General features: G+C 44.4%; 1 protein-coding gene across 2 annotated transcripts; it reads left to right on the plus strand.

Annotated features, from left to right (window-relative positions):
• The first annotated feature begins 42,957 nt into the window (after positions 1–42,957).
• Xdh (xanthine dehydrogenase) lies at positions 42,958–107,413 on the plus strand. 2 transcript variants are annotated; one of them, XM_087907356.1, is made up of 37 exons: positions 42,958–43,092; positions 43,351–43,602; positions 50,555–50,612; positions 52,980–53,076; positions 53,953–54,058; positions 57,706–57,832; positions 58,803–58,864; positions 66,483–66,551; positions 66,870–66,956; positions 68,142–68,283; positions 70,736–70,828; positions 71,289–71,440; positions 72,448–72,541; positions 73,419–73,528; positions 75,434–75,618; positions 77,128–77,302; positions 77,827–77,910; positions 79,483–79,652; positions 81,845–81,968; positions 84,598–84,717; positions 85,540–85,636; positions 86,846–86,970; positions 87,731–87,864; positions 88,289–88,376; positions 88,484–88,570; positions 93,160–93,351; positions 93,564–93,709; positions 94,480–94,561; positions 95,044–95,139; positions 95,712–95,840; positions 96,415–96,489; positions 97,818–97,870; positions 100,553–100,667; positions 101,488–101,553; positions 103,024–103,212; positions 104,894–105,070; positions 106,920–107,413. In XM_087907356.1, exons 2-37 carry the CDS (start codon positions 43,561–43,563, stop codon positions 106,968–106,970), a joined length of 3,999 nt encoding a protein of 1,332 aa, XP_087763482.1. In that variant the 5' UTR covers positions 42,958–43,092; positions 43,351–43,560; the 3' UTR covers positions 106,971–107,413. The 2 variants fall into 2 exon arrangements, with proteins under 2 accessions (XP_087763482.1, XP_087763483.1); XM_087907357.1 differs by lacking the exons at positions 42,958–43,092; positions 52,980–53,076 and having other exon boundaries at positions 43,221–43,602.
• The last annotated feature ends 36,766 nt before the right edge of the window (positions 107,414–144,179 follow it).

Genomic DNA, 144,179 nt, shown 5'->3' on the forward strand with positions numbered 1-144,179 from the left:
GTGCAGAGCTCTGTGATTTGTGAGTCTCCCCCTGAATAAATAACCCTTTATTATACTCAGTTCTGAGCTAGTGTGGGATGTCTCTTTAGTGACCATTTTCATCTTGCGCCCATGTGGATCCCAACTCCATGCCTATAGGATGGACGGGCCTAATGAGGCACCCAAGGGCACAAAAGGTCCACAGCCCAAAATGTCTCCCACCCCCGCCCTCCTGGTTTGATTTCACCCACTAAGTGGTTTTTTTTTTTTGCAAAATCCCCACCACAGTGGAGCTAAGCATGCCGTGACTTGGAAATTTCAAAAGCTCACACATGCTTCCCTCCCCTGCCGTTTTCCACGTCACATGGTGACTTGCACGGCATTTGTACGGTTTGTGCTCCCTGCTCACGAACTCTGGGCTCCTTGATCCAAAAAAAACAAACAACAACAACAACAACAAAAACAACAACAAACCTCTCTCCAGGTACGGAATTGATTTAATTGCTCTTAAGCAAAAAGCAAAGCATATTTGTCAGTATTTAACCATGTGGAACCAAAGAGGTACAGGACTGTACGTGCCACGGCCAGTTGCATCTTACTGTCTCGTGGCTGCAACCACAACACTAAATGATAATAAAGATTATTACAATGCAACAATTTACTGAAATCTCTTAACAAAGGTAATTATTTGATTAATAAATATATCAGTAAACTTGAAATCTATATAATTGCAAACAATACTGCCATCCAGAAATTTAATAACCTTTTTGCTTATGCTATGGATGGTATTCTGCAAGATTTATATGTTTCTTTCTGATACATCCATTTATTGGATATTGGGACTTAGTTTTCTTTTTCAAATTATACCCTAAGAAAATGGTTAGACAACAGAGCCAAGAAAGAGGAACTTTTAGAAATTATGCAGTCTTTACAGACTAATAATGAACAGCTAGCTGATAAGATTAATACCATAGAAAATAAAAATTTAGCTGAAAAAATTTAATGCTATTGAAAAGGATGACATCAGTTTGACAGACAAAATTCAATACATGTCAAAGGGTACTGAGATATTATATGAAAGAATTCATACTGTTGAATTTGACAATAAAAATCTGCTAAAAAGTTATGATAAGTTAGCAGATAGAGTATCTATCCAGGAAGCCAACCTGCACACTATCCAAATAATGTCCAAGGATGAGATGTTATCTTTAAAGGAAAACTTCACATGTACAGAATGAGGACCAGAGGCTGGGTGCCTCATTGAAATCACTAGAAATATATACAAGCCAAGAGATTCAGGCTTTACAAAAGACAGTAGTAAAAATATTTGAAACAATTGAGGAAATTATTGAAGCTGATGAGCAGGAAAAGAAAGTACAAGGACAGGATTTAACATCATCAGTACCTGTCAGAGTCAGAGATGATTTACCCAGGGTTTTAGCTTCCTATCCTGTAATCAATTCTGAAAAAGCATCAAGTTCTAAACATCCAAAAGGATTCAAAGAATGTAGATGGATAAGTATGAATAATCTAAAAGAAATTAAGCAAGCAGTAGTATCTTGCATTCAGCATTTGTTAGCCATGATAAAGACATGGGCTTCTAGCAATAAGGCCACCCCACATGATTGGCTTCAATTAGTTCTGGCAGCTGGAAGAGAGAACCCGTGTGCACTTTACACTGGCATTTATAGTATAAGAGGCCACACTCAAGTGGGCTGGTATATTAAAGGTTACTGGCTGTAGAAATTCCTACAGCACCTCTCCCTTTTGTTTAAATAAGATAGTTCTAAGCCTAATTAAAAACTATATACAATAAGAACAAATACCAAGTATAAAAATTAGAATTCCAACCAGCATAAACAATATCAAGCAAGAAACATATGATAAAAGTTTAAATAATGGTTCTATCCTAAGAAGTCTTGTATTATAAATAACTTGGCCGAGTCATGAGAGGAAAGTAACTATGACTATCTAGTCTTCAACCCCATTGAAGACCTGAGAAAGGAAGTAATATTACTTGAGTAAACAGGAAGTGCAATCAAGTGACTTCTAAAATGACAGAGACAACTAGCTACCTGGGCAATCACCCAAAGTTTCATTTATAACATTGGAGCAACCAACTTTGGTTAATGCCTAGAGTAACTGACAGACCATTTTCAGAGGCAGGAAAATTTTCAAAATCATCTTACCCTTTCTTGACAAGATTTGACAGTCAATTTTCTTGTATCCTGCTTGTCCTGTCTAGACACTGTACATTTTGCCAGTGGTTGAGGCATGAACAGTTCCTTGACCAAAGGCCAGTTTTGCCAGGAAGGAAATAAGCTCCAAGTGGAGTGTCTTTGCTGTGTAACATCCTCTGAGGAACAGATCAGTGCTGCCAGGAGCAATTGTGTCTCATGTCAACAGAATTCTAAGTTATTTAAATGCCATATTTTACAGTTCTTTGAAGTGGTTGAAGATTGCCTATCTATGCAGAATACAATCTTTATGTATCTAAAGAAACTCATTAGCCTAACTATAAGTATGACAAACATGGATGACTCTTGACCTATAGCTCTTAATACCTATATAGCTTAAAATCTAAAACTTTATATTAGAATATTAAACAATCTTTAAACAACTGTGCAGCAAATGAGGACAAAGAAGTCAAAATGTAAACAATGTATAAGTATCTTGATCAGAGATAGAAACGTATAGTGCAATATGATAAATATATCCTAAAATTGTATCAATATGCAAAGTGTCTTAAGCAGAGGTAGAAACATGCATGCATACAATATTACAAAATAACTTTGCGTAGGTGTACAAATATTGCAGACAGAAATAGGAACATATTTAATATAATTTAAATTTGTATCAATATACAAGAATCTATACCATGTAAATTGCCTATAAATAATAGCTCACAAGAATCCACTCTATTACTCACTATTATTATTAGTGTGAGTAAGCTCACACTAATCTATCTATTATCCCAGCCACATCACTTAACAATCTCCATTTGCCATTCCCACCAAAGGTTTGCCAAAGTCTAGAGCACAGAACGTCTTGGTTAAGAAATTAAATTTAAAGATCCAATTTATTGGGCACAGTAGAAACACACATTGCCCTGGTCCATTTAATTCTCAGTTTTCTCACAGACAAATTAAAGGCTAGAGATATAGAGGTCGAGACAGAGAAGAAGAAAGCTGGGAATTGACTCAGTGGGGTTCTGAATACATGCTTAGCTGTTCGAATGCACTTTCTGGTAACAGACTGTAACCACAAGCATTAATGGGATATTACCAATGGAGGGGGAAGTCCATCAGAGCTTGGTACTTAGAGTTCACTATTGTAAGGGGATGAGTAAGTGAGGGTGGAGCAATACAGATGAGGTCATGTTGAAGTCCTCAGTAGCATTCTTGTCCTTCTCTTTCCACAGGCTTCTTCTTTGTTAACATGTAATATTCTAGGCTAGGAATACAACTCATGACTAGCATGTATGTCCTGTGCTGAGGGGGCTTCATGGACAAACAATTTCATCTTCCTTCTTTCCCTTCTTTCCTTCCTTCCTTTCGCCTCTGAGTTCCTTGAAGAGACTGAATTTCCGTATCCCGCTGGAACCACCCTCTGTACAGGAACTCGAGTAATCCTTTCCACGTTGAACCAACGCTGTAAGATAGAGTCTCTGATCCCCTGAGCTTCATTGTCCCATCTGTGGCTTCCTTCACTATGCTCTATCTCTGCTGGTCTTATCCCAGTTTCTCAAGTGAAGTTGCCTTCTACTTCCAAGTCTTCCAACATGTCATTTCATTCTCTAGAATTCTCTTCCTTTTCCTTTTCACTAAAACAAATCTCAGATTAAATGGCCTTCTGGTCAAGATCCAACCCAACTAGATGCTTTGTGCTTTTATCATTTTTTTAACAGTGTGATCAAAGTACTTATAAGGTGAGTCATTTAATCATATCTTTCATAATAGAGAATCCAGAAAAGCCAGGATTATGCTTGTCTTCCTCACACTGCAATATCACTGTGCACGGTATTTGGGAAAAGGCAAGAAAAATTGTCTTAGAAGAATGAACAAAGGGACCTTGAACCCTGGGAACTCAATGACAATCACAGTACGTGGCAGAGGTCAGTCAGTGGCTGTGGATTTGATGGGGCTCCAGGGGCTACGAGCTAGTTACCTTTTTCTCTGACTGCACTGAGATCTTGATAGCTCAGCTCAGCCTTCTCAGTAGACTAGTGAGTCCTGGGAGTTTCTTGGAATAGTACTGCACAGGAGGCAGAGGGAGACCCTTGACCTTTGGCCACAATGCTCTCCTGACTGGATGGTTGAAAGGCCTAAGAGCATAGTCTCATCTCAGGGTCCACTTCAAGGTCAGATATCTTGACTGCATGTTGCTCAGTTGGTAGAGTTGGCAGAGTCTTGCATATAGAGAGCCCTGAGTCTGAGCCCCAGTACAGCAGAAACTGGGCACGGTGGCAAATGGCTGTAAACCCATATTTGGGTGGTGGAAGCTGGGGCATTAAAATTTCAAGGATATCCTTGGTTGCACAGCAAACTTAAAGTCAGCACGGGACACATTTAGACACACGTGAGTGTAGGATTTAGCATAGCCATACCTCAAGGCCCCAGCACTGGGAGCTGTCTCTGCTCTCACCAGGCCTTTATGTCTGGGCTTCCTACTTCCTCTGTCCAGCAGCCTTTCTTCTCCTTGTCCACCTACAATGTCTGTGCACCTTTCTGGACTCAGTGCACCTGCCGACTCCTCTGTTTGTCCTTCCAGAACCTACCTTCTTCCTTGCTGAGGGTAATGACTCAGTTGCTGTGTGCTCTCCTCTCTGAGACCAACGTGAACGTCAGTCATGGTTCCTAGTGGGACAAGTTGGGGATTTGCCTACATCTGATGCAGCTACCTTTAGAAATGCTCCTGTGGGCAAACGCGGGGAAGCCAGCCAGCAGTGGTTTCTCAGGCACGGTCTCCCTCTTGGAGAGTGAATGAGAAGGGCAGGGAGCCCAACTCATTATTCTTATTCTGTGAAGGGCTGCTGATTTCCAGGTGTTTAATCAGTGCCTAAATACACCTTGTCTGTGGCGTGACAGGCGTGTTACAAGGACCCCATCAGCCTAGGACCTAAGAGGCAGACCCTGGTGCTGGATTAGGATCTTGTCTTTTACCTACTCACTCTGGAGCCAGGAGCAAATTACTTGCTATGCTGCAGGTGTGGTTCCAGTGCCTCCGAGCGTCCATTTTGATTAGAGGCTTGGTTATAGGGGAAGCGCCATGGAATCTTTAAGAGGTGGAGACAAGTAAGAGGCTCTTAGGTAAACTGGGGGCATGCTCTTCAAAGGTTTGTGGAACACCAGATCTACTTTGTTTCCCACCCAAGAGGTAACTACTTATTCCTACATGCCCTTTCACAGTGATGTTCTGCCATTCACTGGCCACACTGGAGGCCAAACCGAAGAGGTCATCCAACTGAACCTTGAATATCCAAACTCCAAAATCATGGGCTAAATAGACCTTTAAAGTTATTATCACCATCGTCATTTTAGACTTCTGAATCAGGTATTTTGTTATAGTGACATAAGGGTAATGCATTGCTTCATCTCTCTGTGCCTCAGTTTACCCAAAGTGGAGGATAAGAATAGTACTGGCTTTATAGAGTTTCTATGAAGATTGGTAAGTAAAGGCTAGCATAAGTCAAAGGCTAGCATCTGTTTCTTATGACGATTGGCTGGACCAAGTGATAAATTAATCCCATTTAACTGCCTTTCCACAATTCATGCTCCAGGCACTGGAGAGCCACTGTTGAATAAATCAAATACCATCCTATTTTTCTGGAGCTGACAGTCTCCAAGAAAGAAGGACTATCAAGCAATTGTGGCACAGGGCATGTGGGAAACTGCTCCGTTTTTTGTTGTTGTTTTGTTTCTTGAAACAGAACGAATCCCCTTAGGCCTTGCAAGCTCAGAACTTTTGGGGGTCTATCGCAGGGACCCAACAGAGACAATGGCTTTATACCCACACCACAAAATCCATTAGACACTCGTGACAGTGTCTTTCCTGCCTGATTGTACATGCGATCCCTCCTTTCAGAAGCCTCCAATTCTGGGGACAGCTCTAACGACTGTTCCACGTTTCTGGTCACTTGGTACCAACACTCTCTGAGAGGCTTGTGCCTGTTTTATCTCTCCATATTCTCAGCTACCTATAACTTACTCCTGCATAGCAACCATGTTTGGGGAGGGCAGCCGTGACGTCAATTGTGCTGGACAGTTTTCTGTCAACCTGACACAAGCTAAAGCCATCTGAGAACTTCAGTTGAGACAATACCTCCACAAGACAGGGCTGTAGGCAGACCTGTAGGGCATTTTCTTAATTAGTGATTGATGAGGTGGATAGAATCCATTGTGGGTGGTGCTATCCCTGGGCTGGTGGTCCTGGCCTCTATGAGATAGCAGGCAGAGCAAGCGGTGTGGAGCAAACCAGTAAGCAGCACCCTTCCACGGCCTCTGCACCAGCTCCTGCCTCCAGGTTCCTGCCCTGTGTGAGTGTCTTTCCTGACATCCTTCAGTGATGGACTATAATGTGGAAGTGTAAGTCAAATTAACTCTTTCCCCTCCAACTTGCTTTTGGTCTTGGTGTTTCATCACAGAAATGAAACCCCCAACTAAGACATCCTCCTTGTTACCACCAGTACTCAACTTTTTATTTGACTCAATAACACTTGCTTCTCAAAACCATGAAATGCTTTGGCTCAAGAAATCTACTTTGCTTTTTCTTTTTTTCTGTTACCTTTCTGGTCATACCTTCTTAGTCTTCTTTAGTGTTCTTGATCAACTTACATAATGAAATTTGGAGTTTCCTAGGATTTAGTATTAAGATCTATTATTGCCTTCTTACTTCTCAGGAGATCTCAAATAGTAACACAATTTAAAAGCTGTTTTTTTTTTATAATGCTTACATTTCTATCTCAAGTTTTGAGGTTGTCTTCTGAGCTCTGCCTGCGTATGTACGCACGTGCACCCATGCACAGATGAACACACATGCAAACATGCACATGCTTGCACACACACATACACACACACACACACACACACACACCGAAAGCCTGACACAGTTATAGGACACTGATAACTTTTATTATTGCTGTGATAAAATGACTGACAGAGAGCTCACAGAAGAGAGCTTATTCTGACTTACATAAGCTATACTTATTCCGACTCCCAGTTTGAGAGGATAAAGTCCACCAGGGTGGGGAAATCACAGTGGCAGGAGTGTGAGATGGCTGCAGGTATTGTACCCATGGTCAGGAAGCCGAGAGAAGTGCATGCTCTTGCTCAGTCTACTGTCTCTGTTTTTTTTTTTTCCTTTTTACCTAGTCCGGAACCCCAGCCATTTTGTATGGAGCTTTTTGAATTCAGAATGGGCCATCTTTCTTCAGTGAAATCTCTCTGTAAACACCCTCAGAGACACTCATAGGGGGTATGTGTCCGAAGTGAGTCTAAAGTCAGTCAGGTTGACAATGAAAATTTAGCCTCGTGTCCAGATAAGTCACTCCCAGAACATAAATGTATGAAATCAGAAATATTTTTTTGTTTTAACCTGATAAACTCCAAGATAATTAATTACTGAACAGAAATACAAATGTGCTCTATTAACTTCTCAAACAAAGGACCACAATTTGGTGGCTTAAAACAGTAGATTTTTGCCAGGCAGTGGTGGTGCACATCTTTAATCCCAGCACTTGGGAGGCAGACACAAGCAGATCTCTTGATTTCAAGGCTTGCTTGGTCTACGGAGTGAATTCCAGGACAGCCGGAGCTTTACAGGAAACCTTGTCTTGAAAAAACCAAAATCAACCTTTTTTCCCCCTGAAGAAACTCCTTCCAGAGTTTCTGAAGTCTGAATTCAAGATTTCGGGTGTGCCACATTTTGGGTCTAGCTTTTGAGGACTCCAGACATCCCGACTTTTGACATGCTTCACCTGTCCCTGTATTCACATGGATTTTCCTTCTGTCTTCTTCTTCTTCTTCTTCTTCTTCTTCTTCTTCTTCTTCTTCTTCTTCTTCTTCTTCTTCTTCTTCTTCTTCTTCTTCTTCTTCTTCTTCTTCTTCTTTTGTCATATAAGGACACTGTCATTACATCTAGGGCTCTGCTTTATGATTCAGGGTGGTCTCATCTTGATATTCTTAGCTTAGTTGCATCTTCAAATACCCCCTTTTCAAATATTTTATATTTATAGGTTCTCAGAGTTCTGATGTACATGTATATTTTAGAGGGGGCTGTGTTTTAACCCAAGCATCCACATTTTTCACTAGGAAAGTTTCTTAGCAGCAGTCACCTTAGATCTAAGGGAAAAAGCTTTTTCTGGGAACAAACCACTCATTTATGTGAACGAATCTCAGAACAACAGAATAAGCAACATATGAGTTGGATGTGTTTTCAATTTTTTTTTTCTGTTTTAGGTATGGACTTATCTGTCCTCTTTGAGTTCTGGAGCATTTGTCTGTAAATCAGGGTGACGGAATTGCTGCTGGATCCTTTGTGTGGGACACCCCACTTCTATCTCAGCTTTCTTCTTGTTGGGAATGTTGGAAGACTACAAACTATACTTCTCAGGCTTCCTGTAGGCAGAGTTGAGGATGTAATTTGACTTTGACAACCATGCAATTTGGTGTGCACAAACACACATTTAAGTTAGAAGTGAAATGAAGGTCATCCCTCCTTCTCCCTCCCTGAGAAAACCATGGTTGTAGAAACGCATGAGATGGTTGTAGAAACACGTGAGAACGAGACAGATGGTGTCAGGGCTCATTCTCCACGGTCCTGGGATGGAGAAGACTTGATGCTGTTCATAGCTTCTTGCTCTAACTTTGAATTGTAGTTACAGACTGGGGTGTCTGCTTGCTGGTTTTCTGGGTAAGTATGACAGTTGACAGGGTGTTGTATTTCTGTGGCTACAGTTACTGTCTGGAGGAGTACTTCTCTGGGGGACCAACTTGATTTCTCTAGGGATTTTTCAGGATTATAAGTTTGGAACCCGATCCTTAAGTCCTTTTGATGAACTTGAAAAGACCTAATTCTCTGAACTAAATCCCTTCCTGTTTGAGTTTTTAAAAGTATTTTCTATTTCCTTGGACTGACCAACAGGATTTGGGGGAACTGGAGGAGGGAGTCTGGGAAGGACCAGCTGACTCATCACAAAAAAGCCTCAACACTATGTGGCATTTGCCTTGGTGAAGGCACCGGGCCTACGTTAGGCCCTGGATTAAGGTGCTTGGGGCTAGGGTGCTGATTCAAACCAACAAGCCTTGCAAGAAGAGAGTCTGTGAAGCCAAATGCTAGGTGAGTCATTTATAGCAGTGAGGGATGCACTACCAGGATGACCAAATGCGAGTACCAGCCTGACCAGGGCTTCTCTATTGTGGTCAACTCACACGAGAACTCTCATTTCCAAGGATATTCAGTGAGCAGGCCCTGGGAGCAAAGGAGGAATCATGTCAAGGCAGGCCTGTCCCTGGACCAGACTAAGGCTTCCAGGTTCTCATTCCTAGATATTGCTTGGATGGACTATGTGTCTAAGTTCCCAAGTTCTATGACTCCCAGTGGGTCTATACATGGTTTGATCCAAACATAGATGAGCAGGAGACAGGGGGAAAGCTGTCATGTAGACCTCGGTCTCACCTTTATAGGCATCCTGCCAACAAGAGACTCATCTTGGAGAGTCTACATCTTGAATAGGACTTTTCCTTGATTTGTGTCTGACTCTCACGGTCTTTATAAAAGTGTGCAATGCTCCACGGAAGGTTAGACCTGGACAGGCAGAGTGAGTTTGATTTTGATGACTTTTAGGGAAGCGCTCTGTTTTGTTTTTGACGTTGCATGGTCACTGGAGAATTTCTGGGGTTGGCTGCCATCAACCAAATAAGACCTAATGAAAGTGCAACTTTGAGTGGACACGCAGGGTGCACAAGGGGAACATACCTCTCCATCCCTCTGTATTCCCTCCATAACTAAAGGTGTGTCAGGGAGGGGACCTAGCAAGACGTACAGAGCAGAGAAGGTAAAAACTTCTGTATCCAGTTCTGGGGAGTTTGTCAGGGCTGTTACCTCCCTTTGTAAAACCTACTCAGCATGCCTGTCTCAGGGACTGATGCTTTGAGAGTTGAAGGAAAAGACACTGAGCTCTAGGTCTGGACTAAAGTAAGGTGGAGAAGAAAAAGGCTCAGAAATGAATATGCTCAAAGTTCAAGAATTCTGTGAAAGGAAGAGATCTGTAGTCAATAATGACGAGCAAAGAGACGTTTCTAGTCCTTTCCAGCAACTATAGCTGAGAGAGCCGGGAAGGGGACAGGCAGGAGTGGTGGGTGAAGGATCTAGTTTTGTTTGTTTTTAGTTAGCTCTGGAAGGTCAGAGCAGTGAGGTGGGCTGGAGAGGGCTTGGGAGAACTGGATGCCCTGCAATCAGAAGCTGTAAGCTGTCTAAAGGGAGGAGGGGTCTGCCTGCAGCTGGAGGGCGTAATGCAAACACAATGAGAATGGAATGTGAGCTTTGTGTCCTGTACACAGAGCAAGCGTTTCAATGTCCTCCAGCCAGCAGCACCTTTCCAGAGGTGGAGGCTGAGGCTTTGCTTCTGTTCTCCACGTAGCCCTTCCCTCCCACCTTGAGTGGTTTGACCGAGCAGCACGGACTTCTCATTCCTAAGAGCATCTGCGTGCTCTCTCCTCGCTAAAACAGCCCGAGAGCATGTCAGTTCATGCTTCTCTGCTTCTAAGAGAAAGTGGGGTGCCTCCTCTTTGCTCTTAAATCTTGGAGGAATTTTGATGGAGAGCAATAAAATTTCATCCAGGTCAAGGCTGCAACTGCAATATTTCAAACACTCGATGAAAATCTCTTCCCTTTGAGAGGAGAGTATTTTTTCTTCAGTTGGGGGGAAAAGGCCCTTAAACTCCAGTCACTCTGTTTCCCTTCTGAGAGCATGTGTGGATGTCTGAAGCTTGTTATAGACAGAGAGAAGCTGAGTGGGGGACGGAGGAATAGACAGCTCTCTAGAAGGTTCTATGTGGCCACCAGATGGTTGAAAGGGTGGAGCCACTGTTTGTGAAAAACGTTGACACACAATGTACAAGGCTTTTAGGTGCCTTAGTCAGAGGTAGGGAGCTTTAATCAGTAGAAAGCATATTGTGGGGAAAAAGTTTTGGGCTATTTTTTTTCTCAGTGCCAGGAATAGAAACACAGTGAAATGTATAGTAAATAAATCATTGAGAGCCATAGCAGCCCTTTTTGCAACAGACAAGAGGCAGAAGGAAGCTCAGGTGTCCCTTAGCAAATCAGCCCAAATGTGACATGTACAATAAAACACAATTTTACCATAGAAGAAGAGGACTCGGTACATGTTGCAATACCGGTGAGCTGCGAGGACATTATGATAAGGAGAGAAACCAGCCACTCATAAAAGAAGACAGATACTGTATGACTCCATTACAGGAGTTACCTGGAGCAGTCAATTTCGTAGAGACAGAAAGCTGAGTGATGATTGCCGGGAGCTGGAAGGAGGGAGGAATGAGGAGTGTTATGTAGAGACCAGAGAGTTTCGTTTCTAAGGAGTGAGAAGTTCTGGAGATGGATGGTGATGATGATGATGGTTGCACAACAACACAAATGCATTTGGTGGCACTGAACTGTATTTTTAATTTACATTAACTTTTTACATTTGCTCTATTAGAAATTTACATCACCTCATATAGATACATTATCTATCTACATGAGAATTTCATATGTGCACTGTATTTACCTCATTTCTATGCTTCCTGCCCTATTGTTGAGATTTCATGGATGCGGCATCCCTGTCATGTCTAGAAAACACTGTCCAGCAGCAGACACCCTGGTTCTCTGTCTCTTACAATTTTTCACCCTCTCTTCGACAATGTTCCCTGCCTTAGGTATAGGGGTTGTATTGTAGATGTACCAATTGGGACTGGGCATCTTTTGGTCACATACAACTGTATGTTCAAAAATGATTCAAATGATAGAGTCTTAGGTCATTTGTATTTTACCAGATTTGAAAAGCAGTGACAAAAGATGCCGTGTTATCTGTAAATTCTATACTGTGTATGTTATACATACGTGCATGGAAATACATGGATGGGTGTGCCTATGTACACACAAGCAGAGGTCAGAGCAGTACATTGTAGGTCTTCTATTGCACTCTACCTTATTGCCTTGAGACTGTGTCTATCGCTGAACTGGGTGTTCACCATTTTGGCTAGGTTGGCTGGCCAGGGAACTCTCAGGATCTACTGTCTCTGTCCCTGAAAGCTGAAGTTATAGGCACAGGCAGTCATACTTGGCTGTTTACATTAGTGCTGTGGATTGAACTCAGGTCTTCACATTTATAAAGAAAGTGTTCTTACCCACTGAGTCAATGACCCAAGCTCTGAAAAAAACATCTGTTATTTCTTTAATTATAATTTTAACCTGTGTTCCACAAAACAACACAGAGAAGATATTCTACTGTTTGGATCAGTTAGGGAAGGCTCAAAACAATACTTTAAAAAAATAAATGTGGCAGCTGGAGAGATGTCTCAGTGGTTAAGAGCACTATCTGCTCTTCCAGAGGACCTGAGCTCAATTCCCAGCACCCACATGGCAGCTTATAATGGTCTGTAACTCCAATTCCAAGAAATCTGACATCCTCGCAAAGACATACATGCAGACAAAACACCAATGCATATAAAATAAAAATAAATGAATTATTTAAAAACATAAATGTTGTGAATGTTTGACCTCTGGACAGTTTCTCTATGTTGCTTTTTAGATTGTTGAATGTATTCCCTCATTGACTCCTACCCATCGCAGGTAGTGAGTGTCTTTGCCTCTTGGTCCAATCTTTGCTGTCAGTGTCTGTGTCTTAGAGATGCTTTCTTGGGCCTATCTTTGCAGTTGCTGTCTCTGTCTTAAGGAGTCATTCTTGATCCCAGTGGTCATACAACAGGAAGACCTGAATATCCTAACCCAGAAGAAGCAGAAGAAAATTACCTTAAATATAACTTTACAAAGATGATAGAGACACTTAAAGAGGAAATGAAAAACTCCCTTAAAGAAATGGAGAAAAAGACAAACAAACAAAAAAAGTGGAAGATGTCAATAAATCTCTTAAAGAAATACAAGAAAACCAAGAAAATACAATTAAACAGGTGAAGCAAACAGTTCAAGACTTGAAAACTTAAATAGAGGCAATAAAAAAAACACAAACCGAGAGAATTCTTGAAATGGAAAAAAACCAAACAGGAACTGCAAATGCAAGTATGATCAACAGAATAAAAAAGATGGAAGAGAGAGTCTCAGACATTGAACGTACAATAGAGGAAATAGATACATTGGTCAAAAAAAAAGTTAAATCCAACAAATTCTTAGCACAAAACATCCAGGAAATCTGAGACACAATGAAAAGACCAAACCTAAGAATAATATGGACAGAAGAAGGAGAACCCCAGCTCAAAGGCCCAGAAAATATATTCAACAAAATCATAGAAGAAAACTTTCCCAACCTAAAGAAGGACATGCCTATGAAAATACAACAAGCTTACAGAACACCAAATAGACTGAACCAAAAAAGTCCCCTCACTATTTAATAATCAAAACACTAAACAAATAGAATAAAGAAATAATATTAAGGGTTGCAAAGGAAAAAGGCCAAGTAACATATAAAGGCAGACCTATCAGAGTTACATCCAAATTCTCAATGGAAACCCTGAAAGCAAGAAGGTCCTGGACAGATGTGCTGCAGACACTAAGAGACCCCAGATGCAAACCCAGACTACTATACCCAGCAAAGATTTCAATCACCATAAACAGAGAAAACAAGACATTCCATGGCAAAACCAGATTAAAACAATGCCTATCTCCAAATTCAGACTTACAAAAAGAAGGAAACTCAAGAAAATTAGCTGTAACCATGAAAACACAGATAACAGATAACCTGACACCAGCAAACTCCAAAGAAGGGGTTCCTCCCTCCCTCCCTCCCTCCTTTTCTCTCCTTCCCTCCCTCCCTTCCTCCCTCCCTCCCTTCCCCTCCTCTCTCCTTCCCTCACTCTCTCTCTTCTTCCCTCCCTCCCTCTCTCCGTCCCTTCCTCCTTTCCCCTTCTTCTTCTTAAGGTAAGATTAGGTTTCTCTCCACCCTGTCTGAGATAAGGGAATTTATCTGTGGTTCTGCCTGCGGGGAGGGGCAGATTATGCATGGAACATTCTTATCCTCACAGCCCTATCTCCTGTTCATATTTCCTCTCCACCTCCATCGAAGAATAGCTGTTGCATAAAAGGCTCTTTCACAGTGTGTCTCATGCTCACAAATCAATATTTAGGCAGAACATTTCTGTTCTCTGGAAAGAAGGAACATGGGTTAGACCATAAAAGTTCGTGCCAACCAGATCTGACAACTTGAGTTGGATCTCTGGGACTTGCGAAATGGGAGGAGAGGACAGCTCCCTTAGGATATTCTCTGATGGGCCAGTAGGCACCGTGGCAGGCACACACTTGCCTCTCTCCCTCTCCCTCTCCCTCTCCTCCCTCTCCCTCTCCCTCCCCCCCCACATACACACACACTGTACTTTAAAAAAAATTCAAGTTTCTTTTGTCAAAAAATTACTTTTTTTCCCAAATAAAAGTAGTTTTTCTTTTTTCTTGGCAGGTCAAAAATTTCTGTTTTTACCTCATGAAACTTTGAAGTGCAGTCATTTTCTATTTTATGAACATTTGCAGCCTCATACACTTTATATCTCCTACCTACAAACACCTCTCTTTAGAACAGTTCTCTTTTTCTTTTGTCACCTTTGTTGCCAAGTTTTTGACAGATTGTTCTTAGAAAAGATGGATGTTTTAAAATTCTGAATTATTTAAAAGAGAAAACATTTAAAAATGAAACATAACAATGTTTCAAAAAAACATTTGTAAATGGTAACATTCAAAGACAGGCATTGAAAGACTTAGAAATCACTTCAATACTTTGAAACTAGAGAAGAAAAAGAAACAAAATAAGAAAAATACAACACATGCTGGTTATTAAACTAAATAAAACAATGGAAGGAGAAAAGAGAAACAGAAAAATGAAGCACAAGGTAAAATTGTAGGAAAAAAATCTCAAATATTTTACTATAATAAATGGGGCAAATATAGTAGTTAAAATAGAATTGATTTGAAAATGATAACATAAAGTTCTGCCATGTGCCTTTTTACAAAAAAAAAAAAGAAAACCCTAAAACTTAAAGACTGAGAATGTTAGGTAATAGTAAGAAAGACAGAAAGACATAAAATACACAAAGAAAGCTGGTAATGGTGCAGGGTTCAGATAAAACAGATGTTAAGTAGTTTCCTTAGTAGCAATGATCTCATTATACAGCTTTAAAAAGTTGAAATTATTAGAAATAAGCCTTAACATAGTTCTAAGACCAGAAAGTGAAGATGGTCTTACAATTATCAGGACAAGTGGACCAAGTCAATCTCAGAATGGAGGTTCTTGATGAAAGCTTTTTGTCAGTTGTTGAGAGGTAAAACAGCCAAATATTAGGACCATGGTTAGGATTAATGGATAGGTATGTTACTTATTTGAGTTTACTGAGTACCTACTTAGTGGTAGACCCTATTCAAGACAATGCTTAGAGTGGTAACATACAGATGTGGCCCTGACGTTGTGAATCATACAATTCATCACCGAGGACTGGGACACCTCTTCAACACAGGATGAAAGCTAAAGGCAGAGTTTATTAGTTAAGCTAACAGTTTGGACCTGTGGCACACAGGAGGGACATGGCTTGGGTAATTTAACCTTAACCTTCTCACCAACAGAATGTGATGTAATGCCTAGCTCTAACTGTTGATAGGAAATATAGCATCAACAGTTGAAGCTTTTAGCATAAATTCTTAATAATTGGTAGTTATTATTGTTACCCATTACTTTACAAAAAAACTTTGAATCAACAGTAGCTACTGAACTGATGATCAAGTCTTAATAATCTTATCATAGGTAAGTATTGTGCTCTGTGTATGAGTATTGAATAGATGAATCTATTTTTTTCCCAAAATCTTTATCATTTTTACACATTTAGGACTCACTGTTGGTGAATTTGAGTCCTATCATTACTTGTAATGGTCTTTTGTGTGCTGGAACTTCAGACTTAAGTGTGTTGTGTCTTATTTCACATCTAGTTCAAAATAACCAGGGCTCTGGGTTGAATGTATAATGTGCTTCACAGGCTTCTGTGTTTGAACACATGCCTCCTAGCTGCTTGGTCTGCTTTGGTAGGTTGTGGGGCCTTTGGAATGTAGTTGGGTTACATAGGCCACTGGTCGGGGGTGTACCCTGAAGATAGTACCCATGGCTACACCTCAGCTCTCTGCTTTCTGATCCATCAATGTACTAAGCTTTTCACACTAGCTTTCACCATGGTGGATGGAGCTCCGTGGTGACGAACAGTGTCCTTCGTCTTCCTTTAAAAGTTGCTTCAGTCAGGCCGCATCAAAGAGAACTCTTGGGCTTGCCTTGGCACTCTATCACAATATTTACATAAAACTCAGTATATGAAACTACTGATATCACTTAAAGTATTTTTTTTTTAATCAGTGGCTGGCTGCCTGTTTATGAGTTGTCACTTCATTTTAAGAACTGAAATCTGGCCAAGAATCAAAATAGCGGCCCTAAGGCATTTTTGCAATCTGTAGCTCACCTAATAAACACGTCAGCAAGTATTTATCAAATGTTTCTGAGCTGCCAGACTTGTGCTGTGTCAGGGATGATGACAAATGCCTCTGGGAGAAGTTTTGATTCCTACTCAGAAGGTTTTTACTGTTCAGGGGGAGAAGTAAGAGAGACATAAAAATAAGTTTATTCCTTCTATGAACAAGAAGAAGGGCATGGCAAGGTCATCTATTCAGCCAATATGAAGGAAACTGACGAAGAGAAATGAAAGTCATAAATATCATTCACGAATAACTAAAATGTCTTATTCTAAAACAAAATGTAAAAGAATGTTTGTATTTATAGAATTCAATTTTAGAACATAGAATTTATATACAAGAATTAGTATATAGAATATCAATGTTTCTTCATAGTATCAATGAAATACTGGGAAATGAAAACTTTAAAGTAACATCAATTATAATTTCAAAGATATAAAATATTGAAATGTCACTTCTTCCTAAATTGTTCTAAAGGAATGCACTCTCAAACAAAACCCCACTAGACACTTGAGTTGGCATTTTTAAGCTGATTTTAAACACAGAAAATATTACAAAAGACAAAGAGCATCTAAAGCAATTTTGAAAAAGGTGATATTAGAGGACATTTGTTTCCTAGCAACAGGTCCTTACAAAGCAAGAGTGATTAAGACATTAGAGCCTGAACACAGACTGTCAAATAGACAATGGAATAAGAATGTTCAACCTGCAGCCCATTGGCCACATGCACCCCAGGATAGCTATGAAGGTGACCCCGTGCAATTTGCAAACCAACATAAAACACTGAGGTTTTTGCTTTGCTTTGTTTTGTTTTTCAACTCAATTGCATGGTTCCCATACATGAACTTTGTAGATGACTGTTCTAATTAAGGATACCATTGCTGTGATGAAACACCATGACCAACTTGGGGAGGAAAGGGTTTATTTGGCTTACTCTTTCTTTTACAGCACTGTTTATTACTGAAGGAAGTAAGGACAGGAACTCAAACAGGGCAGGAACCTGGAGACTAGAGCTGATGCAGAGGTCATGGAGGGGTGCTGCTTACTGGCTTGCTCCCCATGGCTTGCTCTGTTTTCTCTCTCTCTCTCTCTCTCTTTCTTTCTTTCCTTCTTTCTTTTAATTATTTTTAGCTTTTATGGATTCTCTGTGGATTTCACACCATGAGTTCTAGCCCCACTTATCTCCCTGTCCCCTCACATCCACCTTTTGCCCTTGCAACCTTCCCTTCAAAACAAAACCAAATTTAAAAGAAAAACTGAAAACTAAAACAAAACAAAGCAGAAACAAAAACAAAATAAAAAACAAGCAAAAAGAGAGAGAAAAATCTTATAGAAGCTGTAGTGTGGCCCGTTGAATCACACAGTTTACCCTTTAGTCCGTTCATCTTTACTGTCAATCAACCTGCTTTCTTATAGAACCCAGGATCACCAGCCCAAGGGTGGCATCACCCATAATGAACTGGGCCTTCCCTATCAATCACGAATTAAGAAAATGCCCTACAGGCTTGCCTACAACCTGATCTTATGGAGACATTTTCTTAACTGAGGTTCTCTCTTCTCAGAGGATCAGCTTGTATCAAGTTGACATAAAATTAGCCAGCACAATGGCAATGAATGCCATGTCATCAGAAAGTTAGACATGCTTGGGAGAATCCAGAAGCAAATCCTCATATGGAGAGTTGATTGACTTTTAAATTAAGTTGCCAAAAGAATCCAGTGTGATTCACTTTGTGCAAGTTAGTTTAATGGGACAACTAGGTTCCCATACAGAAAAATGTGGATCACACCCATAATTCACATAATTTACAAAAATCAGTAAACAGAAGCTCCTCAGCCCAGCAAGCAAAGAAAAGAACAACTGAAAACGGATGCTTCATGAAATAAGATAGGAAAATGGCTAGAGAAGTACATGGTGATTACTTAAAAGTAGCAGCAGCTTGGAGGTCAAAGCACCAAACACTACGCAAACATCATTTTCAATTAAGTCATTAAAATCAACAAGGCTGAAAATATTCAATGTTGGACAGGATGTGGAGTAGCTAAGACTTTTTACAACACCCATAGTTGGGGTGTAAAGTGTGACGCTCATCTTGGAGGACAATTGAGACATTTCTTATGAAGTTAAACATTCTTCTGTATTTTCCCAAGGAAATGCCATTTAGCAGTTAAAAAAAGAATGGCGTGTAGAGTAACGTGTAGAGTTAATTCCATTACTTGGGAAAGAACCCAAATCCCAAACAAGACATTCTGTATATTGACAGAAATCCTCAAACCACAGCAGCAGCATCTACAGCAGCATCAATTGGGACGATGCTCAACACTACTGGGGAGGAGTGACAAGTGATGGAAAAAAGCCATTAAAGAACTTTCTAGAGTGATATAAAGTGTGGAGATAAAGTGAGTACAAAAGTTATGAACGACACACTTAAGATTCATGCATTTAATAGCCTATTAGTTAAAACATTAAGAACTCTGTTTTGGGGTACCCACTTGCCATTGCCTCAAGTCTTAAACATGAATTCCCTTATTGGTTTCCCTGATGATGCTCTCCTTGGTTTCGTGAAGCTGTCCATGTTAATGACCACATCATTTTTTTTTTGTATACACTTTTTGACTTTACACCTCTTTTTGAGGTCAGAGCAATGGCCCATTATTTTTCATTTAATATATTTCAATTGAAATATAGTTACACCATTTCCCCTCTTTCTTTTCCTCTCCCCAATCCTTCCCATGATTCCCCCGTGTTATTATCACTCCCCCGCAAACACCTAAACACCCTCAACTCTCTCCTCTCTTTCCTTCTTAGTCTTCTGTTTGCGACTTAGTCCTGTGTGAACCTAGGCAAGCAGATGAGTGTTTCTGGGTTAGTCTCCCCGTCTGGGAAGATCCAAATGGCACTTCTTCTCTACCATAACCTTTTTTACTTCAGGTCCATGACGTTCAATATTAAACGGGAGGTGGGCGCTGCCAGCTGCCCCACTGCTGAGGTGAGCGCTGCGAGCTGCCCCACTGCTGAGGTGAGCGCTGCGAGCTGCCTCCTGCTGAGGTGAGCGCTGCCAGCTGCCCCATTGCTGAGGTGAGCGCTGCCAGCTGCCCCACTGCTGAGGTGAGCGCTGCGAGCTGCCCGCTGCTGAGGTGAGCTCTTTGCCTTCCTCAAGGAACAGACACTCATCTCCATTTTCTTTGGCTTCATTCATCCCATCCCATGATTCTATCTGCTAATTTCATTGCTCCATATTCATTGCAAACAAAACAGCATCCTTTCCAAAAGCCAGCGTGAGACTTAATACTCTAGCATTTTTCTCCCACTACCAAATCTAAACACTTGGTGGCAACACCACCCAGCTTTTTTTCTTCCCTCCCACTCTGGAAGGGGCGGTTCCTTCTTCCCTTCCTTGAGGCCAAGGTCCTCAGTGATGCTCTGGTTCTCATCTCACTATTGCCTGATGAGCGTTTTGTTCTGTTGTCGCCATCTCTACTTTCACTACGGGACCACTGGGCAAACACTCAGATGTCTTCCAGCCACCCTTGCTTTCCTAATCCCCCTTAGGCATCACACTACTTCTCTGCTTCCCTCTGGCACCCTTCAGGTCGCAACCAAGACTTTTGAGGCCTGATGATCACAGTTGGATCCAACCTATGGTCAAATGATGGACTCATTTCTTCGAAGTTGTAGGTGGCCACTTGACTGACTTGGTGCATAACATGCTACCAGAAGAAATGTGTATCTCATCCAGGCAGGTGTAGCTTGGCCAAGTATCTCTGCATGTCAGAACTCAATGTCACCATGTGCAGTTAAGAGGCAGGAACACAGTGCTAAGGGGATCGGGTATTTCTGAGTCATTGGAAGGAGTGTGGTTGCCCATCTCATCCCCTAAGGGTCCTTGAAGCACAGCTGTTAGAAACTACTGAGTTCAATCTCTGCTTAGTCCCCAACAACTGAAATGAATCGGCACCGTGAGCACTTACTTGAGCAGTGTGGCTCCAATAGACCTGGCAGAAGGAGCCAACACCCCTTGCCACCTGGGTGGCCACTGGTATCTCAATGTGGGATGCGGGAGTTTTTATTCCCTGAGACGTGTCTAGTGAACATGACCAGGGAGTTCTTGCAAGAGTGACTTAAAACAACATAGAGCAACTGCCAAGCTCTGCTGCTCCCACTCAGAAAGCATCTCTTATTCCCAACAACTGACAATGACCGTCTTAAAATCCCCAGCTAAGAAAAACACTTTGTTTTCATTCTCCTCTTGTGGAAATGCCTTTAGAGAGCATGCGGATCTTGCCCACGGGTGTAGAGTTTGTAAGTGGCTGGGTTTGCAAATATCTGAGGTCTATGCTTCCTGCACCGCTCTCCTTGCCCTCTCACCCCACATGGCATGCTAGTTATAACAATGCTATTGCCACTGAGATCGCGTCGTTCTTGCTCTAACTCTCACCCTAGGACCCTTTTATTAATAGCTCTTCCTATTGACCTGGTAATAAGATGACACCTCCACCCTGATTCTCTTGGAAATAGTTTCTTTGTGACAAAATTTTGTTCTTATAAGTGTGATGTGCGCAAGATTTGGGAATCAGGATAGCAAATTTTCTTTCCCACTCCTGACTTCCAGTCACACCATGTCTAGCAAGACACACCTATTTGCTGCAAAGAATGCGTATCCTCCAAGGTACAAGCCACGCTGACAGGATCAAGCCTTGGACTGATGCAGGAGTTCAGAGATGATGCCTTGGCCTGATATCTTCCTCTTAGGGAGTCTCCTCGGGTACCCACAGCTATCGCCTAATATCTGTCTAACTACTAGGGTGCTCTAGAAGAGACAGAAACCAGCTGTGGGACCCATCTCCCCAGGGTTCTTTCTAGAACTAATTGTGGCTTTTTCAAGTCGGCAAGAACATCATAATTAGGGAGCATGCCAAGGCAACCACTGGCACCCACAGTTCAGACAGTGCCGCCCCTGTTCCTGGCTGATGTAGCTTTCGAACTTCTGTTGGTGACTAATTCTCAGCAGGTGGCTGTACTGGGTCTTTCAGGACCTGTGGCAGCTGGCCATGAGCTCCTGCTGGGAGCATGAATAGCTTATCTGAGTTCTGTTTGTCCAGAGTAGTGTCTCCCCACCCAATACACAACCCCCCCTCCCCTCCCCTCCTCTTGCTTCCTTCCCCTTACCGCTCCTGACTGCTGTGGATGCTGGCCAAAAGGATCTGCAGCTCCAGGCCCTTAGTGAAGGAGCGGGAGGGGGCCGCGCATGTGGAAATGGTACTTTAGATCATAATATGACAACTACTGCTTCTTGGTGGGATATCTGATTCTCTTACTTTGTTCTTAGGCTCTGGGAAACTGGACTTACTGAGAGGACTTGAGTATGAATGTATTAACTCGTTCTACAAATGTCCACGGGAGCATCATGCTTCCCACACAGTATAAAAGTTGCGGAAAGAGTTCATGCCCTTTGCCTGCAGGAGGGGACTTGGTGAGGGGTTTTTGCTTTCCTAGAGGAATGAAGGGAAGCAGAAACAACAGCTTCCCCAGACAGGAAAGTGAGAACTATTGTATTACTGCCTGGGGCTTTCATTATAGACAGGGACAGCAGCCCTAGGTTTGAACCATTCTCGATGACCATTTCTTTATGTAAGTGACTCACATGACCTAATAAAGACTTCTGCAGGCATCATGCAACAGGAGACCAGGAGGCAGCAGAGGTAGGCAAGGACCTATCTGCTGCCTTCTTCACTCTCTCTCGGGGTCACTTTCCCCACTTGTCTACTTCGTCCCTGTCCACACTTTGTCACCTGCTCTAGCCAACTTCCTTTCTATCAGCGACTGCTACTCCCGAGCCCCTTTAGGAATATTCTACCAACCGTCACTGTGATGGAGCTCTGAACCCTGACTGACACCCATGGAGCCACCCCCTTTCTGGAAAGCTCTGCTTCCCTGAAACCAGCACTTTTGGTGACCGAGTTTATCTTTAGTGGAACTCACTTCCTTGTCCCTAGACTCCTGGCGAAGTCAGTGGATGTTTTGCTTTTGTAACTCTGAGGACTTCCTCCCCAACTTTTCCTACTGGCTCCAATCCACTGGTGGTTGGATCTCTGTACTGGGTCGTTGCCAGTGTCTCTATGAACTACTCAGTTATGAGAACAAAGTTTGATTACTTGAAAATATCACAATGGAACCTATTTCTTTGTATGAAAGTTTTGTGTACGTGTGTGCATGCATGCATGTGTGTGTGTCTGTGTGTGTCTGTATGTGTGTGTGTATGTGTGTGTGTGTGTGTGTGTGTGAGAGAGAGAGAGAGAGAGAGAGAGAGGAAGAGAGAGAGAGAGAGAGAGAGAGAGAGAGAAAGGACAAGAAGGAGGAGGAGACACTGGAGACATTTTGAAAGAGAAATTCATGGTTTCAAACAAATAGGGTTCTATCAAGCCCAGGCCTGAAGTCTGGGAAATAATAGTTCTTGGTTTTTCTTTAATTGTCAAGCAGACAATTAAAACTCATCATCACAGCTCCATCCCTTATCAACTTGATACATAAACACATTACTTTAAACCATAACCTTTAACTCATGTTCATAAGCCTCATGTCTATCTCAGAATGTAAAATGCAGTCTGACAATAAAAGTTCTCACAGTCTTTAGCAATTTTAGCACTTTAAAAGCCCAAGTCCTTTCATCTGAAATCCTATCAAATAAAAGCAGTTTAGATATTTTATGCATAGGATGGTACAGAATAAACACTCTTATCCCAGGAGGGAAGGACAGGGCATAGCAAGTGAACAACCCACACCAAGCCAAAACCAACATTTAGTAGGGAGACCAACAAACCTTACCGTTTGGTGTCTAGCATCAGGGTCTTACAATAAAATCTTCTGGGGCTCCAAAGTGCTGGACAGCCCCATCCTTCCAGCTCTGCTACTTACATTTGGTAGAGTTTTTCTTCTAGGATTAGGCCAGCTCCGCTCCACACCTATAGATCTCCTTGGTGGACATTCCACAGCCCTGGCATCTCTAGAATTCTGTCTTGTTGTAGTTTAGGCTTTACGTTCATAGTTTCATGCAACATCCTCTGAGCTTCTCTCAGGGACTCCAACCTTGTCACGTGGTATCTGAGTTCAACTGCTCCTTAAGTACCCCCTCCCCAGTCTTCTGTATTTTATGATTTTAAAAACCAGTAGCAAGTCGACGACTCTTACACGCTAAGGTCTGCTGTTAGCTTGAGATGTGTCCCGGCCTTCTTGGACCACAGAGATAACAGTTTCTGTGTGCTGGCCCTGAGGAAACACCTTCCCGTGATCCCAGAGTAGTATAAGGAGGCTCCTCTACAATGGGGCTGATTGAAAAGAAATAAATTATAGCTATTTTTTAGCACCAGTCTGAATGCTCTTTTATTATGAATTTTTTTCCTAGCAGACAAAGTGTTCTATCATCTTCAAATTTAGATTTAATTTACTCAGATTTTCAGAACACAGGCAGAACAAATTAAATCCTTGGCCAAAATATCACATAAACACTTTCTATGCAGTTCCCGATAGAGTCCTTCTTACCCTCCCGATACCTCCCATGCTGAACCCCCACTATCTGCACTTTTTCTCAGCATTTTTATCTCCCAAGCCCCATGAGAAAGGGCCCATTAAGCTATAAACCTTTCAAGGCTCAAATTCCAAAGTCTTCCATATTCCTCCGTTCAAAACAGCAGGGTTAGGTCTACTAGAGCAATTACCTCATTCTTGGTACTAATTTCTGTCCTAGTTTCATTCTATTGCTGTGATAAAATGTTCTTGACAAATCGCAAGTCAGGGGAGATAAGTTTTTTGCTCACAATCCCAGGTTACAATCTATCATTGTGGAAATGGCAAGGCAGGAACTTGAAGCAGCTTGTCATAACGCACCAACATTCAAAAATAAAGAGAAGTAAATGTATCCACGCTTGTCACTCAGCTATCTCTCTCTGGTCCTACACACTATAATACCCCAAACCAGGGATTGATGTTGCTGATTTTGGGGAAATCTTCCCACATCAATTAAGGTTGTCAGGACAGTCAATTGATCCCCCACAGACCTGCTGAAAGGCCAATGTAGACGATTACGTACTGACTTTTCCCAGGTAATTCCAGACTGTGTCAAGTTGACAATTAAAAGTGGCCATCATAGCCTACCCAAGCAATCAGCCCAAAAATATTCATGGATTTAATAAGCTCTAGACAGAAAATATTTAGGAAAAGTTCTGTATTGAACAAGTACAGTTTTTCCCATCATCCTCTCTTAACCAAGAAGTGTAACTACTCATGTAGTACTTGAATTATATTTAATATTATAAATAATGTGCAAATGATTTTAAAGGTACAGGAGGGTGTGTGAAGGTTGTAGGTTAGTGGTTCTCAACCTTTAGGGGAATCACATATCAGATATTTACAGTATAATTAATAACAGGACAAATTACAGTCATGAAGTAGCTGCAAAATCATTTTGTGGTGGGGGAGGGGTCACCACAACATGAGGAACTGTATTAAAGAATCATAGTATTAGGAAGGTTGAGCACCACTGTATAGGTAAAGGCATGGAAAGGTGGAAAGACTTTTTTTTAGGGCACACACACACACTTCTTCCTTGGAATCCTAGATTTGACCACTGGGGCTATGTGATCCAGTTACAAGGCAGTCAACACCCAGATTCTTATTGCCTCAGTTAAAACCGTGGGATTCTTGGAATAATGATGACTAAAAAGATAGAGACGATGAACAGGAACATTTTGAGCTGGAGAAAATACTGATAGTAATCAGGACTGGAAAACCACAGTTGGCAGATTCGTAATGACTGTTAGCAGTCAGGTCTGGCTGCTCAACAGGAGAGGGAAGACAGCCAAGAGTCTCAGGCTTGGAAGTTTGATTAGGAGGAAGACAGTTGTCTTGAGGTAACTATGGTCGCTGCTCTGTGCTCATCACCTCGCAGACTCCATGCTCTTTCAGTGCTACTTCCTTTAGGATGCCTGTCTTCTGTCTCCTCTGCCACGACCCAAGTCTATCGCATCTGTTTTGCTCAGACCCACAGGTGTTATGCATGGTACGGAGGGTGTGGCTACTGGTAGATTTCCCATGGTCCAGTGGATGACTCCACATCTATGCATATATGGACAGCACTGGACTTAGATGGTTAGCCAAAAAGAAAGAAAGAAAGAACCACAAAGTTGAGAGGAAAATGTATTAAGAGGGGCATGAGGGAGAGGCAAATAGAATAGACATGATCATATTTCATTGTGTGTGAGTATAAAATTCTAAAGAATTAAAAAAAAATAAAAACTTTCCCCACTCAAGCTCATGTAAGGGATTCCCACTAAAGGTTTTTCTTTCCTTATCACTTGTTCACATTCTGCAAGAATCTTGGAAATCAAATTTAGCAGGTTCTGTTATTCAGCTCTCAGAATTTTGATAATCAGGTAGTCCCATCCACAGGGCACTTTATAGTGACTGCAGGAGTATTGCAATTATTCCTCCAGCATCACATCTGCCTGCCTGCCACATACTCCCCGTCATGATGCTAATGGACTGAGCCTCTGAAACTGTAAGCGAGCCACCCCATTTGAACATTTCCTTTGTAAGAGTTGCTGTGGTCATGGTGTCTCTTCACAGCAATGGAAACCCAAATGAAGACATTATGCTTTAGGGATTTTTTTGGGGAAAAAAAAGTGAGATGCACAAGGAATGCCTAACCTAGGATGGAACACACACTGGTTGCTTCATTAATTAAGACTTTGTTCTCTTCAAAATGCCTCTCACAGTGGTAACAATTTTACTGACCACAGTCAAACTTCAGAGTTTGAGATCTTCAGCTGCAATGTCTACTATAAGAGTTGTATATACTAAAGACTTTGAGATTGTTGGTAGATTGGGAAAGAACTCAAAGTCCAAAACCTTACCTAATGTCCTAAAACAAAGCTAGAAATCTAAATCATTCCCTCAGGATTCAGTGACAGTTTCTTATTGCTGAGATGCTCTCTATCTTTGTAGCACATGAGAAAAATTTTAAGCTCAAGAACTAAACCCTCAGGATTGTCATGAATAGGTAAAATCCTCCCCAACACTGATGGGCACCCAAAGGCAGGAGGGTGGAGTGGGGGTGGGTGCATCTACCCATCCATCCATCCATCCATCCATCCATCCATCCATCCATCCATCCATCCATCTATATGACACAGCCTCAGGATTGGCCATGGAAAGAGTTGGGATCTGAGGGAGCCAGAGTCCTATCAATGAACTATGGGCCACCTTAATCTACAGATGCCAAGTGTCAACTGGTTGGTCTTTAAGGCTCTGGAGAGATGGATCAATGCATTTCAAATGGGTGATACAAGTTGCAAAGAGATGTCTGATCCTCTGAGGGAGAGATGGGTAAACATGAACAGCAGCATCAGTGTGTACCCTGCACAGAGTACAAGGTAGTGTGCAAGTCTATCAAAGTTCTGTTATCTCTCTCTCTTGGGTGTTGTAAACACTGAATGTACTCAACTGAATAGACCTGAGGCGGCCAGTTTGCTCTGGGAACTTTTCTCCTTTGGAAATATAAGCAGTGGGTCTTGTTCTTTTAAGTATTAATTAATGAATTCATTTATTTAATGTATGTATGTGCCTGTGTGTAAGTTTATGTGTACCGTGGAGGTCAGATGTTGGCATTCCCTAGAACTGGAGTAACAGGATGTTATAAACCTCTTGATATGGATGCTGAAAATCAAACCCTGATCCTCTGCAAGAACAGCACGTGCTCCTAACCACAGCCACCCTCTATCCAGCCCCTTTGAGCATTCCCTTGGTGAGTTCTAGAACAAACACATTTAGAAGGGGAACAGCTGAACTTTTGAAGTCGTTTGATGTCTCAGAAATGCTACTTTAGATATGTTAACATGTAAATCTGCATTCTGTACCCTTGCTGGAGGAGTATTGATATTTGGAAGTCAGGTAGCAAGCTCAAGGTTTAGTTCCTGCAAGTCTGGCCCAGAACATCATGGGTAACCTATAAGGTACACTCCTAAACCTCTTTGATCCTAGATTTAATGAGTACTCAGCACAATGCCTGACAAAGGACCAAGTCTCATTAAAGCTGAAAATAAGTAGATGTAAGAAGGTTGCCTAATGTACAAGGTGTGCAGAGTACGTCTTTTAAAGCAAAGTATAGGGATTGGTACATTTACGGCTTAGGGCTTAAGGACAAGATCAAGTGTTGATGCATAGGAACTCATGACCATTGATAACAACATTGGTTTATGCAACTTCGCACGTGAGCAAACCAGGATTCCCATTCATGGTTCTGCCATGACCGTCACTACTTTTATTTTTTTATTTTTTTTTATTTTTTATTTATTTTTTTTTGTCTTTTTTTTTCTTTTAGTAATTTTATTAAATTATAAAAAGTTTCCATTTACGCCCCTCCTCCCAACGCCCTCCCACTCCCCCCCTCCCTCTCCTCCTCCCTCTTTGTCCCCAAGGGAAGTCAGGGTCTCCTGCCCTGTGGGAAGTCCAAGTTCCTCCCCCCTCACTCCAGGTCCAGGAAGGTGAGCATCCAAACAGACTGGATCCCAAAAATCCAGTATATGCAGAGGAAACCAGTCCCAGTGTCATTGTCAATGGCTTCTCGGAAAGACTGCAGGCCAGCCACATTCAGAAAATCCAACCACATTCAGAGAATCTGGTTGGATCACATGCTCGTTCAGTCACGGTCCATCTGGCCTTGGTAAACTCTCATTAGATCCGACCCCTTGTATCAGTGGGTGATAGTATCCCTCGCAGTCCTTCGTCATTTTCTTCCTCCTTTTGCTCCTCGTTTGGAACTTGGGGGGCTCAGTTCGGTGCTCCAACGCGGGCCTCCATCTGTATCGTCATCCAACGCCAGGTGAGGGATCTATGGTGATAAGCAAAATATTCATCAGTATGGTCACGGGCCAAGGCTGGTTCAGGCAACCCTCCTCTGTCCAGAGAACAATCTGGGGATCTCTCCTTGGACCTGGGATCCCATATATAATCAAGTTTCCTGTAAACTCTAATATGACTCCCTTAGTTGAAATATATTCTTCCCTGATCCCACATTCATCCTTCCTCCCTTCCCCAACAGCCTAGGTGCCCCTCAATAGAAGAATGGTTAAAAAAGGTGTGGAACATATACACATTAGAGTTTTACTCAGCGGTAAAAAATAATGACATCTTGAATTTTGCATGCAAATGGATGGACATAGAAAACGCTTTACTGAGTGAGGTAAGCCAGACCCAAAAAGAGGAACACGGTATGTATTCACTCATAAGTGGATTCTAACCATAATTAAAGGTCTTTGAGCCTATTATTCGTGATCCTAGAGAAGCTAAATAAGAAGACGAACCTGATGAAGATTATTTACCTATCCGCCAGGAGGTAGGAAATAGTCAAGAGTCCCAGGTAACCTTGGGTGCATGGGGGGGGGGGGTGGTGGGAGGGTTGTTGGAAGGGGAGAGGGTTAGAGAGAAGGGAGTAGGGGAGGAATGGAGAAAGCTCGGTTGACCGGGATGGGGGGAAGGGAGGAAGGATATTTATTTTTTTTTTAATTCATAGTCATCAAACGTTTCCTGAATAACTACAGCAGCATTATACTAATCCTTTTGGCATGTAGGGGACATATTCCAGGGTGCTTGGAACCATGGGTAGTGCTGAATCCTGTATGCTTTATGTGTGTCCCATCATACAAACCTTTTCACTTACAAAGCGTGTCCTGGCTTCCCTGTGGCATATTTTGATTTCCAGCACCACTAGGCTTGTGCTTTGGGGGAGCATTAACACAAAGGCTCTCCGAACACAAACAATGTGAGACTGGTGCACACTGTGCAGATGTGTGTCCTAGACAAAAAATGACTTACACTCTGGAGTAGAGCAGGGTGCTTTCAATGTTTCTGTACTATCCCAAACAGTAGGTGGTTTCCAACCTATGAATTGCTTATTTCTTAACTTTTCACTGATGTTTTTAGATCATGGCTGATCATGAGTGACCGAGATTATGAAAAGCTAAACTGTGGATGAGAAAAGCTAAATGTGTATTATGTCTACTACATCCAGGCAATGGTTCGATCTTTATTCTTTCAAATTAAATTTTTTATGCATATATGTGCAAGTGAGGGTGAGAGGCATTTAACTGGAGGTATCCTTTAAGGAATGAGATGGCTAGAAGTGGTGTTATCTGCAGTATGCGGCTCCCAAGGTCATTCTGGGCATTGATATTGATGTTCAGCTTTGGGGAAGAACAAAAAGACGGACTGCACAGTGTGCACACTATGGTCTCCCCATTGCCTTCCTCCTCAAACCTCTACCACGTGGCTTTACCCAGGTTTGAGGAATCAGGAAACGTAGTTTCTCACTATGTGTGCAAGGGCTTTCCTACATACAGAAACTCTCCAGTAGGAAAAGAGAGCTTGAATATTTGATGGGCAGGTAGGTCAGCCCTCATGTTTGGATTCCCTTAGGTGCAAGGAAGCAGAGGTAACGCACATATATGGGCATCCGTTGTGTAACATTTCAGTTGATAATATGGAAAATAAACCACGAAGGGGGAGGCGAGGGGTACAAGACCTGTGCAGATAATGCCCCCCTCATTTCCTACAGTACCAGTGAGGGAGGGAAGGATGCAGTGAAAATTCTCCTTCCTGAAGGATGCAAGAGAGCTCAGATGAGAGAGAGGGATGGAGGGAGGGAGAGAGGGGGGGGGAGATGGAAGGAGAGGGAGGGAAGGACAAGAGAAAGGGGGAGAGAGGGGGGGAGAGAGAGGGAGAGGGAGGGAGAGACAAGAGAGGGAGGGAAGGAGAGGGGAAGAGAGAGAGAGAGAAGGGGAAGGAGGGAGAGAGAGGAGAGAGAGAGAAAGAGAGAGATTTCTCAGGTGTTCAGCCATTCACTAACACACCATTGACACTATTGATGTCTCCGGGAACATATAGTTTACTTAGTATAAAAGACATTGTCAAAACAGGAGGGTTATGTGATAATCTAAAATTAAATTAAATCATTTAAATTCCAATTTAAAAAGCAATATTGGCTTTAAATTTGCTTCTGAGGCTTTTTGAACCCTTGAGTTTCCATATGTTGTAGAATAGAATCACGCGAAGATAAAAACATTTTGTCTTTGACTCTGAGTCTATTTTTACATGACATGTTTTTAAAAAGAACAAAGAGAGATGGAATATACTAGGGAAGACTAGCTGGTTACCTAACAGATAATTAGGTAGACAAAAGTTGGTGAGGGAAGTTAGCTGCTGCTAAGAATATATTAAATGGTAGGTGTGGGAAACCCTATGTTCAGAGAAAGCAGAGGTTCAGGCAGTGTTGAGAGCCTAGCTCATCCATTGCATGGTGGACCCAATTCAACAAGGACTTACTGAGACTTCTTATACATGTGGCTCTATCTTAGACCCAGGCAGAGAGTGGTAAAAGTCTGTTCCTGGTCCCAGGAGCTTACCATTCAGGCATTGGAGGAGGACACTCCCCAACTAGAAGGCTGCAATTCAGGCAGACTGAGGATGCCATGAACGCTGGGGTGAATCCTGGTTTATTATTGAGGTTCCATCAAAGAGATTATTCCTCTATTGGGAAGTTGGTGACAGATGTCGAGACTGGCACCCTCCATCGCAACAGTTGCCAATTCCACGTTGTCCATCTTCATTTGCTTTTCTAAAAAGGGGTATAATAATAACCTCCCTGCTCACATCACAAGACTATTATAGAGATGAAATAAATTCAAGGGATGAAAAGAATGCTATTCAGGTGTCAAGGACTATTATTAAGACCAGTTTAATAACGTAAAAGTCTGGCAGGGTCAAGGAGGAACTGAACATTGGGCAGAGATGTCCAGAGGACATAGCAAGATCTTTTATCCGGAGTGAAGTATATGTAAAAGTGTAATCAGTTTTAGCACAAGATCGTTCAGAACAATGGAACACACTGAAAGAGAAATTTTCTTTGCCTTGCAAGTAAAATTTGCAGCAGAGAAAATGAACGCGACGTTACAGACAAGAATGGGCATCAAGACACAAACAGGGAGTGTGCAGACCACAACAAAGGCTCGCACTGCAAAGTCTAAGGGACTTGGTGGCAGAGCCAGAGTGTGAATGGCCATGGCACAAGCTCAACACCAGGAAAGACTTTCACCCTTTTGCCGGTCGTTCAACTCTGACCTTTGGGGAGAGCTATAAAGTCGTGTCTAAATGGCCTATTCTCCAGGGACTGCTTGGCCTTAAGGGAAGTCTTGCTTTCAGAAATAAGAATGTGCTCTTGGCAGTGTTTCACGTTTTCGATTACTTTCAATTTCCTGAAAATGATCCTCCAGTGGGGAAGGAGCCTGTTTGAAGGAGGAGTTGGTGTTCATCCGGGTTTCCTGGGGACTTTGGAACTCTTTGGGATAAAGAGTGGTGTGTATTATGAGCCAAGCTGTCTCTTAAGAAAGTGGGAAGAGTTAATGCAAGACGGTATAGGTTATAGATGGCCTATTTTCAGACCATGAATTTCCCACTAATACACCTCAAATGTTGGGATTTATAGAAAGAACTTCTAGAGCCTTAGTTAGAAAGAAGTCTGCATTTTAGGTTGTTTGCCCCTAAATTTTGATTTCCTGAGAAGTACCAGAGGGAGGGAACTGACATGAGGAAGATGACATCATAGGGCACCCTGGTGTTCATCCTCAGGCAAAACCATGGATTAGGACAAAAGTCTGACTTGAAAAGACCTTCGCAAACGCTGGGGAAACCTAGTACAGGCTCACACTAGCTGGACAAGCAAGATTGAAGAGACATCCTGGAATGAACAGGGCAATGTTGTTATACTATCTGTCTCTGTTTCTCCAACACTGCTTTCAGTATGGGGAGAGACCTTCCGATTGGGGGAAGAAAGGGAAGTGAGAACTACCCTTTCCCTTGGATCGCACATTGGATCTAGTCCAGTATATCCATTTCAAGAAAGCTTCTCCAGCCCCAACTGTAGGCTGTAATTCCTGGCACAGTCAAAAGTCAAGGCGGAGTCTAGAGTACCAGGTTACATCCCAGGACTTCGCCTATCCTTGGAGACTAAGATTAAAGGCTGTACTCTCATGTAATCTCACCCTCAGAGGATTCAAGCCCCAGACTGATCCTGGTGAAAATAGGACCCAGGTCGACACTCACAAGTTCAGGCTACAGTTTACCACTTGTGATCAAATAAGAAACTCCATGCCATGACTTGGGTGCCAGGCCCACCCACCTATAGGCCAAGGTATCCAGCTAGCTGATTGAAAAACACCAGCGGCAAGCTCGCTCACAGAAAATACTAGACAGCTTGCCCCAAATCTCTTGATGAACTGCATTTAACATCACATTGAAAAATCATTTAGTATGGCATGAACTAGGATCCTCATGCTTGCCCAGCAAGCATTCTTACTCACTGAGCTGTCGCCCTAACCCCATCCAATAGCACTCACTAAGGCACACAAAGCCCTTTCTGAAGGAGTCATATGGAAATTATGAACAAATAACAAGCATTTGCCATTAAAACAGGTTAATGCATATGTGGCCTTATAAATACGAGCCAGGCGGTGGTGGCACATGCCTTTAGTCCTAGCACTGGGGAAGCAGAGGTAGGGAGATCTCAGTGAGTTAGAGGCCAGGCTGGTCTGCAGAGTGAGTTCTGGGACAGCCAGGACAACACAAAGAAACACTGTCTCAAAAAGCCAACACACATACACACACACACACACACACACACATCATATATATATATATATATATATATATATATATATATATATATATATATATATATATATGTTGAACAGACTTCAGGGGATTGTGAGACTGTGCGAAAATATCTTTCTAGTTTTCTTTATAGCCCTGACAGACTTTTGAGCACAGTTCTATATTAAACATTAGGCAGTCACATGCATGGATAAAATAAGATGACTTTGTAGCATTTGATTCAGTTCTTGCTAAGGACACAAGAAAATGCCTGAGAACAACAATCACAGCAAAAGTCAAATGCAAAGTATATATGAATACAAAGTACAACATCTGTCTTTTTAAAGAGAATGTGAACCACTATTTTGAGAATACTCAATTGAAGATCTAAGGTCTCCTATGCCTGAAACAATTTCAAGTAGTTTCATTTCCCAGCTGAGAACACCCAGGGAGTGAGCAGCCCAACTGGGCAGCTGGACAATACAAGCAGTTTCACCAGCATCCTCTTGGGGCCTGTTGTTTTCCTGTGAGGCGGGTCTGTTTTCTATTAGTGACCTAGGCTGAGGACTAACTTAAATGGCATGTGTTTTAACCCCACCATGGAAGAGGGGGCACAAAGATGTTGGGGAGGAGAGCTGTGAGTGTCCTCTGGAAATGACGTGGCTGTGGCACAGATGCACTCAGAGCAACAATCATGATCTGCATAGGACCTGCATATGTTCAAACTCATTAAAAATTCCAGCATGGAGTGGGATGGGCTTCCAGAGGCCCTGTTCCTAGCTGAGGAGCTGTTGAAACCTGCTGTCTGCTAATGAGTGAGGGGGTCCCTTTTTGTTTGGTAGGGTGGTCACTGACAGATTGCCCATGGCTTTGTGGATGATCTTACACCTTGTGCACACAGGCAGCACTAAGTGTGCTCAGTGGGTTATTTAAAAAAAAAAAAGGACTTGAAGCTTGAAGGGAGAGACGTTAGAGATGGGGTGGGAGGGAAGATATGATTAGGACACACACACACATACACATACACACATGATTTCTCTTTCTCACACACACATATTTGTTTGTTTGTTTTTTTGAGACAGGGTTTCTCTGTTTAACAGTACTGGTTGTCTACAAAGTACTTGCTTTGTAGACCAGGCTGGCTTCGAGCTCAGAGATCCACCTGCCTTTGCCTCCCTAGAGCTGTAAGTAAAGGCAGGTACCACAATTGCCTGGTGTGTGTGTGTGTGTGTGTGTGTGTGTGTGTGTGTGTGTGTGTTTAAATACTGGAAACATTAGAAAGGAAATAAGGGAAATATCTTTGTGCGAAAACGAAAGAAACTGACGCTATAGATGTTTAAATACTTCTATTTTTTATTTATGTATATGTATGTGTCTATGTCTGAGTATACATCTGTGTCTGTGTATACGCATGTGTGTGCAGGTGTCCCCAGAGGCCAGAAGAAGGCATCAGATCCCCTGAGCTCGGGTTACAGATGACTGTGAGCTGCCCAGTGTGGAGACTGGGAACTGAATTGTCCTCTGAAAGAGCAGCAACTGCTCTTAACCTCTGAGCCATCTCTCCAGCTTCAAATTACTTAAAAACAAATTCACACATAATCACAAGGCATCCAAATAGGCAAAGACATGTTGAAGAAAATCAGCAAAAATAGCAAAAACAAAAGCTCATCAAGCTGGAGGGACCATGCTGCTTGACTTCAGAATATATTGTTTTACTCTGGTAATCAGACTGTACACACATGAAAAAAAAATCAACAAAACCCCCAAATCCAAACTGCCTAACCCCATGGAACAAAGTGAAGCCCAATGAATATATAGAAAATTCATTTTGGACGGGGAGAGGACAAAGATTCTGAGACTGTACAATGAGGAAATGACAGAGTTTAAAATAAATGATATTGGAGACACTGGATATCCACATTTAAATGAAATAATACCTCTATATCACACCATACAAAAAAAACAGCTGAAATGCATAGAAGTCTGAAAAACGAGACAACAAAAACTACAAGCCACTTGACTGCAGTGCAGAGAGGACCATGATACTGCTGTAAACACTGGCTTTTTATGTGAGTTTGCGAGTACAGGCAACAAAAGCTAAAATAGAAAGCTAAGACTGCAGTAGACTAAAAGCGACTGTAGACGAAGGAAACAATGGACGCCCCAGAAGGCTTCTATGTCAAACCAGAAGTGAGGCACATTTCTTCTGCTGCTTAGCACTGGATCTCACGTCTGTGTCGGGTGTGCACAGCTGATCTTACAGATGGAGATAGCAGAATCATCACTTGAGGCGGGGAGGGAGAGGTGGAGGAGATGTTGGTAAAAGAATGCACATTTTTTTCCCCAGTTAAGTGGGAGGACCACATTCAAGAGACCTACAGTACAAAGCAGCGGCTGTGTTAAATAACAGTGCATTGCGTTTTGATTGCGTTTTGAAAATTATCAGAAGATGTGTTCAAACCCTAAATGTTAGCAATGAGTTGTAGCAACGAGTTGTTGCACAACTAGCTCAAAGGAGCCCTTATGAAATACACCCCTATTTTGAAACATGTTATACACATATACTATTTTGTCAATTAAAGAAATTCAAAGTCACAGAGAAAGTGGTTGCAAATATTTTGCCAAATGTGGGTTAATCAAGTTAGTCAAAGTGTTTGTCAAATTTTGGTACTGGAGCTTCCAACTATTAATTATGGAATCTCCGAATGACAGTCTAGACCCAGAGTTAAGATGTAGTTCCCCTTCACCCTCCGTGCTCCACAGGGGTAGAGTGGAGTTTTGCTCTCAGCGCAGAGAAGGCGGTTTATGTTGAACATCTACTGTAAATAACATACTTAAGTTATGCCCTGTTCAACATTCTTTTAAAGTAATCATTTGTTTAAATTAGCTTACAAATTAAGTGTCCTTGTGTCATTTTCATACGTACTTCGTTTTGATCGATCCTCTTACTCTGCTCCTCCTCCTCCCCTCCTCTTCCTGTCTCCAATGTTCCCTTTCACCCCAAGTATCCTTCTTTCTGCTTTAGTAGCTCCTGTGTTCTATTGTCTGTCCTGTGTGTTTCCTTTTGTCTCACATTGATTTGTTTGGGCACTGAGTTGCTCTCAATGATAATGGCCCCGGAAGCTGATATGTTTGATGCTTGTCCTCTAGTTAGTAGGACTGTTTCGGAAGGGAATAGGTGTGGCCTTGATGGAGAAAGTGTGATAGGCTCAGTTTCTCTCCCCTGACTCTCACGGCTTGGGGGTTAGGCTGGAAGCTCTCAGCTCCTGCTCCGGTGCCATGCCTGCCTGCCTACTGCTATGCTCCCTGCCACGATGGTCAAGGACTACATGGACTAATCCTTTGAAACTGTAAGCAAACCCCTGATTAAATTCTTTCTTTTCTAAGTTGCCTTGGCCATGGTTTTATCACAGCAATAGACCAGTAATTTAGACACCACCTTTGCTCCTGCCTAGATACGCATATCTAACAACCTGGAGCTTAGATCTGAATATAAGAGGCGGTGCATGATATTTGTCTTTCTGAGCGAAAGTTACCTAGCTTAAGACGTTTTCTTGTTCCATCTGCTTTCCTGAAATTCCACATTTTAATTTTTTATGGCTGAATAAAATTCAATTAAGTCTATGTATCATATTTTTCAACTTGTTTATCTGTTAATGGACATCTAGGTAAATTCCATTTCCCTGCTATTACGGAAAGAGATGCAATAAACAGATGTGCAGGGTTTATCTGCGGTAGGATGTAGAGTCATCTGGGAAATTGCTCAAGAGTGAGACAGCTGGGTCATATGGTAGATCTATTTTCTATTTTGGAGAAGTTTCCACAGTGATTTGCATGGTTGGTTACACCAGTTTACACCCACCAACAGTGGATGTGAATTTTCCCTTCCCATATTCTTCCCAGCATTTGCTGTCATGTGCCTGTGTGATGGTAACCTCTCAGACTGGAATCCCATGCACTTTATTTTATTTAAAAACTTACAGGCCACTGAAATGTTAAAGGTACCTGCTGCCAAGTCTAATAGCCTGAGTTCTATTCCCTTGACCAATATAGTAGTAAAAGAGAATGGACTCCTACATGTTGTCTTCTGACCTCTACCTGTGCCCCGGAGCAGGTTCACACACACACAGACACACGGCCATATAAAATATGTGTGGTGTATTTGGGTGTGTGTTTCGTGTAGGTGTATATATTTGCATGTGCATGTCAGAGGTTGACGCTAACTGTCTTTCTTTATTGTTCTCTATCTTGTTTTCAAAATAGTTTTAATTTGCATTTTCCTGATGGCTAGGGATATTGTACACTTGAAAAAATAATGATAGGCAATTTGTGTTTCTTCTTTTGAGAATTGTTTGCTCAGTTCATTGGCCCATTGTTTATTTTTAGTTTTTGTGTTTACTTTTTAAAGTTCTTTGTATATTCTAGCTTTTAGTCCTTTTTCTGATGCATAGTTGACAAAGATTTTCTAAAATTCAGTAGATGGTTTACTCTACTGATAGTTCTTTTGCTGTGCGGAAGCTTCACAATTTCATACAATCCCATTTATCAGTTCTTGGGGCTGTTTCTTGTTGAGCTATTGTATTTGCTGTGCTATTGTGAAACTCTGTTCAGAAATTTCTTGCCTGTGCCTACATCCTGAAGTGTTTTCCCTTATTAATTTCAACATTACCAGTTTCAAATGAAGATCTTTGATTGTGTTTGAGTTTCTTTTTTTTTTTGTGCAAGCTGAGAGATAGGGATCTAATTTCTTTGGCAAGAAAACCCAGTTTAGTCAACACCATTTGTTGAAAGGCTGTTGTTTTTCCCGTGCATGCCTTTGTACACCTTTGACAAAATTAAGTGTTTAGAACTGAGTGAGTTAACCTCTGGGTCTTCTATCACAATCCACTGATCAACATGTCTGTTGTAGACAGTACCTTGCTGTCTTTGACACTATGGCTCTGTAGTATAGCTTGAAGTCAAGCAACTTGATAATTTTGGCTTTATTATTTCTGCTTAGAGTTGCATTTGCTATCACGTTCTTTGTGTTTCCATGCACATTTTGGGAGTATTCTTTTCTAGTTTTGTCAAGAATGTCATTGAAATTTTGCTGAGGGTTATATGGAATCTGTAGATTGCTTTGGTAATAAGTCCATCCTCACAATATTAATTCTGCCAGTCTAGAGACATGGAAGTTCTTCCAGTTTCTTGTTTGTTGTTGTTGAAGATTTTCTGTATTCATCAGGGAGACTGTTGTGTGGTTTTCTATTTTGTTGTGTTTATATCTGGTTTGGGTATTGGAGTCACATTGGCTTTGTAGAATGTGTTAAGTAGTGTTCACTACATTTTCATTTTATGGAACAGTTTGAGAATGTTGGTATTAGACTTCCTTGAAAGTTTAGTAGAATTTGACAATGAATAGGTCTAGCCCCGGGACTTTCTTTGTGGGGAGACTTTTAATTTTGCTTTAGTCTCCTTTTTTTTTATCATGGGTCTGTTCAGGTTATTTATATCTTTTGACTTTAATGTTGGTCGGCTATATGAGTTTAGACATTTATCCACTTCTTCTAGATTTTCATTTTTGTCAGAATATAAATTTTCAAAGTAATCCTTGATAATGTGCTCTTATTAGAGTTTGTTGTAACAATACTCTTCACATCTCTAATTTAATAATTTGTGCCTCTTTTGGTTAGTCTGTCTAGAAGTTGTTCAATTTTAAACTTTAATACTTTCAAAGAAACAATTCTTTAATTAATTCTATATATGGTATTTTTAGTCTCAAAGTATATGCCCTTGTCTTTATTACAACTTTCTGTCTGCTGTATTTGGGGTAGGCTTCTTCTTGCTATTTAGGAGTCCTGAAGTGTCTCATTGGGTTATTTGATCGAGATCCCTCTAATTTTTTAGTGTGAGTGCTTAAACTCTTAGGAAGAACTTGCCTGTACCCTAGAGATTCTGTTCATTACGTTCTTATTTTTGTTTGTTCCTGGGGATTTTTAAGTTCCCTCTTGGTTTCCTCAATGATTCATTTTCTATTCAAAAACATACTGTTCAGTCTCTAAACTTTTGTATATTTCCCGAGGTTAATCTTGATATTAGTTTCTTGTCTTAGTCCACCATGATCTAATACATTACGGGATAATTTTATTTTCATTTTATTTTGTCCATATAATTTATTAAGGCTTGTGTTGTGGCCGATGATGTGGTTAATTTTAGAGATGGTTCTAAGTGTGTCTGAGAAGAACATTCATTTCTATCGGGTGGGTGGAATGTTCTGTAGATTTATTAGCTCCATCTGATCTATGATGTAGTTTAGCTCTGAGGTCCCTTTGCTGATTATTGTTTAGAAGGCCTATCTAGATATACCAGTGGGATACCAACTCCTCCGTTATTCCTGTATCTGGACTTATGTGATCTTCTATATCTTTTAGTGTTTGTTTTATGAAAATTGGGGGCCTCAAGATTCAGAACATAAATATCTATAGTAGTTATATCCTTTGGATGAACTGCTTCTTTTATTAACACTCAATGGACCACCCCATTTCTTCTTTCTTCTGACTGGTTTTGGTTTGAGATCTACCTAAGCAGATCAGGGAATTGCTTTGCCAGACCATTTGTGGCTTCTATTTGCTTGACAGTTTGTTTTCCAACTCGACTCTCAGTTTCTCCCAAGCTATGTGAGTTTCCTGGAGACCACAGATAACTGGATCATGTATTTCAATCCAGTCCATTAATCTGTTTCTTTTAATTACTGTCTTAAGGCCATTTACACTCAAGGCTGTAATTGAGAAGGATTTGCTATTGTTTATGCTTTTGCTGCTGTTGTTCTGGTTGGTTGGTTGGTTGATTGACAGTTCTTTTCTTCCTTTCCTGGTAGTGTTGGACATTTGCAGTGCTGGACATGATTGATTCTTTCCTAGGTCTCCTTTGTTGATTTGTTGATTTCATAAAATATATTCTTTCCTGTGTTCTTATGTGTGAAACTGTCTCCTTCCTCTGTGTATAATAATTCTTGAAGATTTTTTTTACAGCTGGCTTAGTTATTATCTTATTTGTTTGTTTAGTGTGTATATGTGGTATGTGTCTGTGTTCTTTGAAATATTCTTACTTCTCCATCTGTTTTTAATAAATACTTGTTTTTAGAGTATAACAGTTTTGGCTAACAATAATTTCTGTTAAGGATTGAAGTATATCATTCCATGCTTTTATGGCTTTATGGTTGCTGACATAAGATCTGATGTTACTGTGATATTTATGCCTCTGTATGTAGGCATTTTTCTCTTATGGTTTCTTTGCTTTATATTTTTGATATTTTGATTATGATATATCTTGGAGAGATTCTTCTCTGGTCATGACTGTTTGGGGTTTGGAAGACTTCCTCTATTTGGATGGATGTCTGTTTTTCTAGATTCTGGCAATACTCGGCTAACACTTCATTGACTAGGATGTCTAAGACATTTGATTTCCTACCATCCCCTTCTTCTATCCTGTGTAGACTTGGGTTATTCTCTTGAGTATGCGGGCATACATTTGAGGTCCAGTGAGGTACTGTCTCACGATCAAACTCAAGAGCTCACCAGTATGATTAGACTCGCTAGCTAGCTAACTCTGGATATTCTCTGCCTCTGTCATCTCAGGCTGGAATTATAGGTGGACTTCCATGTCCACCTGCCACTTAGGTGGGCTCTGGGGACTCAAACTCCAGACCTCACACAAACATTTTAATCACTGAGAAATCTCCCAGCCCATTTTTTCTTTGATATGCCTGTATGCACCGCTGCCTCGACCTTGTCACCCACTCTTAAGATTCATTCTTCGGCTTGATTTTGTTTGTTGATGATGTTTTCTGATGTGTTATTTATTTGCTTGATTGGTTCTCTCATTTCCAGAATTTTGTTTGTTCCTTTTGCAGTATCTGGATTTCCTTGGTGATTTTTTTCTTCCATATTTTAAAATTTCCCCTTCAAGTTATTGATTCTTCCAGCCATGCCATATTGGCAACTTCCTTTCTGTGTTTTGAGTCAATTTAATAATTTATGCTAAATTCCTTATCTGTTTATTTGGGTCCTCTATTTGGCCATTGAATATTTTTTGATACAACTCTGCAATCTCTCTCTCTCTCTCTCTCTCTCTCTCTCTCTTTCTCTCTCTCCCTCCCTCTCTCTCTCTCTCTCTCTCTCTCTCCCTCTCTCTCTCTCTCTCTCTCTCTCTCTCTCTCTCTCTCTCTCTCTCTCTCTCTCTGTGTGTGTGTATTCTTGCAGTATTCTAGGCAGGCTACCTTTTCCTTCAGACTATGGCAGGGGAAGGGGATTGTGGGCATTAGAAACCCCTCAAGCACTTGCCCAGTGTCTGCTGGGAACAGTTAAACTTTATAAAAATTTTCAGAAGAAGTGACTTTGTAAGCATGGCAAGCCATGTCTGTAAATGAGGGCAATGAACGATTGTACAAGACAGTGACTTTTGGAAAGGTGATGGAGCTAATACTAAACGCAGCCTAGGTAACTTTCCTTGGGACTGTGCAGGGCAGCCTAGGCAGAGCTCATGAAGATGTAAGGATGGGTGAGTCAGTGAATAGAAGAGCCAGTCAATCATAGGAATAAGAAGAACAGGGAGAGGTAGAAACACACGCCCTAGGATCAGCCTTAATCCCTTGCTCCACCCTTCTCCTTTCAGACCAGGATTTCTCTGTCTCTTCTTGATTGACATTTTAGGCTGCACAAGTCTTTATGGTGAGGAATTGTCCTGAACTTGGAATATTTAGTCCCATTTCCTGGACTCAGGAGCAGCAGCAGCAACAACAACCTCTCTCCTGATCATGTCACTAACATATCCCAGACAGCCTAATGACCCATTTTGTAGGGAATTCCACTCCGGCTAACAACTACTGTTTATGGCCATCGGCATCCCCATTTGTCCTGGACTGAGAAACTCATAGGGTTTGGCACGAGACATAGCACAGTCTAGGGGCGAACTGGGATATCAATCAACTGACAAGAAATTCATTTCTTGGTTCTGACTGGGCTGTGCTGGCTGAGGGACATTGTGTCGACGGTGTCACTGTCCCGGTAGTATTGTTTCTTAGGATGCTGCTGTGCCAGCTACATCTGACTCATGCACTTTCTTCCTTTCCTGCGGTCTCCAGGAGCACTGGATGTGTTCTCTTGCAGGCTGTTGAGTGACTGTGGGGCTGGGGAAGGACAGGGTGGCTGCTGAGGTGGAGGTGGGTGGAACGGAGCAGGGAGAGCCCATTGGTGTTGCCTGCGTGCATAGACCTTTACACCAGGAGTTAGGGACACTACATCGAGGGGGAGGTTCTGTTCTATTAATAGGCTGTGAACATATTGCATAAGCATTTTTATTTCTTTGGTGTTTGAAATTTATTTATTTATTTATTTTTGTGAGTTCCTCTGATGATTTGACAATGTCTGTGCAAGTCTCAAGCATGTTTTGTTTCAGAATCGTTTCTATCATGAGGATACTTTTGCAACAAGGGAGTATATTTTTTGGTTTTCTGAAAGTTTATAAGGCACATCCGAGAGACGATTTGTCTCTCAGCTCTCCGATTTTGGTATCATTTTTAGGTTCCTTTTCCAGGATGAAGAGCTGCCTTCTGCAGGGGATAAGTGACAGGCTGTAGTCAGTGGCCAGGGTTTGAGTCTGGACACTGAGTTCTCTGTCTGTGACCTGCATAGTTCACCAGGCCATGAGAGAATGAGGTAAGCACGCCAGTGCCGCGTCTGCATCAGTGTAGGCCGGACTCGAGAAATAGCAAGTGGAGACGGGAAGAGAGTGAATCAGCTCTTATTGGCAGTGACTGACAAAGGGTTCCTTCCCCCTTTCTTCCTGGTATGGTAAAGTGGGAGGAGGATGAAGCAGGTTCCACAAGGGCAGGTGCCCAGAATTCAGACATCTGGTGCCAAGACACAGCCCTCACTAATCTGGGCACACACTTTCCTCTGTGTACTTTGACATAGGAGCAGAGAGGGTGAGCTGCTGTGTTTGTTTGGTCCTTCCTGGTGGATTATGTAAGCCTGTGACTATTGCCAAGAACTGTCCATGCCTGGGGCTGGTTCTTTCCCATTGGCCGACTTTGCTACATTTTTGCTGGGAGGCGTATCTTCCAAGTCTCAGGGCAGTGATATCTGCAAGTACCTCCTGGGAACTCAGTGACTCGACCAGCCAAGATGACTGCAGACGAGTTGGTGTTCTTTGTGAATGGTAAAAAGGTAAGCAGGAGTTGCCTTTTGGTTTGGAGTTCCTGCTGTCTGGGAAGGGACATGTGTCATCTCTCTTACCTGGTCCCTCAGATTTGATCTGGTCTCGTTCTATGCCTTAAAAGGTCTTGCTGTAGTTCAGGAACTTCAGAGGAAGGAAAACACAGGCAAGACACTCAGAGGGCAAAGAAGGGAGGGAGAGGGAGGACAGAAGGGTATCCACACTATGGTAGTGAACACACTGATTTAGAGGCAGGGAAAGAACAGTCTAGGTGAGGTGGGGGAGTCATCAGCATCCCTCTATTTCCCCGTGTAAGTAAACCCAGCCTAGTACTTTGATGACTTTGTTTGCTGAGAGCAGTGGCAGGAATGTGTTTTCACACTAATGCCAGGCTATACAACACATTATAGCCGTCGATTCTGATGTATCTCGTATTATAGATTTAACAGCTAGACCTGATTTACTGTGTGGGGACATATACTGACACCTTGTGGCAAGCCATCATCATTATTATTTTCATAAAGGAATCCCCCTCAATCATCGCTCAGTCCTTTAAATAAATACTGCAAACCCCTTAAACGTCACCAGTGCAGGAAGGTGTAGAAAAAGCACCTGGGAACCACAAATCCCTGGTAGCCTGGGAGTCTTTGCTATGCCTGTGCCATACTGGGAGAGAAACCACAATAAGGGTATTGTCTCCAAGTTCTGTTTACCTCCCCGCAAGATACTCAACAGCCCTCCAGCTCCCCGCTTGAGAATAAACAAGATCGTAGGAGAAGACCCATCATGCCCCACTGTGACTGGCTACAAGGACAGTTTAAACCACTAGTGGGCCAAAGTGTCCCCAAAGAAGAATGATCTTCCTTGTCCTTTTTGTTGATCCTTTTGTGTTGGTTGGAGAAGCTGAGTAACTTCTGAAGGAATTTGCAAGAATGAACACGTGCTTCAGAGACTCCCTAAGGACTTACACTATCAGGATCTGTTTGGGTAACTAGCATGGAAACTTTGGGATCCATTTCAACACCAGTAATGTCAAGACTCTTGGATTCAGATTGAGCGATCCCATCTCTGGATACCCAGGTCCAAGATCCTCTCTTTGAGATGCTTCTATTTTTGAGTTGAGCAGCTGGTACCTACCAGAGCTAGGTCAAAATGCCTACGCTGGTGGTAGTAAGGCCCTTGCACCCAATATTTGAAACTTCTTTTGCATTCAGCAGTAACACCATACAGGTGTAGAGACAGCTGCTGAACTGGCTTTCTACAAATGCTGTGTTCACAAAGACGCTTCCTTTGGAGCTTTCATAAATGGTTTTTCCAGCGAGTTAATAGCAGGATTCAAGGACTCTTAAGGTCATGTCTCCCTCTGGTTTTATTATCTATTATCTGTTGATTTGCATGTGGTCCATTGCTCTTGTAAAGGGCTGTCTTGCTGTTAGGCTCTGTGTCTGGGAAGGAATGTTTTTGAGGTGAAACTGACTTGGCTGGAATTGCTTCTCCTTGGGTTTTATTTGCACAGCAGTGGAACAATTTTCAGATTCGTTAGAGAGTAGCATCATGCCAGACCCTCCTATCTCCGGAAGGTTCTGCCCGTTGTGTTCACACGTTGAATAGCCAGCCATGTTTGTCATTAAAAAGATGTGGGCTCTTGGAAAACTGCCAGAAGGATGAAGAGGCAATGCAGAGAGTAAGGACAAAAGCAGCTGTAATAAACGAAAGAGCAAGCGAAGGGGTTTGGGGCGAGCAGAGGTGGCTTGAGCAACTTTGGATTAATTTCCTTTTTCAAGATGTTCTGGGCATTGGGCCATAGATGTTGTGCAAAGATGTTACCAAAGAAGCTGTAGAAAGATGGTAGCTCATTCTCATCTGGGAGCAGGTGGACAGAGGGCAACATGTCGGAGCCAGTTTCTTCTTTCACTGCGGGGGCCCCTTTGTTTAAATTCAAATTGTCAAGCTTGGTGGCAAGTGCCTTAGCCTCTGAGCCATCTTGCCTGCCCCTCTCTCTCTATCTCTTTTTTCCAGGATAAATATACTGAATATATATGATCACAGATGAAAATATGTATGTAAGCATACAAATAATTTTATATATTTGACAAATATGTATAAATATATGAAACTTAGACTCGTTCTGGACAATTGAGAGTTTCAGATGTCATATCTCTTTATTTCTATCCTAGGAATAAAGATTTTCTAGTTCTTAGAGACTAACAATCAATTTATGAAATTCAGAAAATGCCACTTTGATATAGAAGCACTGTGTGTCTCATGGAAATTTATTATGATTTTCCCATTAATGTCATTTATAATCCCCTAGAAGAGTTGGGCTGTGGATGTTAGGGCTTTTCCATCTCATCTCATTTAACTTTAAACAGCTCCTGTGTTTCCTTAGTTGTTAGTGACTTTGGCATTTCTGAAGAGAACAGGCTAGCTATTCCTTAGGGTGACACTAATCCTGAGTTTTCCCTCACACTGTCTTGTAATTTGGTTCCCAGTCTGCTGTTTGGGCAGGACTACCCCAGAAGTAATGTCTTTTCCTGTGGCATATTCTATCAAGGGATATATCATAGCAGCTTTGCCATTAGTGACCTGGACTTTCAACTCTAGGTTAAGGTGGTGTCCATTAACTCTCTTCCTCAAAAGACAACTCTTTTCTCCTTCATAATTAATAATCCATGAACAAGTACTTTGAGGTCATATAACTATATGGCTATCTCATTCATCAAGATTTCATGCACTGATCAACACTATTGTTTATTAACTGGATCAATTATTGTGCCAGTTATTAGATAACTAGTTGTATTTATTAGTATCAGAGGTAGTCGTTCTTCCATCTGTTTATTTATTCACTGATTAATTATCATTTAAAGTTACAGATTTAAGTGTGTTATCACCCCTTAGAATCTACTTACCTACCTACCTTCTTCCTTCTTTCCTTGCTTTTTTTTTTGAGACAGGGTCTCATTTATGTAGTCTGACTGTCCTGGAACTCACTATGCAGACCAGGCTGGCCTGCCACCACACCCAACCGTCATTATTTCTTTTAAAGTTCAAATTCCCAGAGAAATATACTCACTCATTTTTTCCCTTTAAGTTTTTTATTACTACATTGCATGTATTTATTTTCTGTGTGCGTGTGTGTGTGTGTGTGTGTGTGTGCGTGTGTGTGTGTGTGTGTGTGTGTGTGTGTGTGTGAGAGAGAGAGAGAGAGAGAGAGAGAGAGAGAGAGAGAGAGAGAGGATATGAATGGAACAAAGTTCAAAGTATCAAGCTTGGCATCCAGCCTTGCGGCAGGCACCTTTACCACCTAAGCCATGCTGCTGGCCCATCGACCACAGTTTTTATAAAGCTGCTTCCTCACAGTGCAGCTGTGTCCACTGTCACCACAATGCCCACAGACTTAGTTTCAGGAAGGAAGGATTTGTTTCAGCTCGTGGTTTCAGAGAACTTGGTCTGCACAGATAGACCATCATGGCATAACATGAGAGACGAGCCAAAGACTGGGGATAACCCCCATGACCTTCCAGTTACCCTAGCTCCACCATGTCATCTGGATGGTAACAAGTGCTTCAGACATGACCCTGCAGGAAACCTTTCCATTTTAATCTGCGTGACACCTGCCAAGGCTTTCCCCTGGGCTTTCAATTTTTAAGAGTGTCCCATGAGGCACACTGTGGCAAGCTCTGAGACACACCTCAGAAGTAGCCTGGTCAGCCATTCTTTGTAGATATTCAAGGAAGTGTAGGCCTACAGCTGTGGTGATGTAGAAAGCCTTGAACAGGGGAGCATATGATGTCTTCCAACAAGTCAAGATGTGTGAGAAAGGGAGACATGATCAAGGCACAGGACTGGGAGAGATGAGAGGGATTTTCAATCCAATCAGATCAGGTTGCTAGGGAAGTAGGAGGCAGGACAGTTAAAATGGAAGACTGGGGATATACCTAAAAGGGTCTTGAGGGACACTAAGAAGCTTACTTATGGGTGGGCACAGCAGGTGTGTGTGTGTGTGTGTGTGTGTGTGTGTGTGTGTGTGTGTGTAGTGTGATGTACTATAAAGGAGGAAGGGAAACATGGAGAAAACCAGCAGGCTTAACGTCACTGATACCCACCAGAAGGGTGATAAAGATCAATTTTATTTGCATTCATGATTTCGTCTCCAAAAAAAGGAGCTTCACCTCATGTAGACTTAATAACCAGGATATATTGAGCAAGCTGGACTCCTGGGGTGTTATCATAAAAGAAAGAGAAGTTTAAAAAAACATTAGTTTTAAACTTAAAAATTTTTGCAAGTGTGTATTGTGCGTTGATATTACTCATATCCCCGCCCTCTACTTCCTTCCCACTCACTCCTGCCTGTTCCCTTTTCCCTACGTACTTTCACTTCTACAGTCACGCCATACACTTGCACTTTTGTGGATTAATAAAGTCTGTGGATCCCAAATGAGAGAACAGAATATTTGTCTAAGAATTTTAATTTCTATCTCCCACTTTTCTTTAAACCCCACTGAAGGGGAAATCCTGCAAGTTTCAGAAACGTATTATTTGGAGTCAATCAAAAATTCTGCTCTTGGGGCTGAAGTGATGGCTCTGTAGGTAAGAACCCTGGCTCTGCAAGCATGAGAGCTTGAGTCTGAACCCGCAGCTTCCATAAAAATAGCCAGGGCTGGTTGCACATGCCAGCGTTGGAGGTTGGAGCCAGGTAGAACCCAAGAGCTCATGAACTAGTCAGTCTATGGTGAGCTTCTGGGTCAGCGAGAGACCCTGTCTGCAGACAGTAGGACTGAGAACACTAGAGGGTGACACCTGATGACCTACTATGGTCTCTCTCACACACACACATATATACCACACACTACACAACACACATCTGTGCAAGCACAATTTTATCTTCTAGTAAAGTTTCCCCAAACAGTCTCAACTTAGAATGACGTTGTGAGACAACAAGAAAGATTTCATTTCACTGGCTCTGTGGATTTAAGGGTCCTTCAGAGACCACTGCTCACCCCCCCATGGTATTAGTGACGTACATTTCTTAGACCCTCTGCTTTCTCTCAGCTTCCAACGTGGCTGGTCCACTGTATTGTAATGGTGGGAGTGGTGGGCTGTGGCCCGGCTCCCAGCTAGCTTTATCCAAAATAATTACATGGAAACTGTATTCATTTTAAACACTGCTTGGCCCATTAGTTTCAGCCTCTTATTGGCTAATTCTCACATCTTGATTAACCCATTTCTAATAATCTGTGTAGCACCACGAGGTGGTGGCTTACCGGGAAGGATCTTAACCTGCGTCCATCTTGAAGAGGAGAGCTATAGCATCTAACTCACTTCCCTTCTTCCCAGCATTCTGTTCTATCTTCCCCACCTACCTATGTTCTGACCTATCAGGCCAAGCAGTTTCTTTATTAATTAACCAATGAAACAGCAGATAGATAGAAGACCCACCTATATCACTGTATAAAGAAGCCTCCTATTAGTGGTCCCATCACTTCCTCTAGGCAATCTTCCTGAGACTGGTTTCAACACACTCAAGCCAAGCCTGTCTACATTATGGATGGTCTGTAGTAGTTCACTGTTATCAGAATTCTTGGACCTACTAGACTCTGGCAATGTGAACCAATACTTGCACTTCTTCCTTTTTTAAAGTTCAAGTGGGAGTTTAAACCCATCAGTTTTAGTTAACAACATTAGGCTAGGTCTCCCTTTAGCTGTGGTATGGCAGATTATTAAATGTCCTATGCTGTCCTGAACATGCAAGAATAAGGGTCCTGTATGGTGGTGTGTCGTGCGGGAGGACCAGGGATAAGAAAGAGAGAGAACAAGAAACAAAGAAGACAAAAGCAAATAGCTGGGACCAGGAGGTCTTGCACAAGCTGATGACTCACATCAAGCAAATCTGTTAAGAAGTACAGCATCATATATTTGATTTGTAGGGGGAAAACGTGGCCAAGGTCAGCAGAAAGCTAAGTCAGGCAATGCTGGCAAAGAGAACCTGCGATTCCCCAGACACAGCTGTCGTAGAACTCTTAACCAGAGTTCAGGTTCCCAGAAGCCACAACCTTGCCTCTTCTGAGGAGACACTGGCTCCAGCCCTAAACTGGCTTTGCCAAGTCCACTCCTGGACAAGAACACAGAACCAAAGTTCCCTTTGTTCTATCAGGGCCTCTGAGAAAGTCTTGGGTTGGTCTGGCTGCCGACACTATACAGCAAAGGAGGAATAGTGGATTTATGTATGGTACAGAGGCTGTCCCTTCTCTTAGCTCGAGGTGTGAGGCAGATATTTCCTTCCCTTCCCTTGGAGAAACACTAAGACCCATAGAAGAGTTCTCTTAATCTCTTATCATAAATTCTTTGCCTTTAAGTATGGGGAGGACTGAAATGGGCTCTCAGATCTCCTTTGAAGGTTCACATCTGGGGAGAGCATCTCACATGGCAGACGACCTTTTCTACCTTACTGAACATGTGGATGGGTTTTGACTTGAGGTGGCTCCTCCATGCGAGCACCACCGTGTCGTTACTGTGGTAGCTGGCTGCACACGACGCTTGGCTGTGAGCATGGACTACATAACCAGCTTTCTCTCATCACATATGGAGTCTGAGCAGGCATGCTCGAGGAAACAAAGTTAGTCTTCATGCGGACAGCTCCAGACGCCCCTAGAATTTGTAGCTGGGATGAGGCAGGAGAAATGTGATGATACTGCCTTAGTCGGAGGAGACTCTGCCGTGCACTTGCCTGGACGTTCCGTGGTGTGCCCAGGTGGAATTTGAGGACTTGAGGGCAGGATCATGATCATGTCTTAGAGCTCCTCTGTTCATTGCTTGGAATTGTCAAGTAATTGTCAAGTAATTGTCTGTCCAGTAAGTGCCCATCCGCTCTGCGTGTTTGGGGGTGAGATTTGGAAGGGAGGAAGTCAACTGTAAAGAACGGGTAGGCGATTTCTTGATATGTTTTCTTTCCTTTCCTGGTAGGTGGTGGAGAAAAATGCCGATCCCGAAACAACACTTCTGGTCTACTTGAGAAGGAAGCGTATCCTGGCTCTGCAGTGGGAGTGAGGCTGAGGGGACGATGGGACTGTTCTCTGAGGCTTACATGGTTCCCCAGTGACCAGAGGGTGGCCTTGGAGGAGTCTGGGCAGCTGCAGTAATCCAGAGCTGGGAGAGCCTTAGCAGTCCTTGGCTCCCTAGATCATAACCTCCCAGTTCTCAAATGAGAGGATGGGTAAGGCTGTTCTCTCACGTTTCTCCAGTGAAGAGTTTAGTAATTCCAGGATTTGGTTCTGGGACCGAGAAGGCCCTTCCTCATCCGCCCCTGTGAGTTTCATGGTCATTCCCCTTAGGAGCAGTGGGCTTGTCTTCTATTGGCATTTGCTTAGCACATAGAAGACTATCCAGGAGCCTCTCTGGCTCCACAGAGGCCCAGAGAGATGAGGGAAAGGGTTTCTATTTCCTTTTCTTGCACTGTTGGGCATTGAACCTACTTTCACATACTAGGTAAGTTCTATGTTGCTGGGTGTTCCCAAACAATGGTTCTGTACTGGGAAAGGATGATTGCTGTGGGAACTGTGTAAGGTCCCAACAGCTTAATGGCAGGCTGTGGAGACAACGTGGGCAGGAGACTCAGAGCAGTGGTTCTCGCCCTTCCTAGTGCTGCGATCCTCTAATGCAGCTCCTCACGTTCTGGCAGACCCTGGATGGAAGCCTAAGGCTGTGTGCTTTGCTTCTCACCCAGGCTGGAACCGCTCCAGGGGCCTGCATCAGGACTACGCTCATCTTGACATCTGTCTATGGTGGACTCCTCCCGCTCCCAGAGCTATGCCTGCGGCTCCTTTGAGTGAACGCTTTGCTCAGTCCTCACAGAAGTGAGCCCAGAATCAAGGCTTTGACTTTAGTTCACTCCCTTCCTGTCAGGCAGCATGGCAGACAACTTGGTATAGGCATAACTGAAGGCTCAGAACGGTGGCTCTTCTGTGGCAGAGGGTTCCGTGGCTCGGCAAAGGGGCCGCCATGGCCAGTCCAGCTCCACGAGGAGGTTGTTGAGATGGATTCCAGTGCACTGAAAGCAAAGCTAATTTGAGTTCCTAGTTTCAGTTCAGGTTTCGCAAACCTGAGGGAACCAGAAGCTCCTAATTACGCGGACCTGACTTGAAGAGCAAAGCTCAAATGGAATTTAGAACGGAGAGTTTGCCGTGCCAAGGATAAAGTCTTTTTCCTTATTGCAGTCTGGGTTGGTAGTTAATTTGTGAGAGAGAAATATTCCTAGCCTTGCTTCAAATCCGGGGTTTCTAGAAAGATGCCAAGGCTAGAAAATAAAGAGCAGAAGGCCACCTTCTCCGGGCAGATACTTCCCAGGTGGATCAGCCATAAATAACAGCACATACCTTATTTAGTGAGAACAAACAAGCGAACAAAGAAACTTTAGTTCTTAGGAGGTCTCTTTGTCTTAGAGAGAGGTAGCAAGAGGAAGAGAGGATTACACAAGCCTGCGTCAGGAGACTTCTGAGTCAGAGGATTAGAACATGCAAGATGACACTCTGCGCTCATACCACAGTTTGGGCCTCCGTTTGCTTTTGCTTTGCATGTTAATCTGCAGAGAAGTAGTAGCTCTGGCCTGCTAAGCAAACTGCCGAGAGAAAACAAGAGCCTTTGAGTGTAAGGTGGGATACGGTTGCTCCTTGTTAATTTTATCTTGACAGTGGAGGAAGGGCCAGCTGCTCTTCCGTGTCCCCTGCCTTCAGAAGAGATGCGAGGGCTTAGAGACTGACAGAAACTCAGCACAGAGGCTTCTGTGATCCGAGGAAGGTGGCCACATGACTGTTGTGGGTTTGGAATAGCCCACTGGTTAGCTAGGCCATAGATTATCTTTCCACAGTATGTGTAAGAACTGGCTGGGTCCATTATCGGTTCCCGATCTTTAAAACTCTTTATTTTTCACTTGTATATATTTTGCGAGAGATTCAAAAGCCTAGTCAAGCTTTAGTTTTGGTTTCTGGGACTTGATTGGCTTGAAAATTTCAGGGTAAAATCCAGAACTTGATGTGCCCCAGAATGTATCATTGCCTGGCTGAGGTTCTTTGCCACTCACTTAGACACACCATATGCTCAGTCATGGAGGTTCATGACCCCCTTGCTCAGACCCTGGGGGAACCCTGATCCTGGAATTTGTGTCCTGGATGGTGCTGCATGGGTTCTGGCTCACCTGTGCAGTGGAGGTTATCTGTTCTCACATCTGCGGGACACAGTCCTGCCCCACGGAGTGAGGGGATTGTGACTCTGCTGCTTCCTGGGTCAAGGACTTGGGCGTGTGTAAGTTCTGCCTGTGAGGCTCTGCCCAGCATTCCCATCCATCTGTAGCGTCCTTTCTCTGGATTTGCACCCTTAACAAGCGGCTGCTCAGTGGGGCTGTGCGGGACCAAGCTTGGCTGTGGAGAAGGGGGCTGCGGGGCGTGCACAGTGATGATCTCTAAGTATGACCGTCTTCAGAACAAGATCCTGTATCCTTTGCCTGCTGCCTAGTGGTCCATGGGAGGGTCGGATGTAGGGTTACCTTGCGAGTGAGTGTGTGAGTATGTGTGATTCTGAGAAGACTCCAATCATCAACAAGGAGTACGGAATGATGTCTTACGGGCATCTTTCCTAGCTGATGAATGGGGACCAAACAATGACCATTCTACAGTCCAGGCTAACATGATATCCCATAAAATCCTTCTCCGACCCTCTATAGTATGTCCCTGATTTCCTCCCCAGTTTTCTTTGCCACCAAGGGCCTAATACTCCTCAAGTATGATATGAAGAACTCATGGTCTACTTGTTTCTTAATCTTGCTATAAATTGTTTCCTGTACTGTGTGTCCTCTCATCCAGGACTTTCTACCTGGAAATACTGGACCCAAACAGCATCTCCTCTAAGAAATGCTCCTTGATCCCTCAAGGTTGAGTTAGATCCTCCGTACCAATGTAGGTTTCTTAGTGAGTTCAGCACAGCCCCCCGCCCCGAATTATTTGCTGTCAGATTTTTACACTGCATCTTCATACCCACTTTGATTCTTCTGCAAGCTGTTGCAGGGTCAGGAATTCATCTCATTCACCCCCACTCCCCCAGCCCTCAGCCCCCAGCGGAAAATTGGCATTTTGATGGCAATAGTGTCTGGTGTTGGCTATTTTCATGACACAGTGAGGCTCAGTCTCAGCTGGAATAGAGCCCCTTTTGTTCCTGTCTCAGGGTCTTAGATGGAGAGGCAATGGCGACAATAGCAGACACAAGAACATAGCATAGAGTGGAGAGATATGGAATGCCTCCAGGTCCTACAATGGCCTGCACTGCTCTGATGACCTCAGCAGCAATGAAATGACCTTAATCTGTGATTCTAGTCACTTTTCTGTCAATGCCTGCTTGGCCCCCATCTGCTCCTTGCATCATGTTGCTGTGACAACCGTGGAAGGCATAGGAAACACCCAGAAGCTGCATCCTGTACAGGTGAGTGGGGTGGTGAATGTGAAGCCAGAACATCTCCCAGGGAGGCCTCGGCCAAGTCTGCAGCTTTGCTCTGGGTTGTTGGCAGAAACTTCACTGCTTGAACAAAGGAGGTGGGTCCAGGGCTCCCTCCAAATCTTTTCTAGATGCTAGAAGGTAGAAAGAGTGGGTGTGTAAACCCAAAGCTCCCCATCACCAGGGTCAGGATGATATAACACTGCATGACCCCAAGGGAGCAACAACAACAGCAGCAAAATCAGCTGAATCTGACATCCAGAGGCATTCTTGCTCCAGACCCAAAAAGGCAGGGAAGGACACCTTGTCCTTGAATATGATTTGACAACCCATAGTCTCCCAGATTCCAGATAATAAACCCATGTACCTCCTATGGCCAGAGTGCTAATTCCAGTTGTACCACTCACCTCCCACCCTTGGACAATACAATATTGAATTTACAAACTTTACATATTGCTGGTGTAAAATGCCCAATAGAAGCAACAGGAAGAAGGAAGAACTTATTGGGGGAGCTCACTGCCATGGTAGGGGAGTCATGGTGGTAGGGGCTTGAGGTAGCTGGGAACAGTGCATCATAGATAGGAAGCAGAGAACAATGGAAGGCTCATGTCCAGCCAGCTTCCCCCTTCTGTTTAGTTCTAGATTCTGCCATTTCCCTACCTCAACCTAATCTAGAGAAGCTCCCCCAGCCTTGATCAGAGGCAAACCTAATCTAGATGATCCCTCACAGGATAGACCCAGAGGCTCATTTCCTGTTTGATTATAGGTCCTATCAAGTTATTAATCAGTATTAACCACCAGCTATGGACTGCCAGACCTTCACTCTCTTGAGAACAAAGGATAAGATAAGAAAGAGGGCTGGGTATGCGACTCAGGTGACAGAGTACTTGCCTACCATGCCTGGAGCTCTGGATTGGCTCCCCAGCGCCATATAAATTGGGTATGACCCACGACTCACTTATAATCCCAGCACTTGGAAGGCAGCAGAAGAATCAGAAGTTCAAGGTTAACTACAACTATAGCAATTGTTAGGCCAGGTATACAAACTTAGAAATGCCCGACTGGGGTTTTCTCCTTTGTGGAGCTAGACTGCTTGGCAATGGTTTGAAGACAGGGACATTGAGGGATCTGTGTACAAATCTGGGGGTTTGAAGGGAGAATTTGGATGCTCTTAGATCAAGTAGAAACAGGTGGGAGCAGAGAACAGTGGACAGATTTTTTTAACTGGAGTAACTAAGGCCGGAGTTCTTTGGAAAATTGCAACCAGAGATGGTTTAAGTGTTAAACCCAGGCCTTAATCCTCTTTTGACCACTTGAGGAAATGTCTTTCAGGAGGTCACTTCTTCCTTGGTCTCCCTCCATGACATCAGGCTCAGGGGCCTCCAGATGAGCAAACAGGTTCTGTTTCACAGGAGGAGCCTCTAATCCTATGTGAGGTCAGAGCAGGGCGAGGCTGTTTCTTAGGCAGGAAGAGGGGACACCCATAAACCTGCCCAACCTGCAGGAAGTGTGAGCTTAATTGGGGCCTGTTGTAGTCTTTGTAGATAAATAAAAAATGAGTAGTTTCAATACAGGCCTTTGTACCCTCCCTTCCAGCAGCACAAAGTTTTGTTCTTGTTGTTCTCTTTTTAATATTTTAATATCTATAGAAACAACAGGACCAGATTCTACTCCTGGTTTGTTTGTTTTTCTTGGTTTCTGACTTTCCCATGTTTTCCCATAGCTTCCGTCGGTATCACTTGACGCCTTGACTCAGCTGTAGACTGCTACAGCATCCAGGCTGAGGCCTCAGTCCTACCCTTCTCCGTTCTCACACTGCCTGCAAGCGGTGCACACATTTCGCTTTCAGCGCTGGCACCTCCTCAGAAGTTAGACTCAGTTCCAATTGCCTGCTTGACAATACTGTAAAAATGTCTGATCTCAACTTTATTAGGAATCTATTTTGCCCATAATATCTTCCTTCTTGGGTGTTGCTCTACCTGAGCCAATGGCAAAACAATCCACACTACTTTTCTAGATTAGTATCTAGAAGTAAACTTTGATTCTCTCATACACTACACCCCATCCGTCCAGAAGTGTGGTCCATTCTCCGGCCCAAGCCGTCTATGACATTTCCCCCATCTGTTTTCACTCTTGCTGAGCAAAACTCGGCCCACGCCATCATCTGTTTGGTTGGGTGTACCATATCCCAATGCCCCATCTCTGTGTTTGCTTTGAGAAAGCAATTTCTATCCAGTGGTCCAGCGTAATTTTTTTTTTTTTTGTCAAGCCATTAATCATACTGCTTCTCACTGAAATCTCCCAAGGCTTCCCATCACACAGAGAGAGTTCCATATCCTGCCCTGGCCTGGGAGGAGCTGCTTTCCCAGCCAAGGTGTTTATCACCAGCAGGTTCCGCCCATATTCTCTCAGAATCTCTGGCACGCCATGCTCATTCTGTGTGGGGCCTTCTTGCTGACTGATCTTTTTCCCTGATCCAGAGACTGTGATACTGAAGTCAGACTCAAGATACTTTCTAGAGAGGCCTTTTCTGACCAGGCTCAGTAGATAGCAGTCTCTCTGGACCATGTCATCCTGCACAAATTCTCTACACCACATGACATTTTTCTTACTTCATTTTTTTTATCAGTATTATCCTGTTACAGTATGGACTTTGTGTACCTTCTCTTCTCTGTTTATAGGACTTTTCCATGCCTAGTGCATGCTAGATTTATAGTCTGGGTTCACAAAATTAATGAATAGACTGTAGATATAGATGTTATAACTTCTGTGAGTTTTACTTGAGTACCAAAAGAGATTCTCAAGAGGCAGAAAAAGGAGAAAATCATGCAGATGAGGAAAGGGACCTTGTAGTCAACACCTACCAGTTTTGGGTGGGAATTTTGTGATTCCCATGCAGAGAGTAAACTTAGTTTAGCTCATGTTCCAATTCTCAGGTTCTTACTGTGCTCAGAGGGTACCTTCACTCAGCAACCCAGGAATGTACTGGTGGGTAGGACACACTCTGGTCCCTCAGTAGTGGTGCTTGAATTTCACAGCAGGCTCGCGTAGGCAAAATAATACAGCCCAGTGCTTCTATTTAAGATGCGTGAACCTGGGTAGATTCCTAAGTCCCCTGAGTGAGAACAGCCACTGCTTCCTGATAATAGCCAATACTGACGGATGCCTACAGAATACCAAGTACAAGGTCAGGAGTTTAAGGTCGTCCTTGTGCCTATAGTCCAGCTATTTGGGAGGCTGTGGCAGGAGGACCTCAAGTTCAAGGCCTGCCTACACTACACAGTGAGACACTACCACAAACAAACAAATAGAAAAAGGGCTGTTGACATTGTTCAGTGATGGAGACCCAGCCTAACATGTTCAAAGTTCTAGGGTCAGTCACTAGTAAGCAAACAGAAAGAAAGGGGACAATACAGAAAAGAAAAGAAAGGAAAGCGTTTTCTATGTATCGTGGTTTTAAATCGTTGGCTGTAAGTCATGGGATGAGGAACCTGTACCTCAGAGGGGTTTAGTAACCTGGTGGTGACCCCCAATAGCTTTAGATGAATTACAGCGGAGCTGCAGTGAGGGGTTCCTGATAACACAAGCATGGGTCATCTGTCTTTTTTTGATCTGTTTTTTTTTTTCTTTTTTAGGAAAGAATTGCCAGAAGTCATGGTTCCCAGTGTGGGTTCTGCACTCCTGGTATTGTCATGAGCATGTACACACTGCTCCGAAACCAGCCTGAGCCCACCATTGAGGAGATCGAGAACGCCTTCCAAGGTGTGAACCTTCAGGCACAGCCCTGGGAGTGGGATGGGTCATGGGTTTCTGAACAGGTCAACATGGTGACAGTCAAGAATGGTCAGGGAATACCAGGTGTTGCTCTTTGGAAAGCTCTGGCTGCCGAAATAAGGTAGCCAAGATCTTCTCCTGGTTATCCATGTTGGTTCTTGCTCTCTGGGATATCTGCATCCTATCCTTCATGAGGCAGCCATGTTCCAGGACAGCTAGTGTGGAGGACTATTGACAATTGGGAAACGGACTAGATTAGTGCTTCTCAGTCTCCCTAATGCTGCAACCCTTTCGTATGGTTCCTCATATTATACTGACCCCCAACCATAAAGTTATTTACATTGCTACTTTGTAACTGTAATCTTGCTACTGTTATGAATCATAAATATTTTTGGAGACAGAGGTTTACCGAAGCAGTCGTGACCCACAGGTTAAGAACAACAGGCCTAGATACTCATAAAACACGGTTTCTTCACGTGATCTTTCTCAGGGTGATTGGCACTCAGGAAGAAGATAGGCTAGGTGCCCAGTCACAGTGGTTGTTGCCTTCCTGTTTGCTCTCCTGTGAGGGGGAATCGAATCACTCTAGAGAACTGAGTCCAGAAGTTTCCCCATTCATTCAGCACCCCTGTCAGTCATCTGTTCAGACGTCACTGAGTCCTGTTACACACCATCTGGAGTGTAAGGGGCACGGGATGAACGATGGGAGTCTTTCCTCCAGGGATTTCCATTCTAAAGCGGGAGCATATTGGTGACATAGTTTGGGAGACACGCTGAGAAGGTGAGCAGACACCCTAGGAAGGCCCGTGTGTACTTGGTCTGGGCATTCTGGAAGAGCATCAGAGTGGGTGTTTTGAGGAACAGGACCTTCTAGGCAGGAGATATGGAGTGTCCAAAGGTCACACCCCTCACCACTTGGAGAGAGCAATGACACTTCAACTTTCCTCTTGGCCTGCAGGAAACCTCTGCCGCTGTACAGGCTACAGACCCATCCTCCAGGGATTCCGGACCTTCGCCAGGGTGAGTGGGACCCTGCCCTAAAGCAGGAACTTGCAGAGAGCCCAATTGGGAAGGGTGCCAAGGACTTCAGGTCTATAGGGAAGGAGGATGAGGCAAGTGAGTGAGTGAGTCCTCCAGCTGGGACATGTGCTAGGGCAAACAGATGCTGCTGTCTTATTCATAGTGTGGGATTTCCTGCTGGGAAGGTGTGTAACTCAGATTCTTGGGGAGGTGCACACTGCTCAAGTGCTACCTTCCCATAATGCCTCGAGGCTTGGCCACTTTCCCTGGAGACTGGCAGGCTCCGCCTGCACAGGTGCCAAATGTGGTATTTAAAAGCATCCCTGCCTGGCTCAGTCTGGCCCCCCTCCTCCTTCCCTCTCTTAGCTGCTGTCACAGTTGGCACTCTGCTGGCCTTGTGAAGCTGATAATTAGATCTCTAGACAGTTCGTGAACCCCTGCGGAGTTCATAAACCTCTTGTCTGAAACCATAGTGTGTGGTCACTGGTTGTGTAAGCACAGACACATACCTGCCCATATGGTGAGGACAGAATGTTGGCACCTCTGCTCTTGGCTTACCCCCCTCAGTTTTTGCCTGACTCTGGGTTAAGAGAATCCCGACTTCACCCAAACCTTCTCATTGCGGTTTGATCATGGGTCCAGGAGATGTGAGACACCCGGAGCTTCTCACTCACCTTTAGGGTGGGCACATTGGGACAAAGTGTTGGGTTTGCATAACACAAGAAAGTTGAGTGGAGGTGGAAACAGAGCCTCATAAACACAGGCAATGTCTCACCACACCCAGGAAACTGAGTGTGGAGGTTGAGCTAGGTAGAAACGATGGGAATGTTAGATTCAGAGACTGAAATTATAATGTCTACCATGTAGTATTTATAAAAAGTAAGTACTTCTTGTTGCTACCAATGCTCCTGGTGAAAAATGAAAGGGTTATGCAGTCAGACTCAGTGGTAGGAATGACAAGCAATGTGTCTTGACTCATGCCAGGGTACATTTACTGTTGAGGAAGGGGAGTTCTCGTTATAGACCAAGGAGAACTGGAGGGAGGAAGTGCAAGTCGGTTCAGGGATGCATTGTGGGTGCCAAACTGAGCGGTCTCAACCTGATTACTGAAGACAAAAAGAGGAGAGAAGGATATTCCTGGACTGAGAGATGCTACTGCAATTTGGTAGTTGGGGCCCAAAAAGGTTAGCAGAGTCTGAAAGTGTTTCAGTCTCTCTAAAGAAGAAGTCCACCAATATGTTTCCAGAAAGCCCTCACGCAAAGAAGGCAAGCCCAGAACCAAAGTACCCAAGATTCAGCGTCTTGCTATTTCATGTGTCCTGTGTTGTAATGCTGATATATTGTACTGAAGAGATACTGCAGTAAGCAAAATGAGGAGGCTGCAGAATATGCTAAACTTTTGGTCAAGCGAATGAAGGAAGCTAATAAAGAAAGCTAAGAAAAATACCAGGAATGAGTGCCAAGAGATGTGTTCTTGCTGAGAGCTCCCGCTGTTTCTGAGGCTAGTCGAAAGTAAGTCTTTGAAAGGAAGCAATAAATGACCAGAGTTTGGAAAAAAAATCAAGTACCTCTTGCAGAGCTTTTAGGACAATTCCTAGTACAACTTCGGCCCTCAACAAGGGGCGCTTTAAATGACAGCGCCCTCCCTTATCTGCCATATGGTCTTTGTTAATTGCTCAGACTTCTCTGAGAAACAAGGATTGTTCAGCTTGTCTCTGCATGCCCATCTGAGGAGCCCGCTCAAAGATGTCTAATCTAAAGAGCCCTGAGAGAGCTTCAAAAAAGAAGAATGTCAACAACAATACTCTTCCCCAGGGCTCATCCGGTTGAGATGGTGCATGGCTCCACCGTGGAGTAGTACTCTGACCCTCTCGACCCAGTTTTTCCTGCGTTAAGCTGAGAGCTCTAAGCAGCCCAAAAGCCTGGCACCGAGCAAGCATGCAGAAGTGTCTTCAAGTTCCTGCGCGGAGGCCCCCAGGATTCTTACCATAGCCTGTTTACTTTTGTGCATGGCTGCATGGAGCTTGGATTTCCTGTTTGCCCCCACATAGCATACATGAGCAGAGTCTGGCAGAGTTGGGCATATGGTTGGCATCAAGAATGATTGCATCCCATCCAGCAGAGAGGAAGAGAATGGACAAGCCGCTAGAACAGGCAGAAGTGGGATTTCTGTTGCCCGCTCTGGGGTGTGAGGAGCTTAGAAGGTTCCACGCCATGCTAAGCACCACAGCAGAGCCAGACAGTGGAAAGGTAATGAAGAGCCCCTCTCTGGTCCTCTGGGGGAAGGGAAGTTCAAGAACCAGCTGCTGCACCTCAAGCTGAAGACAGATGGGACGGTGCAGACAATCACAGGCGCAAGAAGAAACACATGAGCAGGAAGGGGAAATGTAATTATATTACAGTCTCAAAAATTATTGAAAAAGAAGAAACACATAAAGCTATTGTACCAGAGCCTCTACTTCTCAGGTCATGTCATATTGGAGCCTACCCTACCGGGAAGAAGATACATTCTCAACCTCAGATCCCTCCAGCCATCTTGACCCATCTAAGGGAGGAATAGACTCCAGAAAGACTCTTGTGGAATTCACAGTGTAGGGGCAGACTCATTAAGCTTAGAGCTATAAAGTATTTCTCCTTGACCCCGATACATCACTGAAGGCATATTGACAGAGGTCCTCTCATTTCAGTACAACTATCTGCTTTCCAGTTAAAAAAAAATCACAAGACCCACACAGAGGTGAACACAATTTCAAGAGACAATCATATGAAAAAGGTGTCAGAAAGATGAAATCGTGAGTTTTAAAAATAATATAATTACTATGCTAAAGGTTTTAATGTAAAAAAATAGACAAGCAATAATGGATGGATAATGTAAACAGAGTGATATGAATTCTATAAAGAAATTATAAGGAAATACTAGCGTCAAAGTCACAGTAACAGAATGAAGAATACTCTTGGTGAGCTCCTTTGTGAACTGGGTGTGGCTCAAGAAAGCATTTCTGAGACTGAGGACATGAAAATGTACACTTCCAGACCAATGAGCAAAGAGAAGACGCGAGCAGGGGAATAAAAACCCAGAAGACCAAGCACCGTGGAGCCATGGGAGTGTAGCATGCATGTAAAGGGGATGCCGGAAGGAGAAAGCCAGGGGCAGGAGTAATAGTTCAGCAACTACGAATGAGCATTCCCCCAAATGAATGCTAGACTCCAAACCACATAACCAGGTATCTCAGAGAACACTGAGGTCAATGTCAAACAACAACAACAAAAACAATACGAAAAAAAAAACACCAAAAAAGAACAAAATAAAACAAGAACCAAACCAAACTGACAACAACCCTCTCCCACAATGTTCACTCCAAGTATATTAAAGACAAGCTTCACAAAATAAGAATTAAAGGAACAGTCCTTCGTAGGCTCCAGAGCTACACCTGATCTGTAGAAGCATACAGCTAAGAGTCATATTGGCCTTGTAAGGAATCACACAAGCAAGAGGAGAATTGAGGGATATACTAACAGAGCTGAGGGGAAAAAAAAATCCCACTGAGTTAAAATTCTGTACTCTGTGAAACTATTCTTCAAAACTAAAGCAGAGGAGAAAGGCACAGCAGTTCACGTTTGTAATCTCAGTGCTCAGGAGGCAGAGGCAGGAGGATGACTCCAAGTTTGAAGCCAGTAATTCCAGGCTACATAGTCATTTCTGGCCCATCATTAGCGGATCAATAAAAGGACAGATGCTTTAAGAAGACATACAGATCCTTTTTTAAAGCGTGGGTGAGGGTTTGTTAAGCAAATAAAACTTACCAGCAACGACACCATCGAGAACTATGGCTCCCCACACCACAGCCATTATTAGCTGCCTGCAATTCCTCAGGGAAGGGTGGGTTTCGTGAGCCCCCTCTCTTCAGGATGGGGTGTTGGTGGGTTCAGTCTAGTGCTGGTCATGTCCAGGTATCCAGACACTTCTGCTGTGAGTTCATCAGTCCAACAGTCACATTAGAAAGACACAGAGACCCTTAACATGTATGCAACTAGGAGCGGAACACAGTAAGAAGAAATTCTAAGATAAATTTTAAAATAAATTGAATAAAATGGAAATTTATAGAACTGAAAAGGCAAAGTATTCTAATATTTTAAGTGGGTATTTCATCACTAGTATATCAGAAATTGCCATATCCTGAAGATAGATTAAAAACAGAAAAGACACAGGTGAATTTAACAGTACTATCAATGAAGCGTATATAACAGAAGTCTCTAAGTCACCACGACCAGAAATGACAGGAAAAGACTTTTTTCATGCTCTCATGAACCCAGGATAGATCACATTCCGGACTATAAAACAAATCAAAAATAATAGCAATTCCACAATGTCTGTAGAGTGAGATTAAACTAGAAACCAATGGCAGAAAGATAGCTGGGAAATTCCAAAAATGCTTTCTGTGAGATTAAGCAACATGCTTTCAAATAACAGATGGGGCAAAGAAGAAATCCCAAAATAAATTTAAAACTGTTTTGACCTGAATGAAATTCAAAAGATATTTTGTCAAATTGCTTGGAGGGAAATCTAGAGCAGGGAACGTAAATCTAGGAGAGAGGAAAAAAAAATCTAAAAATCAATATGTGGCTTCCACCTTAGGAAAATGAGAAAAGGGTAAATTAAATCCACAAGAGGCAGAAGAAAAGAAACAATATTTAGAGCAGAAAATTGGTGAAACTGAAACCAGGAAATCCACAGAGATAAATCAACAAAGCAAAATCTAGTTCTTAAAAAGAAACTCAGTGAAAGCAGTGTGCTTTGATTCGGCCTGTCTGAGGAACGAGATGATTCAAAAGGCTAAGTTAGACCAAATAAAGATGGCAACTGTGGAACAGTAAACATCAGGAGGCTAATGAAGGGGACATAGGAAAATCTCCAGATCATCTCCATCGCGGCTGCTTCCTGGAAAGCAGGGTCACGTGTCAGCTCTTGCCCTTAGCACCTGAAGCTCCAGGAGGTGAACACTGCAAACAGGTGGAATGTTAAATGCCAGTTCCATGGGACTTCCAGTCTTCAGGACCCTGATGCTATAGCCTCACTGTCAACGACTTCTCTTAGTCTTTATCTCATAGCTTTGGTTCTGCCTGTTGTTGAAGTGGTAGAAGATGCGGATGTAACCGCTCTCATTACAGGCATTTATGCGTGCTTGGAGATGTGTGAACCAAGCAAAAATAATCAGACGTGACTTGGAAGGGCCCTTCTGAATCAGATTTCGCCCTGACTTTTAAATCTTGGTGACACTGAGTCTGAATCTGAGGTTTGATCTCGAGGTTTCCAACAAACGCTAAACAGATTGGCTTCAACAAAGGCCATTCCCCATAAAGCAAGAATAAACGCTTGTTAAATGGGAAAAAATGTCTTTTTTAGAACAAGTAATGTGCTAGTGATGAAGTCTATAATTAGCACCTGTCAAAGAAGATGTCTGACTTACCTTTGCACACGTTATTTCAGCTTCTGATTCCTCAAAGTCACACACAAGAGGAAGGTGATGTTAGTTACGTTCATACTGATTTCTCAGTCTGCGGGATTTATCTATTTCCGATGGAATAGTGTTGCCATCTCTACTTAAAACGTTTGTCCTTGCACTTCTCTGTTTAATTCTCTTCAGTTTAAACCACTTAAAATGTAGCTTGAAATTTTTGATGCCCTACTCTTATCTACATACACATTAAGGCTTCTTTTATTTTGTTTTTTTTGGGGGGTGGGGTGGGTGGGTGTTTGAGACAATATCTGTCTACGGAGCCCTAGTTATCTTGATACTCACTATTTAGACCATACTGGCCTTAAACTCACAGATATTTTTCTGCCTCTGCCTCAAAGCATTGGAATTAAAAGCATGCACGATTATGACCAACTTCCACATGAAGGTTTTTTTTATGTCTTTTTGATTTGGCTGTTGTACCTAGGACCTCCTCCTTCTGACTCGTAGTGATTCTCCTGCCTCTGTGTCCTAAGCACTGAGATCACTTGTGTGTGTGTGTGTGTGTGTGTGTGTGTGTGTGTGTGTGTCACTGTGCTCTTTTCTTCTATTTAACATTTTACACACTAGTCCCCGAGAGTACAGAATTCTAAGTTGGTAGGATTGTTCTCTCTCGAGTTTTTTAGTATTTTAGTCAATTATCTTATTGCTTACCTCTTAAAGCAGAGAGCCTGGAAGGGTGTGGATGGAAAAAGTCAGCCTCACTCCAGTAGACCTTGAGTGACTCATTATTATACCTCACAATAATTTATAGCACAAATACACCATTGAGTTATCACGGGAAATGATCTAAGTGGTGTGATGTTGGCACATTGGTTGTCTGGGAAAAGTGGCTTGTATAACATATGTCTTTCCTCAAGGAAACTAGGTGAGTAAGGCGTTGCTTTGCTCTATGCAAATTCCTCTTGCTTCCAGAAAGTTTGAGAATGCAGTTTCATCATTCCTAATCCAAGAAGAGAGCTGAGAGAGACCTTAAGGGACCTCTCTTCCCATCTAAGCACAGAGAAGGGCAAGATGGGAGAGGTTGTGTGTGTGGAATAGCCAGAGCAGATCTGGTGTGCACACCCGAGATGCCCAAGGGCTCTGCACAAAGAGCTGCACACTCACAGGGTACGAACTAGCAAATGTTTCTCTTGGCCGTGCTTCCATGTTCTCAAAAGCCACACCTTCAACACCCTTTGCCTTCTTGGGGCTTTTTTGGAAAAAGGTAGAGGGTTGAAGCTCCTCTTTGGGGAAAGGCTAGCATGGAAAGTCATCCCCCCTTATTCACACACAGAAGGGCTGCCTGCCCCTAGCTTACTCCTTCAGGACCCACTACATTAAAAGACTGAGTTCCCCTGCATTTGTCTCTTAACGTCAGGTTCATGATTTTGGAAACTCCCCCGCTTTCTTCAGTTGGATCTGTCAGGTGAACACACACCCCACATACACTTCCCTCAGCTGAGGGAGACAGCAGTCTCTGTCTGGGCTCTGCCACAGACACCCTGAGAGGTCTGAGGAAGTAGTTTTCCGTAAGTGACCTATGCCCTTTCTCCAGAGCCCAGTCACAGTGAGGAGGGGAGTGTTTAGCTTTCTGGGGTAAAGACACAGTAAGTAGTTGGGATCATTGGGCACACGGGCTGAATACATCTTAGAGACTGGTACATCCATAACAGGGTCTGACAAAGACCCCAGCTGCAGAGACTCCCAGTCCAGCACCATAAATCTCATTTGATCTAAAAGTAGAGCCTCTTGTGTCTTATGAGAAGTGGTAAGATTTTTTTTTCCCCCTTAGGGACTTCCTAAGGAAGCAACGCTGAAGAAGGAAAGTGGGTATAGACATATATTCTCATAAAGTAGAACCTAGCTTTAATAGAGAAATTTTCTTGAAAATAAAATTTCCCTGTTTCTCCAAAGACTTCCTTAATCCGCATTAGTGAAGTGAGCATGTGGCAGGGACCTCAGCCCAACAAACGGAGGCAGAATGGATGGGATACGCCAAGCTTCTCTCGTTGATACAGGCTGAGATTACCAGAGCTGGGCTTCAGTATAAGGATAACTGACTTTCCTTAGGTTCTGAGAAACTGAAAATATTCTTATGTGAATATGTGTCGTCTTCTCAGGATGGCGGGTGCTGTGGAGGAAGTGGGAACAACCCAAACTGCTGCATGAACCAGATGAAAGACCAAACGGTAACGGGGGTGGGGGGTGGGGGGGCAGGGGGGGGCTTCTGCTTCTGGAAGCCTAGCGGTGGAGGCAGTCTTGGGTCTGGGGGAGTTGCTACGCTCTTTCCACATCCTTGGCAGTGATGTTGGAAGAAGGAACGATGAGAGGCCGTGGTGCTCATATGTTGAAGGTGCCATGGTACTCATTACTTCTGGGTTCTCTGGCAAGGCCTCCTTGTTCCTTCTTCCCGGAGCTGACTGTCCTCTTCTGGGAACAAGCTCACCTGGAGGAAGAGCCAGGTCAATGCGTCTGAGCATCTGCTACTTGCTATTCTCTCCTTGCAGGTTGCTCCCTCAACATCTTTATTCAAACCAGAGGATTTCAAGCCCTTAGATCCCACTCAGGAGCCCATCTTTCCCCCAGAGTTGCTGGTAGGTGATACTGGGGATGTCTAGTCAAATACCTGTTCTGTGAGCTCCTGGGTTCTACTTTGTTTACATGGCTGCTGAGAATTTTGCACCATTTTGTCTTAGATTTCAGCGTAGTTCTTCTTCCTTTTTCTGCCATCTTGAGGAGATAAAGGCCTTCTGTCCCACGCTCCCATCCCATCCCATCCCATCCCATCCCATCCCATCCCATCCCATCCCATCCTTTGCTTCTCCTTACAAGGATCATACAGCTACAGATTCCATGTCTGTGTATCTTGATGAACTTTGAGCCCCACAAGAATAGACACTGTTCTCTGCAATGCAGTGTTTATCAATCGCAGGCACTGTTATTGATGCTATCTGTGGATGATATCGTTATATCCGTTTCCACACTCTATCAGTTTGTGGACCTCCTGGCTAGCTCTCTGTGTGAACTCATCAGCCATCTATTTCTCACCTACAAGCATCAGACTTCTTTAAAGGAAACCAAACAGAGCTGCACTAGAAGGACATGAACATGGATTGAGTTTCTGTCCTAGAGACGTCCTCGTGCAGACTTTTCTCACTTTCATTTATATTTATTGCAAGGAAAGACTCAAGCCTTCTCCGGTGTTTCTTGGAGATGTAGGCTCCTGAAAGTTCAAAGGCTCAAAGGTCAGAGGATAGATTATCAGTGCTACTGGCCTATCCTTCCCTGGACTGTGAACCCTTGAAGACACTATCAGTTTGATGCCTGGAATTTCTCCCCACCAAGGGTCATTCATATGTGCTAGATTCAGGCCTCCTCCGCATGCACTGTGCTCTTTGGACACCTGTCCTCCTGACCTTTAACCCTTCCCACTCCGTGTCCACTGTGCCACGAATCTGAGATTTCTGGCGTGGGCTCCTCCTAGCAGGTGGTTTTTGGCAGGTACCATAGCCTTGATCTTCAGGTTGCTCTTTCAGTGGCAGCAGCAAGGCTCAGAGTGCCTCTATCACCAAGCTCTTCTCAAGAGTGCTATGATGTTCTGAATAGGGCCAACAGAAACTGCATGCAATCCTCACTTTTCTCTCGGCATGTACTCTTCCTTCTCAATTCGGTATTAGACAAGTCAGTAAACAGGCTGATCCCACTGCAGATTTAATATGATTCCTCGGGGGAAGGATGGTACAAAGGAGACAGTACAGTAAGCTAACTATACTTCCCAGAGGCTGAAAGACACTCCCCAGAAGCAGCTGCGTTTTGAAGGGGAGCGTGTGACCTGGATCCAGGCTTCAACTATGGGGGAACTGCTCGACCTCAAAGCTCAGCACCCTGATGCCAAACTGGTGGTGGGGAACACAGAGATAGGTAAGACTTCATTGGGACCTTTGAGCATTACTGGGCTCATTCTGCCCCTCTAGTTTCTCCCTGAGTGTTCCCCTACTCTCTATGCATTGATTCACTGACTGTTCACCGGAAGCCCATTGAACTCAGGGCATATGGGCTCCCAGGACATTGGCTTTGGAGTCAGGAAGGCCTGGTCCAATCCCTTACTATGTAACCTAGGAAAGGTTCCTTGACGTCTCATTCTGTGTTTGGGGTGGTATAACATCTCAGAGGGCTGCTTGCATATCAGGTGTGATCCTTACACTTGCTGAGTTTCTCTGTGGACATCCCTGAAGTGCCAACTGTGTCCCTTCCAATTTCTGGGAAGAGCTAGGGACACAAAAATCTAAGAGGTAAAGTTCCTTCCTTCACAGTTTTCCTGGTCTAGGAGAGGTGGGAAAAATGCTGGTCAAGTATTCAGGCCACTGTGTCTGATCAATGCTAGAGGTCTGTAAATGGTGTGTGTGTGTGTGTGTGTGTGTGTGTGTGTGTGTGTGTGTGTGTGTGATCAAAGGAAGATAGGGCGAGTCCTGCTCTTTCATGTGGTGCATTATACCGTTGAGACAGTATCCTCAGTCATCTTGGAGCTAAGCTGAGCAAGCCCCACAGTGTACTAGGGTTAAGGGTATATGTAGCCACTCCTAGTTTTTTACATGGGTGTTGGGGATTTGAACCCAAGGACTCACGGTTGTAATGTATGTGTATGTATTTGTAGTGAAGTGTATGTGTATGTATATGTAGTATAGTGTATGTGTATGTATGTGTAGTGTAGTGTATGTATGTATAATGTAGTGTATGTGTATGTATGTGTAGTATAGTGTATGTGCATGTATACGTAATGTGGTGTATGTGTATGTATGTGTATCGTAGTGTATGTATATGTATGTGTAGTATATGTGTTGAGAGGTGGTTGACAGGCAATGCTTGAGAAATCAAAACAGCTGCCTGGAGTCTGGCTCTGGTTTCTGAAGGAACTCAACTCCTTAAATTCTGATTCTGGTTGGATCCCCAGTCCACCCAGGAGAGCCTTGCTTGGATCAGTGATGGAGCACAGTACTGACTCTGTCCTCAGAAGCACAAATGGGGTACAAAGGCCCCCATGTGTGACTTTGGGACACACTGTGTTTAGGGTATGAGACATGTCTCTGTAGTATGATTGTGAAGGCTGTGGCTCAGTAGCATTCACGATGGTTGGTGCTTTTATTGTCCATATGGTTGTGTCCCTCAGATCCTTTTTTATATAACTAGAGTTCTAGGGACCAAGGGTAGCATGGTTTGAATTGTCTAGAAGGATCTTTGGTGATGTTTTGACTTTGGGCTTGCTTCTCTCTGTGAGTCAGGCAGTGCTCTGGATTATAATAAGATCTTATGAGCTCCACAATTAGAAATAATTTCTCAAGACCGCTTCCATATACTCTACTTCTCCCTCCTCATACACACACTGCACAAAGTAAAGACCTGGTTACAGCCAGTACAGGCTGCGAGGAGCGGGAGTCTAGAAAAATCCTTACTAAGATGGAGCTCATTGTGCCAGTCTGTGTCCTGTCTTGGGAGTAGACTCCTCAAAGCAGGCTGGCCCTTTGAAGCTCTAAGCCTCATCAAGATGGAGAGCTGGGGTTTCTGTTTGATTCCCCATCTGCGATGGTATTGGCGAGACCTAGAGAGACAGCGCATCATCTGGATCCGAGGGGGCAGAGAAGCCGCATCAGCAGAGGCTTCTAGTGATTAGCTGGGGTGGAGACAGAGACTGGCTGCCCCACCAAGCCACTCACCTTGAACCCAGACAGAACTGTTGGAGATCAGAAGACAGATTTGAAGTTGTGTGTCTCATTTTCTTCTTTGGCTTTAAGGATCTGACATTTTTGTTAGTATATCCCACCCCTAACAATGGGATATGTGCTTGTTATTAATTGTGGATTTGAGCAAAACAGTTGGGGTTAATGAGATAGTTCAGTGGAGAAAAGATACTAGCTACATCAGTCTGAAGGCCCGAGTTCAACCCCTGGGACCCTTGGTGGAAGGAGAGTTATCCTTTGATATTTCACGTCATTCATATACTTTCATTACATACATACATGTAAATAATCATTTTTTAAAATGTTGGACATTTCTGATCCTCAGGTTCCACATCATAAAAAGAAACATACAGTCCCTCACAGGGCAATTAAGACTATCAAGTGAGTTCAAATATCAGTACTTGAAAGAATTTTAGACAATCCTTAATGTCCTGTGTTTTCAAACGCCATCGCACAACATATTGCAGTGAATCCGAGTTCATTTTTTTTATTTGTTGAGAGAAAGGCAGAGATTATGACTGACCTAGTCCCTCCTCATCTGTTCTGTTTCCAAACCTCCTGGTTTAAATGTGCGTGCATCCTGTGTGTGATATGGGAAACTGCTAACGTTTCTAACCCAGGTTTATCATTTTTCAAAGGCATTGAAATGAAGTTTAAGAAGATGTTATTTCCTCTGATTGTCTGCCCAGCCTGGATCCCTGAACTGAATTCAGTGAAGCATGGGCCTGAGGGTAAGGCTGCCCCCTGTTTTCCCTGGAGTCCATCTGGTACAGGGGTAGGGGTTGAGCTGGGAAGGAGGTATCCTTCACACCTCCCATCCCGAGTATATGCCGTCAGTGTTAGCAAGACACTGCAAGAATCTTGGTGTTGTCTTTGGTCCTGATGACATATTGGATCACATGGAGGTGGAACTAGAGAGATGGAGATAGTGTTTGTGTGCTTTTGCTTTTCTTCCTTTAATCCAGAACTCACCTCCAGAGATCTTGATTTTATTGAGTTGAGAACTACTGGATTATAGGAAAGTGTGTTGATTATAGGATCCAGAGGTACGAGCATAGTCCATCAGTTACGTCACTTCTCTGGGCCCTATAAAGATAGAAGCCTTACTTAGCCTGGCTCCAGTTTCACAAGAGCTGCACATCATGGGTCTTTCCAGCTAGGAGTGACTTTACATCCGGCATGTATCTACAGGAATCTCCTTTGGAGCCGCTTGCCCCCTTACTTTGGTAGAAAATGTGCTGGTGGATGCAGTTGCTAATCTTCCAGAACAGAAGACAGAGGTCTTCAGGGGCGTGCTGGAGCAGCTGCGCTGGTTCGCTGGCAAGCAGGTCAAGTCTGTGGCGGTGAGTCCTTGGGTCACCGGCAGAGAGGAGGAGCGGAGATCAGATTTTCTATAAGTCTGGGTACTACTCACAAAGGTGGTCTGTGGGTCACTGAGAAACACAGTTCTTCCTCAAGGTTGAAGAGACCCAGTGTTCTGCCTCCCTCTTTCTCAAGTTGTCCAAGATTCTCAGCAAGTGAATGAGAGCCATGTCAGAGAAGCCAGATCTGGGTCCCTTCAGAGTTCAGGGGTGAACCAGAGGCGCAGAGCTCCCTCCAGGGGAGGGAGGGGTCCGTTGGTTGCCTGTTCTGTCAGTCGCCTGAAATTTCTGGTTTGTAATTAGTACCATTCAGGTTCCTGGTTCGCTTGGGATTCATACAGTTTGTGGTGTTGGGAGACAGCCTATCCTGTTTCACTTTATTCTTTGAAAATTGCTTTTAAAGTTAAAACAGAATAGTCCAGAACACTTCCAAGCCCCTACCCTGTCCAAGAACGTGCCACTTCTGGTTTCAGAGGAATGAACACAGAGGCAGAAAAAGGCCATTGTGTCCCCCAGTTCTCCTAAGCGTGCTTCTGAGAAAGTTTCCTTCCCAGTTCACACTGTCTTTCCTCCTTGGTTTCGGTAACAAGAACCTCTATCTTATTCCATTGTTGAACTGCCCGAACAATCAGCTGCAAAAGAAACCGATTGTTCATCTCTGAGTTGTCCTTTTTTTCCTTGACCTCTATCTTGAACTTCATTTTACTGACTCCTTACGCCTCAGCGATAACTCACCTCAATCCTTTCAGAACTAAAATGGTTGGGTGAAGGAAAACAATTCAGAAGAAGTTGCCTCAGTTTGCAGACACACGCGTATGTTTCCAAGCTGAGAACCCGGCCTAAGTGTTCTGATCTCAGGCTTCTGTGTTTCCTCGAATGACCATGTCTCACCGGGCTGCTCAGTCAGGTCCTCCAGTGCCCCCTGCCACAGCTGTCACCTCCTGCCCTGCACGCGGGAAAGGCTCTCACTCTCCGCTTGTTCTCACCAGTCCATCGGAGGGAACATCATCACCGCCAGCCCCATCTCTGACCTCAACCCTGTGTTCACGGCCAGCGGAGCCAAACTGACCCTCGTGTCTAGAGGTGAGCAACTGAGGCAGAGATCCGTGAAGAATGACTCGGGGGAGGGACATTTTGCCCCCCAGATCATTTTCTGGAGAAACAAAGCCCCATATCCAGTGGTCCCTAATGCGTTAAGGTTTGCATTCATACAAGTTGCAGGGGGATCAATGCAGGTTAGAGGCTGAGAGAGTTAAGCATTTTCTTCCTTTTTGTTTCTTTTTTAAATTTAATCTTTTAATTAGTATATAAAGTAGCAAGCTTCCTTACAGAATTTTTATACATACTAAGTTTAGTTGGGCCTCCCCTCTAACTTCCTGTCCCTCGCCCTGTCCTCACTGTACCCTGTCACCCCCAGTATCTCCTCCTCTATTTCATACCACATGTATGTCTTCTTTTACTCTTCTTACCCATGCCCCTTAAAGCCCTTTGATCCTCATCACGGGTCCCTTCCTGGTTTCCTAGCCTCTACCCACTCTTAGTTCACATACAATCTAGTTCCCAGACGCAAGCTTCCGAAGGCAATCCTTGTTAGGCAACTCTTGACCGAAGGACAGTGAACAAGGAATTGATACAACTTTCTTGCCCTTGTTCTGACTTCACACTCCGTGCCTTTGTATGGCTGCTTGAGCCTGGCTGTGGTGAGTGTATTTAGATCACAAAATGACACATTCCACAGACCAGGTCATTCCTCCCTCAGAAAAGGTGATTGTCAGACACTGATGAGAACACACTGGGTAAGAACCTCAGAAAGTGACTTATTTTCAGTTTTGCCTGCTGATTCCTCTGACCGTGGCATCAGAGAGCAGAGAGGAACTTGCCCCACTGGCGACTGTCCCCTGTTGCCAGTGTATCACCAGCTTCGCCCATGTGTGACTGTTATCATATTGTCTGCATGTAGGTACCAAGAGAACTGTTCGGATGGACCACACCTTCTTCCCTGGCTACAGAAAGACTCTGCTCAGTCCAGAGGAGGTACTGCTGTCCATCGAGATCCCCTTCAGCAGGGAGGTAAGAGTGTGAGAGTTGCTTCAGGCTCTGCCCAAACTATACCGCTGCCAGGCTGCAGATAAGGGGCCAAAAGACAATCTCAGGACCGTAGTTAGCGCCTCTCAACTTTAACCTGGATCCATTCTCGCTGACATTGCGTTTGATGAAGCAACTCTATCATTTCTGGACAAGGAGAAGTTGCGGGGCATGGCCTATGGAACTCAGAAGTCTGACAGGGGACCTAGAAGGGCTAGTCTCTCATTTCTGAGCCTCTGCGTCCTCTTTGTAAAGTAGGCACAGTGTTACCCAGTGTAGAGACTGCAGGGCAGAACTCGTGAGGTTCTTGATAGGTGTATGGAAGCCAGTGGTGGCCATCAACCAGCAGTACACAGCACAGTCCCAAGGACAACCCTATTTGTTAGGTATTCCTGCCTTGTGTCAGTGATGTATTTTCCCAAAGTCAAGTGTATAGGTCCTGTGAAGAAGCTGCCGTGGTGAGACCTCACGGCTGACCTCGGGCTTACTAAGGTGCTTGCTCACTGACCTTACTCTGGCTGGGCACTTCTGGATGTGGGCTTTGTGAGCAGCTTTTCTCATCTGTTTGGGCAGATGTGGCGCCTTGCAGGGCTTGGCCTGCTCTAGTTCTCCTCTCTCAGCAGTCACAGACGCTTTAGACATATTACAAGAATGTTCTGGGCGAGGCCAGCAAAACAGCTGTCAGAACAGCCTCGGGTTACAGGAAGCGCTTGGTCAGTGTGAACTGAGTTTGTCCTGGCAGATTTTGAGCTCTTTAATGAGAATGCTAATTCAATTCGAGCAGCAATGCTCCTGAGATGGCCTTCGAATGATTTTCCAGCTTGTGTTTATAGACTATTTTGAGCAGCAAGTCTTAGAATTCTGAATTTCACAGATCACTATTTTTTTTTTAATTGAGTGGAACAGGGGCTAGTCAGCCTTCATGTGACTCTGCTTTTATTTTTCAGATAGGGTCTTTAACAAATCTATCATTTCATAAAAGAGAGGAGGTTTTATGCTGGGAACTAGAGAGTTTTATCAAGAAAGGACACCGGTACCCTGATTTCTGGGGGCACCAGTGTGACCCTGGGCGTGAGCACATGGAACCACTGCCTGCTTTAGAACAGTTAAAACTCTGGGCGAGGTGCTCCAGACCATGTCAGCACCCAAGAATGATGCCTGGGAGAATCCCCATGGCTCCTTCAGAACAAAGGACCTTTGGGGGTTAATATAAATATGCAGACCCAGGGTGACCACAATCTGGGCGTGGAAGGCAGAGGTCACATGATTCTTTCCTGGAAAGTGATTCATAGTTCCCTCCCTCCTCTCCATAGAAACAGACCTGGCTCAGGCCCAGGAGAGAAGCTTGCTTGTAGCATAAAACAACAGTTGCCTGATAGCAGGACCTGGGCTCACAGTAACCAGGATGTGTCAATCCGCAGTACGCTGGTGGGAGGAACACATTACAGTTATCCGGGAGCCACAGGCAAGGTGGTGTACCCCATCCTCCTGCCCCAACCGGAAAGGCGACATGCCACAGAGTTTTCACTGAGGTCTTTGGAGGGGACAGTGGATCCTGATACTGGCACCAGATGGCTTTCTGGGAGTTTTTGTGGCGTTGTCTTTCTCCTTCCAGCTATACGCTCTGTAGACGCCACCCCATCCCCAAGTCACCTGACTGGCAATGAAGTCGGGACCCTTTCCAGCTTCTGAGAATGTGACCCGGAACTTATAAAGATGTAGTCTAAGATCATGTCTTGTCTTTGCTCCCCACCAATTTCCAAGGCTCAGTCACATCCTCCCCACTTCTCTGGCCTCCTATCTAGTCCTTAGGTTTCATGCTGGCCATTCACTATGCCTGCGAACTGTGGGGAAGACCAATTCTTTTTTTTTTCTTTTTTTAATCTTTAGGGTGAGTTTTTCTCAGCCTTCAAGCAGGCCTCCCGGAGAGAAGACGACATTGCCAAGGTGACTAGCGGCATGAGAGTCCTGTTCAAGCCAGGGACCACCGAGGTGCAGGAACTGTCCCTTTGTTACGGAGGGATGGCCGACAGAACCATTTCAGCCCTCAAGACCGCTTCAAGACAGCCGCCCAAGTAAGCACGGGCTGCACTGGGAAGCTGTCTGCGCTGCCGTGGTGGCTTCTGGGGTGTTACCATTGCAGCTCCTGGTGCTGCTATGACCATCGCTCCTCCTGGCGATGCTTCTAACAGTGTAGTCAGTTCTGACTGCTGCTGCTGCTGGTCCCGCGGCTGCTCTCATTCCTTCTACTATCGCTGTATGGCTAGCAGCACCGCAGCGGTGGTGCCTCCTACTACTGCTGCTATGACTCCCACTGGCTAGTGCTAGGAACACAGACACTGGCACCTACTTGTAGGGGTTATCTTAGTAGCATTCCTGTTGCTCCTCCTCTTACTGCCGCTAGTGCTGCCAGCACCAGTGCAAACTGTGAGCACCGTTAACACCATTGCTGCTAGCAGCGTGTCACTATGGTTACTTTCTGCCACCACTGTCACTCCTACCACACAGCTGTCGCAACTGCTGCTGCTGTTACTACTGATGATAGCATTATTGTCATCACTACTACCAACTCTGTGGTAGCAGTATTTCTGATGCCCTGCCTATTGATGCTGTTGCTTCTACTATTACTGCGTCGGTGCCTTGCCATTGCTGTGGTTACTACTGTGCTTCTCACTGCCATTGGAACTATTACAACGAGTAGGATTACTGGTGCTGGTGTCACCATTACTTCTACCATCACGATTACTATTACTACTATTATTACATTGCCATTACACTGTTATTCATATCCCTATTATTAATCCTACTACTACTGTAATGAGGGCCGCCACATGGTAGCAGTTGTGCCCGGCGCTTCACTGGTATTACCTTGTGTGATCCTTAGAATGACCACATGGAAGAGACAGAGATGAACTTGAAATCTGATTCCTTGGCCCCACCACTAACCAGATGAGGAGCAGAGTCTTATTAGTTAGTCCCTCTATGCCAAAATTTCTCAGTGCTAAAATGGGCATCAGATTTCTCCCTACCACAGCGTTTAATTAAATGAAAACTAGCAACTCAAATAAAGTACTTAGGATATTGCCTAGTATAATATAAGAACCTAGAGTAACTATTATTTTTGGAGCTTAAAAATATGTACAAGTAGCATTATACAAACAGAACAGGTTATATATAGGAAAATGTATGTATGCACATACATATACAAGCATGTAATAAAAATTAATGAAAAAAAAGGGGCTATAAATTTGAAGGAGAGTGGGGAGGGCTATACGAGAGGGTTTGAAGAGAGGAAAGGGAAAAAAGAAATGAAATCATATTACAATCTCAAAAGTTAAAATAAAAAAATTGATATCTTTCTATTTATATAGATTGCTATATATCTAGATACATGTATGTATGTATCTATGTATCTATGTATCTATCTATTTATCTATCTATCTATCTTTGTATGTGCTTTTAAAGATGAGGGACTAAGGTACCAGAAGGTCGAGTTTTGACTGCCTATTCGATAGAGGCTATGCGCCACACTGAGTGATGGAGATGGGTGGGGAGAAGCAAGCCCACACTCTGCCGTCTTCCAGGTCTTGGAATGAGGAGTTGCTGCAGGATGTGTGTGCTGGCCTGGCAGAGGAGCTGCACCTGGCCCCCAACGCCCCTGGTGGTATGGTGGAGTTCCGACGGACCCTTACTCTCAGCTTCTTCTTCAAGTTCTACCTGACGGTCCTCCAGAAGCTGGGCAAAGCGAACCTCGAGAATGTGAGCACCATGTTTGGGGGCGCAGCAGGTTGGGCTGGGTGGAAAGTTGCTCCTGCCCTTTCAACATCTGAGAACAGAAGAGCAGGTGTCAGGGTCACCTGGGGATAGTGCCCCCATCTTATCTGCCAGCGTCTGCCTTTGGGTCTGGAAGTCTCACTTTCTAGGCAGATTTGGAATCACACTGAGTAAAAGGATTTATAACCCAGTGTGTTCTTTTTGAGGTTATATTGTGACTGCCTTCTGTATCATTAAATACTTCCAGAGTAAAGGGGAGTAAGGAAGACTTTAAGGAAGGCATGGGGAGGGGTGGTATTCCAACCAAGAGAACAGCTTGCTTGAATGTGGAAAGCCAGGGGTGTTGGAGAAAGAAGTTAGCATCCAGGGGGTGAGGGAACGGAGAGATGAGGGGGGTGGGGAATGGGGGATGACGAGATTGGAGGAGATGCATTATCTTTATTACTTGTGGGTGGAAGGAGGAAATGATATGCTGGAGTCTTAGCCTTCCCTGTTTTCTACCTCCACAGATGTGTGGTAAGCTGGACCCCACCTTTGCCAGCGCCACTCTGCTCTTTCAGAAGGACCCTCCGGCTAACGTCCAGCTTTTCCAAGTGAGTACACACGGCATGTTTAATTTCAGGGGCTCTGCAGTCACACCCGATGACTCGCGGCTGAGCTTTGGCAAATGGCGTGCAGATACTTGAAGTCCCATACATGAACATCCCGGGAAGAACACCAGGGTCACACTGTTGCAATGTAGCTCCTTGTCCTACTTCCTCTGTTTCTCTCTTAGGACCAGGTGCTAAACTGCACCTGTTCTTTAGGGAGAAGAAAAATCTATTTGGTCCTCCCTGACCCCCAATGAGCCAACCTAAACATCTTCTTGAAGATGTATGCCCGGATGAACATATGCAAACAAACACATCATTCTAACAGGTTTTGGGGGTGCACTAGGTAAAAGGTCAGCACATTTCCCATCAGCACTGCAGATTTTTGCAAACCATGCAGTATATTGTCACGTCTAAGCTCGGCCACTGTAGCACAAAACAACTGTAAACATATAAATTAACGATGGCTTGGGGCTATAGTTCAGTTGGTAGAGTGCTCACTTGCGCACGAAGTCCTACATTTGGACCCTGGAACCACTTAAAAGAGCCGTGGAGGGGCAACCTCGTCATCCCAGCCCCTGGGAGGTAGAAGCAGAGCCATCAGGAAGAGTTTGAGGCTGTCTTCCGCTACATAGGAAATTTGAGTATCACCTGGGAAATAGGAGACTCTGTTTCTAAAACAAACCATCCGAGTGATCAAGTTTAGTAACTATTTAAAGAACCAAGCACGGGCAGCAGTTTGCTGAGCCCTGCCTGAGTTGGTGGCCCACGGATGAACTCTAGGACATGGCTGCCTGATCAGAATCCAAAGTTTGTCTCTTTTTGACTCTGTAACCTCAGACAAACTGCCACTGAGCTTCTGAGGAAAGTCGATTAGACCCACCTGCTCATGTGGCCAATGGTGATTCCTTTCACAGAGTGGGGGAGGACTGGCATTCAGTGCTAGAGTATTGGCCTGGCAATGGTAAGGCCTCGGTCCGTCTCTAGTACCAAAAAATAAAATTAGACCACTTCTAAGTCCATGGCTCATAAAAGTGCTCAGTAAATATTAGACACTTTACTACTCTGAAAAATACATAGGATAGAAATTGATACTAAAATTAATAAAAGACTTTGGGAACTATAATGAAGTGTGAACAGGGAAATAAAAGTCTCTCAAAATCTCGTCTCCAAGAGAAAGTCATTGTATTTTTGTTTTTCTTTTGCTTATGTGGATACACATGCATGTTAGTATCACGTGCTACTTATATAAAATTAATAAACATGCACATATAGAATGTTTTATATTTAATATAAGCATTATTTCTTCTGCTTTAAATTCTTCAAAATTATGTTTTAAAGGGTGCATACTCTTCCACTGTATGAATACAGTATAACCCATGTGTATAGCTCATGTATTGTAGCTCATGTATATTTAGGTTCTTCTGTTTCTTGATATATTTATACTATGAATACCTTGTCAGTGACTTCTTAATTGCCCTCTGGCTTTCCCTAGTTCTCAACGTACCCTGGGCCTATAGAGGATCAGTGTCTGTCCTCAGAAGCTCAGTCTGACTGGTGCACATACTGTTTCAGGAGGTGCCCAAGGATCAGTCTGAGGAGGATATGGTGGGCCGGCCCCTGCCTCACCTGGCTGCAGAGATGCAGGCATCGGGACAGGCTGTGTACTGTGATGACATTCCCCGCCATGAGAATGAGCTGTCTCTCAAGCTGGTCACCAGCACCAAGGCCCACGCTAAGATCACGTGAGTATTGTGTCCCAGGGAGTCAGCGAGAAGCACGCTCTGCTCTGCTGGCAGTGAAGAGGAAGGCCGCTTGAGGGTTCTCCATCATAGGCCAAGGCAGAAAGTCTTCTTTATATATAATAATTTTTTAAAGAAAAAAAACTCTCTTTTTTATTTTACATACCAATCCCAGTTCCCACCCTTTCCCCTCCTCCCATCCCCTTCATTTACCCCTCCTCCCATCCCCTTCATTTACCCCACCTCCCATCCACTCCTCAGAGAGGATAAAGCACATTGCTTTGGGGAAGGTCCAATGCCCTCCCTACTAGGCTAAGCAAGGTATTCAGAAGGAATGGGATAGAAAAACAAAGCTTGCAGGAAGTCCTCTCAAACCCATCAGAGAGCAGCAGGAAGGCTTGGGCTCCACACGTGGTACCTGAAGTTCTCCCATTGGGAGGGTAAGAGGGTAGGAGGACAGTATGGGCATTGAGCAGGGAGGCCACTCTTGGTCTGAAAAGCTGTGAGTGTAGGTGACAAGCTCCTAACAGGATCAGGTAGGACTTACATTCAGAGACTGGACTGAATATATGTGGAATATCAAAAAAAAATTGCTAGCTAGCACTACAGAAAAGAGTCTGGCCTTAGCCTCCCAAAGCTGGGATTGAACCCTCACAAAGCTACAGGGCAGGCATAGCTGATGAGACCTCTACTTGCTCTGAAGTTATGTATCAGGGTGTTTGTGAGGGTCCCCAAATGTGTCCACATCGCACCTAGCAGATAAAACAGTCATCCATACCTGTTAGAGGCTAAGAGACGAACAGCAAGAATTACCACTACACCACAGTACAGTAGTGGCGAGCATAATGCTTAACACTTAACATAGCGCTTGGTGTTTGCCACCTAGTTTCACACATTTCATATATATTGGCTCATTTATTCTTTACAACAACCCTGTAGGCAGTGCAGCTGAGGAGCTAAGGCATAGGCAGAAGGAGCTGCCTGATCCAGGTGATGTGATTGGTAGGTAGCAGGGACTGTGTTTGAGGCCAAGGAGCATTAGGAACTGGGCCTGACACCTCTGCATGTTTACAGCAGCTAGCTTTGAGCTTTGGACTCTAGTAGCACTGGACACAGTACCTGTGGCTGAACGGAACAGCTGGGAATCTCTCTCTCTCTCTCTCTCTCTCTCTCTCTCTCTTTCTCTCTCTCTCTTTCTCTCTCTCTCTCCCTGCCTTGGGGCAGACTCAGGCCTCTCCATCAGTCTTTCCTTCCTGGGGTTCCTAACCTAGAGACAGACTCCAAGCATGGTGAGCTAGATACAAAGTATCTACCAGGGTTATCAACTTTCCTAGGCCTTGGAGGAAGTGTTTGTATCAGTTGATTGACAGCTAGGGCTAAGGGTGAGTCCTTTTCCTTGGTCCTTTCCTTGAGCCCATGTTACCAGTGTCATGACTCATTGCCTATACTCCAGCAACCTCCATCCCATCAATGTGTGAATGGGTGGGTCAAAAGGGTGAAGCTTTCTTGCCTAGTATCCCCATGGCTACCCTTGGCTCTAAACCCAGATATGCTGCTTTCTGGCTGGGTGACTTTGGACAAGCTACTTGACTTTCCCAAGCTTAACCATTATATGGGGTACTGGTAATTATTTTTTTGTTTTTGTTTTTCTTTTAAATGAGGATTAACTGTTTTGAAGATGATTCCTTCAAGATACTTCTATAACTTTCCCAGAGCTGCCTCTGCTCTGTAGTCTGTTAGACTTGATCAACTCCAGCATCCTCTTTCTAGGCCAACATTGCCTAATTGTGTTTAAGATGCCCTGCTACAGGCACAGCACTATTAATGTATAAAGAGAAATTGATCTGTGAGCAGATGTCCAGGGTCACTGTATCCATGGCATAGCAAAAACCCCAAAATGCTTTAGATATATTTTAACCAGAGCTCTCCAGAGTTACTTCTGCTCTCTTGGATAAGACTCACTGTATTTGGAGTCCACTTTATCTGGACTGACATCTGATAAGTGGTCGTTTATCCATCCTGTATCCCCAGCAGCATTTGGCACAGTGGAAGGCATTCAGGACAGGATAGAAGAAGGCAGAGATGGGAAGAACGAGGTAGAGAAAGATAATTGGATGGAATTAGCTATCCAAGCCAGATGATGTGTCTCCTGCCAAAGTTTGCCGACCTGGCCTCTCACTCTGCTCATTCTCCAGGTCCATAGACACTTCAGAAGCCAAGAAGGTGCCAGGGTTTGTTTGCTTCCTCACCGAAGAAGATATTCCTCACAGTAATGTAACCGGCCTTTGCAATGACGAGACTGTCTTTGCAAAGGATAAGGTATATTTAGACTTGTCATCAGAAATAACTAGAATAAATGTCATGGATTTAATTTGTGCTCATGGCTCCAAATTCCTAATCATGCATATATTGTGGCCATCATGTAATTGGTCAGTATTTAGGGTAATTCACGAAGGGACAGAATATGCTATTTGGTTATTTAATTGATGATTGTTGTTCTGGCATAATAGGAGACTTCGTGCCAAAATGGCAGGAGAACAAGGCTGGTACTTATATAAGAGTTAGCAACCAAGATTGTAATGTATAGTGCTAAGCTCCTTTACTAAAGACAATAAGAATACATTAAATAAGCTAACTAGGAATGAGATCATAATCCCACCACTAGGTGTAGACAATCCACTTCTATTGGAGTTCATTTACTGATTTCAACTGTATGGAAATCTGCAGTAACAGCATCTCCAGGCCCTGAAGACAGTTGCTACAAAACTCCTTATGCTTCACTCGTAGGGCAGTTCTCAGATGGACATTTTATAATTCTAGTACTGATTAAAGGTTGCAAATTGATTCAAGTAGGTGTTGCTGAAGGCTAATCACCTTTTATAAAATGAAAAATTAAGTGAAGGTGAAGCAAAGAATGAAAACCAGTGAAGACAGGTTTTATTGAGGAAAATTGATAAAGCGTTTGGTAGAAGAACAAATTATTTTATCAGTGTCTAGAGTCTCAGGAGTGTTGCAAGCATTTTAGTTAGAGTCAACTAGGTACAAGCAGGTCAACACTGCAGAACCAGTTAGGTCCATACTTACTGGTCCTTCGGAGAGAACCTCCAGAGGCTTGAGCTTCAAGTGTTGCTTGTTGTTAGAAAACCTTGCACCTGAATAAGATAGGCTATATAACTGTGTTTTCATTTATTTTCTGATGCATATTTGATCAAAGTTATCCCCAAAGGGGATCCATTAAGAGTTCTTTAGGAGGTGGCTCAATCTTTTATGGGCATGTGCAAACATGAAGATCCAAGCTTATATTCTCAGCATTCATGTAAAATATCCATGCCACACACACACATTAGTTGTAAGGAGGCTGCCTGTTCATTTCCCAGCTGCCCAGACTCCCAAAATAACCACACAGACACTGTATTAATTAAATCACTGCTAGGCCTATTAGCTCTAACTTTTTATTGGCTAGCTTTTATATCTTAATTTGACCCATTTTTATTATTTTATATTTTATCACGAGGCTTGTGGCCTACTGGCAAGGTTCTAGCATGTCTGTCTCTGGTGGCAGCTCCATGGCTTCTCTCTGACTCCATCCTTCTTTCTCACAGCATTCAGTTTAGTTTTCCCCGCCTAAGTCTATTCTACCATAGCAGGCCATGCCAGTTTTTTTTTTTTATTAACCAGTGGTATTCACAGCATACAGAGGGGAATCCCACATTGCACATTTTATATATATTTATATATAATATATATACATATATATATATATTTATGTATATATAAAATCTTGACAGGCAGATCCCTAAAGTTCACTGGCCAGTTTGTTTAACCAATCTCCAAGGTTCAAATTCAGTGACACATCCTGTCTCAAAAATATGGTGTGGAGCAACTGAGGAATATATCTGATGCTGACCTCTGACCTTTACAAGCATGTGCACATACATTCACATGTGCAACACATATAACACATAGTTTTAAGGGACTGGGTCCTTAAAGGGAAGCAATCATCACTATGAATTGAAAAACCAGTGTCACCATGTCTAAAGCAGCGTTTGTGACCTGCAGCTTAGGAGCATCATCTATCCAGAGCAGTGATTCTCAGCCTTCCTCAAGCTGTGACCTGTAAATACAGTTCCCATGTCATGGTGACCCCCCCCAACCACAAAAATTATTTCACTGCTGTTGTTGTGGATCACAAAGCAGGTAGATATCTGATTGCAGAATACTAGATACATGACCTCCAAAGGGGTAGAAACCCCCCTACAGTGAGAACTGCTGATCTAGATGAAATTATAAGACACAGGGTGGACTTTGAGGAGATTTGCCATTAAAAAAAAGGGGGGTCTGGTGGGAAGACACCGAAGCTGAGAGACAAGATCAATATTTAGTTAGCTGTGATCTGACCATCATCCCATTGTCTCCTAAATCTGTCTTTATCTCTAATTTTTTTTAATTTACTTATTTTTATTTTATGTGTCTGAGGGTTTTGCCTTCATATGTCTGTGTACCACATGCATACCTGGTGCCTGGAGAGGTCAGAAGATCCCCTGGAACTGGATTCATGGATGGATGTGAGCCCATGTGGGTGCTGGGAATAGAGCAAAGGTCCTCTGCAAGAGCAACACGTGCTCGTAATCACTGAGCCATCTGTGCATTGACAGACAGCCGCTGGGGCCGTGCCTCCCATTCGGCTCATGGCAGACAAGGAAAGCTGTTGCTCACATTCTCTCCCACACAGTTTCTCAATAAGCTACCAGAGTGAAAATATAAGAATTGGGCATTGAGTTCAAATCTTTTCTGTGGTGGTACCAGTGATCTTGTGAGGAGGTTCATGCCCTCAGTAAGGCTCGAGAGCATCCCTAAAATATGCTCTGACTGAAGGGTGGGGACCCCCTTTGCCTTGTTAGAGTATCCATAAAGATTTGCTTCCTGATGAACTTGTCTCTGATCCTAGGTTACTTGTGTCGGGCACATCATTGGTGCTGTGGTCGCTGACACCCCAGAACACGCCCAAAGAGCTGCTAACGGGGTGAAAATAACCTATGAAGACCTACCAGCCATTATCACAATCGAGGTAACGGAGAACGGGCTGCTTCTGTAGAGGAGTCAGCTCTTACCCTTCTTAGCCTTCCTTTGGAGGACCCGGCAGAGCCGGAACATTCAATCTGAGCAGCACATGGGTGTTTGGCTACAGCTGGCACCCAGCTTCCCTTGGTTACATTTAAATTACATCAGTTCTTCAGATTTCCAACGGTGTACAAGCATAGCCCGCGGATGCACAGATTCTCACTTTCAGTACAGTATTCAAATCACATACGATAGCCCACACTGCACGTGAAAACCAGGTGTGTGATAGATGACTTTTCCCCAGCTGTGAGCTAATAGAGGTTTTCAGACTTTGCTTAAGGTCCGCTAGTTAAAGCGATGTTGTTCACTTGGTGTGTTAGGTACACTGAATCATTAGCATATGGTATTTTCAATACGATAGATTTATTGTGATGTAACCCTATCAGAAGTTAAGAGCCTTCTTGTAAATGGGTTTTTAGAATTCCTTCCAGTCCTAGAGTTTATGCTCCAGAGAAACCTCACCTTTCACCATCCTGGGGTTCAGTCCACTAAAGGCCAAACTGAGCTCCCCTTGCCCCACATTTCAGCTGCCGTTGGTTCTCTTTTCCTTCTCCAGAAAACTCTGCTGATTGTCTGCCACTGAGGTGACAGACCGAACACAATTCCCTAAGCTCCAGTAGAACACGCTTTAAGAGTATGAATAACTGCACCTTCGTGAGGAGAGAGAGGCAGCATTTCAGAAAGCCCCTCTCTTCCTGGTCAGAATCACCTTCCCATCACCCCCACCCCGCCCAAGCCTTGTTACTGAAGTTTCATTTCTGACCTTCAGGATGCTGTAAAGAACAACTCCTTCTATGGCTCCGAGATAAAAATTGAGAAAGGTGATCTCAAGAAAGGCTTTTCTGAAGCTGACAACGTGGTCTCAGGTATGGTGGCACCATGTGACAGAAGGGATGGGGACCTCAGTTTGTCAGTTAAATCCAAGAGATACACACGGAGCCCTGGAGAAGGGAAGTGATTGGTAGCATTTTCTCACAGAAGATGCCCTCTGATGTTGGGAATGAAGTTGTAGGCAGTTAGCAGGGATGGAGCCTCCCTCACTTTTATCCCTACTCTCTCATCGTAAAGCTGGATGTACCTAAGTGATCCTACATTATGTCTTTGGAAGCTTGTGTAGAAAGGACAATGGCCACACATGTGTCTAGCTTTGGGACAAATTCCACACTCTCCCCCAGATGCCTGAAAATGCTCCTTATCCATCTTCAGTGAGTTTCTGCCCTTCCCCCTCTTTCCTGAACTCTGACTCTGTCAAGTAGATCCCAGATCCCAGCCCAAGGCAAGGTTACCCATGAGCCCCCTTAGAATACCTTTCTACTTTGACCCTTGGGCATTGCTAAATCACCAGCAGGCTCACTAGGTCTCCAACAGAGTGCTTGCTTCTGTTCTGAAAGAGTCATGTTTTCAGTCACATCTGCCAATTTTTTCTTGCCTTTTCCAAAACTTTACAACGATCATTTTAGAAATCCCAGATGCCCTGTGGCTGCGGCGAGAAGACTGAGCCTGATATAGTTAATGCTCTTCTGGCTTCTTTGATGGGAGGAGGATTAGAGGAACAGATGTAACTCCCAGAGCGCTAGGACTTTAAGATACTTTCGCATCCGCATTCCATTGGGAAACCCAGAGGTCACCTGCCAGCAGGTGGTTCCTCGGTGGAATATTTCCTTGGGCAAATGTTCTGATTATTGTGATAAAACACTGGTTAGAAACACCTCCGGAGGAAAGGGTTTATTCGGATTACAGGTCCATTATCGAGGGAAGCCAACGAGAGCCTAGAGGCAGGAACGGAAGCACCCTACGTAGGGATGCTGCTAACTGGCATGCTTTCTTTGACTTGATCAGTGACCTTCTTTATCTAACCCAGGGCCGCCTTCTCAGGAACGGCACTGTCCACAGTTGGGGACGACCTCCTCTCTCAATTACCAATGAAGGAAATGCCCCACAGATGTGTGCACAAGACAACTTGATGGAGAGAGTTCTTCAACTGATGTGTCAAGTGACAACCGAGATGCGCAGTCACAGCAGGCATTCCCCTCTACAGCACAGGGCTCATCTGGGGTCTCTCATTGCTTTTCCAGGAGAATTGTATATCGGTGGCCAGGAGCACTTCTACCTGGAGACCAACTGCACCATTGCTGTCCCCAAAGGCGAGGCAGGCGAGATGGAGCTCTTTGTGGGCACGCAGAACACCATGAAGACCCAGGTCAGCTCAGAGCAGTCGTGGCAGTGACAGGAGATCCCTAGCAGACCAGTGGACAGGGTGGGGAGTGGGAGGAAGTAGAGACGGGTGCTAAAAGGGACGCGAGTACTAGTCATGGGGACAGACCCTGTCACCAACAAGGTGGCATTGAACTCATCACTTAACTTTTCTGCTTCCGTTTTCTCACGAGTAAGATGGAGCTTGTGAATGTTATTGCATCAATTAGATGCATTTTAATACTTTTAGTAGAGCCTATTCAGTTTTCATTTTTTTTTTATCATTTTGTTGCTATGTGGCTTTGGCCAGGGCATATCCTGCCCACATTTCTCATCTTTTAAAATCAAGTGTGGGGTTAAGTGGTAGTTATAGGGACCGCTAACTTAGCAGCCACAGCTGGGATTTTTCTTGGTGACCTGTAGCATGACAGAAGTTGCCAAGGCTTTTGGTATCTGCTCCTACTTCTCTGATCTAAAAGCCCTTGCCAGATGAGATGAGGATTTGCTCTGAAAGTATGCTGCTGTCTTGTCCGTGTGGTTAAATGCAAGTACGAGAGTTGAGTTGCCTGACTCAATCTGCGGTGACCAGTGAGTGCTGGACCCTGGCACCCGACAGCACTGGGAGGTGAGGAGGATTTTTCTGCCAGGAATACTAGGATGTATAGCAGTGCTTAGGCCCAGACATGTTGGACAGGTGAAGGTCAGGCCTGGAAAAAGGCCAGAGGATGCGTTAATGCAAGGATATATGCTTTTTTCCCTCTGCGTAGAGCTTTGTTGCAAAAATGTTGGGCGTTCCAGATAACCGGATTGTCGTTCGAGTAAAGAGAATGGGAGGAGGCTTTGGAGGGAAGGAGACCCGGAGCACTGTGCTATCCACGGCAGTGGCCTTGGCCGCATACAAGTGAGTTTTTAGGCTTTCTTCTTGTACCGCAATTAGATTCTCTGGGAAATAGAATAAGGGCAGCTGGGTCAGGAAGGCCTTTTAGATTCTCCCCCCGTCAAAAGTAATTGTCGATGCTTTGAATTCTCAGCTTTCTGTGTTTTGGGCCATCGGACATAAGGGCAAGGTCAACCTGGCTCGTTTCTTTGCACATGAACCTGTGTATCCACGTCTTATTTTCCTTAGTTGGCTGTAATCTCCCTAGGAGTGAGGCGAGGACTCAGCCTGGCACTTCTTGTGTTATCTAGCACAGTGTCTTCACTGCAAAGCTCGATGCACAGATGAAAATGAACTCCTTCCTCCTGTTGAGCATCCATGAGACTCACGGCCATGGGCTTCTGGAGGCTCACAGGTTTCTAACCTTCTTGGTCTCTCCCTGCCCCAGGACAGGCCGCCCTGTACGCTGCATGCTGGACCGTGATGAGGACATGCTGATAACTGGCGGCAGGCATCCCTTCCTGGCTAAATACAAGGTTCTTGGCCTTTTCTGTTCCCGTGGGTAGTGTAAGCAGGTGGGATGGACCAGGGACCAGAGACAGAGAGACGGGGGTTCTATTGAGGAGGCTTTTCTCTTCCTCAGGTTGGCTTCATGAAGACGGGGAGAGTGGTGGCTCTGGAGGTGGCTCACTTCAGCAATGGTGGGAACACTGAGGATCTCTCTCGGGGCGTAAGTAGGATCAGTATGCCCCCAAGGGGTGACTGGGAGATCAAGGACATGCCCTGGCATGGTTGTTTACTTGGAACATGCATATATTTTCCCTTATCCTACCTACGTGTCTATGTAGTATCTTAGTGATGCCTGTAGATATTGTACATTAATGTTGGCTTTCTGTCTCCCAGGATAGGCCCTTGAGTAATGTCGAACATGGCTTTTAGGTATTTCTGTGTTAAGCTTTTGTTGAGGCTCCTTGAGTCGTATAAATGGCAAGGACAAGACCAGCAGAAATGGGCATGCCTTAGTACTGCCACAGTGGCAGATGAGCTTGGAGTACTTGGTTATTAAAATATAATAAACAGTAGAGCCTGCCAGGTGGTGCTCAGTGGGCAAAGGTGTGTGGCACCAAGCCTGGCGATCTGAGTCTAATCTTGGAACCCACACGGTGGAGAGAGCTGCCTCTCACAAGTTGTCCTTTGACCTAGTCATGCAGGTGGTGACACCGCCCCCCCCAAGTAAAACAATCATTGTAGTTTAAAAAAGAAAAAAAAAAAGAAGCAAATAAGTAGGGGTAGTGGGTGAAATAAAATCATCTGTGAGAATTAACAAATGTACCTTGCTGGTAGTACTTTCTAAAAGTTATCCCAATTTTATGACCAGACTATATATGCCTATCTATACCTGTGTAGATTCCTATTTTTTAAAGTAACAATCCAGAAAAAGCAGGTTTCCCATTATGCCCTTTGGGATCTTCCCCTATGCTAGGAGTTGATTAGTTCAGTTAGAAAACGTTACACTCCCTACCTACTATTACAAGTGTTCCAAACAGAAAGGATTTCTAATGTTCTTGCCATGGGTGACAGGTTTGGGTGTTTTGGGGTAAATCAGGCCGACAAGCCAGCAGCAGTTATCCCCAAAGATTCAGTCCCATAAAGGTGCTCTGAGCACCGAGCTCCAGGTGGTGGCATAAAGAGACTGTGGCATTGTTTCTTCCTCAAAGAAACCGTAGGTGGGAGAAACAGAAAGAGAAGATGGAGGGAAGGAAGGAAGGAGGGAAGGAAAGAAGGAAGGAGGGAAGGAGGGAGGGAAGGAGGGAGGGAGGGAGGGAGGGAGGGAGGGAGGGAGGGAGGGAGGAAGTAAAGAAAGGTGTTAATAGGATTGTAAAATGAAGCAAAATGGACTTGAGAAGAGGGACACAAAAAGCAATTTATTTATGGAAAAATGAAACTACACTTGGGGAACGAAACTCCAACCAAAATGAAACAAACCAGCAAAAGCAATGAACGGCGGCATTTGTCGCCTCAGGAAGACGGGACTTTGCACCAGGGAGGGGGAGCAGCACGCTGCAGCACTAGGCTGGTCCAAGAGTAAAAATGAGCTCTGGTGAATTAAAACTGTAAGAGAGGTTGAAGGAAACCTGACGGCTGTCCCCTGAAGAGAGAACACTGTGGGGTAAGAATGAAAACATGAGAAAACTCAGAGAACCAGTCCGGGAGGTGTAAATCATGGACGTTTCAGAAAACAAAGAAGGGGAACAGACAGTGGAAGAGGCTATCAAGAAACTATTTAAAAATATTGACCCAAACTAGGTTTTAAGATTTAAAAAAAAAATCTTTCGCGAGTGTGATAGAGGAAAATGGGCTCACTATGAAATATAGAAAACTGGATACTGAGTTATAGAGTTTTTTAGGAAAGTAAAAACAGTTCTTTCCAGAGCTGAGAAGGTGTTCTGTTGTTCCTCAGTATTGGGGAATTAGGATATATAGTGTATATCGACATACAGTGGGAATTGAGTAAATTTACAATGAAGACTCCTATTTAGAGCCAGTTAAGAGTGGGAGGAGAGTAAATGTGTATAGTCGTTCTTTTCTTAAAAATTAAAATATAGTTATATCATTTCCTTTTCTTCCCCTTAACCCCCCCTCTTGCTCTCTCTCAAACTCATGGCCATGGCCTCTTTTTTAAAAATTATTGTTTCACATTCACACGTATACACACACACACACACACACACACACACACACACACACACACACACATTCCTAAATACATCAGTACATCTTAGTCTGTATTATGTTACATAGCCAACTGGGGCCCTTCCCTGGGGAAGACTGTTTCTTCTTCTCTCAGCACCCCCTGGCTGCCTGTAGTGCTTGGTTTAGGGTTGAGGCTCCATGAGATTTCCATCTTCCACCTTAGCGTGTCTATAAGTGTTGTTGTTGGTTAGGTCTTGTTTAGGCAGCCATGCTGGAGAGACTTCACGGGTGTAGCATCTTAGAAATATCTAGGAGATGCAGTCCCATAGCAAACATCCTGTTCCTCTGACTCTGAGCCTTAGACATATCCCCCACTCTTGAGACAATGCTAACAAATGTACCCCAAGAAAAGAGTGAGTGAACTAAAAGAGAAAGACTTGAGTTCCAGGAATAAAAAAATGTAGAGACAAGGGGAATCAGGGAGGGTGTGAAGGTGACTCTAGAGGCAGCAGCTGAACAACAGCTTTAGCAGGTAGCTGGGCTAAACTAGAGTAGGTCAGTCAGCTCCAGAAATAGTTTCTTGTTTTTCTATTAAATAAATAAAAAAAAAATCTGATGTAACTGAACAGATTAAGAGAAACTTTACAAGGGTTAGTAATATATACATAGAAAATAAAACCAATGAAAACTAAAGTTAATAATTAACTTTGAGCTGAAAACGTGTGTGTGTGTGTGTGTGTGTGTGTGTGTGTGTGTATGTGAGAGAGAGAGAGAGACAGACAGAGAGACAGAGAGAGAGAGAGTAGATCACACAGTAACTTCCCGATTGAGCTGTAATGTGTACATATTCATAATAGCAAACTGAGTATTTTGATTTGACCAAAATACAACTACATTGAGAGATAGGAAGCTAGTACGTCTGGGGAGGGAAGGGGACAAGGCAGGGACAAAACTTCCCCTTTCCAAGTTGGGAAGGCACGATGAAAGTCTAGGCTGGCTGGTGGTGCAGCTCACCCCTTAATCCCAGCACTTGGGAGGCAGAGACAGGTGAATCTCTGTGAGTTTAAGGCCAACCTGGTCTACAGAGCAAGTTCCAGGACAGTCAGGACTACACAGAGAAAGCTGATCTTGAACCCCGCCCCCGCCAAAAAAAAACAAAAAACAAAAAAAGAAAGAAAGAGACAGTCTGAAACTGGACCCTGAAATATGATATGAATATGAAAAAGTTGACCTAAATATGTGAGAAAGGGGGCTGGGGACATAGTGCACAGACATGAGGGTTTGAGTTTGACCCCAGCACCTCCATAAAAGCCAGATACAACAGCACCTGCCTGCAATTCTAGTGTTTGGGGACAGGGAATGGGCAGAGACTGGTGGGTCCCTGGGACTTCCTGATCACCCATTCTAGGCAAATCCATGAGCTCCTGGTTCAGTGGGAAACCCTGTCTCAGAATATAAGGTGAAGCATGATTGAGAAATATGTCAGCTTTGACCCCTGGCCTCCACAAGCTGATACACACATGCACGAATGTGTGTACACACAGACATGTACAAACACTAGACCGACCGACCGACCAACCAACCAACCAGTAGAAGCAGCAGCTTTGTAAATTATAGGTGGCTGGCTGATTCAGGAGAGTGGAAGAAGGAACATGGAAGAGACTGCTGTTTCACAGAACATGACTTACATAGGGGTTGACTCTTTATAGTGCAATTTTAATGGAAATAAAGCAAATTTATAGGACTAGAGAGATAGTTCAGGGGTTAAGAGTGTAACATGATGGGCCGGCTTGTTGGGGTATCTGTTCCCGCCAGTACACCACAGCCGGCAAGTCCCAAAGAAATCACACATAGTCTACATTAGGTTATAAACTGATTGGCCCATTAGGTCAGGCTACTTATTAGCTCTTATAACTTATGTTACCCCATTATCCTTATCTACGTTAGCACATGACTTAGTACCTTTTCCAGCAGGGCAGCTTACATCTTTCCTCTCTGGTGGTCTGGGCAGAACTGGCTGAGGGAGCTTACTAGAATACTCCCAGTCTCTTTGCTCCACCTCTACTTCCTGTCTGGCTTTCCTGCCTATACTGCCTGCCTGGCCAATCAGCGTTTTATTAAAATATGATTGACAGAATACAGATAATTCTCCTGCACCATAAGAGTACTTGTTCTTCCCGAGTACCAGTGTTCAGTTCCTAGACCTGTGTTAGATGGCTTCTAACCACCTATAACTCTAGTTTTAGGGGTTTTGGCAGCCTCTTCTGGCCTCTACATGCACATGCATGCATGCACACATGTCTTCACATGGGCACACATAGGCTCACACACACTCAAATCTTTAAAAGAAAACAAACCTGCAGTGGACCAAAAAATGTCACCTTTTTGCTTTTGAAAGGAGCAAACAGTTCCAACTGGAGGTCCTGGGAAGGATTCCCATGACGGAGACCAGTTGGAGACCTGCATAGGAGGATAAGTTATCCTAGAGGAGAAATAACACGGCCTGAAACAGAGATGTTCACAGCTGGCCTAGGGAACACAGTTGTGAGTTCATTTCCTGTGCTGACACATGAAAGAAGTCAGTGGATTTCCATGTCCTCTGCTCTTTGGTTTCTTCTGCCTCAGATAATGGAGCGAGCTCTCTTCCACATGGACAACACCTATAACATACCCAACATCCGGGGCACTGGGAGGATATGTAAGACCAATCTGCCCTCCAACACAGCCTTCCGAGGCTTCGGGGGTCCTCAGGGGATGCTAATCGCAGAACACTGGATGAGCGAGGTTGCTGTGACCTGTGGACTGCCCGCAGAGGAGGTGAGATGGCCTAACTGCCTAAGCTTCTTCTTGGCAGCGGGGTTGTAGTGGTGGTGGTGTTGGTGTGTGTGTGTGTGTGTGTGTGTGTGTGTGTGTGTGTGTGTGTGTGTGTGTGACTCTTATCTAGGACATCTCCTGGGGCAGGGAGTATAAACAGTGACTGAGGAGGCACCCAGAAGCTATAAGACCTAAGTGTCTCTCTTCTTGGGAAGGTACGGAGGAAGAACATGTACAAAGAAGGAGACCTGACTCACTTCAACCAGAAGCTGGAGATGTTCACCTTGCCCAGGTGCTGGGATGAATGCATAGCAAGCTCTCAGTATTATGCTCGCAAGAAGGAAGTGGAGAAGTTCAACAAGTAAGTGCAGGGTGGGGCGTCTACTGTTCTGATTCTCTCTTGCTTGGCTATGGTCTAGCCTTTCTACCGATCCCCACATAACAAGCTGATGGTTTATTGGACAATTTCTGAGGCTACTGAACCTATTAGCGCATTGATAACTATCTCCTTGATATCAGATGAAGATCTTTAGCCCAGCAACAAGGGACCATCAGCCTTCACTCAGCATCAGAGTCCATCAATCGAGGTTCATCTGTATCGAGTTGTGCACTTTCTGAGAGGACCACATTATTGAAAGCAATGGTTGGAGACCAACACAGATACCTTTGCAATTAGCAAATACATTTGATGTTGGCAGTCATCCTATGTCTCTGAAGTGGGCCTCAGTTAATTCATCTCTAAAGTAGGGATAATTATATTGGCTCTATCTTCTTCACAGAATTACTTATTTGAACACATATATTGAGAAAGCATCATTATTGTCCTCCTTGGGACAAGGACAGTCGAAGGTCATTAGAGTACGCTGTCTGGATGCAAAGTCACTTAGGGAGGATAGTCTATAGTACTTTGAAGTTTGTGCCACCTGCACTGGAAGACCCAGAACCTAGATTTCTACCTCGCATTATGACAGTGACTATGTTTATGGCTCCAAGGATGTCCTGTTCTGATTTAATACAAAAATGTTAACTGAAATAATCCCAGCACATGGGAGGCAGAGGCAGGCGGATCTCTGTGAGATCTAGGCCAGACAGGTCCACAGAATGAGATCTGGAATGTTCTTTTCTCTCCAGGGAGAATTGTTGGAAAAAGAGAGGACTGTGTATAATCCCAACCAAGTTTGGAATAAGCTTCACAGTTCCTTTTCTGAACCAGGTAACTACTTAAATAACTTGGCCACATCCTCTGGTGTGACAAGAGGAATCCCCCATTAACAGTAGCAGACCTGACCAGGGCTCTTTCTGCTGCTGAAATAAAGTGAAATTTGCATACCCATTGGTGTAGTGTGTGAAGGAGCAGTGAGACAGGGATGGGGGAAACTTCTAGTTCTGGCCTTTATGACTGCAAGACTATACACAGATACTCGGTTTCTCCATTCTGTTTCTTCAGGTATAGCACTGGTACGGAGAGAAATGACCTACTTTCTTCTCAGGATGGGAAGGGGGGAAGCAATTTGCACACTCCTGAAGGACTTCTTAATTAAACAATCAGGTTTATGCTGTGTGGTTTTGCCTGGGTTTTTATCTAAAACCTGGCTGATGGTTCTCTCCTCCCTGGGCTCTGCACCTTCAGTTTCAAAGCTTGAACTGCAGCAGAATTTACCAAATGTTGTGTCTGGCCTCCTTCTCCTTCCTTAGGGAGGTGCCCTGATCCATGTGTATACTGATGGTTCGGTGCTGCTGACACATGGGGGTACAGAGATGGGCCAAGGTCTTCACACCAAGATGGTTCAGGTGAGAAGCCTGGGGACCGTGTCCGGGATGTCTGGGATCTGGAAGATGCTGGGGGAAGTTGAGTATGATGTTCTGGGAGGAGCAACAGGCCTGAGAGCACATTTACACATGGCCTTGGGCAAATCTTCCCCTTCTTGGTCTCTTTCCTTATCAGTGCTAAATGTTTGACTATGCAATCTCTGAGGACAGGTCCATCACTGCCCTGCTGGGCTCTGAGCTCATTGTATGTATGAGAACAGCTCATTTCCCTCATTCTGCAAGACCTCTCAGGTCTGGGCTAATGGTGCTGGATTGTAGTCAGAATATCTGCTTGGCTCTTGAAGTTTATCCGGGTTAAAAAAAAAATCCAGTATTTGCTCACAATGGGTTTCTGGATGTCTAAGCCAACCAGACCCCACTAAAAAGTACTCCTTCAAACTCAGGCGGGTGAGACAACATTCCAGAACAAAGAGAGTAGAGTGTAGGAGACTGTTTCTTGCCTCAGGCAGTAAAGCTGAACTTTGCCCTGGGAAGAAGGCAGCCTAGCTCTGTGATAACCTCCTTCTCAGAGAGTCATGTCTCCTTTGCCACAGGTGGCCAGCAGAGCTCTGAAAATCCCGACCTCCAAGATTTACATCAGCGAGACAAGCACCAACACTGTCCCCAACACTTCTCCCACGGCTGCCTCTGCCAGCGCTGACATCAACGGCCAGGCTGTTTATGTAAGTGACGCACCTAGGGGAGCCTGCAGGGTTGAGGATGGGCTCTGGGTTTGGGGTCTCAAGAGAAAATAGATCCATGTAAGCTCTTTGACTATGGTCATGACTTCGCTCTGCTGCCTGTGAAGATGCCATCCCTCCATATACCCAGCCAATAGAGAAACTCCGGCATCACTGTTTCTACCAAAGCCAGGAGAACAGGCTACGGAGTGAGAGGGGGATTGGAAGGCAAGCAGGGGCTTCGGGGAAATCACACTACCCAGGATTAGAACTGGTCACAAGATAATGGGCTGAAACCGATAGGGGTCAGCTGAGTTCCAGCTACTTGCCTCTTTATCACATGAGAGATATACTCAAACAAGGAGCATAATGGGAGAAGGTGCCTCCCTGGAATTCCCTCAGCAGCTCCCTCTCTGTAGCTTAGGCATAGTGTCAGGAGAACTCTCTAGACAAAGGGTCAGAGGGTTGCTTGGAGGTAGTGCTGCAGGGCATTGGGTTTTACAAGTGGCTTAAGCTGTCACCTGGGCTACAGAGGGCAGAACACTGACTTGCCTGGTGTGTGTTGGGGCTCCTCCAGGAAGCTTGCCAGGTCATACTGAAAAGGCTGGAACCTTTCAAGAAAAAGAAACCCGAAGGCTCCTGGGAGGACTGGGTAAGTCTGAGCTGGTTCAAGCTGCTTTTTGCAAAGAAGTATATCAACAACAGTAGGGCCTCTGTCCCTACCCAACACATGTAGATGACGACCCAGTCACACACAAGTAGAGGAAGCTATGCCTGAGTCACAGGGCAGGGACGAGCTCATGCTTCATGAGCCCCTTGAGGGGAGGGACTTGAGGAAAGTTTTTGACCCAAGATCTTGATGTTTGTTTGGATTAGGTGGTCAGCCCTCCAAGCCTGGAAGGGTGGACTGTCTGCCTTAAGCACCTCCTCGTGATGTCTTGGCTCATTCAGCCATGGAGCCACACATATGTCTAGCAGGCCCAAAAGAGGTGTGTCTTCTCAAAACTCCATGTCTCCAAGGGTCTCTTTGGCAGCCACTCCCCTAACCCAATTTTTGTGTCTAGGGGCCACGGTCATGTCATCTGTGAGAGAGCTAGAAGATGTCCCATTAGACGCCAGGTGTGATCAAACAGAAACTTCCATTAAGAATGAGCCTAGCTGTCTGAATTCTAGACTAGATGTCTGCATGTTAAGAATTCTCAGAAGTGTTGCACGTCTATAAATCCTCAGTGGAGGGAGGGGGATTGTGAATTAGTGGCCATCCTGAGCTATGTAGAAAGATACTTTCTCAAAAAGCCAAGGACTATGGAAATAGCTCAGTGATAGAACATTTACCTGGAGCAAGCAAGGCCCTATGTTCAGCTCTAGCAGCACAACACACACACACACACACACACACGCACACGCACACACACACACACACGGGAGGGGACAAGGAGGCAAAAGTAACGAAATGGGATTGTCCATGAACCATGTGATAGTGCAGCCCCATTTCAACAGATTTAGAGAAAACAAGCTCTCATGTCCCATCTACTCTCTTTCCGTGTCTCACGTGATCTTAACTTCCCCTTCCACACTCATTTCATTAAGTACCACGTGCATGAGGTACTTAAACGTGCATAAGTACTATAAGCTCTACTCTAGTTTAATGCTGGTCACTTGTGAATAGGTTTGTCAGGCAATTGTAACATTTCCACAACAGCCTTGACAATAATTTTCTTCCACTCAACCTGTTGTGCTGAGCTTTGTCCTCTGCTATCAGCCACGTAGTCCAGTATCCATCATGAGCGGATGACACCAACAAGTCACCCCCAGTCACCAGTACACGCATTATATGCCTAATGAGATCCTTGGTCAAAAGCTGTTTTCTCTAAGCCTTAGTTCTGCCATCTGAAATGTGGGGTTAACGAGAGCTTAGTGGTGGGCTGGGTCTTTGGAAACCACCATTGTCCCTTCCTGATGGCCATTGTCTTCCTCAAGGTCATGGCTGCCTACACGAGTGCAGTGAGTCTGTCTGCTACTGGATTTTATAAGTAAGTACGATCCTTTTCCTGTCCGTTCCTGTGTGCCGACAGCTCTGAAGGTTGGTTAACCCACAGCCAGAAAAAAGCAGTGTCCCTAAAGCCTTCTTTATGTCAATGAGACTCATGTCTAAAGAGGCTTTGTTACATTCAGTTACCAACTGTATATGAGCCATTGCGTTAGAAGACCCCAGTTCTAGTCCTGGCCTTTGAGTATGCTATTTCCTAAGAGAAGGATGGTCCTGTCCTGGATTCTGCAGGATATGACGCTCAGTCACACTATGACATGTGTTTGGGAAACCTGTATGTTTCCTTGTGAAGTCATTGGGTTTCTTCATAGTGACCCCTCCCCCCGGGAGAACGGGAGGATTTAGTGGTTTCTTACAACATACAGAGTATGGTGGAACTCTTATTAGTCCAGTGAGCACGCAGAAGAAGGGACGTAGAAGAGAGCACACACATTCTCCAGTCTTAAAAGTACGTCACCGTGTGATTAGCTGGAGACCCCTCCCATCTGATTTTGTAGTTATTAAAAAAGATACAATTCTATTGACTGTTCTGTTGCTATGATAAAATTCCCTGACAAAAGAAACAATTGGAAGAAAGGGTTCATCCCATAGTTCTAGGTTACAGCCCCTCATTGTGGTAGCAGGAGTTTGAGCTACTGGGTCACCTCGCATCCACAGTTAAACGCAGAGAAGAAATGCATGCTTGCACCCAGCTCACCTCCTCCTCTCAGACACAGTCCAGGGCCCAGCCCAGGCCATGATGATGCTCTCATTCAGGATGGGTTTTCCCCTTTAAAGAACTCAACCAAGAAAACCCTTCATAGATGTATCCACAGGCCAGACCAGTCGAAACAGCTCCTCAGTGCGACTACCCAGGCAATTCCAAATTATATCAAGTTGACAATTAAAATTAAATGTCACAAACGTCCATCATAATGTTTCTGGGAAATTTAACTGAAAACATCTCATGTTTGTTTTTAAAATGTCTTGAATGATTATGCGGTTATTGTGAGCACTATATATTCATATGAGAATAGAATGCTTTGCTCATAACCGAGGCATCGGATGCTTTTCTCTTTGTTGTAGAGAAGGCAAGCTGGGGAAGGAAGGGTCTCACAGCCTGAGGCTGCACAGCCAGCCCTTGCAGCCCGAGTCAGGAGGCAGAGGGCTGCACACTGTTGCTCTGCTCACTCTTTCCGTTCCCCTTCTATTCGGTCCTGGACCCCAGTCCGTAGGCTAGTGCCTCCACATTCAGGGAGGGGCTTCCTGCCTCACTTGAGCCTCTCTGTTTCCTGGGTGACTCTAAATGCATTCAGGCTGCTGATAATGAAGGCCACCCACCCCAGTGATCCCACACAAATACAAACTAATTCCTCCTACTTCCTCCAACTCTTTCTCAGAGTAGCACAGGTAAGGTTTCTAAATGGCCACCTAGATAAACAAGGTGAAGTCAGAGCTCAAAGACAGTGAAGTTTCTCGGGGAGGAGTCTTGTCCCTCAGCCCTGTGTTGGTTTGTTTTGAGGGTGAATTCTAGTCATGTCAGTTCACATATATTATTATATGTATATTATTATATATACATATATGTATGTAAGTATTATGTGCTTACATTATATGTAATTGTAGGCAGGTTTTTTTTGGTCCCTCCTACCAGCTCACAAATAACCACTTGGAGACTTCTTATTAATATGAAAGTTCTGCTGATAACTAGTTCTTACAACTTAAATTAACCAATTTTTATCCATCTACATGTTGTCTCATGGATTTATTACCTTTGCTCTATATGCCCATCCTGCTTCCTCTCTATCTGGCTGGCAACTCCCTGCATCTCTGTTCTTCTTCCCAGAGTTCTCTCTCTCCCGAAAACCCTGCCTAGCTCTTGGCCATTCAGCTTTTGATTAAAGCAATCCAAGTGACAAATCTTCACCATGTACGAAAAGATTATTACACAACTTATATAAATAAACACACATTATATAGTAAGTATATGTGCAATAAGTCATACTGTAGGGACAGTATACTTTAAGCTCTGGGGTTGTAAATACACATGCATGTGGTTCACATATATGATATGGCTATTGTACAGGGCAATCAGGTTCTGCAAAGGAAACACACACATAATGCAAAATCTGTTTCTCTCAGTAACATTTTTCTCAAATCACTCGTTAAAGTTCCAAAGGGGCCAGGAGATGGGGAATGGCTGCTTAGGCTGCTCCCAGGCTGCTCTGAGGCCCTGATCTTGTGACCTTTCACCTGGCAAAAGGTGAACAGGTACACTTGTGAGAACAGTTCAGTACCATCCCAGGCAGAGACGCAGTGCTGAGGACCTTGAATTCTGGCTCACTCGCTCACTCTTGTAGGAAGTGATTTTCACATCCTTCACAAGCCTAGGCATGTCTGTCACTGCTGATGCTACCATCTAGAAACCAACACGCTTCTGCTAAATGCTGCTAGGTTGTACAGAATGCTTATAATGTGGTTTTTGGAAAAACGAAACACAAGCCAAATGCCCTAGAATATCTGGGTTTCATTAAAAGTCCAGAGTACTTGAAAGGCATGGGCTTTGGGGGAGGATGGCTGAATGGAAACAAAAGACCTTTAGGATTTACAGATTTATGGGGTGGGAAGTATGTATGGAAGAGGGTTGGTTTGCCTAACACAAGCCTTTTCCTCTTTTCTTGTATAGGACACCTAACCTCGGCTATAGCTTTGAGACAAACTCCGGGAATCCCTTCCACTATTTCAGTTATGGGGTGGCTTGCTCCGAAGTAGAAATCGACTGCTTAACAGGGGACCATAAGGTAAGACATGTGCAAACCTTTAGCCTGAGAGCAAAGAGAAGAAAAACAACCGCACTGCCGTCTGAGTTGCTGGTTGAGACACATTCTCTGGTGAGGAAACAGGCCTGACGTCAGAGGCAGGGGAATGCCCTATGAAGACCAACGAGCACATGCCTTAGGCCATGAGCCACATAGTTTCTGCCTGAGCCCTGACTCAGTGAAGGTCATTGCTGTAGAGAAAGCAGCGCTGAGTGGGACATCCTCCATGAGCTGCTACTAACGGACACTGGATTTAAATTGCAGATCATTTGTCTCCCTGTGGCACAAAATCTTCCTCCTGTATTTTTTCAATCATTTATCTACTTTAATATTTTTCTTATTAGGGGTAGTAAACCCAGGACCTCACACATACAAGCCAGAACTCTACCAACTAAGTGATACCCTAAGTCCACGCCCAGCTATTTAATAATATAGTTCTTGCCTTATAGACTTTACAAAACCAGGATGATTTGGATTCAGCCACAGTATAGTTTACTGACTGCTTTCTCATATGCTTTGCCCAGACTCAGGTCCAAAGACCCAGAACCTGGAGACCCTTTCTTACCACCCATAGGTGGTTGTGTGATGAGGTCAGGGCTCTAGCCCACCCCTTACTTAGCTGCTAAGATCTCAAACATGACCTTGGATAGTGGCAGTCAAGATGTGGTGGGAACCGCTGTCTCAGCATGCTCAGAGTCTGAGAAAGTGCTGTTTGGATTGGGACTTACAATCTAAGTGTTATCAAGACACACCTGTGTAAATCCAGATATTTCTTTCTCCTCAAACCCTTTTCCATCCACAGAATCTCCGTACAGATATCGTCATGGATGTTGGTTCCAGCTTGAATCCTGCTATTGATATTGGACAGGTAAGGTCTGGGGGAGACCAGGGTGGGGGCAGAATATGTCAGAAGTGTGTGCCCACCCCCATTCTGTTTACTGAAGGCCTCCAGTGACACAACTTGTCGTCATTTTTAACCTAGCCAGAGCACGGTTCTTAGAGACCCTCATTCTGAGTAAGAAAGAGTTAGATTGATGATCATCCACCCAACTCTCAAATCAGAAAACAAATAAATGTAAGTTAACTTGGGAAGGGCGGCCACACATCCCAGAGACCAGCGTGGTCCATGAGAAGACATTGGATGCTTACATATGATACAGGCACACACACACACACGCACACACACACACACACACGCACGCACACACACACACACACGGAGAAAAGTGGGAAAGTGGGAGATGGGGAAGGAAGAAGGAAGGGAAGGAGAGAAAGAGTAAGGTAGGGAGGAAGGGAGAGAGAGGGACTGAGCACCTGGAAATCAGCACAATGTAGAAAGGAAATAGAGATTGGGATTGAGTCCTAGGCATTGGGATCTGAGGTCAGAAGAACTGACTGTCTCCACATTTCTCGCTGACCCAGGACACTGGATAAATTACTTTCTAGGTAGTAAATGGTGCCAAGACTAGAGGGGTGGAGGAATCCACCAGACGACATGGGATCAACCATGAGGAGGAAAAGAAGGCCCAATGAAAACCACTTTTGGAAACTATGGGATTAGTAGAATAGGCCAAGCTGGAGAAGACAGGGGGGGGAGAAATCACAGTTTGAGTTTGTGACATAGTGACATCTGGTAGAAAATATGAGTGTATTTTTAAAAAGAAAAAGGCCAATCTACTCTGTAGTCAGCACACACACACACACACACACACACACACACACAACTATTTGGGGGAAACCCTCTGTAGGCAGGCATTGTATCAAGTACTATGGATGCAAAGATTATTAACAACGCCTGGTCTTGTGTTTGTTCAGCCTCTGGCAGCATCCCATATCACCCTTCTGAATAGGGGATGGGGAGCAGCTGGGGACCAGCAGACAGTGTAGAGGGTGCCCTAGATCTGTAAGCCATGGAGGGGACACTTCCTCCCAGAAGACAGGCGGGAGAGGGAAGCCAACAAGGCTGGAGGTAAATTTTTAAGAATTTACTACTCAAGAAGTCCCTCCTACGAGCTTGTTTCTCACTGTGGGATCACCAGGGATGCCATGGACGCAGCATCTCCATCTACGCAGTGGCAGGTTTGGATGAGAAATGGTACTTGCCACTGTGCTGACATGTTCTGGGTCTCTGTTCGTCTTAAGACCAAGTTTAGTGACACGTCATCCGAGATGCCTTTGTACCGAGGCAAGAGCCAGACAGGTGGGTGAAGGTTGTTTTAGCCTCCTTCCAGGCCCCACTCTATAGGTCAGGTTTTGCATCCATTGTAGCTATCAGTATCTCTCCTGGGAACTGGGGCTAGAGATGAAGTGGTAACCATGGCCTCCTTTTGTCCTATAGATAGAAGGGGCGTTTGTCCAGGGCCTCGGTCTCTTCACTATGGAGGAGCTACACTACTCCCCTGAGGGGAAGCTGCACACTCTTGGTCCCAGCACCTACAAGATCCCTGCATTTGGCAGCATCCCCATTGAGTTCAGAGTGTCGCTTCTCCGTGACTGTCCCAACAAGAAGGCCATCTATGCCTCCAAGGTACTGTGATTGTGGGTCTGTACTGCCTTCTCTCCCGTGGGTGGGAGGTCACAGTGGGTGACCCACCTGGTAGGTCTGCAAGGGACTCTTCCTACAGAAGAAAGAGGATTGATACCAGCTCTGGGGAGGCGGCAGAGCTGAGAAACAACGGAAGTGTGCCGAGGACACATTCTGAGCTCTTAACTGAAGCTGGCTCCTGCTGGGAGCCTCAGAGAGATTCCTTAACCAAATCCCATGGGTCAAAATTCTGACCTATGCTCAGTCTGCAGTCATGCATCATGGTCCTTGATCCTTAGAGATGATTTTATAGATCCAGTATCTCCATGTTCTTATAAAAACCAACACACTCATTATAGAGGAGTGGGGCACCTTCCAATACATCATCACCCCCTCTAGTTGTTGAGATCCAACCTTAAAACCTTACTAATAAGCCTAAATTATACACAGAGAACGTTCTTCATTCTTGTCCTCAGGGAGTACAGAACATGGTTGAAGACCAACACAGCTTAATCGTGTAGTCCTGTATCTTTGAAGGAAGGAAAATCATGACTTGTAGCCAATGAAATATCTGCTCAAGCCATGGTTTGCTATGCTGATGTGGTCTGGTAGGGTCTGGACTACATCGTGACCTTAGCTGTTGATTCTTACAAAGGACAATATGTTAGGTCATGAGACTCATGAGAAAAGTACATCTCTGGGGATCATAACCCCAGAAACTGAGGCTGAAGAGATGGCTCAGTGGTTAAGAATACTGCCTGCTCTTCCAGAAGGACCCAGGTTCAATTTCCAGCATCCACATGGCAGCTCACAACTGTCTGTAACTCCAGTTCTAGGGCATCTGACATCCTCACACAGACATACATGTAGGCAAACCCTGAATACACATAAAAATTATTAAAATAAATAACCCCAGAAATTTTGGGCCTGAAGTTCCAGGATGTAGAATCTCAGCACTTACATTTTAACAGTAAGTATCCTTGGTAATTCTGATGTAGGCGGTCTTCAATCTCTGCCCCACGGGGAAGGAAAGCCAACCTCTGTTAGGAGATGCCTTAATTCTAGCAGATCCGTCCTTGTAATTGCAGTGCATGTTAAGCATCGCTGTCAGAGCTCCAGACAGACGATTCCCCTAGGCCAGTACCTGAGGAAAGGGCTAAGACTTGTGCCAAGTGTTTTATTTATAAAACAGTAGCCAGGCATGGTGGTGCACACCTGTAATCTTGGCATTTTAGAGGCCGGGACAGGAAAATTGCTGCAAATTCAAGGCCAACTGAGGTTACATAGTGAGTACCAGGCTAGACAGGATTTCACAGCCGAACCCTGTCTCAGTAATAAAAATAATCATTTACTATAACTTCAAAGGTATATTATATAATTAATGGGTATTTTGTTATCATCAGAAAGAATGACATAGGATGAGCTAAAACAAACAAACAAACAAACGAAAAACCAGAACTATGAAGTTCAGTCATTTAAGAAATAGTTTCTCAGGTCTTTGTTAGTTTTGACGGCCTCCTCTTGCCTTAGTTGGTGTGGTTCCATTAGCGCTGGGTGGAGTTCTTCGTGGGCACCACTGGTCATCCTGGTGTGGGACTGTGGTCTGGACTCCAGAGTCTGTGGGGGAGACACAGGGTCTGGAACCACTCTGGCTGATTCCCTATTCTACGTCCTACCCACTCAGGCTGTTGGGGAGCCGCCTCTCTTCCTGGCTTCGTCTATCTTCTTCGCCATCAAGGATGCCATCCGCGCAGCTCGCACTCAGCACGGAGGTGATAACGCAAAACAACTATTCCAGCTAGACAGCCCTGCCACTCCGGAGAAGATCCGAAATGCTTGCGTGGATCAATTCACCACCCTGGTAAGATACTTCGCCAAACTCCCATTCACCCAGGGGAGGACAGGAGCCGACTGGCAAACTTGCCGGGAAGGTTCCACGGGTCTGTCTCACCCGGGCAGCCTTGGGTTAAGGACTGCCTTCACTGAGCCATCTGGGACACCGAGTTGGTCTTGCAAAAGAATAATGAACACCCGCTTTGAAGTTGCAGCTTGCAGATGGGCTGCTCTCGCGGCGGGAGGGTTGCGTGGTGTAAGGCCGGTACACAGATTTCATTTCCAGCTGGCTGCAGGTGATGGCTACATCTCCTAAACAGCCCAGTCTTTTATGCTAATCACTGTCATCTGGGGGACTCCTCGGTTAAAAACACCATGTGAGGTGCTGTGGAGAGAGAAAGGGAAGGCCATGATATGACTAAAGACATTTCTCTCAACGTTACCATTCGCCTTCCTGGCACTGGGGCCGTAGGTACCCTCAAGGACTTCACAGCCTTCTGGGACACCAGATGACTGCCCCATGTGGTGCCTGGCGGGGCAGGTGATGGAACAGTGGTTCTTGACCTTTCTTGTGCTGTGACCCATTAATGCAGTTCTTCATATTGTGGTGACCCCCCGCTATAAAATTATCCCATTGTTATTTTGTAACTGTAATTTTGCTTCTCTTATGAATCATATGTATGAATTGCAATTTGATATGCAGGATCAGGATAGCTGACATGTGACCCCCAGAGGGGTCATGACCCATAGGTTGAGAACCACTGCAATAGAGGCATTCTATGGTCTTGAGAATTCCTCTGGGAAGTCCCTTTGTTTTATGTTTGGTGGGTGATGCCAGGCAAAAGAAGAACATACTAGGAACACGCTTTTCCTCCACGGAATCTCAGAGCCAGCCCAGCCTGAGTTGTGCAATACAGTAGCTACACACAGAGATCTCTAGTAGTACTCAAAACCTCTGTTGGATTAGCAGGTAGGTAAGGTTTTACAATTTCATAACTTTTCGGTTGAGAGGTAAAGTGAATACTTACTACTTCCAAATATCCCAGGCAAAGGAAGAAAACCTGACATCTAGATCTCAGTACTGAGTGAGAAGGATTCCCAGCCAGGCCACTCCTGTGCCTGCCGACAGCTTTAGCTAGGAGGAAAGAACCACAAAGCACGTGCGAGGTTTCCGCAGCTGTGCTGCTTCATTCCGGTTACCCAGAATCCACCGCGATCCCCACTGCTGATGGTTACCGAAGCCTTGTATCTTTAACAAGAGTGGTACCTATGGACAGGTTGCACAGTCAGCGTCTTGTAAGGAATAGGATGTAAAACTCAATCATTCAAAGATGTCTGCAGAGGCCCCCCCAACCCAGAACGAAGACTCTTTTTTCCCCCCGATTTTCGATAAAGATCGATAGATCTATCGACGTATCGATCGCTGAGAGCCAGGCGGGACTCGAACCCGGGTCCTCTGGCACAGGAGCGTTAGGCGCTCTTAGCCGCTGAGTAGAACGAAGACTCTTCTCTCTGTACTAACACCCCAGTGACTAAACCCCTTCAGTGGGCTTGCGTGAACAGCTGATTCCACACGTCAGCTGTGCTTCGAAGGCCTGCGAGTGCCATGTGCAAAGGGACCACTTCTGTACTGTTTGTCACCGTCTCCCCAGAGCCCGCTGGAATGGTAGCCACCTGGCAGGTGCTCAGTAAAAATATATGAAGGACTAGGAATTTAAGGGGTCCTTGCTGGGCGTGTTTCCCGTGACTGAGGCTGTACAATGGGATTTGACCTTAGTGTGATATTGTCTGTGCTAGGAGGTGGCATGTGTTGGGACGGAGTGGGAGGGACACCATGAGAAAAACATGACAATGAGAATTCTCTTATTCCTCCCTAGTGTGTCACTGGGACATCGGAAAACTGTAAACCCTGGTCTGTGAGGGTCTGAAGAGAGAGTTCTCAAGCAGTGTTTCGTACTACAGCGGTGCTTCCGTGGAGCTGGAATTCCGTACAGTAGTATCCAGATTCCCATTTGCTGCATGGGAGAGCTGATTCAGCGCGATGGCGTTTTTAAGAAGATGGAATGCATTAAGACAGTTTTGATCCAAATAAGAGTTGCAAACAAAATGAGGAGCAAATGGAGACATGCCGGGTTTCAGTGGTGAATTAAGCAGCTTGGGAGGACTCTCACCTGCTCCTGCAGCTCAAACCAAAGTTTCTCCAGATCCAAATGCCATCTTTGGAAAGCTTTTCCTCAGACCAGAGAATGCCACACTGTAACCTCAGAGCTACACACTCTTATTTTGCTGTGAGACAGTGGAGGAGATTAAAACCTCCAACTACTTTGGATCATGGAAGACAATAATAAAGAATAAAATGAATTTGAGCCTAGCTCCAGTATTGTTGACTACTAAAGTAAGATTATTCTCTGATGCAAAACTCCAACCAATTCAGTTATTCAGTCCAGACAGTGTGCTAAGTCTCTCCCCGCCTCCCCATGTATATATAAAAGATTTGTCTTCAGAACTTTCCTTGGAGTGATGTCACCTGGAAATGATGATACTGACATCAGTATCAGCCGAGGGGAAGCCCGAGTTTGACAGCTGTGCGTCCTTCAAGTGTTATCTTCCCCTCCTGTGCCTCATCTTATTGGGAAATGAAAGGGTTCGACTACAGTCCTCACTAAGATCTCCCTGCTCTAAGTCTATAAATATATGACCCGAAAACTCCAGTTACATAACGAAGCTGCAGCTATCAAAGCCTTGGCTTCCTTCACTCTTATGCAATGTCTGAGCCTAATGAGCCCTGTGTAGAATCCCTCACATGCTTGAAGTCGGTGGGGAGAATGGGAGAAAAGGCAAACATCCCCTCTCACTGCCCTGGCAGGAGGTTCCAGCACAACACAGTCCTGAGTGGACAGTATGGTGGAGTCTGCCAGACAGAGCCTGCATTTCTGCCCATGGAAGGATAGGCAGAAATGATGCAGCCCAGTTATGTTTGATGATACTAACAAATACAACTGCTAGTTGGTCGCCATGTAAGAAATGTTTTTGAGTTACGACGTCAAATGTCAGCATCTTCCATATTGCAGCCAATCATTGTTTCTAAACTGTGAAACATGTATACTTTATGTATACTTTTCTCTTCTCTCTCTCTCTCTCTCTCTCTCTCTCTCTCTCTCTCACACACACACACACACACACACACACATCACATTTTTGCTTCTCTTTCCATTTTCCCATCTCCCTCCCTCACTCCCTCTCTCCCTCCCTCCCTCCTTCTCTTCCTTCCTCCCTCTTTCCCTCTTTCCCTCATCCCTTCTCTCCCTTCCTCTTCCCTCTTTGAGTCCCAGGCTGACCTCAAACTTGTATAGCTGAGCATAACCTCGAACTTAAGATCCTCCTGCCACTACCTCCCAATTGCTAGTGTTTCAGGCACTTGCCACCTCGTTCCATTTGTGGAATACTGGGCTGGAACCTGGGTCCTTGTGCATGCTAGGTAAACACTTTACCAACGGGGCCACCTCCTCGCTTTGCAGACACCTTTCAGTGTGTTATAGATAATGCTATTGTTTACAGCATGGATGAGGTTGTCAACACTTTAGTCCCCAAGATGGCATTTTCAGGTCTGTTTCAGATGATTGTCCGTAATATTACAAGGTAGGAACCCTCATTAATGAGGTTTTACCGAATGAGCAGTGAGTAACTGGGTTCTCTTGTGTACTTAGGTTGAGGCAAGAGCAGAGTGTCCATGGAAACTCACCCAGCAAGTGCTTTGTGAACTAGAAATCTTCATGATACTCTGAAGTGTTGACTGCCTCGGATATCTTGTCTTGCCTCTTGTTTTATCCTAATCCATAGAGTGCCTCGGAGCTACAGAGAGGTCAGCCAGACTTTCTGGGGCTAGCCAACATTGCCTGCAGTGTGGCACTACAGCCTGTAGAGGGCGGTAAAAGATTGCCTATAAGGCAGGAGCCTCCAGATGGCCCAGCAGCATGGCATCTGTGATTATTACTAGGAGACTGATTTAGGATCTCGGAGTAGATCAGATATCCTCAAGGGCCTCCCCCAGGAGCTAGATTTGAACCTGACAGGCTGACAAAATCTTCTCAAAGGAGCTTTTTCAAGACGTGGGTCAACCATGGGAGGAGGAGAGCCAGATGGAAGGCTAGCAGGGGAAGGCAATTCTTGTCTTTTGAACATCTGCAAGATGCCGTGTGCCAAATTTAATGCTTTATCTACAGAGCCTCATTTAATCCTCCAAGTGGCCCTAAGGGGTAGGTACTCTGATCCCTGTAAGTACTCTAGCCATGCCGGAGGTGGGGTGGGGGCAAAGTCAAGATTGCTTATTCCTACAAACCCACCACAACCCAGGAGCAACTCCTCTGCTCGAAGGCTGAGAGATCTGGCATGCCTTAGGTGAATCAGTCTGCCCGTCAGAATGTCCCTCTACTGTGTAAAATGATGGAGGCCATTGGAGGGACCAGGATCCTTACCCACTCACTGGTAGGTGGGGTAAGGATTCCCATATTGGCACGGACAAGATGGGGACCTGTGGTAAGGGAATCTGGTAAACCTCATCCTACGCTGGGGGTATGGTGACTGGGGCCAGAGTGGAGAATAGGATGGAGGTCACATGGAGGGGAACCCTGGGCAGAGAATACGAACAGAAATAGTTCTGGCTGATTGATTTATGACTGGGAACATCCCCGAGCCTGGGATATTTTTATCTTTAGCTGAGGGAGCACTTGGAAAGCAGCCCCTTTGCTGCCTATTTTGGATCCCCAGATGAGCCTTGCAGCTTCCTTCAATGGCCTGAGATCGGTCTGATGCCCCCAGACCCAGGAAGTTGCCCTTTTGTTTTGTCTCTATCTTGAGCCAGAGAAGGACATGTCCCTAAGTCAGAAGACAGGCCTGTGACCATTTGTCACTGAAACAAAACAGCCCTTGACACTGGTGGAAGTGGCAGCCTCTGCTCGAAGGGATCTGACGTCATCTCTGTCCTTGAACAACCGAGGCGTTGGCCCTGCATAATCCCCGAGACCAACTCAGCATCCTAAAGTTAGGAGAACCTTGGGGACCATCAAGTTCAACTCATCTGCTATTGAGATGAGAAATGAGAGCTCACAGTTGGTAACTGGCTTTGTCTCGATCCCTCACAGCCCCTGAAGGGCAAAGCCAGCCTTACCACACAGTCTCTCAGCTCCAAGTCCACGCTTTTGCAACAGAATCATGCATCTGCTAATCAGATGGGCTTTCTCTTCTGCAGCCTTTACTCAAAGAGCTGGTAGGTGACAGGAATCTGGTTTGCCCGCTTAGGGAGTTGAAGCCCAAGCTGAGCGCTGCGCTAAGGAGATATTCGCTTTCTGTACCTCTGTGCCTGTGTTCCTGGGATAAGACCCTCAGATAGAACGCTTCCATACGCCACAAGTGGGAAGTAAAACATGAAGAGTGGAAATATCTCATTCCAAAAGCAAGGGGCCAAACTGTCACACAAGTCCTACGGAAGGAGTGGTGGGAAACTGACTTTTGCCTCCTGTAGCTTATCATCCACATCGGAGGAATAAAGCAGCTGAATGTGACATTTGAGAGGGTTGGACAGAGGTTTCTTTTGGAGCCAGAAGGGTGTATATTGTCTTTGACAAAGAGAGGAGAGAATGTGTAGGTGTGCATGTATATGGGGGTGTGGCTGTGTGTGTGTGTGTTGCAGGGTTATCTCTCCTGCAACCGGGGAGGGAAGGAGGAGAGCCGTGTGGACCATTTGGAGATCCAGAACAAAAGACCTGTTTGGTAAGCTGTGGTCAAGTCAGCTTGAGGCATCAGGACAGCGAGAAGGACAAGGTCGGGGTGAGGAACACTCCTGTAGTGGCACACAAGGGTACCAGCAGGCCATGGTAGAGTGGGGTCACCCAAGAGGACCACCTGGACACTCAGTGGCACCCCAGTGGGAAGAAGAAGCATTGTATGAGGTCACTTGCTCCAGTGTGGCCCATGAGGAATGTCCTGAGTCCTCTGTTGCAGCTTGATGTCCTCCTTTCCTAGCCCATCCCCTTTCAGTATGGAGGAAAAGAAGCAGCACTTTCTCTCCTGATGCTCCGTGAACAGGACCAAGACCCAGGGTTCTCATCTTGTCATCTTGGGACACAGTTGTTCTTGTTCAGTCATGCTCCTGCATCAGTACAGGATCCCAGGCTGTCTTTCCTATCTATCTATCTATCTATCTATCTATCTATCTATCTATCTATCTATCTATCTACTTATCTTTTCTTGTTTTACATTCTAGCCAAAGCTTCCCCTCCCTTCCCTCTTCCTAGCTCCCCACCTCCACTCTCCCTGATGGAGTGACTTTTTGAGAGTCTGAGTGGCACGTCCCTGTTTGGCTAAGTGTTGAATGGCCTATGTATGTGTTCCTCTGGTCCCACTAGATAACCTATTTCCACATGTCCCCTAGCTGGTGATATCCTTGTGGGCACTTGTTGTGGGATATTTGTACATGATGTGAAAATGTATTGTTGTGATTGGTATAATAAAAAGCTGAATGGCCAATAGCTGGGCAGGAGGTGTAAGTGGGACTTCTGGACAGAGAGGACTCTGGGAAAAAGAGAGGCAGAGAAGCCAGACATTCAGAACAAGTCAGACACACAGAATGAGATAGAGGTAAAAGCCACATGGTAGAACATAGATTAATAGGAATATGGGCTAATTTAAGTCATAAGAGCTAGTTAGAAACAAGCCTAAGCTAGCTATAAGTCGAGTTTTCATAATTAATAAAATATCTCTAGATCATCATTTGGGAGCTGGTTGGCGAGACAGAGAAAGATCTGCTACAGACACTTCTTTGTCTTCCTTTCTACCTGGGCTAGACTGGGCACCTGTCTCTGGACAGTGACACAGAAAGATTGCTGGTTCTCAGGTGTCAGGAACTTGGCATAACACCCATGGCCAGCCCAAACCCTTCTCCTTGCCCTCTCTTCTCTCTCAGGCAAGTTTGCTCATCTGAATCTCAATCTATTCCCATAGAAAAGAGCAACATGAGATCACTAGACTTACCTGGCTGTTGTGAGGAGTGAGTGAGGTCAAAGGGCATCTTGGGGGCTGGGAATATAGCTCAGTGGAAGAGTCCTTGCCTAGCATGCATAAGGCCATGGGTATAATCACCAGGACAATCCCGTACCCACCGGACAAACACATTTTGTAAGGAGCAGAATTCTTGTGGTTTGTATATCATCGTTTGCAAAGAGTCTACCACTAGGTAAGCATGAATAAGCTTTCCAAAACTCAGGCGGGAAGGAAGACCCCAGCGAGGCATATTGTTAGCATCAGGAAGTGTGCAGTAATGGGGAACAGGCAAGCATAGCTAACTGGGGCCTCGAACCAGGTGAGACCGGTTTCTATCATTACACTTTGATATAAACATACAGTGATCAATGATCACGTGTCAGCTTCAGAGATTTCCTCAGCACACTGGGACAGGAGGGGGACTTCCTCTCAGATCCCCACAGTGGCACAGATGAGAGTGGACCAAGGAGCCCTTGAACCTCGCCTGTCTGGTTTCACAACCCATTATTCCAACATGTAGTCCTATTTGTTTAATATATTAATTTACATCTTAGGACCAGATACCTAAGCGCTGTGAAATTCCAAGCACCTTTAGATTCCTTTGGAACATTTGGAGTTCTTTTCTTCCTGTTCCATTTTTTTTTGTATGCTGTCACATCATAAATTAGCTAATCATCACAAATTAGCTATTCTTTCCTACACCTACAATATCCTTAGGTCTACACTTTTATTCCTAGCCACTGTAGCAACTCATCTTATTAAGCAATAACTATCCACCCAGATAGTGAGCCATCCTCCCGACAAAAATCTCGCACTGACTACATACTAGCTGTTGTGCTCTGCTTTAGAAGGAGAATGGAGATGAACCAGCTTCATATGTCACTCAAACTATCACAGAGTCCGGGAGAAGTATGACCTGTGCAGAAATAGTGGACTATAGCAATGGCTGGAGATATTAAGAAGCTGAGTGGTTGAAAAATTCAGAGGAAAGATGGGTGGTGGTGGTGCACACCTTTAATCCCAGCACTTGGGATGTAGAGGCAGGTGGATCTCTTCAGTCTGAGGCCGGCCTGGTCTACAACCTGGTCATATAGAGAAACACCGTCTCAACAAACAAACAAAAATTCAGAGGAAGACAAACTCACCTGGAGATGAAGGAATAAGGGTGTTTCCTGGAAGCAGCGTGTGTACTGATGCTAAATGATGTTCTGTGTTTCACTTGACTTCAGGCTGCAATGAAAAAAGACCTGAGGCAGTTTACTTAATCAGCAGTTTGGGAGATTCAAGTCCAAGGCTGGGTAGTGTTAGCCTCCGGCAGGGGATGCAGTTGGGACGTGTGTTGGAACAAATGTCAACATTCAAGCTGCAAGAACGAGGGTGGGGAACCCCACTATCTTAGCTCCGATGATAAAGGACCTCTTACTATGACTCACCACTTTTTAAAATATTTTACAAATTGGGTTTGCTTACTTATTTGTATATGTGTCTGTGTCTGTGGGGTGGGGGGAGGATGCAGGCCTAGGAGCCTACACAGAGGCCAGAAAAAGGACATTGACTGTCCCTTCTCACTCTCCAGCTCTTCCTTCAAGGCAGCATCTCTCCCAGAACCTGGCACTACTGTTTTCACAGCTAGGCTGGAAGCCAGCAAGTCCTGGTGAGCCTCCTGTCCCCACACACCTTGGAGCCGAGATTACAAGTGTTCAAGAGATGCCCCGTTTGTTGTGGAGGTGTTGAGATCCAAACTTGGATCCTCATAACTGCTGAACTATCTCCTCAGCCTCCAGGACACACCTTTTAAAGGTCCACAGAACTTCTAATATCATTACCCCGAGGAGGAAGTTTTCAAAGACCTCTAGGGCAGCGGTTCTCGACCTTCCTAAAGCTGTGACCCTTTAATACAGCTACTCATGTTGTGACCCCAACTATAAAATTATTTTCGTTGCTACTTCACACCTGCAATTTGGCTACTGTTATTAATCACAATATAACTCTCTGTATTTTCTGATGGTTTTAGATGAACCCATGAAAGGATCATTGACCCCCCAAAGGGTCAAAGGTTGAGAACTGTTGCATTAAGGGATGCTGACCTAAACCATCAAAGAGTATTAGGTTTTCCCCCTTTAATCATTAGCATAGTATATTACTACAGATGAACACAATACCTACTTATTGTCCGCAGTGAGAATGCAGTGGGGGCCCAGCTGGTCCATCTCTTAGGCTTTACGGGGTTGAAATCAAGGTGTGGTGGGGTGTGTTCCTCTGTGGGTGACTCTGTGTCTGCTCCTGAGCCCATTCAGGTTGTTGGCTGGATCTTGGTGGCTTTAGGATTAAAGGCCCCACTCCCTTGCTGCCTGTCACCTTAGGCTACCCACACTCCTTACACTTACCCTGTGGCCCTCCAATGGGAGACAGTCTCTGGACAAAGTTCTGTGCTTTCGTGTGCTCACATGATTTGATCTTATAGACCCATCAGTATGTCCCAAGAGCCTCAAGCAGTCGAGGGTCTATCCCTTAATCACGTTTGCAAAGTCACTTTTGTGACACTGTGTAATCTAACTAGACCCAGAGGATTGGGGTCTGAACATCTCTGAAGAATTTTCGACTTGCCTGCTACGGAGGGGTGGATTATGTCTGCTGAGTCATGAAGAAGGGCTCTTTGGGAAAAGGAAGGGACCAAATAAAACCATAGAGCAAGAAGCCATCCCTGAGAAGCAATGAACACTCAGCCTTCCTCTGGATACAAACCAGCCAGTTTCTCCAAACAATGAGCTGTGCATGCAAGCCCTGGGGCAGCGAGAGACCTGAAGGAGGCACTGGCAACCATGGACTACAGGAATAACGGGGTCAGTTCTGCACGGGGACACCGGGGTCAGTTCTGCACGGGGATTGCTGTCGTAACATTTCTCACACTCTGCGCTTGCTCTTCCCTCCAGCTCTTACAGCGTCAAGCTGGGCACCTTCAGTAAATAAATAACTTCCATTTGATACTACTCACGCCTTGCATAAAGCACAGCCTATCGTATGAATGAGACGATGACCCGCAATGCTGACCTTCAGAGAGGTTAACACTTGGGTGTTTTGTAACAAGCCTTTAAAACTTGAAAATGTATCTCCCTAGCTTTCCGTGCCTATTTATAGACTTCCTTGATGTTATTTTTAATGGGTATGTAATTTTCCATTGTATAGCTTGAACTGTAGTTTATTTAACGGACTCTCCCAGTGTTGACATTTGGCTTGCTCCCAAGTTGTCTTGTTAGCATCAACAAGACTGAGATGATCATAACAAAGTTGGTTTTTTTTTACAGACCTGTGAAGCAGGATGTCATCAGACCTCAGCAGGGATGTGGAGAGGTGCCTGTTGTAGTCACAGCCAAGGGGTGCTTTGCCTTGTGCCTGCATAGAGCAGAGGCTTTTACCACCATAAAATGTTGTGTTAACTTGATCCAGTGGCCCCTGCACGCCCTTGGCATACAAAGAAAAGAAGAAGGTGCTGAGGCTGTGGCATCAACACCACAACACCAAGGGGAGGGCTCCTTGGAGGAAGAGGCATCACTGTGCCAGATGCAGAGTACAATGGGCTCAAGTTGGGAACAGCCCGAGGTGTGGGACTGGCTGGCTGCTCAGCTGATGAAGGGTGTGGCCAAGAAGGCATCTCTGGAAGATTGTTTCCTTTGGGATGAAAGGAAGTGGAAATAGGCTTGTTTGCAGGACTTGGGGTGGAGCTCAACGCCGAAGCGCTTGCTCAGGATGTGCAAGGTTGTGGCTTTGGTCTTCAGACCCACTAAAATAAATAAGCAAATACTAAAGGCTTATTGCTTCCACGTTGCAGCGGAGTTGGAGACGGTAACTCCTACTTCATGTTATTCCAGCTCCTGCCTCTATTCCCTCCTGCATCCAGAGACCTCACCCAGATCAGAGGTCTGTATCTCCCCAGTGTGGAGCCTGAGAGCAGACTCATGGGGTGCTCCGTGTGTGAAAGCCCACCTGACTAGGGACGGGGAGTCTACACAGGGCAGCTCGTCAGGACCTAGAGGAACATTCCAGGAGCTGTGCTGGCAGTGGTTGGCTGCCACTGCACTCTGTGGTTTCCCCAGCATGGAGGCCGTGAGTCAGCTGTACCCTAGCAAGAAGGGAAAGGAGATAGGGGCTGGGGCTGCTAGAAACTGCTTATTTCTGAGGACCAGAGAAACCTCAACCAGCTCAGTGGACTGTGTCTGTCCAGCGTGGCGCCTGAGGGCAGAGATGATAGGAAGACTCTGAAAGACAAGATGGGGCCATGGACTCGGCAATCCTGAAGGAAGAGCTTTGGCCTAAGGTACAAGGGAAGGTCCCCCCCTCCCACACTTCACCAGGGCAATGAAAGAAGGGAGCGACAATGATTATACCCAGAACCCAACTCAGGGTTACTCAAGTCTTTATCTACTTCCTCCATTCCCCCACTTTAGAGTTCACTGTGGAAAATGGGCTTATTTCTATAACAAGCGAAGAATATAATATAAATACAAAGCCCAAGTTGGAATGATTGTGTACACACTCATTTGCTCCAGCTTTGGCGTTATTTGTATTTGAGCAGCACGCCGGCTAGTTCTATGCCAACTTGACACAAGCTAGAGTCCCTGGAAAGGAGGGACCCTCAGTTGAGAACTTGCCTCCATAAGATCCGGCTGTAAGGTGTTTTCTTAATTAATGATTGAAAGGGAGGATCCAGCCCACTATGGGTGGTACCATCACTGGGCTGGTGGTTCTTGGTTCTGTAGGAAAGCAGACTGAGCAAGCCACGAGGAACAAGTCAGTGAGCAGCTCCCCTCTCATGGCCTCTGCATCAGCTCCTGCCTCCAGGTTCCTGCCCTGTTCGAGTTCTATCCTGATTTCCTTCGATGATGAACTATGATGTGGAAGTGTAAGCCAAATAAACCCTTTCCTTCCCCAACTTGCTTTTGGGCCCGGTGTTTCAGCCCAGCAATTGTAACCCTAAGACAATTTGGTACAAGGATAGTACAGCAATGCTGTGACAGACCTGACCGTGTATTTTGGGGAAGACTGTGGGAAGACTTTGGAACTCCGGGCAAGAAAATCCACTGAGTGTTCAAAGCTTGATGACCTGTGCTGTAGGAGTTTGGTAAAAACTTGAAGGCAGTAGAGACGAAGGAGGCCTGGCTTGTGAAGTTCATAGGGAAGTTTTGAGAGCCCCTTAAAGACCCTGTCAGTACCATTTGCTATTTTGAATTGAGAATCTGTGGTTTATGGTGAGTTGGGCTGAAGAATTACCGAGACCTGAGCCCCCAATGCTTTTCTGGGACAATAGATGCTGGTCAACTGGAACTAAGAAGACACCAGCATCACTGAGGCAAAACCTTCTGGGAATTGTTTCTTCAGGGCAGAGAAGCTGTGTTCCAGAGGAGGCCAAGGTGGTGCCTCATGCTGACAGCTGAACTTCATAATGTATAAGAGTCACCCGGGGGGTACTAGTTTTGAAGGCATGAGGAGATCATAGGGAACAGGCTTGGCACTATGTGGCGGGGCTGAAGTTCCTGGAGAGAGTGAAGGAGAAGCTATTGGCGAAAGTGCAGCTCAGTTGAAGCAGATGAGCCCAGCATTTTGGAGATGCCGGAGTCGTGGGACAACCACCAAGAGCAGTGACAGGTATGGAGAGGAGCTGGATTGAGCCTAGAAGACAGCCAGTGTGTGCAGGGCCAGAGAAGTGACCCAGCCCCTTGGAGGAACCCAGAAGATTGTGGGTAAATCATGGATAGCTGGGCATTGAGTGATTTACACTTTTGGAGTTGAGTGTTGCTTTGTTCTGATTGTGACTGTGTCCTGGTTCTTCCCTCTAGAAGTAAGAAAGTATTCAGTTTATTTTTTCACTTAACAAGAGCCCACAGTTGAGAGACTTTGAATTTGGAAAGACTTTTGAATTTTAAAGAGACTGAATTTTTAAGTGTTTGAAATTTTAAAGACCGTGGAACTTTTAAAATTTGGAATATTCTATCTTGCTATGTTTATATTAATGTGCTATCTGGGGTAGGGTGAATAAGAAAGGAAAAGTTGTGGATTAGTAGTGATCTGTTTGTTTGTCAAGTTGACAGGGGTCAGTTTTGCTGACTAGTTTTGTGTTAACTTGGCACAAGCTAAAGCCACCAGAGAGGAGGGACACTCAATGAGAAAATGCCTCCATAAGATCAGACTGTAGGCAAGCCTGTTGGGCACTTTCTTTTTTATATTTATTTATTTATTATGTATACAATATTCTGTCTGCGTATATGTCTGCAGGCCAGAAGAGGGCACCAGACCTCATTACAGATGGTTGTGAGCCACCATGTGGTTGCCGGGAATTGAACACAGGACCTTTGGAAGAGCAGGGAATGCTCTTAACCACTGAGCCATCTCTCCAGCAGCCCTGGGCATTTTCTTAATTAGTGATTGATGTGGAAAGGGCCCAACCCATTGTGAGTGGGGCCATCCCTGAAGTGGTGGTCCTGGGTTCTATAAGAAAGCAGACTGAACCAGCCACGGGGAGCAAACCAGTAAGCAGCTCCTCTCCATGGCCTCTGCATCAGTTCCTGCCTCCAGGTTCCTGCTCTAGTTGACTTCCTTTAGTGATGGATTATGATGCAGAAGTATAAACCGAATAAACCTTTTGGTTTGGGTTTATTTATTAAACTTGCTTTGGGTCATGGTGTTTCATCACAGTGATAGAAACCCTTGCTGAGACAAGGAGGAAGCTGTCTTCCAGTCCACTTATTGTGATCGTGTTAAATGTTGTCTCTCCACTGAGAATCCATAGTGAGGAATCAGCCACAGGTTATCAGAACCCACCAAGAAGAGCAGCAGTGTGAAGGAATGAGGGTCCAAACCAATAGTGAGGGCCCTCTCATTACAGTGGGAACTTTCAATGCAAATGGGGTCTTGCAGTGAATTTTGTTGACATGTGCCTCCATGGTGGTTACAGAAGGGCCTGGTACTGTGTGGCTACCTTCTTTTCTAGCAGTAAGCTGGAGTCCACTGTAAACCTGGCTAAGTTCCTCATGTACAATGCTGTCTGTGTCTATCGCTGGAACAAAACATCTGAGATCCTTAGAAGGGTAAGGGGTAATTTTGGCTCATAGCTTCAGTACGTAGTAGCTGGGTCTGTGGCTACAAAGTATGTGTGTATGTGTTGGGGTCACGTGATAAAGGAAGACCCTCCCCACCAGGGTCTTAGCATATCTTAGTATATCTTTCAGGATATACCATTAAGGACTCTCTTCAACTAGCCCCCCCCAACCCCTCAAAAATTTCTACCATTTTCCCATAATGCCACAGCTTTGGGGTCAAACCTCTGGAGGATGTTTGAGATGAGACTATATCCAGCTTGGAGCCTGTGAGTTCTGAATAATAAAAATAAACTTGAAAACCCACTAGAGAGGTATTTTGTAAATGATCTTTTAATGAAAATTAAGGAAGGATCAGTGGTTTATTAAAGGAACCTTCAGCATTCTGTGGGGCTAAATATATTCCGAGAAGCTTTGATGAGAGCAATCCAATCATCTGAGCTTATGGTTGGAAACACTGCTCCCGGGTCTTGTTACCGAGATTCAGATCCAATGAGTCTATGGGGAGGGGGCAGAGGGCTGCATTTTAAGGAAGCATTGGTGGGGGTGCTGATGCAGGGTATTGACAAACACAAACTGAGGAAACTGCCTAAGGAGACTCTGCCCATTCTGAGTGAGAAAATGGCTTAGGCTGGCTCCTATAGTGACAGGGAGGCCACAAAAGGAATAGGGTCTAGACAGAGTGAGTGGTCTGTCTGTGTTGAGGAAATTTTGGGTTTGATCTTTCAATTGTGGCAACTTAAAAGGAAGGAAAGGCCTTTAGAGGTAGGCAAGCATGAAGAATGAGACTTGGAAGGCAGAGCCAGAGATGCAGAGAGGATGGAATGGACCTTGGGGGAAGCGCGGAAGGGCTGAGGAGACCAAGGTGTGGGGGCGGATGCCCACATCTCTGGCACTGATCTCATGCCCTGGGCTGTGTATATGCTGTCCCATTCACTCCCACACAGCAGCAGGGATAGGTAAGGACGCTCTCTCTCTCCACAGAAGGAGGTGCTGGTTTCCAAAGGCTAACTCAGGCAGGGAGGTCAGGGCTACAGTCCAGCAGCATGCGGTCCCCAAGCTTTTGCTTCTTACCAGGCACTTCATAATCAAGACATTGACGTGCAATCACTCATCCACATGTACAAGTATTCATTATTTCACTTATCCACCATCTAGTCAGCTCTTACTAAAGGCACCGAGGCAGGGGCGAAGACTGATGTAGCCACTGGGAGAAGTATGCTCTGGATGTTGATAAGAAATTATCAGAGGCTCAACCATCACTTGGCAAACAGTTGTAAGATCTCAAGAGGGAAATTGCTGGCTGTATGGGCAAGGAAGCAGGGAAACTTAATTTAGCCTGGAGGGTCAGTGAAGGACTCTGTGGGAATGTGATATTTAAGCTGAGACTTGAAGGATGGATAAGAAATCAGGGGAAGAATGTTCCAGAACTTTGCTGTCCAAGAGAGTTTTCTGTGATGATGAAAACATCCCGTATCGTGCCATCTAATCTGATGGTCACAGCACATGTGGCTGCCAAGCAGTTGAATTATGTCCAATGTGACTGAGGAGCTCATTGTCGATCCTACTGGATGGCAATTAATTTTAATATATGTATACACATACATATGTTTGTATTGTGCATGTGAATGTTCATGGGGGTGCACATGTGCACAGTGCAACGTGTGAAGGTCAGTGTATGAAGTTTTGGTGTATGAGGATTTCTACCTTTAAAGCAGTGCCTCTCATTGACTTGGACTGTTGCCATAGAAGCCAGGCTACCTGGCCCACAAGCTTCTATGAACTTTTCTGTTGTCTCCTCCCATCTAGCCATCACCATGGTTACAGGTGTGCCTGGTTTTCCACACCTGTGAGCTTCAGGTATGGGGCATGACTTTATTTCCCATGAGGAAACAGAGTAGGAGAGGCATCCCTGGGAGGAGCAGTTGAACACACAGCGAAAGGAGGAAGTACGCCCAGGGCTACCAGCACCCTTGTCTTACTAACAGGCTTCACTGCCTGACACTGGGTTTATCTCTACTTCCCCATCCTAGGTCAGGCTGCTCAGGACTGAACGATTCAGTTAGGCCTGAAGGAGACACTTGAGTCTACCTTATGGGAAGTCAGGGTACCATGACAACCTTACAGCCTTTCCTAGCCCTTGTGCCTTCAATGGAGTGTGGACAGATAAACTGATTATGATATTCCATATATTACACCCCTTAGTCAATATTCATGCTTATTGTTCTTACATTTAAACCATCACTACACTTAATAGGATAACAAGGAAGACTGCCTATAGCTAAGGCTCTTCAACAGTAAATACTGTTCTCCTTCTTCACACCATCATTTCCCCCCACCAACATCTTTCAAACCTCACCAATACCCTTATATTTAAATGAGCAACTTTATCTCACGGTAATTTTATGATCTGAGCATCAGTCCTGTCTGCTGGGCAAAGGCATCCACAAAGAGGGGGGTGGCATGCACGGGTTGGTTAGGAGCTGAGTAAGACAGAAATCCAGGTAAACTGACTCAAATCTCCATGGTCTTTTCAAATCTAGAAACGTCTGACCTGGATCACAAGGAGTTGGTCCTTCGCACCTGCTAGCTGTAGCTAGAAGGTAAAACTTTGTGACCATCAGTCATTTCTGACAGGAGCTGGGGCTCGTCGTGGTTTTACTGGTTGGTTTGACACAATCTAGAATCACATGAGAAGGAAGCGAGGGAGTGTCTAGATCAGGTTGGCTTGTGGGCGTGTCTGTGGGGGGGATTGCTTCGATTATTAAATTAATTAATGCAGGGAGGCTCAGGCTATGTGGACAGCCCCTTTCCCTAGGCATATGATCATGGACTATACTAGTGTAGAACACATGTCGGCACGCATGCATTCTTCTCTGTTCAGATGTAACTAGCTGCTTCTGAGTCGTCATAGCGAGGTGGTCAAGCCAGGAATTATGAACCAAACCAAGCTCTTTATGTCCTAAGTAGCATTTGTCAGAGTATTTTAAAGCAACAGAAATTAAGCAAGACAGAGTCATATGTACTATAAGCCTTATCTCCCCCATGCTTGCTATAGGGAAAACAGCTTTCTCTTTTGTGCACAGCCAGAGTCCAGGTCACCTAAGTGCTCGGCGCTGGGCTAAGAGCTTCATGTGCATCGTAAAAGTCAACTTCAGAACTGTCTTATAGGATCATTATCGTTCCTGAAGATGGAGGGCAGGAGAGTTAGAATAAATGTAATAGAGAAATTGGGTTGTTTGCTGTTTGACCGATTAAGAAGTCTTGGGTCCCACACAGAAGCCTGCATGGTGATGTTTGCCAAAGCATCAGCAATTGCTATTGGCAGCAAATCAAGTTGCCTTCAGTAAGTGAATGGATAAAGAAGCCATGATACATCTAGAAGATGTAATATCATCCAGCCCTGTAAAGTAGGGAGCTATGAGTCCATTAAGAACACAGAGAAGCTGTCTGCATGTCACTAAATGAACAAAACTCATCCGGAAAGGCTACATGTGGCCAAGATCCAGCTATGTAACATTCTGGGAAAGGCAAAACTGTGAGACGATACAAAGACCAGCAATTAGCAGAGGCCCGGAGGCAGGAAAGGACAAACAAGTGAAGTGGGGGGGGAGGTTTTCAGGGCAGAAAAGAACTATACAATTCTGTAATGTCGGATTGTGTTGTTAGATACAACTACACAACTACACAATTCCAAGCATGAGCCCTACTGTAAACTATGAACTTTGGTCACACTGACCTCTATACTGAGGAGCCTGAACACTTCTTCCTGCCTCCTCCAGTCTGTTGCCTAAGCCAGGATGCTGAAGAGTTGGCCAAGCTGCATCAGAGAGGGGGGACCTCAGCAGCAGAGTCTCCCAGAAGTTCTGGGATGTCACCCCCACTCCTACAAGACTTTCAGAATGTCATTTGAGAGTACTGCTATTCTGTCTTCAACCTAGGGGAACTTTTCAAGTTCCAGTGGTGTTCAAATCAATGCGCAAAGCTTGCGTGTTGCAGGATAGCTATGAAAGCGACCCAACGCAAAATTATATACTGGCTTCAAACATTACTGAAGGTGTGGGGTCAGCCGGAGAGACGGCTTAGCAGCTAAGAGCACTCTTGTAGAGGACTTAAATTCACCCAGCACCTGCATTAGGCCACCCACAATTGCCTGTAACCCTAGCTCCAGGGGATCCAGTGCCCTCTTCTAGCCCCCTTGTGTACTGAAAGTCTCCTGGTTACATACACAGACAAGTGGGTGCATAGCACACATACAAACATTTGAAAGAAAGAAATCATTATGAGAAGTTTGTTTTTTGAGAATTATTATTTTTTTTGTAACTTGATCACACAGTTCTTGGGTGAGAATTTGTACATGGCAACACTGTGTCACAATATCAAAAGGTTGGATATCCTTGCTACCCACATGAGAAGGGTCTAAGACAAGGACATGGGAAAAGACTCTGCCGTATAGGAGCACCTGAAAAGCGCTAAGTAAATGCTGTTCAGAGCTATTCATAGTCTGCTGCTGACCACGTGTTCACCACCTTCCTCTGCAGTCCAGCCACATCCCAGGGCCTCATCACCTTAAGTACTCACTCCCTGGCCGCATGGCAGCCCTGAAGAAATGTCAGCAAGCTGTCGCGTGGTGCTGCTGTGTGCTTCTCAGAAGGAGGACCACATGTGACTGACCACCACCTCCCTCCCCACTGGCCCCAGACCTGGATATTTTTGTAGGATGCTTACCAGTCCTGGCACAGACAAGAGCTCCTCTTCCCACAGTAATTCTGCTCTTGGCAGGCAGGTGTGAAAAGAGCTGAAAGCAAGCATCACGGTCTGCTGACTTAATTACTGCCCTTTGGAGCAGCTGGTTTGGGTCTGGAACATTCCTAATCGGGGGTGGGGGGGGTCTGACTGTGGAACAAGAGCAGGCATTTGAGCTTGAAATAGGGAGATGACAGACCACAGCCAGCAGTCACCAGTCGAGGCAGTGTGTTCTTGCCCTGGCTCCGTTCTCCCTTCTGTCTCAGGAGTGGGACATGGGACTCAGGTGAACTCTGCGGCTGACCAGGAGGAAACTGAGGCCAGGGTGGGGTGGGACAAGTCAGGGATACCCCTCAGAGGAAGTGAAGCCATGCACGGGTTTGTGCATAAGGTACGTGTCTTTTTGCATGTATTTCACTCAACAAATGTTGATTAAGGGTCAGAATTGCTCACCAAACATTTTTCTTTCTTGAAGACACACTGGTGAGTTAGTGAAATACTCTCTCTCTCTCGTGGATCCTTTCTGTTCCTCTTAGTTGATTCTTGGGCCTGGCCCTGAGTTTGTGAAGCCAATGTCACGGATGCTGTGACTCCATGAGCATCATGTATAATTTGAACCCAGGCCCAAGCAGTACTAGGGATGATCCTGGAGCCTCCAGTGAAGACCCTGGCAGAAGACACACAACCTTGTTGGGTCATCTTGGCTGCCCAAGGTGGCTTTTCCTGACACCATGAATGGTTTCTTTAGTCTCAAGAGTATGGAAGGAAAATCCCAGGCAGCCAATGAGAATTTGGACGAGCAGGAACCAACAAGAGAAATGGCCTTTCCATCTGGATTAGAGCTGGTGATCCATGGAGAATCAAGCCTAAAAGTCTTTGTGGAGGCTGACTTAACTCACCATATTTCAGTCTGAGTGACTAATCCTTCTAAAACCTGTATTGAGATGTGATTGTCACTGGGGCAGTATTGGGAGGTGGAGCCTTTAAGAGCTGGTGAAGTTTCTGGTAGGTGGTCAGTGCATTTCTACTTGAAATCCTCACTCTCTCAGGACTGGATTACCCACCAAAGAGTGAATTTTCCAGGGCCAGGAATTCTTTATATTTTCCATCTTCCACACATACCCACCCACCTTTCCATATTCTGCCATGAGTTAGGGTAACATAAAGCTTTTGCTAGAATCAATGCATATGCAGGTGCCATGTTTTTGGATTATCCAGCCTCTTTTCTGTATAAGTTCCCAGCTTTCTGTATTCTGTTACAGCAAAGAGTAGATGAAGACGCCCTCCACCCACCCCCAGGAAACAGCCACTCCTCGTGGTCTGTGTTGGCCACTCCTGACTTTTCTTCACTCAGATCGTACTTTCTAAAACCACCTTTCTAGTGTGCTTAAGTGCTGAAGAGCTTGTAAAACCCAGGGCTCAGAAGGTGAGAGGCTTTCTGTGCAAGCATGACAGCCTGAGGCCAGATGCCCAGCATGCATGCAAGAGGTAAAGTAGTGGTCGTCTATAATCCCAGGTGGAGGGAGGCAGAGACAAAGTCTCTGGGGCTTGTTGGTTAGCCAGATTAGCCGAGTTAGTGAGCTCCAAGTTCACTGACAGACCTTGTCTCAAAATAGACAAGTAGATAGACAGCAGACAGACAGATGGATGTGGAGAGTTACTGAGGAAGAAACCCAATATCTACCTCTGGATGAGACACACCCACATCTATAACAACACCCATCACCCTTACCCCACATAGCAAAACAAATCAATAACTTCAAAAGCAGGGTGTGTTTGCCAACAGCTTCCGACTGGGCACAAGAACCCTGGAGGACCAGACTGCCAGTCTTTCTCTGTGCTTGCCTTTGCTGTCTCCCCCCATCCCACCATTGTAACATGGTCTCCTTGAGAGTTGACACAGCAGACTCACTCTGTGTCAGGCTCTGAGCTTAACCTGCCATGTTCCATTTCGTTTTCAAAATGGTCTTGTGGACCAGGACACCTTCTTCCTCAGGACTTGAAGCTTGGCTAGAACTGCATTTACATGGAACACCCCAGCTTGTTACAGGGTTGGGTCCTCACTGCCTGGGCTCAATTCTTAACAGGTGTGCTAGATAGACCCTGAGTTTCAGGAGAGCCTTTGTCATGGTTGTGCCTTTCACAGTAAAATCTGAGCTTGGTCCTTGCATCTGCCATTTAATTAAATCAAAGAAGGTGACTGTTTTTATTTTTCTTCTGGAAAGGCCTACAACTCAACGTTCCCAGGTCTTAGGGTAAAATCTCTGCAGTCCATAATCTCAGAAATCTTATGAGACCATTTACTGCACCCCAATTTCTCAATCAACCATCCTAATGCCCTCACAGGAGACCACAGAGATGAGAGACGGTTATGTATATGTGGAGTCTTGCTCCAATGCCCCCATTGATAGGATCTCAGGTGAGTCACAAACCTGTTAAATCTGGTTTCATCATCAATGACATGGGGGTAAGATGAGCCCCTTGTAGTGTTGGTGGTGGGTAAGTCATGGTAGACATTGAGCAGGGCTCTTGATATAACATGAGCACTTCTTAGTTACTGTCTGTTTCTGGGTCAGCAAAAGCTCTGAAATCCTGTGCTTGTCAACGATTTGGAGATAAAATCCTGTCCTGGCACATGGCTGTAGTGAGATTCCATTTATCCCAGGCAACATGAGTGCACACATGTTTCACTGTGGAAGTGTTTGTTAATGGAGTGGTCTTACTATCGATGTTGCTAGGGTCATCATGTGATGTATTAAAGATACACCATATCTGCTCTCTAAAATATAAAGATTTTGGAATTCCCAGTCTCTGGGAGAAGTTGAGAGTGAGGGAGAAGAAATGATCAACATATATTGATCAACATATATTTTATAAAAATATATAAAATTTTTCATTAAAAAAAGCATAGTGACATGCCCCCCCAGGTTAGTTCCAAGTGAGTAGCTCTCAACTCAGGAACTGTGAGAACCCCAAACTCTTGAAAAATGGATTCTTTTCATATCTTTAAAGAAATTATAGATGCTGTCTAAAGGCAGAAAGAGTTGGGCAGAATGAAGTCCACTGAAATAGTAGATATCTTTGTTCATTGCCTCTTCTGACCATTAGGGGGATTTCTATAGGTGGCTTAGTTCCAAGTGAGAACACCTTTAAGAACCGTTTCAATTTCCCAATTGCAGTAATGGGTGATGTTCTTGCTATTTTCTCTTTGTCCAGAGTTTTGTGAGGATAGGCTGGGACAGAGGGAACAGGACAACTGGGCTCCCCAACAAGTCTGTTTTGTCCTTGAAGATTCAAGAAATAGAAACTCGAAAGTAGTAGCACGTTAGAAGATTCGACTAGCTAAGGATAGCAAACACTAGAAGAACATGAAGTTCATTTTCAAGTGAGCAGCAAAGATGGGGGCTCCATGGGCAATCAGAAAAGGGACCCCCAAGTGTCCCGGAGGTAGTGTAAAGCCAAATAACTCTTAGAAGAGCTCCCAGGAGTGAATGACAAGGGAGAGAAGAGGGAGACCTGTGATGTAGCTGACCTAGTAGAGTGCTTGCCTTATAAGCAGGAGGACCTGAGTTCGAGTCTCAGAATCCACGTAAATAAAAAGCTGGCCATAGTGGTGTGCTTCTGAATTCCAGTGCTGGGGAGGCAGAAATAGAGGATCACTGGGGCACAATGATTGGCAGTCAGGCCAGCCTGCTTAGCAAAGTCCCTGCTGATGAGAGACCCTAACTCAAAGACGACAGCATGAAATAACACCCAGTGTTATTCTCTAGCCTCCATATGCTTGAACACACATGATTTTTCCCTATACTTATGGGCATTTGCACACACACACACACACACACATCACTCATGAAGAATAAAAGGAGAGAAAAGAAACTAGGGTAGGAACAGAGTGGAGAGAGAAGTAGGACTTTTGGATTCAGTTTTAATTCCCCATCTACTTACTATGTGACTTGGAAAACTTTGCTAAACCTTCTATGTTTTTATTTCCCCACTTAATAAGAATACATTTCTTTTTATTTTCTATGTGTGAATGTTTTGCCTATAAGTTTGTCTGTGCACCATACATATATGCATATGTTTCTGGTGCTAGCAAAAGTCAGAAAAATCCCCTGAAACTGGAGTTACAGACAGTTGTGAACTGCTGTGTGGGTGCTGAGAACCGAACCCATGTCCTCTGTGAGTGCAGCACATGCTGTTTCCCACTGGGCCATTTCCAGACTCCATTTCTTCATTTGTACCATGGAGATGGTTATCCACCTAACAAACCATGGTTATTATAAATACTAAAATGTTCTTTTATTTTTTCTATGTTTAGAAGCTATAATCCTTGGAAATTTGGCTATAGAATCTCAATTCTTACTGAGTCCACTCTGCCTGTGAACCACAGCTGAGTACTTTATAGACTGGCTTAAAGCTATATGAGCAAAAAAAAAAATAGTGTATAGATTAGAAAGAAAAAGAGACAGCCTGGCAAGCATCCCAGAAAAACAACATACAAATAACCCCTTACTACATAATAACCCTTTGCCACTCAACCCTTCCGTAACTCAGTTAAGGCATGTCCTCAGTTCGGTGGAGAGTGAAAGCTGGTCTACTCCTAGGATCTTTTTCTTCAAGTCAGAAAGGTTGTTATGGGGAGAACTCACTCTGTCCTTTCTTAGGACACTTGGATTCTACACAACACAACACCATCCCTGTTATGTTCTTGTGGTGGGTGACTGTCCTGGTATCTTGGTTTCTGTGTCATTGCCCAGTCTTAGCATATCATACAGAAACCAAGCTCCATGAATCCTATATATCTACTAAGGAGTGCTGAAAGCAAAAGTCAGAAGGCTACCTATGTCAGATATGTAGGGCAAAAGAGACCTAATGTAGAAGGGAACATGAAAGAAATTCCAGAACAGAATTAGTTCTAGAGTCTTCTCCACAGGTGACAAATTCAGAACAGCTTGATTTCCATGGTTCTTAAAGAAAAGAGGGACATATTCTTACCAGGACTCTTAACACTGTCATGTCTTACCTGGTCCAGAGGGGTCCCCTGGTCTCCTCATCTCAACCATCTATGACTAGGTTCATCCACCAGGAGGAAAGTACCATCGTTAGTTAAAACAAATAGTATTGGCCCCTCCTCCCAGCCCACCTCCACCCACTAGGCATTTCCTCTTGGTGTGGGTCTGGGGTCCCCTAAGGTCCTCCTGCTGCCCTTTCAGCCATTCCTTTTAGCTCATCTCTAGTCCTCTGTGACTACCTCTCTATAAGGGAACCCACGGTTATGACAACTGGCCGGGACTCAGAAACCTCGCAATTGCCACACTTGGCTAGAACCTAAGTGAGCAACAACAACCAAGCAATGAAACAATCACCCAACAGAGATGGACCAGGAATGTACAACGAGGCACTTTAAATGCTGTAACTCCAGAGGCCCAGACCCCAGGGCAAAAGTCCAATCAAGAAGAGCCGGGACAAATGCCTCCTTCAGAAGCCAGCAGCCCCATTGCAATAGGCTCTGAGAAAAACAATTTAGTTGAAGTACAAGGTAAGGACTTCAAAATAGCCATCATGAATATGTTCAAAGACCTTAATGAAGATATGAATGAATGTCTTAATGAAGATCATGAAAAGACAAACAGTTGAATGAAATGATGAAAACACTTCAAGCAACAAGACAGTTGCAATTGGCATTTTCTTTGGACTGCCCACCAGCTCCCGAATAAAGACATGGGGGCATATTATTAATTATGAATGTTTGACCTTAGCTTAGGCTTGCCCTGCTAGTATTTTTAAACTTAATTTAAACTGTTTATATTCATTGACATTTTGTCTCAGGGATCTTTTTTCCCTTTCTTTCATTCTGTATGTCTTACGTTTCTGCTTCCTCCATGTCTGTTTGTCTGTCTGTCTGACTCCTGGCATCCTGACTCCTGGCATCCTGACTCCTGGAATCCTGACTCCTGGAATCCTGACTCCTGGAATTTCAGAAGTTGAAGACAAGGTGGAAGAAATGGAAAGTTCAGTTAAAGAAAATGGTAAATCTAAAAGCTAATTCCAGGAATATAGGACACTATGAAAATACAGATCATAAGAATAATAAGTATAAAGGAAGGAGAATAATCCCAGCACTCTGGAGGCAGAGGCAGGTGGATCTCTGGGTTTGAGGCCAAACTGGTCTATAGAGTTCCAGGACAGCCAGGGCTATACAGAGAAACCCTGTCTTGAAACCTCCCCCTCCACAGCCCCCTCAAAAGGAAGAAGAAACACAGGCCCAAAAGCATAGAAAATATTTTAAACAAAATAATAGAGAAAAGGTTCCCCAGTTTAAATAAAAAGAGATGCCTATCATGGTACAAGAAGCATACAGAATATCAAGCAGACAGGACCAGAAAGGAAATTCCCAATAGTAAAAACACTAAATATATAAAAACAAAGTATATTAAACACTTCAAGGGAAAAGGATCAACTCTCTTATAAAGGCCCATTAGAATAACACCTAACTTATCAACAGAGACCCCCAACCCACAAGGGCCTGGATAGATGTTCTATACACTTTAAGGGAAAGACCTTGATGACATCTTTTTGACTTGTTTTTAGTTTGTCTTATGATTCATTGATTTAAATCTCACACACAATTTCAAGTGAAGTTCATATAACACAAAATCAATCATTTTTGTAGTGAACAGTTTCATGGCATTCAATGTTTCTACAGAGTTAGGCCACCATCGCCACTATCTAGTTCCAAACGTTATCATAGAGTAAAACTTCGGTCATTACACATTTTCTCTACTCATACCTCCCTCCAGGCTCTGAGAGCTGCCCATTTGTCTTTGATCTCTATAACATATTCTGAGCATTATATATAAATGGGCTCATACAGTATGTGCAGTTTTGTGTCCTGGCTTCTTTGGCGTGGCATGACATGGTTGAGAAGGAATTTATAGTCTGCATTGCCCTTCACGGCTGAAAACTACTCGGTTGTGCTATACCACATTTCGGTTATTTCATTGACCAATTAATGGGCATTTGGTCTATTTCTACATTTGGCTACTTAAATAGTAGTCAGGATGTACATATATGTTTATATACACTGTCCTGGTGACGTCTTAAAGACAAATTTAAATGTTCACATGTCTTTTTAAGTTTCTTCCTTGAATGCTGTGGCACGCCAACATTTCTGAAACATATATAAGCAGTCAGGATTCCACTTTCAGATTTTGGTGAGCCATGAATCTCCATAAACAGCATAGGCTAAAGACTGCCAAACCCTCAAGCCAGAGAACTCACTTGAGTTTTGCTCAAGCTTTGATAGCCTGAGAGGGCGTGTGGTCTGATTGAGAGCCTTCTGGATTGGGGCAGCAAATATCCTGGAGTTTAAGGGACAGTGTTGCAGAGTAGGCTTCTAGACCCCTGCTTCCCCCTCCTTCCCAAGGGGCTGGGTGCTTGCTTTTCACACGGAGCTGTAAAATGGCCAATGTGCAGTCACATGTGTGGGTGTTTCTCAAGCGGTCACAAGATCACACGTTTGCGCTGTGACTATTAATCCGTTAAGAGTCACACAGGTGCCACTTGTGACTGACTCATAGCAATAGTCTTCCTGTGAGTCACCTGGTGTCAGTGCACTTTTCTGTGGGTGTTAGGGAGTGGAAATCTGCCAGAAGGCCACTGGGAAGTCCACAGAAATTGGTGTAGATAGGAATAGTTGGTCCAGAAGGGCAGGGACTAAACAAGGCCTCGGGTCCAGGCGCAGCGCTGATTGCTGTAGTGGATAAGCTGTGGTCCTTTTTCTGCCTCTGCATCACTCCACCAAAGCTCAAAATTCCTTGAGAAGGGATGACTGATGGGCAGGTTTAACTAGGGAGGTGCTTAGAGGCCTTGACTGACAATTCCATCAAGCTACATATTGAGGAAGAGATGATTGCCTTAGCTGAAATCAGAGGGCTTCTTTTCAGAAGAAAACAGAAGCTCAAGGCTCCCAAAGCCCCGGTGTTCCACTGGAGATGTGCTCGTTGAAGTCCCCTCTGCAGAAGCAAATACTGGCTGGTACACTGAGTAGGGCACCAGACTACCAAATCAAGAGAAATGAGCCCAAGTTGGAGAGACAAAGGACTTGGGGAAGTCGGAGGGCGCATACCTGCATGTCCCTGTAAGAAGCTCTCGTTTTACACCACACCATACTCAGGTCCAGCAGCTCAGGCCCCAGAAGTCTGAAACCAACTGCATCTAGCAACTAAAAATATCCAGGCCCCAGGGAATCGGCAGCCTGAGTTCTCAGTGTAACGCATGTAGGAAATTATTCATTGCACCCTGTGTTACGAGCTGTCTCTGCACTTCAAAAAATAAAAAGATGTGAGTCAGGGCCCACCCAGCCTCTGCTTTCTTTAATTCTTCATCTCGGAAATAGTTGGTAACCCCCACTGTCTGTGCCCAACAGAGGTTGCCCTGCCTAGAAAAACAGGAATTTCTTATCTGATCAACAGGAAATTCTATTTTTACTTGATGTTCAAATTAAAAATAACACACACACACACACACACACACACACACACACACACAGAGAGAGAGAGAGAGAGAGAGAGAGAGAGAGAGAGAGAGAGAGAAATCTTCTCTATTGAAGCCATGCACTAAATTTATCCCTTATTAGAGAAGCTCTGTCCCTAAATTATTGCTATGAGGCTTTCCTCCCTCAAAGCCTGACCGCTGTTGGCAAGGGAGACAAAGCATCTGGATTCCTTGCCTTTATTTCTTCCTAACTCCAGGTAGCAGTGCTGCTGCTGAGTTCACGAAGGGAGGAAAAGGTGATGGCACCTGGGAGGCACGGACAGACCTGGAAACTGCCTCCTGAGTTGCCCTTGAAGAAAACAAGACAATGCAAATGGTAGAACTTAAATACTCACGACTTCCCTGGCCAGAACTGGCCCTCATGCCAAGTCACCGGGAGAAAGTGAAAACAGAGCTGACTGAGCCCAGACAGTGGTCTAACATGGGCTAACACAGGCTAAGTCACTATATCTTTATAGTGGACCCGCAGGAGGAGTGATCACTGATGATGTCAGCATCTTCTTCCTTAATCTGGTTCCTCCCTCTCTCCCACTCTCATTTTCTCTCTTTCTTTTTCTTCCTTCCTTTCCTCCCTCTCCCTTCCTCCTTTCTTTTATCCCTTTCTTTCTTCTTTTTCTACATCTTATTCTAGTTCAAAAGCAAAGCTAATGGTTCTGGAGTCTTCTAGCGTGGACACTACTAGCTCAATGACTGGCAATCTGCTATGAATCCTTTCTCCAGCAAAGAGCACTTACGTGTTTACAAGTTCAGCTGCTTTTGCAAGGCTTTGACCACAGCACAAATCACCCCTGCATTTAGACACTAGTTAAGAAATCCCCTCACTGCTCAGCTGGCTTCAACTTGTAAGTCACATGACAGTTTCTTGCAAGCCTGCTAATACATCCTTAAGCTTTGGTCTGAGGTTTATGTAAACCCAGGCCTTAGTTGCTGAGTGGTTTCTGTCTATTTGCTTGTGTTTCATGGTGAAACAAAAAAAAAAAATCCACTATAGAGTCTGGAGAGACGGCTGTTAACGAGAGTTAGGGGGACATAGATGGACAAAGAGAATTAAAATGGGCTCCCGAAGATGGTGGCTTCTTGTTTCAGAAGCTACAGGAAGGAGAAATGGTGAGAAGGCATGGGAGTGGGTTTCTAAATGGGACCAAAGGGGGAAAGAGAGGACCCATGACCCCTAAGAAACACCCCAGCAGTAAGTGTCTGTTTCAGCAGACTCCCTGCCTTAATGCCTGCTCTTTCTGCCCAGTGTCTTCAAGCCTGGTTTTTTGTTTGTTTTTATCTATTCCTTCCCCTTTTGTTTTAGGCCCGTCATGCCCTAGACATGTTTACACTTTTCAGTTCCTGTAACAAAAACGGGCAAAGGACAAAGAACATCCCATATTCGTTCTCTAATTGATAGGTAAATTATCCACTCCAAGGGAGTTAGAGAGGAGTCAAAGAGAATGTTCACTGTGGAGGACTTTTGAATGGTGGATCTTATACAGGCAAGGTATGATTAGGAATTCAGTGAGGTTACAGTGTATTAAAGAGTCTTATTGTTAAGAATAGGCTCCCCTTCTTTTGTGGACACTAGTGAGGAAGGAGGGGTTACAGGTACCCATGCCTATGTCAGTGTATCTCCAGAGGAAAACACCTCCAAATATGTTATTTTGTGTTACACTTGAGTGTCATCATGTAAAGGATCCTCTGGAAGACTGTGACCTTACCCATCAGAATCTCCTTAAATCTCCCAGCACTCTGGAGGCAGAGACAGGTGGATCTCTGTGAGTTCAAGGCTAGCCTGGTCTACAAGAGCTAGTTCCAGGACAGGCTCCAAAGCTACAGAGAAACCTTGTCTGGAAAAAATAAAAATAAGTAAATAAATAAAACAAAAAGAAGCACTCAGTTTTTTTTTTGTTTTTTTTTTTTTTTTTTTTTTTTTTTTTGTATGATGGCCTGGCCAAAAAAGTGGCCTTTAGTGGAAAATACTCACCAGACTATGTGAAAACCAACAAGGTAGACAACAGCTACAGCTGTAGCAGGCATGGTGTGGGTTGAGAACTGCATGGCCAGTTTCTGGCTGGGTGAAGCTTGATGAGCTGTTATGGGTTTGAGTCTTTCCTAAGTGTAAAGGAAGCACCTCCAGGAAAGGCCCCAGAGGTGATGGAGGATGTTCCACAATAGGTCGGAATGGAGTATAACAAAGGTCTATTTATTTGGGGATCAGCTCACAGTAAGGGCAGCAATCTGCAATCCTCTGCATGTACTGGGAACTAGAACTGAATCCAGCAGCAAAGAGAGCCATGCATGCTTTTTGTCTGCCTTGATAATACATGAGATCAAGGCCAAAGTGGGCTGGTATCTTAAAGACTATTGAGTGAAGGAATTCCCACAACACTTTCCCCTTACATTAAAAATGGCTTGGCTAAGTCATAAGAGGAAAGTAACTATGACTATCTAGTCTTCAACCCCGTCAAAGACTTGAGAAGGGAAATAATATTACCTGAGTAAGCAGAAAGTGCAATCTTCCAAAAAGTGCAAGAAATGACAGAGACAACCGGCTACCTGGGAACTCACCCAAAGTCTCATTTGCAATGTTGTGGCAACCAACTTTGGCTAAGGTCTAGAGTATCTGACAGGTCATTTTCAGAGGTAGGAAAATTTGAAAAACTGACTTACCCTCTCTTGGTAAGGTTTGGCAGTCTTTTTGCTTGTATCTTGCTTGTCCAGTTTGGACACTGTACATTATGTTAGTAGACAAGGCAGGGGCAGTTCTTTGCCCAAAGGTCTGTTTTGCCAAGAAGAAAACAAGCTCCAAGTGTGGTGTCTTTGGTGCCCAACATTCTCTTGGAAATAGATTAGTGCTGCCAGGAGCAATCATGCCTCATGTCAACAGAACCCTAAGTTATTTAAATGGCATATTCTACAGTTATTTGAGGTGTTTGAAGATTACCTGTCTATGTGGAATACAATATCTATGCATCTAAAGAACCTGACTAATATAACTATAAGTATGACAAACATGGATGACTATTGACCTGTAATTCTTAATACATATATAGCTTAAAGACTAAGGCTTCATACTAAAAAGTTAAACAATCTTTAAACAAATGTGCAGCAAATAAAGACAATGATCTCAAAGTGCAAACAATATATGTAAGTATCTTGATCAGAGGTACAAATATAGGGGAGCATTAGGTACAGAGGACACCACTCTCCAATAAAGGGTCAGGAGCACAAGAAGGAGCTAAGCTCTGGGGCTTTGGAGTCCAACTAACCTGCTCTGAATCCCTTGGCTGAATCTCTTAGGTTCTGGCTTTCCACGGTTAAGAGGGTTTGCCACAACACCGATCATCTGTGTTTGGTTCCCAAGGCTTTCATAGTGGAAGGAGAGACTACAGTTTGCTGATGGCCTCTATTTTCCACTAAGTTTCAGTGCTATGGGGATAAACATGAAACTACCTAACCCTGAGTTTTGCAGATGTTTCCTAATAAGAATACACTATTGTCTTTCTCTGGATAGAAGAGATGTGTTGAGTTTCACTGCTCTTGGTGACAGCTTTCCATCTTGACCTGACCCTGGGCCTAGTTGCTTATAGCCAAGGGACCTCCATAGATCAGAGAATGCCATTATCCTAGCAGCCAAGAGAGTCCTTTCTGATGCCCACTAGTTGTGCCATGGATCTTTTTAGAGGGTCTCTGGAACTATAGCCACTTTTGCTCTTAATTAGACAGTCCCTGCCCCACCAGGAATGGCCTTTGACCTCTTCCCATTGAGGAGCCACTCTTTCTGTGACTGCTGTATATGATATAGGTTTGTACTGGCTAATTTATGACACAAGGCAGAGTCATCTGAAAGGAGGGAACCTCAGTTGAGAAAATGCCTCCATAAGATCTGGCTCTAAAGCATTTTCTAAATTAGTGATTGATGGGGAGGATCCAGCCCATTGTGGGTGGTACCATCCCTGGACTGGTGGTCCTGGGTGCTATAAGAAAGCAGGTTGATCAGGCCATGAGGAGCAAACTAGGAAGCAACACTTCTCCATGACCCCTGCATCAGCTTCCTGCCCTGTTTGAGTTTCTGCCTTGATTTCTTCAGTGATGAACTGTTACCTGGAAGTGTAAGCTGAAAGAAGCTATTCCTTCCTCAGGTTGCTTTTGGTCATGGTGTTTCATTACAGCACTAGTAACCCTGACTAGGACAGGATTCTACTTGTTGCAGCCTCGAACCTTTGGTCCCATGGTTGTATAATGAGATGTGATTGGATAGGTGAGTGTGAATAATCAGTGTCTGCTAAAAATGGGGAGAGTAGCAGTGGCCTTGGTACAGGCCCAGCATCATGTCTGAAACCTTGCTGACAGAGTCTAAAAGTGTAGACAGTAAGGGTCCCACTCAGTGTAGGTGGCAAGGCTCCTGTTCAGTGTGGATTGTTTTGTAGAGAAACAAACAAATACCTTTTGTGTAAATTGTCCCATGTTGTTTGAGCTTACCGAGAAGCTGGCTCTGGAGATGGAATTGGGATGTTCCACTTCAGACTCAAGCTTTTCCTTTTTCCTTTTTCTTTTCTTTTCTTTTCTTTTCTTTTCTTTTCTTTTCTTTTCTTTTCTTTCCTTTTTTCTTTTTTGTCTCAAAATGTCCTTCAAAGCCCCGTTTCCTGAGTCAGGCTAGCCCCTGACTCCGTGTCAGGGATAAAAGGGAACAAGAAAACAGCCAAAGGGTAAAGGCATCATGACTCTTATTTATCTCATGAGAAAGCTCTGTCTCTATCTGCTACTTACCAAAAGTATGGTTATGGTAGCCACTTTATCTACCTAATGAAGTCTGTCTTGTTTTCTATAATATTTGCCTGGGAACGCACCAAACTCCACAGTTTAAGAGTATTTACACAGCTAACAGTGATTTATTGGACAAGCAGTTTGGAAGCAACTTTCTTCTATTAAGGTGGTGTTACGTAGCATAATTTTTCAAGTTAAACAATGGCCATGATATCAACACGTTGCTTTGGCAAAATATCATAGTGGCTAAGCTTGTTGATTTGTTAATGTTACGATGTCGAATCACATTTTATTTATTTGGTTTTTGTTCAAACTTTATCTAAGTAATACATGGGAGTTGTAAGTTCCAGACGTGTGCTAATGACTTTCTGAGTGTTCAATAACTTTTCTGGGATGTTATACTAATGTGTCAGAGGGACTGAAAGGAGGAGTATTTACTCATTTGCCCAACAAAGTCAGCTAGGTTCTAGAGGAACTGTGGAGCATCTCCCAGTGTTCTGTAACTGGGGTGTTACTGTTTTCTAGCTCAGGAAGGCTATAGAAACTCCACCTGGTAATCTCTAACCAGTGTCTAATCTACCAAGGAAATTATCAATACAGAGGAAAAATTTCCTCCATGATTCCTAGTGAAGCCTTTGACTTATCCTCATACAGATGAAACACCAGAGGGAAAAAGAAACCTAAAGGAGCCAGTGGTTCCTTCCAAGTCAAGTGACCCTCAGAGATCAGATCCTCAAATGGCTTTGACAGTGTGGGAAATTGATTAATTTTGTCTACCTGAATGGTCTTAAAACACTTAACGGGAAAGTATAGCCAAAGACTAAAATGATTGTCATGTTTCTCTAACAGTTTAAGGAATCACACCCCCTAGATATTAGCACAAACCCATATGAGATATTACTTAGACAACGGTTTCTCATTAATGATATTCTTGATAAGTAAAATCCTTCCCAGATATATGAAATCATGACTTTGGATCAATCCAATGCTGTAGCACCTATATGCAGCCAAGAGAGACAGGCCCACTACTGTTTTAACCTAAAATCAAATTGTGGCTGAATTTCTTCTCCAGAAGCCACCCAGGAGCCATCTCACACTGGGATGCTAGCCACCGCCACTCTGGTAGCCATCAAAGTGACTCCGTGCAGATTCGCGGTTCATTACTCTTAAGCCTGGTCTTGTATTGATTGCTACTATGTGGGGCTTTGCCAGGAATAGTGACCCGACTCTGGGCAATACTGTAATGCCTCCTGACAGTCTCTTCTCCATCCCGTCAGCCCCACTACTTCTACAGATGGTTCTGCAGACAGAGAACTCAACACATTGCCCACCAGGATTGCATCACAAATGGTCTGGTGACCCTGCTTCCTAAAGTCCCCTCTCTCTTAGACTAACACCTCTAGACTCCTCCACTTTCTTGGCATTAAGCAGCTAGAGTGGTCATTGCTCCTCTCCCATTAAGCAGTTGGTGCTAATCTCTGAGAGGGCGGACAATGAAGGAGAGTTAGAGAGGCAGAGGTAAATAAGGAAGATAATGGTGGGCTCCCTGAGAGAGCGGCTTCCTGTTCTAGGAACACATTGTAAGGAGAAACAGTGGGAAGGCAAGAGGTGAGTTTCTAAACAGGACCAATAGGAAACAAGGGGAAGACCCAGGAGTGCTATATAATACCAAAGCCAGCATCCACTTAATAGACTCCAAACCTTAGGCCTCGCTCATTCCAAAAGGATAAAGCTATTTCTTTCCCTCTCTCTCTTGTCCTTTGTCTTTCCTGAACATTCAGTTCTATGACTGTGACAGGCAATGAACCTGGCCACCCCCTAGACAACCAACCACTACTACATTTAGCCCACCAAGCCTGGTGACCTGTGTTCAATCCCTGGGACAGGGCAGAGGGGAGAACTGACTCCTGCAAACTTTGCTCTGACTTCCACCTGCGCATTATAATGTAGGCATGACACAAACAAACACGTAATTTTAATTTTTTCTAAAAGAAAACAAGCAATTGCAGAAAACCTGGGCTTGGGTCTTGCTTCTGAAGCTGGGGCTTTTATAAACTTTACTGTATATTTTGGGTTTCTTCATCCATATCATTAACAGGCCGTGTTCTCACATGGTGGACAGAGAGCTAAAGAGCCCTTTGGGACTGTTTTTACTGGTTCACTAGCCCCTTTCATGAAGACCATCCCCTCATGAAGGTCCCACCTTCGCCTTAGGATTCTAATGGACGACGTTTTCTGGGACATGAACAAGCAGTTCATGACAACCCCATCTCTAAATACCAAAGGCTCCTATCTTCTCTGTTACCAACATAAGGAAGGGATCATTTGTGCTCTGAGATTATCCCTGCAGGGGGGCTGATCAGCCGGGCCTTTGACTACCCATAGACTATAATGTTCAACTTGGAGCACCCTGTCCAGGATTGAGGGGTCACCTGTCACATTTTACAACCTTGGTAAATAAATTTCTTAACTTCAGAGAATTTATTTCATTCATTTAGAAGCAGTCCAAGGGAAGAAGATTGAAAGAAAATAATTAGACATAATTGTCCTGGATAGAAACTCAGTAACAAGACAGAGATCTGGCAGCTCTTAAAATACTCAAGAGTTAGGGCATGGCACAAAACCCAGCTCACACTTGTCATTGTGAGGGTGTGCATCATTGCCAGAGACAAGCTACTCAAGGAGTAATCTGTGAATTCTGTATACTAACTGAACAGGTGACAGTTAATACAGGCCCGGATGAACAAGAATCAGACAAAAATTCAGACACTCATGGGCAAGAAGAGGCAGAATTTGGAGGGTTAAAAGTGGGTTCAAGATAAGCCCGTCCAAATTGGTCTCATTTTGGAAACTTAGGACTATTTCCGTAATAAAATGAGACATCTGTGCGACTGCTAGAGGATCTTTGACTCAGCCTAAGTTTCTGCTACAGCAAAGCATGGAGTCAGTTACTATGGAGAGGGAGAGCCATGGAAGGGATCGCAGCAAGATTTTGTCTAGGACCCACTTTTCCTTTTAGAAGTGGGGAAGAGAGATGAGAACCGGAATGAGTTACCTACATGGCCAAGGAGAAGAGGGAAAAGGTTAAGATCTTAGATCCCTGTTACACTCTTCCCTCTAAGCACCCCACAGGGTGCTATCATGGAAGACACATTGGACTGGCAATTGGGAGAAGTTGGTTGTATTAGTGACTAACCAGGTGAGACTGGGCAAGTCTCCTCCAAGCCCCAATTTTCCCGCTGGTAAAATGTAGTAGGACCTGGATCTTTCAGTTCACCTGCTATTACAGTCGGGATCCGCTGGATTTAGAACTGACAACAAGCAACTTCTCAATCCCGGGGACTTATTTCTCACTCATACACCGTGTGAATAACGATTTGGCCTGATCATAACCAGATGACATTGGCTTTTAGAGATACTGGCCAAAAATGACATGTGTCATTGCCACTTATAATTTACTGGCCAAAGCTCCTCACAAGTCATCCACTATGTGCCCAGAAAGAGAGAAGGATGAAGATATTAGATGACAACCCTATTACCTTCATGGTGCCTCGTATGAGAGAGACAGCACTGAGAGCTGCGGGGCTCAGGCGGATGGGACTCTTGGCCTGAATAGACATCACAGAAAGACCATGTCGGGCTGCACTCAGAGGCAGATATTAGCCGTCTCTGAATCTAGAAGGAATGGAAGAAATGTGAGCAGGGTTTGGGAAAGGTCAGGATGTGATGATGTAATGGGTACCAGCTGTTTGGACGGGCACACAGGAAAACAGGATTAGGAAGAGAGAAATTAGAGGGTAGACCCTGCAGGGCCTTAAATATGAGTTACACCAGGGGCTTGAAGAGACCCATCTCTTGTTTTCTTGGCCCTGGGATTTCCAGACCAGTTTGAGGGCCTATCAATCATTGTTGGGGCGGTTTTAGAAGCTCTATAGACGGTCCCTGCCCTCCTTTTGGCAGACAGGATGAGGCTCTGAGAAGCGGAGGCTAAATTCTAGTACACAGCAGAAGAAATTGGACAAATGCACAGGTTTCCTGTGAAACCCAGCAAGGCTTTGACACCTTAATCAAGTTTGAGCTAGGTGATAGATGAACGCCACACACGGATGGAGAACTGAAGGGGATGAGTGGAGTTCGAATGTCCAAACCAAAGGTGCGCCGTCCGCTGTCAGACGGAGTTAAAGAAAGGCTGGGACGAAGTGAGGAGCTGAGGGGGAGGCCCTATTCTGGAAGCCAGGAGTTCGTCTCTTAGCTGCTGCTTTCACTGGGCGTGAGAATCTACCAAGAGGGGAGCCAGTTGCTAGGGTGTTCAATGGGGGCTGCGGTAGTCTCTCTAGGTGTGTAATTTCAAGCCAGCACTTCCCTAGGAAGGCTAGGAGAAAGCATCCAGCCAATGTTTTCCAAAATTAGACCTCATATCCAGTGGCCGTGGCATCCCAAAAGGGTGTTGCCTGGGCGACTGTGACAGATGCATTTTCCAAGGTCGTAAAATGGAAAGAGGATAGATCTATTCATCTTATAGTCTATGGGAGCTCCTTCTTGCATCCCCAGTGCAAACCTGGATGAGACACATGGAGGACACGCTAGCCAGTACAGAGTCACGGTCAAAGGCACAGGTAACGTCTAGTGCTAAACCAAGAAGGGAACCAGAAATGTCAGTCATTCATCTCTCTAAGAATTATTTGTGGGTATTCTACTCTCCACACTGAGACACCAAATGCTCCTAAGAGACTAAGAGTAGTGGCAAAAGAAGTCTATGAATTCATTTACCAAGTTCCTACCATGAGTGGCTGGCAGAGCATCTATCCCCATTTATCAAAATAGGGATCCCCAATATCCATGTTCTCAGAGCTCGCAGGCCAGCTGTGCTGGTACCAGACCATTCCTCCAACAAGGCCCCATGTCCCAACTGGTCACTTTGTGCATTTTGATCATTTCTAAAGTTACTGCTATAATCTAGAAAAGATGCTGACATGCCCTCTTAGCCCCTGCTACTTATGATTCTCCTTTAAGACTCAGAATATGATTATTTAGAGTAATAATGAAAAGCAAAACAGGAAATTCTTATCCGTTCTGGCCGGAAATTCTTCAGCTGCATGGAAGGTACTGCCCTGCGGGTTTGCACCCTCCAGGAACTGTTTAGAAGTGATTTATGGTTCAAGATGGCGCCAGTTCTTCCTTAACCAGTGGCACAGGAGAAGGAGGGACACAGCAGATCCTGGGAAGCTGGCTCCGCATTATCTTGGAATGTACATTTCTGTTGATAACGTGATCCACACATAAAGTATGAGCCTGTTTGTGTCTTACTCTGGGGTAGGAAGTACTAAATCCTGAAGCAAAGACATTTCATTTGAGACTGAAAAGTTTCGCTCTTTGATATCTGCTTTTATACGTGAATCCTAGGTAACAGAACTGAGGGACATTTTTTTCAAGATATGAATTCTGTCTATGATGGCCCTACATTTATGTTGAGTTATCTCCTTACAGGGGTTATTTTCTTCATCTCACAGATTTGGAAACTGAGGCTTCCTGGGGATAATCACACTGATCAAAGTCCCATGAATAGCAAGGGGTGGAACCAGGCGAAGTATGATTTCAGCAGACTCTGGGGGCTGCGGGGTTGGCAGATGGGCCTTGCTCATTGCTAGACCCTCCAGAATGGTCAACTGTTTGGACTGCAAAGACTTGAGAAAATAGTTCTTAACTGAAAATTGTAAGTTCTGAGAGTGGAGGGCAGGCTGATATTCTGCTATACATTGAGATATCCTTAGATTAGGTTCATGAAGACTTTCATTCATTTCTAATATTATGAAGCCCAAAATGGCAGATCTAAGGAAAGCATTGGAGGGATGATCAGATGTCACCAGTGTCTTCCTGGCTGGCTATTTATCTCTCCCTCCCTCATTATCTTTTGGGTATAATATCCTTATATAGGCTTGTAGGATATTACCTCAAATTCCTATAGGAGTCTCTGTCTCAGGTCTTGCACTAGGACAAGGCCAGTCATGTCAAGGGAAGATCTGTGTTTAAATCTGTCTCGTTCACACTCCTTCCTCTCTTTCCCACTGTCCTGATCATGTGCCTTGGAGTGCATGTGTGTGTGTTGGGGTGGGGGTGTAACAGGACTGTCATTAACTGGCACTTAGCCAGTTTCTCACGTGTAGCTTGTTTTGCTGGCAGATGATTTTGCTTATAAGTAATTATAAAATGTCTTTATCTAAAAGGACACATAGGCTCACAAGTCCCTGAATATGTGATTTTAACACAGCGTATCATGTCCACTCATTGGGACTGGCATCCTTATTGAAGAGATTTCTAGCGAACACTGTATCTTCCTCCATTGTGAGGCCCCCATCTGGTGGAGCTCTGTACCTGAGATCCTAGCACCTTGCTTGTCTTCATGCCTACAGATTCTTCAAACTTTTACATCCAGAAGCTCCCAAACTAGTATCTGGTGGGTCTTGATTTCAGACCTGGAACAGTTAATATTGATTAGGTTTTAAGTGTATTATAGAATTGACTAACCTAAGTAGCCTCTCATTCATTCATTCATTCTAATTTTCATGCATTCAGCAATATTTATTGAACATGTTCTGTTACATCTTTTCAACTCATTTTGATTTTTGGTGCACCTGAAAATTCATAAACTTTTTTGTTTTCTATTCTAACCCAACCTCTGGGCTAATGTTTTGCGATTGGTATTATATGGTTGTCTTAGTATGTCTGGGTTGCTATAACAGAAAACCAAAGATTGTCTGGCATATATACAATGCAGATTTATTTTTTTACAGTTCTGGAGGTCAAAGTTGAAGAATAAGATCCAGTACCTGGTGAAAATATGTTTCTGAGTTCACAGTCTTTATCTTGTAGGAGTGGGAAGGCAGATCTCTAAAGTCCCTTTCATAGGAGCACAAACTCCCTTCATGTGGTCTCCGTCCTCATGACTTATTTTCC

The sequence above is a fragment of the Myodes glareolus genome, chromosome 6 (assembly GCF_982192425.1).
Source record: "Myodes glareolus chromosome 6, mMyoGla1.1, whole genome shotgun sequence".
Lineage (NCBI taxonomy): Eukaryota > Metazoa > Chordata > Mammalia > Rodentia > Cricetidae > Myodes > Myodes glareolus.

Excerpts from the sequence above, each read along its gene's own strand:
- Xdh (XM_087907356.1), top strand. The coding sequence starts at position 43,561 with ATGACTGCAGACGAGTTGGTGTTCTTTGTGAATGGTAAAAAG. Across the intron at positions 54,059-57,705 it reads AGAAGCTGCATCCTGTACAG|GAAAGAATTGCCAGAAGTCA; the intron begins GTGAGTGGGGTG and ends TTTCTTTTTTAG. Across the intron at positions 75,619-77,127 it reads GCTTCAAGACAGCCGCCCAA|GTCTTGGAATGAGGAGTTGC; the intron begins GTAAGCACGGGC and ends GCCGTCTTCCAG.